Source organism: Onychostoma macrolepis, chromosome 07 (assembly GCF_012432095.1).
Source record: "Onychostoma macrolepis isolate SWU-2019 chromosome 07, ASM1243209v1, whole genome shotgun sequence".
Classification (NCBI taxonomy): domain Eukaryota; kingdom Metazoa; phylum Chordata; class Actinopteri; order Cypriniformes; family Cyprinidae; genus Onychostoma; species Onychostoma macrolepis.
The window spans coordinates 14,955,886-15,091,823 of record NC_081161.1 but is presented as its reverse complement, the minus strand read 5'-3'; the positions used below and the strand labels follow the sequence as shown (position 1 = coordinate 15,091,823).

The window sequence follows — 135,938 nt, the reverse complement described above, 5'->3', positions numbered from 1 at the left end:
GTGGCTCAGCATGAGGCAGGAGTCACTCATGGAGAAACACTCCCACCTACTTTCTGATCTCATGACCTCAATGCGCCACTTGTTTGAGAGACTGCCCCAAGCCCCAGACCCTGCTCCCGCTCCCACACCTGCCACCTCCTCTGCTGGTGCAGTTCCCCCACTAGTCGAACCGCGCCTACCCCCTGCTCAACGGTTCTCTGGAGATCCTGAAGCATGTGAGGGATTTTTGACTCAATGTTCCCTTACATTCCAGTTGCAGCCGTCCACCTTCCCCTCTGGGCCACGGCTGTCTGGAATGCCCAAGCTCCCTGTTGCACTAGTTACTCTTCTTTTGAGGAAGAGTTCAAGTGGATATTCCATCACCCTCTCTCCGGTCGACAGGCTTCTAAGCAGCTTCTAACTCTTCGCCAGAGAAACCACAGTGCAGCGGAATATGCCATCCAATTTCGTACGCTCGCCGCGGGTAGCGGGTGGAACAATGAGGCTCTCATCGTTTGCTTTAAGAACGGGCTCTCGGAGGAGCTCAAGGATGAATTGGCTACCCGAGATCCTGTGTACTCTCTGGAGAGGCTTATTGATCAGGTCATTCTGTTGGATAATTGCCTGAGACAAAGACGGCTACCTAGACCTAACCCTCCTTCTCCTCAGTCCTTCCCCAGCCCTTTACCTCGGTTTCTGTACCTCTTGAGTCTCCAGAGCCCATGCAACTAGGCAGATCCCGGTTGTCCGCCCAAGAACGAACCCGCCGGATGAATTCCCATCTTTGCCTTTACTGTGGACTTCAGGGCCATTATCGCTCACTGTGTCCTGAGTAAATGCCCAGTCCCGAGCAGGAGGGGGAAAGCTGTCTTGGGAGTAACCCAGTTAGCCTCTCCAAGGAACACTGGTTTGTTCCTGCTGTTCACTCTCGTGAGCAGGGGCAAGTCAAGTCAAGTCAAGTCAAAGTTTATTTCTATAGCACGTTTAAAAGCAACAGAGTTGCGCCAAAGTGCTGTACGACAGATACAAATACAATACAGCAAATACAGTATATATATACAGTGAGGAAAATAAGTATTTGAACACCCTGCTATTTTGCAAGTTCTCCCACTTAGAAATCATGGAGGGGTCTGAAATTGTCATCGAAGGTGCATGTCCACTGTGAGAGACATAATCTAAAAAAAAAATCCAGAAATCACAATGTATGATTTTTTAACTATTTATTTGTATGATACAGCTGCAAATAAGTATTTGAACACCTGAGAAAATCAATGTTAATATTTGGTACAGTAGCCTTTGTTTGCAATTACAGAGGTCAAACGTTTCCTGTAGTTTTTCACCAGGTTTGCACACACTGCAGGAGGGATTTTGGCCCACCTCCACACAGATCTTCTCTAGATCAGTCAGGTTTCTGGCCTGTCGCTGAGAAACACGGAGTTTGAGCTCCTCCAAAGATTCTCTATTGGGTTTAGGTCTGAGACTGGCTAGGCCACGCCAGAACCTTGATATGCTTCTTACAGAGCCACTCCTTGGTTATCCTGGCTGTGTGCTTCGGGTCATTGTCATGTTGGAAGACCCAGCCTCGACCCATCTTCAATGCTCTAACTGAGGGAAGGAGGTTGTTCCCCAAAATCTCGCAATACATGGCCCCGGTCATCCTCTCCTTAATACAGTGCAGTCGCCTGTCCCATGTGCAGAAAAACACCCCAAAGCATGATGCTACCACCCCATGCTTCACAGTAGGGATGGTGTTCTTGGGATGGTACTCATCATTCTTCTTCCTCCAAACACGTTTAGTGGAATTATGACCAAAAGTTCTATTTTGGTCTCATCTGACCACATGACTTTCTCCCATGACTCCTCTGGATCATCCAAATGGTCATTGGCAAACTTAAGTCGGGCCTGGACATGTGCTGGTTTAAGCAGGGGAACCTTCCGTGCCATGCATGATTTCAAACCATGACGCCTTAGTGTATTACCAACAGTAACCTTGGAAACGGTGGTCCCAGCTCTTTTCAGGTCATTGACTAGCTCCTCCCGTGTAGTTCTGGGCTGATTTCTCACCTTTCTTAGGATCATTGAGACCCCACGAGGTGAGATCTTGCATGGAGCCCCAGTCCGAGGGAGATTGACAGTCATGTTTAGCTTCTTCCATTTTCTAATGATTGCTCCAACAGTGAACTTTTTTTCACCAAGCTGCTTGGCAATTTCCCGTAGCCCTTTCCAGCCTTGTGGAGGTGTACAATTTTGTCTCTAGTGTCTTTGGACAGCTCTTTGGTCTTGGCCATGTTAGTAGTTGGATTCTTACTGATTGTATGGGGTGGACAGGTGTCTTTATGCAGCTAACGACCTCAAACAGGTGCATCTAATTTAGGATAATAAATGGAGTGGAGGTGGACATTTTAAAGGCAGACTAACAGGTCTTTGAGGGTCATAATTCTAGCTGATAGACAGGTGTTCAAATACTTATTTGCAGCTGTATCATACAAATAAATAGTTAAAAATCATACATTGTGATTTCTGTATTTTTTTTTAGATTATGTCTCTCACAGTGGACATGCACCTACGATGACAATTTCAGACCCTCCATGATTTCTAAGTGGGAGAACTTGCAAAATAGCAGGGTGTTCAAATACTTATTTTCCTCACTGTATATATATATATATATATATATATATATATATATATATATATATATATATATATTAAAAAAAAACATCATATGAAAATTAAAACATAAAACAGAATCTAAGCCAAATTGGCAACAGAGCCTTAAGCAGGCATTATTCAAAAGCCAGGGAGAACAAATAAGATTTGAGAGCAGACTTAAAACTAGCTAGTGAAGAAGCGAGTCTCACATTTACAGGCAGACTATTCCAAAGTTTCGGGGCAGTAGCTGAAAAAGCCCGGCCACCCTTGATTTTACAGCGACAACGAGGGACCGTTAAGAGAAACTGATTACTGGACCTAAGAGCTTTTTGAGGAGAGTAAGCAATCAGAAGGTCACTGATATATTTTGGTGCAAGGCCAGCTAATGGATCTAAGATTGAAAAAGCTGCCCTTTACCACTGTACTAATTTGTTTATCGAAGTTGAGAAACGAATCAAATGTAACCCCAAGATTTCTTACATAAGGTTGAACACTAGCGGAAAGGGACCCTAAATTAAAATCGGATGAAGTTCTAGAGTGACCTAAAATCAAAATTTCACTTTTGCTTTCGTTTAACTGTAGAAAATTATCAGCCATCCAACCTTTTATCTCCTCAAGACAATCGTACAGCACATCCAAAGAGCCACCGCCGTCAGTTTTTGCTGGAAGATAAAACTGTGTATCGTCAGCATAACAGTGGTAGGAGGTTTTATATTTCTTAAAAATGGCAGCCAAAGGAAGCATGTATAGTGAAAAAAGAAGAGGGCCTAAGAAGGAACCTTGGGGCACGCCACATGACAAAGGAGCCAATGAAGAAGAAAACTTCCCAATACTCACTGAGAATTCTATCTTTAAGATAAGAGGCCAACCACTGCAGAGCGACACCCTGAAAACCCACCAACTTTTCCAGCCGCTGTAACAGAATACTATGATCAATGTGTCGAATGCCGCGCTAAGATCCAACAAAACAACTACCGCATAAGAACCAGTGTCAAGAACTTGCAGAAGGTCATTGCTGACTTTCAGCAATGCAGTTTCAGTGCTGTGTAGTGATCTAAAACCCGACTGGAAAGTGTCTAGAACATTGGACATACTAATGTAGGAATCCAACTGACTGTAGACAACTCTCTAACAGTTTTGAGATAAAAGGTAATTTGGAAATAGGCCTGAAATTACTGAAAATAGAATGGTCAAGATGAGGTTTCTTTAGCAGAGGATGAACTATAGCATGTTTAAAACTAGCCGGTACAACTCCACTTTCAAAACAAAGAGTTATTAACGATAGCTGTTACAGCCAGACTCAAGGTTGCAAACACTTCCTTAAGTAGATGAGCTGGAATGACATCAGACTCACAGGTGGACAATTTAACCTTAGAAACAATACCAGCTAGCTGTACAGAGGAAATGGGGTGAAAACAGGTTAACAACTCTGTAGGTGAACAGCTCAATGGAGGATCAAATATTGATGGCTTAATAGAAGCTCTGATATCCTGTACTTTATTGTCAAAAATTAAGTTCTCACAGGTCTCCCAAGATGGATCAAGAGACGGGGCAGGTATAGGATTTAGTACCAAATCAAAAGTCTTAAACAACATCCTCGGCCGGTTCACATTTTCAGTAATAAGTTTAGAAAGGAATTCAGACTTAGCCTCTTTAACTGATTTTTGGTAACTGCTTAGACACTGATATGAGACTTGGAGTTTGTCCCTTTTCCATTTTCGCTCTACCTTACGACACTCCTGTCTGAGAGCACGGGTGTTAGCATTTAACCAAGGCTGAGTAATGTTGTTTCTCTTCACTTTCCTTGGATTAAGGGGAGCAACAGAGTCAATAGAAATGGAGCAGGAATTAGTAAAAACCTCCAACATCTCTTCTGTATTTAATTTGTCGAAAAAGGCGGCATCTGCAAAGTTTGCTAGATAGTGCTCTGAAAATAAACTGGCAGTGAATGGTTGAATAAAACAAGAGTAGCTTACAGACTGAGGGCAAGTAGGGGTGGTGGAAACACAGACAGATTCAAACACAATTGGCAAATGGTCTGAAAAGGCAGCATCAATTACTCTCAGATTTGTTATTGGGAAGCCATAAGACAACACCAGATCCAATGTGTGTCCCAAATTGTGAGTAGGGCTAGACACAAATTGTGACAGATTCAAGGAATCAATAAGGTGTAAAAACTCTTTCACCAGGGGTTTGGATGGACAGCAGAGGTGAATATTAAAATCTCCTAGAATCAACAGTCACAGCGAGACACGATATCAGCAAGAAACTCAGAGAATTGTTGAATAAAGTCTTTGTTGTATTTCGGAGGCCTGTAAACCAGTGCACATAACACAGGGCCCCCTATATCAATTCTCATTAACTGTACCTCAAAGCTGGAGTACACATCAGTATGCAATTTTTTGTTTTTAAAATTGCTTTTAAAAACAGTGGCAACACCACCACCATGACCAGTATGCCTTGGAGTGCTAAAAAATTCACAGTCCGGAGGAGCAAGTTCACCAAGAGATAAAAAATCGTTCTGTTGCAGCCATGTCTCAGTCACAAATAAAAAATCAAGCGACTTTGTGATGAAAAAGTCATTTAAAATAAATGATTTGTTTGATAAGGACCTCGCATTTAACAAGGCCATCTTCACCGTCTGTGGCACAGCATTTACAGCATTTACAGCATTTGACGATGATATCTTAATTGAACAGAAATTTAGTGGATTTACAGACCGGGATACCGCCTTTGATGATGAACAACGTGATGAAATTAGTACTGGGATATTGTTACTGGAGGTGATATGACACCTATGCAAATACTGCGACGAGATCCTCGGTGGACATATCGAGGACGGCGTAGAATTTCCAAGGAAGCACAAGATGTCTGCGGGAAGAGGATATGAACAATTCAAATTATGCAAATCCAAGGATGAATAGAAAAGAGTCATAACTACCCAAGTATAATAACCAAAATCCGAAGAAACAAGGTAGAGAGAACTGAAAGCAGTAGCACAGATGCACCATACCAGAGCAGTGAGTAAGAGAGACTTCATCCTTGTAATATTACCAGAGTCAGCACTGATTCAAGCCTCACCGCACCCAGCGGCACACCAACCAGCCGAGAGCAGTGTCCAGGACCGCCGCGAGTCGAACCTCACCGCAACCAGTGGCACAGCATCCAGCCAAGAGCAGTAGATCCCGAGCTGTCGTGCGTCGAGCCTCACGAACCCCATCGCGCATTGAACCCCACCGCAACCAGCTGCACACCAGCCAGACGAGAGCAGTATCCAGGGCCGTCGCAAGTCGAACTGTCAGCCAGCCGAGGGCAGTGTCCAGGGCCGTCGCAAGTCGAACCTCGCCGCAACCAGCCGAGAGCAGTAGATCCCGAGCCGTCGTGCGTCGAACCTCACGAACCCCGTCGCGAGTCCATCCATCGCAAACGCCAAAACTCACATAAAGTAGTTACATATGAGTATTTTGAGGGAAGGAAAAGCAGGCCAACACTTCGAACTTGTAGGTAAATCCAAATATATCGTTAAAATATTTAAAAGAATTAACCTGGGAGCAGTGGCAGTCAGACACGCCAGCGTTCACTCGAACCGAGTGAATGAATGAATGAATGAATGGATGAAACTCCATTCATTCAGCCCTCACTTATATACACTACTGACGCAAGATACACCAGTTGCAAGCCTTAGTGGATTCTGGGGCCACAGGAAATTTTATGGACATTATTTCATGGCTTCCTGTCTCCAAGTGCCTGTTAACCCTCTATCCTCCCCTCTGGAAATCATTGCTTTGGATAGCAGATCCATTGCCCCTGGGTCTGTTACAAAGATCACTGACCCTCTCACTGTCTCTTTATTTCATCATCTTGAGAGTATGGCTTTTCATTTAATCAGCTCCCCTGAATTACCCTTAATCCTAGGGCACCCCTGGCTCATGCGTCACAACCCCCACATCAACTGGTTGAGCGGGGATGTTTTGAGTTGGAGGTCACTGTGCCAAGACTCATGCCTTAAGAGTCCTAGGATTATTCCTGAGGACCTCAAGTCCATTGACTTCTCTAGAGTTCCCCCTGAGTATCATCACTTACAGCCTGTGTTCTGCAAGGAAAAAGCCACGGTCTTGCCCCCCTACATACCTTATTATTGTGCAATCGAGCTGCTCCTCGAGGACGCATCTTTTCCCTATCCTCGCCTCAGCAGAAAGCTATGGAAGCTTATATCAATGAGTCTCTTGCTGCTGGGATCATTAGACCATCCACATCTTCTCCAAGCTTGACTTGCGCAATGCATACCACCTTGTACGTATCAGGCCAGGGGATGAGTGGAAAATTGCTTTTAACACCCCTACAGGGAATTATGAATATCTTATTATGCCCTTTGGCCTCACTAACGCCCCTGCTTTTTTCCTTATTAATGATGTGCTCAACAAGTTTGTTTTTGTCTACCTTGATGACATTTTGATTTTTTCAAGATCCCTTCAAGAGCATGCAAGTCATTTCCGAAGGGTTTTAGGACGTCTTCTAGAGAACCACCTCTACGTCAAACCCGAGAAGTGTGAGTTCCACACAACAAACACACAGTTTCTGGAGTTTATCATCAGGCCAGGACAAGTTCGGATGGATCCCAAGAAGGTACAGGCTGTATTGGACTGGCCAGTCCCCTCCTCTGTTAAGGAGGTACAAAGGTTTATTGGGTTTGTCAATTTCTATAGAAAATTTGTGTGGAACTTTAGCTCAGTGGCGGCCCCTCTCACTGTTCTTACTAGAAGTAGCTCCACCAAGTTTGCTTGGAATTCTGAGGCCGAGACAGCCTTTCTAGAGCTCAAGCGCTGCTTCACGTCTGCTCCTGTCCTGTCCATCCCTGACCCTGAACTACCCTTTATTGTAGAGGTGGATGCTTCAGACTTTGGCATTGGAGCTGTTCTCTCCCAGAGAGGAAAGAATGACAGGCTGCACCCATGTGCATTTTTGTCCCATCGGCTCAGCCCTACTGAGAGTAATTACCACGTGGGGGACCGGGAATTGTTGGCTGTTAAGTTAGCCCTGGAGCACTGGCTTGAGGGGGCCAAACACCCATTCCAGGTGCTGACTGATCACAAGAACCTGGAGTACATCCAGCAGGCCAAGCGTCTAAACCCCCGCCAGGCTCAGTGGTCACTTTTTTTCAACCGGTTCGATTTTATCCTCTCTTTTTGACCGGGGTCTAAGAACCTTAAGCCCGATACACTATCTTGAGTCTACACCAATGTGTCCCGAGAAAATGCCCCATGCCCAATTATTCCCGCAGCCAGAATCGTTGCCCCAGTGCGTTGGGCTTTGGAGACCATGGTACGTCAAGCCCAAACACGAGAACCAGATCCTGGAGGAGGCCCAGAGAACCGTTTGTACGTCCCTAAGTCTGTTCGAGCTCAGGTTCTCCAGTGGGCTCACACGTCCTCGTTTTCCTGTCATCCTGGGATCTCACGCACACTTGAGTTTCTGCAAAGGCGCTTTTGGTAGCCTACAGTTAAAACTGACGTTGCAGCCTTTGTCAAAGCCTGCCCCATGTGCAATCAGAGCAAGACGTCACACCTTCCCCCTCAAGGTCTCCTATACCCCCTGCCTGTCCCTCATCGCCCTTGGTCACATCTCTCACTTGATTTTATAACTGGTCTTCCCCCGTCTCAAGGCAATACTACTATATTCGTAATTGTCAATCGCTTTTCCATGGCTGCCCGGTTCATTCCCCTACCTAAACTCCCCTCTGCCAAAGAGACTGCTGAGTTTGGCTATACCCCTACTCTCTTCCCTGAGCAAGAAACTGAAGTGGCGGTGCCCTCAGTCCAAACTCATATTATGTGCTGTAGACGGATCTGGAGAACTGTTAGTGCAAAACTTCTCCGGACCTCTGGTCAGCACCAGACCCAGGCCAACCGGAGACACAGACCAGCACCTTCTCTGCGTGTTGGTCAACAGGTCTGGCTTTCCACTAGGAACCTTCCACTCAGGGTGGAGTCCCGCAAGCTGAGTCAGAAGTTTGTTGGGCCCTTCAAGATAGCTAGGAGAGTAAACCCCGTCACTTATCGTTTAACTTTACCCTGTTCACTTAAGATTAATCCCACTTTTCATTTATCTCTACTAAAACCTGTTTTGTGTTCTCCCTTTGTTGCTTTAGGTAAAGCCCCTCCTCCTCCTCGGGTCATTGGGGGTCGGCCCGTGTTTATATTCCACAGGATACTGGACGTTCGTCAAGTTCGGGTTCCTGGCAGTATCTTGTGGACTGGGAGGGCTATGGTCCTGAGGACCGTTCCTGGGTTCCCGCCAGGGACATCCTGGATCCTGAGTTGATTTGAGAGTTTAGAGCACGTGAAGGGGCCCGAACTGGAGGGAACGCCAGGAGCCGTTCCTAGGAGGGGAGGTCCTGTCAGGTTCTGTGCTCTGTTTTGCTTTAGATTCGTCACTTGATGGCGCTATTTTCCCTAAGTTTCCTTGTCGCTGCTAATTAGGATTATTAGTTCCAGCCCTGACTAGTTTTGTTTCCCTATTTATGTTGACCTCTTTTTGTCACTCACTCTTGAGTCTTTTTGTTGCCTCGCATTTGGGTGCAACACCCCCCTGTGTAACAGTGGTAGAGCATCAGACTATGGCACTGGAGACCTGGGATTGAGTCCTGCTCCTGACAACATAACATACACTACCATAAATAAAAAGTTTTGCTTGGTGATTCATTGAATGTCTGTCATCCTCATATTGTGCATGTAAATGCCAATTATGTTTCAAAGAATTAACCCTATAACTTTTGATAATTTTACCTTAAATGTAATTTTTAATTGATAAAGTAAATATATGAAGAAAGAGATTCTAAACAATTTGATGGAAAGACTGACTTAAAGAGATGATTATATTTATATAGTTTATTTTTAGAATGCAAATATGGAAATAAATCAACAAGCCCATTACATCCGTCTTCTAACAAAACAAAATAATGCATCAATAATGCATAAAACAATATCATGTCTTTAAAATGAACCTCTAAAACAGGAAACACCTTTCCCTTGTCTATCAATATACTTCCTGCACTGACTCTCACTGTGTTGTTCATTTTAATGATTTATTGATTTATTTATTTCTGAGTTATGGATTAGGCCATGGTGCCACCATCACATCAACTGTCTGAATAGGTCACTCAATACTGTGTGAGTGTTGTTCTCCCTCCAGCAGTGAAGCCACTATGTCTAAAAATATTCAGAATGTCTGAAAGCAATAAATGCCAGCTGGATTTTTATCATGTGATTGTTCAAAACAGTCTGTAGTACTTTACAGGTTTCATTTATATTAAGGATTTTGTAGGTATTGTATATAAATGTAGTTTTTTTTTTTTTTCAGAAATGCAGCATAGGTTGTGTAGCGTTTTGGGGTTTGCTTTTTTAACAAAGTAAAAATGAATTAAACAGGCCCATTTTCTTTACACAAATGACCCATGTGTTTAACTTTTTAATCTTGCCTTGTTTAAATTATAATCCAGGATTTAGTAGTCTTAATTCGACATAGAAGTGATTACTCCTGTCTGGATAGCCTAGACATGGCCTAGACTGTTTTTGTGTCTTGTCTCGTCTCTCTAGGTTTTATTTCTGTCTCTGTTAAACAGCGAGACAGTGAGCATCTGCTTTACAACAGACTACTGAGAATACAACAAATCACATGCGCACCAATGATATGTCTGATGTCAACAACAGCTTCAACATTTCATCATTTTTGACTAAGGAAAACAAGAATGATTAATAAAAAAAATTTATAAACAGAAATCTTTTAAAATGTAATTTATTATGGTTATTGTCACCACTATTGTCCCATTTTCTTTGGCAATCATCCTGTGACATCTCTTAATTTTTCCAATGGGGATTAAGTGATCCCTGCTGAGAAAGATCTTACGTTTAAACTGCATGATCACCAGCAAGACACTTTTACTTGATTTAATGTGGACAATCTGTCTGTTATTGTAATCTATATAATAACAGCTTTACTAAATGTTATCTCTGATGTCCTTAATATCCTGTTAACATGCATAACATTTATTGTTTACATCTCATTTAACCCTCATGTTCTGTTTGGGGTCTGAGAGACAGAGTAATAACACAAACAACAGCCATAACAATGGAATATCCAGATGATTTGAAATGACTTGTCCTAATCCTATGACAAATGATTATTAATAATATTTCTACTTGATAATGCGCATCAAATGTCCACTATTTAAATTTCAGTAGAATAAAAGTCAGTTTTCATATGCGTGGGTGTCTAGTTTGTGCTACCAAAGATTAAAGTTTCAGTAATATGTGACCCTAGACCACAAAACCAGTCTTAAGTCGCACAGGTATATTTGATAACAATAGCCAACAATACATTGTATGTGTCAAAAATCTAAATTTTTCTTTTATTGCAAAAGTCATTAGATATTAAGTAAAGATCATGTTCCACAAAGATATTTTGTAAATTTCCTACCATAAATATATCAAAACTTAATTTTTGATTAGTAATATGCATTGTTAAGGACTTCATTTGGACAACTTTAAAGGCGATTTTCTCAATATTTAGATTTTTTTGCACCCACAGATTCCAGATTTTCAAATAGTTGTATCTCGACGAAATATTGTCCTATCCTAACCATACATCAATGGAAAGCTTATTTATTCAGCTTTCAGATGATGTAAATCTTCAAATGATTTTATTTATTTAAAAAAAAAATGCCCCTTTGACTGGCAAAATAAAAGTTAATCTCATAGTATGAGTTCTCAAACACAAATTACATAGTCAATCTAAAAAGAACACAAGAGTTAAAAAACAAAGACTTAAGTTCAATATTTCATAGAACAGAATGGCAGACCTGATTTTTTATTCACAATTAAAATTATTAAAATATTGAGAAAAGTTTAAGAAGTTGTTCAAATTGAATTATTAAACTCATGAGTACATATTAAACAACTAAAAGCGAGACAGGTTCTCACATATTCAGCCTTACTCTCACGGTGCTTTGCTTTGATCTGAAATAAGAACAAAGACGAAAATGGGGCCAAGTTGATGGGAAAAGAGGGTTGTTATCTTTGTTTGTATGTAAACATATAATGCGGGAAATGGTTTACAGTATATCCTGCACGACGCAGCAGTATAATTTGACCACACACATCTAGGCACGGTCACATTTATCATTTGCCTATTCATCTCTTTGTATGGCCAAACATTTTTCAGCCAGAATAGAGGTAATTGACATTAACATGGTAAATTTTATAACAAAGACAACTAGATGGTTGTTGTTATGTTCATGCAAATATATTTCCATTTCTAATGTAATTCCAAAGCATTAGTCCCTCAAAATGTCACTTCTTACTTCATAATTCCTTTGAATGTGATCTGTCATATCTTACAACATATGCCTTGACGTCAACATTACCAAAAATATTCCCCATAGAATCAAGAATCAGCAGCTACCACATGTGCTCGTAGCTAATGCAATCCTCCCGTCATACTGACTGGCAGCTTGCTCTCTCAGCCCTGCTCACAGCCAGACAGTCTCCATATGATGCCACATCTACGCAACACCTGATGCCCCCCACCTGTGTATTTGCTATGCCTTTTGTGCAATTCCGCCATCTTGGCTCTGCAGGGGGTGGCCTGCAGTATTGGCTTAGAGCCAACATGGTGGCAGATGGCTCGTGTGCTGCTGGCCTCAGGGTCCTAAACCCGCTTGTATTTGACACAGCCAAGGCCAAGCAGCCTCTGGTTAAATGTCTTCCAGTTTACAGAGTGTATATGCAGTTACCATGGCAACCGAGCGATTATCCACACTGAAGAAAAAGAAAATAGTTATCTACATTTATAAAAAGTGTTTTTACCAGCTGTTAGGATATTTTTTCTAAAGAAAGTGGCAAGGGTGATGGTTCTCAATTAAACCAGCAGCTTTAGTCATTATGATATTGAAGCAGCCACTACTGTACATCTGCTTCCCATTTCTACATGTTTAATTAGTGTATTTCTTTATGAATTTTTCTTTGTCATAGCTTGTCTGGCGTCTAGAAGTCTTATAAGATGTTTTTTGTTAAATGAACTCAGTCTTAGTTCTCTAAGCTAATAAAATTACTTTAGCTGAATTGTAGTATCATCAAGCAGAATTGAATTTGACACTCTCCCTATCTCTGTATTTTGTTGTCTTTATCCATCTTTCACACCGTCTACTCTTCCCAAAAGTGCATGGATGTTGCTCATGGCAGGAGAAGATGAGGCTGCGGGCCCAGTTGATGTCTTTGTGATTTCATTGGTTTCTGTGATCTGTATTTGGCAGAGTCCCTGTGCGTCATGCTGAATGCAGTATGTCATTTGGTGTTTCCTTGTACTTCATGATCTGAGGTTACAGTAAGGCAGTTACAATGGAAGTGAATTGGGGCGAATGTTGCAAAAATAAAATGTAACTTTACACATAAAAGGTTAGTAAGCAATTTTTAATACTAAAAATCATGTTAACATGAATGCATGGCTATATTGAAGTATTTTCAAATATACGAATTGACCCCAATTCACTTCAATTGTAACTTCATCTCTGTAACCCAGATTTGTGCCTTTTTTATTCCTTTAAGCGGTGATGCACCATAAATATGTGATAACCACAAGACTTTTTTGTGGCATATATATATATATATATATATATGGTCTAAGCCAGGGGGCTTATACACATACGTAGACATTTATATTCATTTCAGAATAATTCCTTACATGTTCCTTATTTTTGGAATGTAGTTCCCTCATGATCCCAGATGCATCATATTCTATAATTATCCATCATACAGAATTCATCATTAGCACAGGACCAGCATAACATCATGCATAAACCAGTAGTTTATTGGATAGGAATTGCAGAACTTTACTGAGTCCTAGTTTGGCTTCATTTGACCTGTAATCAGAGAGAAACATTCCCAAAGCCGCTTCAGGGAAGGACTATGTTTTTTTACGGAGCGTTCTGTCATCTTGTGTTTGCAGCATTGGGGAGTGTATTTGTGGAAACATGATCCCAAAAGCAGCCATCTGCCCAAATCCCTTCCTTATGTGAAAAACATTTTTTTGAAAGTTATTTATTTATTTTTTAAATGTGACGCATAATTATATATTTATAACCTCTATTTATTTCATGCTTGCGCTCTAGTTAACTAGCTCTCTCTTGCCACATATAAATTTAATCCAGGATACAAAATATATCATCCTTCCTTACTACTTATGACATTGATTCTCTCTATAGTGACTAAAAACTTAAACAACATTTCCCATAAACTTATCCACCCTCTTCCTTGGCATCGCTAGCTGTTCTACCTCATGCATATTCATTCTTTAATTAGTGGGGGCGTAAACTGAAAGCATGATATCTGCCCTTCATTGGATTTCTAGTTCAGGTCTTTCATGGTGGATTAGTACTAATGACTCATTGTAAAGAGTATGTATGGTGAAACCACTCACCGACATCTTGTCTTCTTTAAATGTGCTGCTTAATCTATGCATACCACCTGCTCGTACATATTCATCACCCCTTATAAGGAGACCTAAAAATATGCATATTAAATACTATAAGTTTCATGAACAATACAGAGATGACTACTAATAATATTTCTCTTATTCTCTTCAAAAGACATGTTTGTTAATATATATTCATAATTCCTTAGACATTTTATTCAAAGTTCATGGGCAGATCTTTGAGCCTCTTGCTTCCAGTACGACCACGACCTGACATAAACAGCTGTACACAAAATTCCCATCCCCCCATTAATTATTGTAGGTCACCCTTCATTCTTTTAGGGTATGCAGATTAGTCATGAATATTCCGCCTTGTTTTGTGAGGGCATGTTTATTAGTTCCTGAGAGACCTGTAAGACCCTGATGTTTGCTCAGTAATAATCACACAGTGATTTGTTGGTGGATGATTTGATATTTTGTGTGGCAGTCGAGGCGTGAGATTACCACAATCCCCTTATCACACCCCCTACTGTGGATTTCTGTATTGCAAATTGTGGTATAAAGAAATAAATGTCTTGTTTTTTTAGAAATTTAGGCAGTTTATGGACTTATTACATTGAGTCATGCTCTAATTATTAATGCTGTCACAATGGTTCTTGGATTTTAATTTCATTTAATCATCTAGCTTACACATTTGTATATTTCATAAACTCGATCAAGAAAAGTAGTAGAATCTAATTTTGCTACCCTCAGTTTTATCTGCCTTAAAATTTGCTCTTGCTCTCTCATCACTTTTCCTCTATTTCACTCCATTACCACATTACTTTCATTGTCTCAAATTTCTTATTCAGCCTTGTTTTTCCGCTCAAAGTGTAAATGGGGTTGAAATTCAGAAATGTGCGTGAGTGTGCAGCATGTTATGGGGAGACTGAAGAGAAGGAAAATGCATGTACATTATGTTTAATGGGTAAAAGCAAGGTTTTTATTCGAGAACACACAGTAGAAATGAGTGCATGTGTTCAAGTGTGTTTTATTTGGGTGTGAATGTGACTACCTGTCTGAATAATAGGCTAACTAGTTTTAATGGAAAGCTCATCTTCATAATTGAGCAAATGGCTCTTTCAGAAGGTGCTTATTAAATCAGAGTTACTTCAGTACAAGAACATACTGTAGTACATTAATTATATAAACCAACATAAGAGGTGAAGTTGTGTTGGCACAGATTGACTTGACATTTCTTTGTTTGTATGCGGGAGTAAATAGTCCAAGGTTGTCTTTTTTTTGTTATCAGCTTTTTATTAATTTCTACATCACAGCATCCATTCAAAACAAACAAAACAAAACAAAACAAAACAACAGACATACAATCAACACTTCAAAAGTCCAGTCAAAAAGGAGAGAGAGAGGGAGGGAAAAAACAAAACAAGTCATTCCTTCATACAGTTGAGTATGTTAAAGATAAAAACCCTGCCAAGCATCAATAGTAGAAAGCTTGGCCCCATTAATTTGCGCTTTTGTACATTCACAAGTCACTATTTTCAGGAGGCTATGGATCCAATATGTTTTTCCACACATGTGCGGTGTAAACCAGTTCTATATTATTGTCTTCTTCGCAGCTGTAAAACCAGCAAACAACATTCTCTTTTGTATTAAGCTTATACAGAGACCAGAATCATCATTAAGAAGACACAAACTTGGGTTAGCAAAGCAATCAATTTGTAGAAAGGAGGATAAAACCAGGTTTACATGTGTCCATAGATTAATGACGATAGGACACTCCCAAAATATATGAAGAAAATTACCTGATGATGCAGTATTACATATATGGCAGTTAAAATTTGGTTTTAGTTTCATTTTGAATCTTTTGTAAGAATCTTTTCGACAGATAAATTAAGGTCAGATAATTCCCTATTCCAAATAGATTTAATAGAAAGTGGTTTTGTAATGCAATCAATAATTTTATTATATATTAAGGAAACATGTATTCAGTGAGTGAATAAAAACAAAAGAACTCCCATTCTGTAAGTAACATGTAAACGGTGGTGTGCATTCTAAATACCAAACCACCTAGATGAAAAATCCTTTTAGAAATAAGGTCAAATAAATAAAAGTATGAATGTCTATTGTAAAAAATAAAAGCAACACAGAAACAGGAACAACAAACAACTATAAACAAGAAAAAACTCAGACCGCACATTACCGAGAACGTAGGTCTGATTGAGCAACAAAAAATGGCGATGATACATGACCGGTCCACTTCAACGCAAGACATGTCCCCAAAAGGCCCACATAGTCAAAAATTATTGTAATTAAACCTACTCTCCATTAGACCCCTCCAAAAAAAAAGGGTGTTAGTCTTACCAGTAAAGAGACAGGTGTGCCGGATACATAGAAACAATATCCCAGGAGAGAGAGAGAAAAAAAAAAAAGAGATTTAACAAGTGTCCACCTTGTTATTATCCTCTCCTGGGCAGCTGGAATCACCTCCATCCCGGTCATTAAGTTCTTCTTGCTGGGCCGAAGAGATGGAGATGGTGGCCGCTGTTTTCCCGTTGCTTTGTAGAGCTGCAGCATATGTCTTCTTCTGTGACAGTGAGCTGATAAAATCCTCTGCTTTCTGAGGAGAGTCGAACATCATCTGCTCCTTTGTGCCGTAGTTTAATTACCGCCGGATAGGTGAGAAAGGGCTGGAGGCCAAGTGCTGTCATCTTCTTCAAGACTGGATTAAACCTCTTTATCTTGGTAGTTGTGGCTGGACTAAAGTCAGGAGAAAATAGTAGCGTGACGACATTGTCCTGCGTATATTTCACCGGATATGCCTGCCGAGCACCATTCAGGATCGCTGATCTGTCATGCCGTCTTAGTACACGGAAGATGAGAGTACATGGCCTTTCACAGAGAGTTTTTCCTTCTGTCATACACACGGTCAATCTCGATGTCACGGCTTTTCAGTGAAGGGATCCACTTGGAAAGATTAGCTCTGAGGAAGCCAGCTGCATTGGAACCCTCCGCCCCCTCCGGCAACCCCACCAGTCGCACGTTATTTCTCCTGCTTCTATCTTCATTGTCCGTCATCTTCTCAGTGAGTTGCTCCAGCTGATTTCTTAAGTTTGTGACTGTCCTCCTATCCTCACGTGCAGCTGCTTGAATGGAATCAACCCGGTCACGTGTCTGCTTCGCCACGCTAGCTAGTCCCTCAAGCTCCGCTCTTAGCTCTTTAACAGAATTGTTGGTCGCTTGAATTTCCGCACGCAGTTCGCGCAATGCTGGGGTCAGTACAGAGTCTACCGCATCTCTTACTGTCGAGGCCACAACCGAATCCAAAGTACTTTGCTGCTCTTTAAGTGCTAGCTTGATACTGTTAGCAATAGCACCGTCGAGATCCTCTCTGGAGATGGTGGAATCTTTGATTTTTTTCTTTATTGGCAATTGCTCAATCTCTCTTTTCCGATTGTCTTTGACTGTTGAAGTATTCATTATGGGTTAAATATAGAGTGGTTCGAAATTTACTGCCAGTATTATGATAAGGTCACAGATATCAGTTCATGTCATAAAAAAATATGCAGTGAAGGGAATACTTATTGTATTCTCAATAATACAACTGTTCTCAGGTCTTCAAAACAATTAAAGGGCTGTGTTCAAAATCACATACTTTTTGATAGGTACTTCTTTTAAATAAGTAATTACTTTGCAACCTTTAAAAAGGTTTACATTCAAGGTCAATTCACGTTTGTTTATATAGCTTTTTATACAATGCAGTTTGTTTCAAAACAACTTTACATTAATAAACAGGAAAATAACAAAATCAGTGATTCTAACAAATATGAGACAAATTCTGCTGTAAAGCAGCTCTACAAAGAATATTCAGCCAGGTTACTGTCGATTCAGTTCTTTTCAGTAACTGTGTAAATATCTTTGATTATGAAACAGGTTAAGTTCAGCCATCAGCAGCTCTGACTGTGAATTTGAACATACTACTCCTTTCACATACTGTTTTTTGCCTACTATATAGGGAAATAGGCCTATGCATATTCAGATGCAGCCACTGTCTTTATGAATGATTCATTCAGCTGATTCCTTTAAAACACTGATTCATTCATAAATGAAATACTGCCATGTGCGTTGCTTGGAAACACATAACAGTTTGTTCTGCAGAGTTTTTTTTTTTTTTGTCTAAAATAGATCTAAGTGATTTATTAAAAAAAAAATTTATCGCAGTCTTTTTCACCAAATCAAGACTTCAACTTCTGCCATTTGCGGAAGCCAAGCCATTATGATGTAAACAGAGAACATTCCATGATGGTGTATTTTTTTTCATTTAGTTGCAAAGTTACAGTTATATCTTAAACAAATGTTTTAAAATAAAAATATTATTATCAAATTTTTACTCCCTTATTCTTTGTTTGCATGTAATAAGATGACATGGAATCTCCTCTTGACATTCTTAGAGATTCCTTTTCTTGTCAAAGATGGGGGATGGGAAACATACATGTAACACCCACACCATCCCCCTCACCAAGCACCAGCACAGAGCTAGAAGTCATCTGACATGTCTATCTACTCAGGGGCCGCAAACCAGATTGGCCATTTAGAGATGTGGACCAGAGATAGTGAAGAGATAACACTAGAGACGGTATCACATCACCTGTGTCCTGCTGGTCCAGTTGCCTGAGGTGAAGGACTGAGTAATACTGTTATTACACAGGTGGAGAAGACCAAGAGGTGAATGGCAGGACCGCTTAATGACCTGCAGTTCTGCTGCTGATGACTCAACATGCTTCCTCAGTCAGTCAATGAACAGTGCTGGAGTAATGAGGCAAAAGAAGGTGAGGAGTTATTGGAGGTGAGAGGTAAGGGCTGGGGGGAGGGGTAGAGGTGGCCAATGTACTGGAATACACACATACTGATGGAAATGGAAAAATATTCAGTTCTGAAAACGTGTGCCCATATCTGTGCATTAAAAAGTCTTGTATTGGGTGCATCTGGTTGTGGACACATTCATTTGTGTTTTGATGATTTCCTGTGTTGTGCTTTTCTTTCCACAGCTGCTGATATTCCGATATTATTATATGCAGTAGTTTTGCACATTTCTTTCCATGTTCATACAATAAGTCAGTTTGATTTGAACCTTGTGCCTGCCAAGGTCATCTTGTACAGCTTTTGGTCACAAAGCACTCTGCTTTATAGAATTAGAAAATGTTCAGGGTTCAATTGAAAGTTATACCTAATTACCAGCATTAATGGCATAATGTTTATTACAAAAAAAAAAAAAAAAAAAAGGATTTAAAAGAAGAAATGTTAAGCTTGAAATTTTGCGTAAAACTGGATATAACTTCACACAATAAAAAGCCAATAAGTCATTTTTTCACACTAAACCATAGTAGCATGCATATACAATAGTATACACCTTGTGTCTTCCATTGTAAGTGCATCACTGTGAGCAATTTTTCTTCTACTTCTTTCTTTAAAAAAAAAAAAAAAGAGGAAAAAGAGGAAAAAATTTAAATATTTGGTGTAAAAATTAATTGTTGTAGTCAGCATTATGCCACAAGTGCTGTCAACGGAGCTTAACTTGTATGGAACCCAAATTCTTGGAGCTCTATTTTGGAAGACCAATATGCACTCATTCCTATTTTTATTCTCATTTATATTTCTGAACTGTGAATTGGTATCCTCATTAACATTTGCTGCACTGTGTTGTCACTGACCTCAGTGCACTAATACATTATATGGTAGTCCAACATTTTTAACTCAGAGACACATGCACACATCTAATTAATGAGGGTTTGTATATGGCTGTGACTGTCCAGACAAAGATTTAATCCAATTGTAATAGTGTTTGTCCAGAGCTGTGTCTGTTTATGTTGTCCTGCAAGGTCATCTTTCAGCCTGGGACTGATGGGCACTAGCAGATACACACACATACACATAATTAAAGAGCTTGATAACCGATTTCCATTTAATTAATGACCAAGCAATTCATGCAGTCTGATTTTATGTAACAAACTCTAGTTTCAATCTCGCCTCTGCACACATGCATTGACAGTGATAGATATACTCCCATATGTTTTTAAATTTATCTCCTTTCACACACATAGAATTCTTCCACTTCACCCCATTAAGATATTACACTGTGGATGTGACCCTTTGGAAATATCCCAATCAGAGGTCTCTGTAGGGGTCTCTGTGTAAACCGCAATGCTTCTTTCTTTATGCTCAGGGGACAGCGAGACCTCACTTCAAGGGTTCAGGCCCCACACTGTGTGTTACTCGCTCAGCTCAGGGGAAGAATAATAATGTCCTCCACCAGATAAGTTCCATGACAATCCCTTTAAGGTCTTTTCAACATGCCATAGCTGATTGGTCTTTCTATAAATGACCTTTCTATAAAAGACTTTAGAATCTGATCAGAGATCAGTTGCTGCATGTTGTAGTCCGTGATAATAAAGGCATGGGAAGCTGATATGGGAACAGTTATTAAAAGCACACAGCACACTCGGGCCTCCAGGAATTCACCTATGCCTGCTTCTGTCCTTTTGTTTGGTCCATAAAAGAGTTTTCTGGAGTTCAGTAAGGTTGAGTAGAACTCGTGTCCAGCTAGTTGAGAGTTTAACAACATAATATAGGCAGAGTAATTCATTATAGCTTGGTTATTTACACTAGTGGCAATAAAATATACCCATTGTTTACTGAGGGAATGAAAGTTAGTTTACATGAGGGTGTCAAAAAGTTTTTTTAAAAATGTATCTTTTGAGCAGTTTTCAATATTTTTTTATTATTAAAATTATCACAATCCAAATTGCTAATATTTCCTTATATTTGTTGTACTGTTTTGCCACCAAAAAAAAAAAAAGTCACTACCTGGAAGACAGCACAACCCAGCTTTTTTCAGTTCAAAACATAAAAAAAGAAGAGAAACAGGATGGAAAGCAAACACATAAGACATTTTAAATGACTGACCAATTAAAGCAATATTCCCAAAACGTTCCCTTTAATTCTAGAAATAAAAAGATAAAAGTAGCCTACCCATCCTGTAAAACAGGATTCTCACCTGTCCAGAGGGGGGCGTCCGGAGGAGTGTCAATGATTAAACTGCAAACACTTGCACATAATAACCTAAATAATCGTTCAAACAGCAGTCAACGAGTCTGATTTGAGCAATCAAGAATTAGGTGAAGAACCTGGATGTTGCTCAACAAAACTTTATCTGTTTAGTCCGCAACTTGTTCCTCCGTCACCTTTGACCGCTCGCCGCCTCTCAGATTCGCTGGCTTTTGTCCTGCTGCCCCGTGAAATCCAGAGAGTGCTGAAGCCCTCAGATGTCGTTGTTCTTGCGCGGATTACAGGGAGGCAGATGGACAGCGGGTCGCGGCCTGCGCAAATCCGCCCTCCCCCGTGCTTTTGTCGGGAATAAGAGTGGATTTATCAAAGCACTCCCTCTATGCCCTTCTCATGCTTCAAACACGTTGCCGTCGCAACAACGACTTATTAATCATAAATAATAGAAATATAGCTATGACAGCTCCTCAGCCATATCACTAACTGGGACATATTTTATATTTTAATTTCCAAATATTTGAATAGCATAAAATCTGGAAAATTGATTTTACAATCATCATTAGCCTGTCATTAGCAGGCCTGCTGACTGAGTTTGGTAATATATGATATTGATCGGGTGGTTCTGTTTTAGCCGGCTAATCCGATTCCCAAACAAAATATTTTCTTTTCAGTGAATCAGTGGGCTAATAAAAAATAATGAATCACTTTTTGTTTATTTCACATTGCTATTAAGTATATAGTTAGTAACAATTGTTTAATTACATGCATGCATTAATTGCATGTAGCCTATTTCCGATTTGTTATAGTTGTTGAAATCTGAAATCATCATTTGACAACAGACTGCTGAGGGCAGTAGCCTACACATGCAATCTGTCTTTTCGGAGTATTTTTGCCTCAAAGTACTGAAATAATCATTACTGTAACTAGAATGGTTAAAAGGAATTCGAATCGGAACCAGAAACGAGAAATTCCTTCCGATTCCTTTGAACTCAACACGCTTTACCTGTTGTTGTGACGTAGGAAACGGGGCGGGGCACACTAGGACTTGACTGAAGCCTCTGTTGCCTATTAGAGATTATTCAGGCGGCTGGAAAGCGAATTCACGCTTTAGGTTTTCTTTCTTGGGCTTGTACATTTGGCTTTCTGTTGTGCATGTTTTTGAAATCTCACATTGGACATATTCAGATATCATTTACTCGGACAGGAATATCGGATGGTCAAACGGGACAATTGAATTTGTGTTCAGTTTGGGCTGAAGGATTTAAACGGCAGGCTGCAAGCGCGTCTTCTGCTTTAAGCTTCTGACAGCGAATGTATTACACATTGTATTCAACTTCGGGAAAGTTTAACATTTGCTCGGAAGCAAGCAGATTTGGTTTCTACCCATATTGTGGGATGCGCTGAATTGCGCTGGAGAATATTTCGAGACTCAAAGAGGACGTTCTGAATTTCTGTTCTATTGTCAAATACAAGAATATGCTGACTTTAAATTAATTTAGTATAAATAAGCATCGATATTTCATATCTTAACTATTTGATCCCCTTAAAATCTGCGTGGCCAAATCTACAACATTTTTGCTATAATGACCTGGAGCTGAGACTGGAAATAAAGGACTGTCTCCGAACTTGTAGAAGAGCGGTTGGGGTTGTCGGAACATGAAGTCAGTTACCGGTCTGTTTGTTGTAAGTGTGTTGCTGTGTTCAACGATCCCGTCCAGGAGCGCGACTGCCAACAGCTATGGAGGTGAGTCCGGCTCAAATGATAAATAAAAAATGATAGCTAGCCTATTAGAATGACATCTCTCACTGAAATGTTTGAAACACAGAGTAGCGTTACTCAAATAAAATCTGTTTTAAAACGTCAAATAAGTAATAAAGTGTTAATAAACTGACACTTTTGGTCTGTGAACTTTTGCATTTTTCGAAACAGCGAAAAGTCTATAGGCGGGAGGCAGGTGACAACCTGTGCGCGCACACTTTCTAATCGCCATAGGATTAAAACACGTGACAGGAATAGTTTGGTTCGTGGAAGTTGTCGATTCTGTATTTTTTTGTTTTGTTTGTTTGGTGTTTTGTGTAATCATAAACATTATCTTTAGTGTTTCTATGTACTTTTCCTTCGACGAGTCCTATAGGCTTTATGATTCACGTATGATAGATAGATAGATAGATAGATAGATACTTGCTACCGTGTGCAGCCAACCAGACAATAATAACACTATACAGTATGCTGAAGTAGCCTACCACACATGTATTGCAATAAATATAGCTATGACATTAGCAGGTGTACTGCCTACATACATTATATACGAGATATGCAGTTTACTCAGTGAATACATTATATATTACAGCAATTAGTATGTACCTATATTTGTCAAGAAAACATTTAATAAAATGTCATATATAGGAGAAATACATGTGTATATAGATTTGTGTGTGTGTGTGTGTGTGTGTGTGTGTCAACATTCCTGGGGGCAGTCATGTTTCCTTCCACTTTGTTTTTTCTGGATTTGTAAATGTGAATGATGTGTTTACACTCGTGTTCACCTTATTTAGCAGAGAATCTCTCGCTTTCTCAGCAGTATAGTTTGCTCCACGCGCAGGTAGTCAGAGTTGCACATTTATATGTAGACTACCGTGAAACAGCAGTTGACAGTTTGGGGCAAACTGCATAATGCATAGACAGTGATTTGTGCTTTCCATAGGCATGCTGGTGCTGAAATTATGTGAAATGCCACTCCGAAGGAAGGACAGAAGAAAATGTACTTAAAAACACTTCAGCACCTTGATCATCCCTCCTCACCTGTGCACTGTTTGGATACCGTTGTCCACTCACTGGCACATTTTAAACTCTCAGTACCGCTGTGGAAGTGCTTTTTTGCATTAAGCATATTCTGTCCAAAGTTATTTTTGCCAGATCAATGTCATTTAAGTGTTCTATGTACGAAGGGTTTCATACACTTACAGTTGTGCTGTTGTACTAAATATCCTCACATCACAACACTCTGGTAAGGAATGATGTGAAAACAGGAAAGCCAGGTGATGTTATACTAAATATCAGGAACGTCTTTTGACCAATGCAATAAAAGCACTGCTGTATGAAATGTATTATACTGTGTGACCAGCAATGAGAACATTTTTATGTTAGCAGACTGCAGTCTTTTATTTGTTTGGCTGCTGTAGAGAGGGTGATATGGAAGGCCATAATAATAATACTTTATTTCTGTGTTTTTCAAAATGTGTTATACTCCAGTGCAGTCCATGTGCGTCTGGCTTCACTGCCTGAGTGTTTGAAGAGAAGTTCTTGGCTCATATGGGTAGTCTCGAATAGTGTTGTTTCTAAGACTGCTCACATGAAAATGATTAGGAGCTGAAACACAATGGTCACCATTTCACACATTAATGTGGCATTGTGAAGCGTGACTGAATCAAAATCTGCTGTTTTGGAAACAAGCTTTAGACAATGACGGACAGTTTTGTAGAATTCAGGATTTCCATTTTAAAGTTCAGGGCTGGTTGTTTGGCGATGTGGAATGAGCATATGCATGTTGGCTACATGTCTCAAAGAGTCTCAAAACAAACATCAGAACAAAGTAGTTTGAAATATAAAATGGAATGCAGTAGGAAACGTGGAGAAACAGCAGTAATAAATAAAGGAATGCAAAAGTAGACAGGTTTAATAAGGTGAATCTTGTGCCTTGGTTTTGGATATTTCACTTCCACCTACACATGGTCATGACTTTTGCATTCTTCTCACAGCTCACTCCTACAGTGTTATATGGTCTCCTGTGCATCAGTAGAAAACCTCACAGACGTTTTGTGCTGCATTCCTAACAAAGAGGCAATGGGCTTTCTGTGTTAAATGTCATAGCTAACGTAAGCAGACTGATGAGAGCTGTATTAATTTGCATGGTATAACAATTTAACTTTGTGTTAAGAATTTGTAATGGGAGGATGTATAGTGCAGTTTTTGTGTCCAGCATTTTGCTAAATTCTTGACCTTTTGCTCAGTCCTGCATAGATAAACCAAATATTTTCTGTGACACAAGGTGCACAGTTGATATGATCCTGTTCATGATCTGTTTTGCCGATGTTAATGTTTTATAGTTGCCTGAGAAGGGGCTCTCTTGGGAATTCCTCTGATTTAATTTCATGTCTTTAGAAACACTTCAAAGTGCAGTGTTGATTAGATTATCTTTTTTCGAGGGGATATTCATGTAAATGTAATATAATAAAAACAGCAAAGCAGGCTAACAGTACCCAAGGTCTAATGAAGGTCCTTCCAGGCGTTTGAGGGTAAGACCAGCGTGGCAGACAGCTTGAGTCAAATGTCAGAGGTCACGCTGCTTTTGTGAATAGGTTGTCTAGTCTGTTTAGGAATATGACCTTTACTTAAGCTTTCTTGTCTTTTTCTTACACTTTTACTCCCAGTTTCTTCTCAGTTTATGAAATCCATGTTACAAAATGACTTTATGAAATGATTAATGGTCAGACAGATTACCAAACAACCCAGACTGACAATTTCAGCCAAGACAACACAAATCCACAACCTCGTCCCAACTGACTCTCAGACAGGGAGGATAAATCACTGAGAGAGCCAGTATGGCATGTCAGTCTATGTTCGCCATCTGTTTGTTTGACCTGGTGTAGTTTGTAATAATGGTAAAATGGTTTGAAGGCACATTTGATGCGTGCCTGTGTTTTGTGTTTTGCACATCTCTTCTTAGAAACTTATCCAGATTTTCCAGCTATAAATCATTCTAGTTTTTAGTGTTTCATTATATAAAAACATGACTTTATTCGGAATCTCACTGCTTGAAATTAGAATTTTCACATTTTTTAGATTTTGATCTTTTGCTTACTTTATATTCATGTTTAGTAGTGTTATAGCATTCATAGTCTGGCCTTTTCAGTTAAAGGTACATTCAGTAGTTTGTATAAAACTGTCATTTACAGACAAAGCATTATGAAGTTATTTGCTTCTGCTTTGCGATACAGCTGTTGTCAGTTGGCTGCTTCATCTTTCAACGGAAGTTTCTTTGCAAACTCTCCATTACACTGCCTTGCAAACTGCCAACGAGCAGGGCCTTTGGTGCGATGATGTGACGATGGCAGTCATATGCAAATGTATTTGCCCGTGTGATTTCACAAATCCCACAATATTCAAACAAGCTGTTTTTAGTGCTTAGTTAAATAAAGGATTTGTTTATAATGACGAGCATGTTTTAAGCTATGTGGCAAATTTGATTTCTCATGTCATGACCCCTTAAAGAAATATGTTTTAGACAGCGGAACACACTTACTATCATGCTTTACCAGTGGAGACAATGGGAGAATCTGTACCTGTAAGGCCAAAGAAGCAGAAAAGGTCTGAGGCCAGATGACAGAAAGACTGACAAAAACAGAATGAGCATAAATATACAAGCTTGAAAGATTTGAAAACATTCTGAGCAGTGATGCCAAAGTTGCTTCTTTTTTGTTGGACTGGTAAAGCAACTCATAAATCTAAATTAATATGTAATTTACATATAACTCTCAGAGATGACCATGCTGGTCTTCGTTAAATTAGCGCAGCATCTAATTCTGGTGTCGCTACTTAAAGTACACAAAGTACAGTAATGCTAATGCGAGCTAAATAACTTCTGAATGCATATTTAAACAAATATAATTATGACAGTGAAAGCTATTGAATGCTCATTTTTGCTTATAAATACACTGTTTGCTCATTATCGTCATAGCTCCAGCACCTTTTACTAAAATGTATGACACACACATCCTACACAAAGGCTCACACCCATAAGACTCACGCCATCATATAGTACTTCCAATCCATTAGTGCTCAAGCTTAACAATCAGATTAACTTTCTGGTACAAAAGTGTTTTGTGTTGCAAGAGGCTCAGAGTAGATCCTATGTCCTGATATATCAGAATTACAAAGACAGATGTTTCTGTCGCCCTCTGTTTTCTGGCACACACACCCAGACAACTGTCCCCAGTAGAACGAATGGACAGTAATGCAGTGTCCTGACTCATCGGTATGTGTTCAGTGCTCACAGACTCCTTCAAGCTTACCAGGATTTTGCCAAGTAGGACATGGTACTGAATATAAGTCCTTGTTGGTCCTTGTATCAATCAATTAGAAGAGCATGTCCTGCTTGGCAAAATCACAGTCACCATCTTTTGAGGTTATTTATCTGTTCTGTATTATGATGCAGCACAGGTGACATTATTACTTAATTCTTTATAGCTTATATTATAGTTGTTTAAACTGTTCCAGAGAAACTGATTTCAGCAGCCAAAGGCAATGCAATAATGCAGCTACTGGGTGTTTATATTAGCAGACCTTTGCGCTTCTGTGTGCCACACCTGGAGATGTAATGACCTGTTTCTTTGGTGAAGTGTGACATATACACACACTCTGTGTGTGCTCCCTCTGGGGGAGGTGTGACGGTCCCTACTGTGGCAACCCTTGCTAGAAGAGCTGAGTAAAGACTGCTGCACCCTCAATAAAACTCACACTGCAGGGTGGTAGGAAACAGCTCTCTGTGTCTCATTAAATGTTTCATGTGCTTATTTTAATGAGTGTCTATCTGTTTTCCTCAGCCTGGATCTGTCTGGTACAAAAGTGTAGTAAGTTTCTGTGTGTGGCGGTCTGCTGTTATAGTCTTTGCAGACAATAACTAGCACTTAAAACATGCCATTCAAAACTTAGGGATCTGTACTGTACTTTTTTTTTTAAAGCCTTTTATGCTCACCCAAGCTGAAAAATACAGCAAAAACAGAATATATAAAATATTGTGAAATGTTACAATTTAAAATAAGTTTTCTGTTTTAATGTTTTAAAATCAAATTGATTTGTGTGTGATTTTCAGCTATTATTCCAGTGTTCAGTGTCATTTGGTCCTTCAGAAATCATTCATATATAGTAATTCGGTGCTCAAGAACACTATCAATGTTGAAAACAGTTAGAAATCATTCTAAATGTCTATACTGACACATTTAATCAATTTAATGGATCCTTGCTTGATTAAATAAATAATAATAATAAAAAAACTCTTACTGACCCCTTACTGAACTTTTGAATAGTAGTGTATATCTCTCAGAGGAAACACATTTAATTACCTACTCTCATTGGCCAGTGACTGACTCAGCTCATGAATATGTGATAAGCCATCATGATTGATGGAGGTGCTGTGGGTCAGCGGCAGGGGACGGAGTCTAGAGCTGCTGAGCTCTGCACTGATTGGAAAGTATTGATCTGAAAGAAAGATGGGGCATGATGACACAGTTCAAGGAATATGTGTGCATTGATCTGTTCTTAGATATTATTGAGTTAGTTCTGAATGTTGGCCGTTGCTTTTAGTTTGTTTGATGCACTCTCTGGCATACCATTACTTTTTTACCACCATTCTTTCTTTAGTCATGCACTCACTATTCGAAGGGAAAGTGATTTTTAAAAACCCATTAGACTTCGCCGTCTTCGTTCCTACCATTTCTACTATAGACAGGAATCATACTTCAATTCATGCACTGTGTTGGAGAGAAGTGTGCTATCACTAGGGCAAGTAGGTAGAACTGCAGGTCCCACTTTATGTGTCCCTAATACCTGTGTACTTACATAGTAACTAGATGTGTACGTAGTATGTAATCACAGTGTAAGTTCACATTGGTACATTGTATCTACAGCTGTAATATTTCTGTAACTACACACAACAACCCTCAGAATGGTATGTGTAAGTACAAATGTGTAACAGGACATTAGTAACAACACTTTTTTCCACTTCACTAAGTATTCGTGTAACAGGAATTATATAACTACATTTTGTAACAACAGTATGTATAAAAGTAATTGGAACAATTTGATCCAAGGGGTGGAAACGGGTAGGTTTAGGGATATGTAAAGTGGGAGGAGTTGGATCTCGAGTTTGTGGAGTTGGTGCTCCACTGTAATTAAGTACTTAGTAGTAAGTACTTAGTAGTAGCCGTTGTACTAACATGAAACAAAATGTACTTACCATGTAACTAAGTTATGGAACAGCCTGTACTTACAGTTTGTAATTATGTAGATGTAATAGGCAGCTACTGTTACACATATGTAAAAGGCCGAGTCTGTTACACAGCTACTTGTACACTTAAGTACAATCTTGATACACTTTATTTTAAGTAGCTTATGCCTGTGTAATATTCTGTAACTTTAATGTAATTAGAAAGGTATTACATGTATTTAAGCTATGTACTGGTGGGTTAAATCAAACTACGGTGCAGCTGGATAAGGTGTACAGTATAGATACACATGAAGTACACTTAAGTATAATCTTGATACACTTTATTTTAAGTGGCTTATGTCTGTGTACTTACATTTATAATTACGTTGTATAAAGTCTGCAACACATATGTAACAATCTTTTGGTTACATAAGTAGCTGTGTAACAGACTCGGGTCTGTTACATATGTGTAACAGTATCTGCCTATTACATGTACATAATTACAAACTGTAAGTACAGGCTGTTCCGTAAATTACTTACATGGTAAGTACATTTTGTTTCATGTAAGTACAACGGCTACTACTAAGTACGTAACTAGGTAATTGCTCTGTATTATGGACACCTTAAAATAAAGTGTTACCCAAAAAAGTGCTGTTAGTCCTGTTACACATTTGTACTTACACACACCATTCAGAGCGTTGTTACATATATGTAGTTACACAAACTTTCGAGCTGTAGATACTATGTACCAATGTGTACTTACACTGTGGTTACATACTACGTACACATCTAGTTACTATGTAAGTACACAGGTATTATGGACACAATATAAAATGGGACCAGAGGTGGGTAGAGTACCCAAAAACTGTACTCAAGTAAAAGTAAAAGTACTTGAAGAAATATTTACTCAAGTAAAAGTAAAAGTAATAGTCTGAATAGTTACTTGAATAAGAGTAAAAAAGTGTCGGATAAAAAAGCTACTCAAGTAGTTAGTTACTAGTTACTTTGGATCATATACTGAATATAGTCTATTTTTATTTAGATATATAGATATTTAGATACATTTTTATATACATACATACATATACACACACACACACACATACAGTATATATATATACACACACACACACACACACACACACACTGCTGTTCAAAATACTTTTAATGTTTTTTTTTTTAATGCAATTTATTTCAGCCTGATTTATTATCAATGCTGTTCTTTTTTAGCTTTCTATTCATAAAAGAACCCTGGACAAAATGTCACAGGTTCCAAAAAATATTAAGCAGCAAAACTCTTCCCTGTTGAAAAAAACAGCATATGCTGGTATGGTATGTTTTGAAGCATGGGATGCTGGTTTGAGCTGATTTAAGCTGGTCATGTGCTGGTCCTAAGCTGGTCCAACCTGCTCAAGACCAGCACATGACCAGCATAAACTAGCATCCCAGCTTCAAAACATACCTAACCAGCATATGCTGTGTTTCTTGTTTTTGTTTTTTTCAACAACACTGGTAATAAATCAATATATTTGAATGATTTCTGAAGGATCATATGACTCTGAAAACTGGAGTAACAGCTGATACAAATTCTGATTTGCATCACTGAGTTAAATTAAATTATATTTTAAAGTTTAATTGTGTATTATAAATGTATATAACCTCTGACACGGAGAAGAGTGAAAACTCCTCACATGACCGCTACAGAACATCTGAACATAACGAAACAAATGCAATTCTTCCGTCTGTTCTGCAAAATGTAAACAAATGTAGCCTTTATTTCTGCAAGCATAACTATTGTGAAAATATCAATATTAATTGTGTCTAGGCAAGGCATTCCTCCTGTAACTAACATGGGTTTGGTGGGTGTTTTTCATACTCTGTGACAGCTTATTTAATGAATAAATTATACATTGTACTTAATGTGTAAGGTACATGTACAACAAACTGGTAATGTCATAGTGGTATTGTGTATTGTAATCGAATCTATACCTGTGGAACCATAGACAGCACACGCGGTGTTCATCTATTAAAGATCTTCATAGCTAGCAAATCATAGCCTTTGCAAATTTGCTTTCAACTGACTGTTGATCCAAAGCCACGTCTTCAGCGCTCCTGATGTTACAACTCTGAGTGAGAACCGTTTCAGACGACTCAGCGCGTGCGGCAGGGAACTGAACGAATCATTCAAACTGATTCACGAACCGATTCACTGGTCTGCCAACTGGTTTAATCAAGCCTTCGAACAGAACTGACTCAAAAGGATGAATCATTCGCGAACGGGCATCGCTCATTGCCCAGAAAAAGTAGACGGCGCGTTTGGAATAAATTGAAGGATTTTTAACTTGTATTGCATTAACAAAGTAACGAGAGGAGCGTCGCCAACAGTAACGAAGTAAAAGTACCGTTTTTTTCACTAAAAATGTACTTGAGTAAGAGTAAAAGTACCCATTTTAAAATATACTCTAAAAGTATTAGTTACCCCAAAAATTTACTCAAGTAAATGTAACGAAGTAAATGTAACTCGTTACTACCCACCTCTGAATGGGACCAAACTGCATATTATGCCAGTGCTTCCTGCACTGCTTTTTTTCAGTGGTGCCGCATGCTGCTGCTGAATCTACATTCTTACGGCAATTAATGTTTTACCCAGGTTTGCAGTCTGAATTGAATGTGGTAAGATAATTTTTTTTTCTGTTTTAAGATGTAAGGCCTTGCAGACTGCAATCAATTAAATACAATGTGACGGATTCATGAAGAAGTGATACCAGAATACATACATACATAATAGACAATTTATTTAATAAAACAGATAGTTTTGGTCCTTTTTTATGATTGGCTGAACCATGTTTGAAGCCATTGTAAAATGCTATAAATATACTTGTGACCTCATTACATTAGTGCTGATACATCAGAGTGGTGCAGGTATGACGTCAAAACCCATAAGACTAATTCACTGCTGGTTTCTTTCCTATGGGGTTTTATAATGTTTTTTTTTTTTTTTGATTTATGTAAAATAAAGTCAAAACAAAAAGTTTAAGGAAATGTATATTGATAATCAGTCGATCTGACTTTTTTGCCTGGTGGATTTTAAAAATACCATACTCTTAAGGCCTGTTCACACCAAGAATGATAACTATAAAGATAACTATATTAGCGTCTACACCAGTGGACGATATAATCTGCTTATTCTAAGCAGACGTGCGTGTGCCGCTTTAAATTCTCAAGCTCGTTATAGCAGGATCGATTCTGATTGGTTGTCAATGTTTTTATCGTTCATCAGCTGGAAAAAATCGCCCTGAAAGTGATTCCAATGATATTGTTTCTCTGTGCCTTTATCATTATAGCTGCGGTGTGGACTCTTCTATTCTTTAATAATGAGAACAATTTTTAGAACTATATCTTTATTGTTATTGTTTTTGGCCTTTATACTGAGGGATTGACATTTTATTTTGAAATTGTAAATTTCCAGGTAAATTTAATTGAACGTAACTTAATTTAAGTTTCAACTATCTCTCTCTCTTTCTCGCACTTGCTTTATCATTGGTTCTTTCTCTCGTTCTGCTTGTTTGTGGTTGGTTGGTTGTATTGTTTTCAGGGTCTGCTCCAAGCATGACTGTGCCAGCAAGGAAACCCATTCAAACCCTTAATGGCAGGATGCAGCCTTGAGAGAACAAAGGAAGACTGGAGTTCTCCCTACATGCATGCACACACACATACACACAAACACGACACCCTCCCCGTTTCAATCAGAAAAGGCCTGACTAATGGAAATCACTGATTGTTCTGTGGAGGTGAAGGTGGAGGATGTAAAACCTATGCCTTGTTAGGTCCCTTCTTGCTTTCATCCCTTTCTTTATTGCTGGCCTGTAATTGGCCACTGGAGGTGGTAATTAAAACAGGATGGCTTGTGAAATACTGAGGAAGGTTAAGTTGTCAAATGGAGGTTTTTCCTGACTGGTCTCATTGCAGGTTGCCTGTTTATGCTGATCTAGGATCAGCCCTTCCGACCCTGAGCCTGAGATCTGATCAGTGTGCAAAGAAAAGCACTAAAGTCTCCCTGTCATGGCCATATGGGGAGAAGTGGATGCTGGGAAGTCCAGACGCAGCATGAGCTTCTGTGCGGTGGCTGTAATATAAAAGGGAAATGGGAAAAAGATGCAAAATGATTTTTTGCATATGTTTCGGCTGGCTGTGCAACAGATGCCACCCCCTCCCCTCTCTCTTCACTCTCTCATCAAACTAAAAGGTTGAAGTATCTCTTTCAAGCGAGCACAAATATACCTCAGACAAAGAAATGATTTTGATGCATGTCTCTCTGGAGAGATTCTTTCACAAATTGAAATGATTTGGAATGAAGCCAAGCGGGGCAAGGAAAGAGTGTTGCAGGAAGCAGAGTGTGTGTGTTTCCTGCTTTCTCTGTTTATCTCTCCTCCCTCTGGTGCATGTGCGGCTGCTCCTCTGGTTTTGGTAAAAGCAGCATGGTAGAAAATCATTATTGCCTTGTTCCATTATGGTAATTCAAGTGTTGTGTTTTTGCAACGTAAAAGGGTTTCTGAGTCGGGCACGATCAAGAGAAGTATAGAAAGAGGATGGAACTCTAAAAGCGGACACAGCCTTTGATCTCATACTTTGACTTTACTGAGGGAAAATATTAACCAAGCTCAAAAAGCTTTGTGATATGATGAGAGTGACTGGAGTTAAAGAATAGAATGGAGGGATAAGGCAGAAAAGTGTAACGGAGAGGAAAGAGAGTGTCACCAGATAAGGCTTTTACGGTGTGAGGTTCGGTTTTGTGTATTAGCCACTAATAGGATTGCTTTAGAGAGGTCTGTCTCAGTGTGAAACACACAATCTTTGCCCAAAAAAATGATCATTTCTTTCATGTGAATACCACAAAACCTGTGAAAAACGTTTCACCCCAAATTCAAAATTTTGCTGAAAAAAAAGTATGCCAATTTATATGATCATTACGTATTTCTGCATTGTGACGCTGTTAAATAAAATAAAAATGATCTTTACTGTAATGCAAAACCATCTTATTCTCATTAATGTGAATTACTGTAAATGTGAAAAATATCAAAATACAATATTTAAGGTTGGTAGTATTTTTACTGCATTTAATTTATGAGAATTTGAGGAAAAATATTTATTTGTATATTTATTTTTCATCTACCTTAATTAATGTATTAATTTAGTTTTACTGTTTTTACTGAGTACTACACTACCATTCAAAAGTTTGGGGCCAGTAAAATTTTTTAACACTTTTATTTAGAAAATTGATCAAAAGTGACAGTTAATACTTTTACATTCTTTCGAAAGGTTGTGGGTGAGGGTAATTTTGATTTTAGTCACTCTATCAGTTTGGATGGGAGGGGAGAGGAAACGAATACACCACAGAACGTTGGTTTGTTTTTACAATAGCTTGTCTGTTATGTCACTGAACCTTGAATGACTCTCCATAAACCACGTGTTACACATTTCCTCCAGCCTGTGTTTGTCTCGTTGAGGTAAACTAGCATGGCGCTTCACTGGTTCAGTTTTTGGTCAGACGCTCTGTGCTCACTGGTTAGTCATTGAGCGAGCATTAAATTTGTGTAACAGCTTGGGGAGTCTGTAATTTATAGTTTGTAAATCCAGTAAAATCATCAATAAAGATATTTAAATGCATCAAGAATTTGAAAGCATTTATTCACAGGAGATAAGTTATATTCAACTCGCTCTTTCTCTCACAGTCAATCTCCTCCTGCCTTTTGATGACAGGAAATGCATTCAGCGTGTTCTTTTTACAACAGGAAGTTGCTTTAGATATCATTTTGGCGAATAATTGCATACTGAGTAGTTACTACATTTGAAGAGCATTTTGTGACCGTTAAATAAAGTTTGAATGACTATAGTACGAATAAAATCAGGATGTACTGTGTCAGCCATGCTGTCAATGAGATGAAGTGTCATCATCTCAGTACTTTTCATCAACAGTTTTATGAATTCTGTGAATTGGGGCATACAAGTATTTTCACATATTGTTTTTCACCTATTATATAGCATCAGAGCAAACAAACAAATTTACTGTATTCAAAATGTTGTCCTCTATCAATGCAGTACTCCTTGTAAAATATTTGAATATTTAGGAGTCTCTGAGTTGAACTGAAGTCTAAAATATTTGTATAATATTAATAAAGTAAGTGACTCTCCTCAATGACCTCTTCGCAATTCTAAGACATTAACTGACACAAAGTAACATTCGTTCAATAAATATTAAACCACATGCTAATGGAGTGTAACCAGAACACACCATATGCACACAAGAGACAGAGGTCGATCACATCAATTTATAAATATATAGGAGATCAGCTTACAGATATAACGTTAGTGTCTAGAAGCATGTGTAAAGCTCAGCGTTGCTCTATAAACAGTGAGTGATGATGGCACTCTGAAGATGTACAGCAAGGAAAGTCTGAAATAAACCAGGTAAAATTTGGACTGTATCTTCTGTTATGACATTTAGTCAAACATTTTAAATAGGGTCCTTTTATTTTAGTCACTAAAGCATGTTTTTTTCCTATAGAGTTTTGACCATATATAGTGTTTGGCCTTGAGCTGCTCCAAATGACTGAATGCAGACAATTGTGTTTGTTTTACATGTACAGTTTCAAAGGCTGTGATAGTGTACACAGGCGGCTGTGTTTTACATCATTCTCTCTCTCTCATTAGTCTTGAGGGCTCTCAGTATAAGACATAGGAGCTCATGTCCAGAGGTACCAGGCAACCATGCCTGACGACAGTCAGCTGAGATTTGTTTCTGTGCTTGTTTGTTTGTGTGTTATAAATAGGCTTTAGCCTCTAAAATATGGCACAGCTTGTTTGCTTGAAAAATTAATGTTTCGTTTGTTTACGTCTGACCCACATGTTTGAAAAGGAACAAACAAGTTTAAAAAGAATTGTTTCATTTGTAGAAGAATACTTAATGCCACACAACTTTCAAATAGGGGAGGATGTCGAATGAGACTGCTGCAATATATCTATATATCCGTAACTATAGTAACATTTTGAGTCATAAGTCTGCTTTTGGACACATATGTGCATTGAACAAAGGGGTGTGGCATTCCCTTTGACCAAAAAATTCAACACCCATAATTTCACAACCAAACTTGATTTTGTTGCCACCCCTGTGTCAATCTGACTGGGGATACAAAATAAAAAAAAAGAAAAGAAAAGAAAAGAAAAAACTGTTTTAACAAAATCCCTGAAAATGTCCAAAGTCATACCGGATGACACGAAATGATGCAGAACTTTTTTTGTGGCAAATGAACAGAAATATCTGGGTGCAGGAAACTCAGAGAAAGAGTATACATTGATACTTTTCATTTTCATATATATATTGATTTTGATTGCTTCTATTGTCCTCATTTGTAAGTCGCTTTGGATAAAAGCATCTGCTAAATGACTAAATGTAAATATACACAGTATACACACATATATTATGTAAACAAACTTTTATTTTGAATGCGATTAATTGCGATTAATCGTTTGACCGCACTATTTATAATATATAAATAATTATATTCTTTTAGTTGATAATATTTATGATAATATAATGATAATATAATGGTTTTATATCTTTGTATGATACTTTTAAAAATTTCTGTTCATTGTGCTTCATAATTGTTTTACTACTTAACTTTTCATTGACAATAGGCAATTTAATTGCAGGTTTTGTGACAATTGATGCCATATAGAGTGAGAAAAAAGGTTGACACTTGTTACACAATAAACTGCATCTTTTGTCTTGAATAAAAACAGAAATGTTTACTTTATTTTAAATAACTATTTGTACTTAAATGTCTGTGTCTATGCAGAAATTTACTGTCAAAAATAAACTTACACTAAGAAATATTTACTGGAGTGAAAAGTATGTCAACTATCCCCGGCCTCCCTACACAGGTTTTCCATGATGACGCATGAATGCGCATGAAAGTGTTTTCACTTTCAGTATTAATGTTGAAAGACCATATGAAAACCAGCTTTTTGATCATATGAAGCCTGTCTACCTGTATGTGTGATGTGCATAAATATTTCTTAGTGTTTAAAGGGTGTGTGTCCTACACTCTCAGAAATAAAGGTGCAAAAGCTGTCACTGGGGTGGTACCTTTTAAAAAGGTACACTTTTGTACCTATTAGGTTCAAATATGTACACTTTAAGTATTAATATGTACCTTTAAGGTACCAAAATGGACCCTTTAGGTACAAACATATACCTTTTGAAAAGGTACCGCCCCAATGACAGCTTTTGTACCTTTAGTTCTGAGAGTGTAGACAAAATAATATAATAGCCCTGAAGAGTTTATTCATCACATCCTGCCTTTATGACACACACACACACAAAGTACGGCAATGGCATTTGAAGGTGAAATTCAAGATATACTGAAAGAGGCCTGATAGAAGAAGAGAGAGAGACAGAAAAGGAGAGAGAGGTCAGATGTTGGTCCATGGTTAATGCGTTTATCTCAGCTATGTTTGTGCTGTTTCATGTGTGCTATTGTTTTGTCCAAGGACACTAACTGGGAAAGTCAGTGCACTGCTGATAAATTTATTCCCTGCTATTTTGCTGTTGAATGAGGTGTGTGTGTGTGTGTGTGTGTGTGTGGGTGGGTGGGGGGGGGGTTGCTACACTGAAAGAGCATCTATTCATTCTCCACAGTGACAGTGAGACACACACTGATGTGAAGTGATCTCCCCTCAAGGGGTCTTACAGAAAGAGAATAACAGCAAAAAGAAAGACATGCAGGAGGAAAGCAGGATCTAAACAGGATCGCAGACACTCCTTCATTTAGATAATCATTAATAATTAATGGATGAGTAGATGAATATTTTTGAACAGGTACTTTTAAATACGATTACTGCAGTACAACTGTAGGGGAAAAAAAGTATGTTCCTTGGATTAGAGTGTGTGATAGAGATTAATGCAACCTCCAAACAATGACACAGTGTGAGTGTGTTTGTGCACTATTGTTAGTAGTGGAAGTGAGCCTTTGGCTCGATATTATCAGTGTGTGATAAAGTGCAAACAAGGACACAGCTAAAGTGTAAAAATGACTGCTGTTGAGTACATAAACACACACACACGTAAAGTAGAGGCTACATTACAGCATTTCTAGGTCACTTTACAGTTTGCCCTTCATTCTTAAATGGGTCCATGTTGTTTTTGGTGTGTTGAGTTTTATAGTCCTTGCAAAATAATTAACTTGGCTGAAGTGTTAAAGGGATAGCAAAAATGAAAACGATGTCTTAATTTACTCACCTTTATGAGATTCCAAACCCATAAGACTTTTGTTTATCTTCAAATGAAGATAATTCATGAATTAATGAAACGTTGGAGATTTCTGTGCCTTCATTGAAACTACACTCAATCAAAACTTTGTTCAGTTCATAGAGACATTGTAAAAGTATTTGAGTGAAGAAACATGATTGCTTTATATGATGACCAGATTTAATTTATGATTTTATTCACATATAAAAAACACAAATACTTCGAGGACATCAAATATGGTAAACAGTAGCTCAGATGTGCTTGCTTGATGCCTGAGAAACCGTGAGGTTTGTTTTTGTGCTTCAAGAAAGTATGGTTAAGCTTGAGTTTACCATATTTGATGTGCTCTATACATTGATCTGTGTTTATAAATGAGTTACAATGTGTGTTATAATGCATTAAAAGTTTTGGTTGCATGGACTTTTAATGTATGGACAAAACGGACGAGAGAATTTAAAAAATATCTTCATTTGTATTTAGAAGATTAATGAAAGTCTTATGGGTTTGAAATGACTTGAGGTTAAGTAAATTATGACAGAATATCATTTTTTTTGGGTGATTTATTCCTTTGAGCTATGTACAAAATTGCATACTGAGTATGTAATGCATTTGATTTTGTTATATGTAGGCTAAAGTATTCAATGATGTATCTTCTATTAGTATGCATTTATGCAGTATGAATACAATCCATTGGAAGTAGGTTAGTTAGTTCCTCATATCAGTTATAATGTCTGCTTAAGTTGAGTCTTGCCAGAGGATAATTCAATGTGTTATAAAAATTGTGTAAAATTGTGTTAGTTTGTTTTTCAGCTAACAAATACATGAAGTCATCAGCTTATGTTACACAAAAAGTGAAACTTAATAAATGAGAAACTATAAACTTGAATCATGCCACCCTTCTACAAACAAAATAGCGATGACCTCACTGTCATTAATCTTGTCATAAAGAGACTCTGGGTGTAAACTGGTCTGTACACACACACACACACACACACAAACCATTTTTAAACCACAATGACTTTGCCACCTTCTATTTTTTCTTTTCTTTTATAGTTCTTTGCGTTTTTCCATCACAATGAAACCCAGACTCTAATGTTTGTGGATTCTTTTATTACTGAAATTTTTATGAAAGTTCTGTGTAAATAAACGTCCTTCACTGGTAAAAGTATAATATATCTTTGGCAAACACATCTATTGTGCATTATAATCTGCTCACCCTTCATTGGTTCTGTCAGAATCCTGGTTCGTGTCAGGTTCTGCAACACAAGTTTAATCCCTGTATCACCAGTTCACATGTTTTGTGTGTGTGTGTGTGTGTGTGTGTGTGTGTGTGAAGGGCAGACGGGCCGAGACCACCAACATCCCTCATCGTGTAATTACAGTATAGGGGTCAGGTGATTAATGTCTGGGGCATCATGGTTTTGAAGGGTAAAGAAGATTAGCAACCAGACTGCAAGGATTACGATTCATCTTAAAGAGAGCAGGCCAAAAATGAGGGAGGGAAATCTAATACGTCCATAGATGGAGTAAACAGAAGAGGCTGATGAGAGAGATTACTGTAAGTACACCAAAACTTATACAAATTGTTCAAAATAGTGTTGCAGTCAGTAATTGTTTCAAAAACAAGTTGTACACACAAAGAAATCATGAATGTTTAAAATGATATGCACAACATTTCAAAGTTTAGGTTTTAGGGTCAGTAAGATTTTGTTTAGGAAAGAAATTAATATATTTTTTCAGCAAGGATGCAATAATTTGATTAAATATGGCAGTAGATTCTTTTGCATTGTTTCAAATAAATGCTGTTCTTTTGAAGTGTCATCATTTATTGAAGAAATCCTGACAAAAAAGTATCACGATTTCAACAAAAATGTTAAGTAGCGAAACGGTTTAAACACTGATAATAAAAAGGTTTTTCTTGAGCCCCAATTCAGCATAGAAGGATTCCTGAAGGATCATGTGACACTTAAGACTGGAGTTAATGGCTGCTGCCATCTCAGAAATACATTTCATTTAAAAATATATTAACATAGGAAACGGTAATTTTAATAATATTCCATAATATTACTGTTTTTACTGTATCCCTGATCATAACAGCCTTCTTTCAAAAACATTAAAAAATCTTATCAACCCCAAACTTTTGAACCACAATAATAAAACAATCATATAAATCTAGAAAAAGCGATTTGACTCTTCATAGTGGCCAACATGCTAAACTTTATGTTTAACCCAACTTTCTGGGCAGTAACCCAACCGCTGGGTTCGTCTATATTTTACCCAGCGCTGGGTTGTATTTAACCCATATAGTGTATAGCAACCTATATATAGTTATAGATGAATGTCCAAGATGATGTTCATAAGCCAGTGAACCAAAACAAAAAATACCTTAAGGTGCAACATAGTTCCATTTAGAAAATAATGCTGACTGAAAACTGCTGAAGACTATGTCTTTGTGAGCTTAGCAGGTGCTCTGATCCGGAATTTCTAGGATTTTAATAGAAGAAAAAGACAAAGTGAAATGCTGAGAGAAAGCGTCTGGATGTGAATGATTATACTTTCTATTGGTACAAAAAAGCAAAGGGACATTAGCAGTGGGCTGGCAGTAATTCTGGCTGCCCTTGGGTATTAAGACCAGCCCAGTATGAATACAGAAAAAGGGTGAATTCATTCTCTGCCTGGCCTTTATGACTGAACCATATTAGGCATAAAGACCTGCGGACCCCTCGGTATTCAGTAGATGGACTGATCCGATCAGGCGGTGCTGTGGCCAAAGGGAAAGTCATTGTGAGGAGGGAGGAGGTGGGTTTCTGTCACGCTTTTCCGTCACTGTGCTGGTAAAGCACACATGACTCCACAGGTGTGTCTTGTCATGTAATCTGTCTTCTGATTGGCTCGTGTTAGCTGGGTGTGCTGGCAAAACATTGTTTATCTTAATCAGCAGGTGCCACAAAATTGATAAATTTCATGGGATTACTGATCAGTGATCCTGAATATACCCTTTATTCCCAACATTTACAGCATCTCTGTCTTGTGTCCTTTTTTTATTCTCAGTGCTCTTTAAACATCTTGTTTTGATCCCTTGTCCACATGGAAGGATGCTTATTCATGGTCCACCTGAAATGCTTTGTTATATAACACAAACACACACACACACACACACACACTCACTCATAGGCAGATGGTTTTATTTCTGCGTCTGCCTTTAGCACACAATGCCTTCATCATCATTCTGGCACAAAATGCAGGGACAGTATAGAACGTCCTTGCTGTATTCATCCACTCATTAAAACGTGTGTATAGTTGAATATTTAAAGAAAACAGGTCTGTCAGCTCTGATGTGTAAGGCTTAGGGAATGAAAGTCATCTGCTGCTCATGGGGGGTGTTTCTTGTTTTCATAATAAAGCATGAAAAGCTTGCAGCTGAGTAACTAAACCTGTTTGACTAGTTTTATTGTAAACATCACACCAGGAAAGAAGATCAGATGTATGTGCAAATGTGTTTGTTCATTTGTGTGCACCTGGGGCCGTATTCACAAAACACCTTAAGGCTAAAAGTAGCTCATAACATGCAGATTTAGGAGAAAATCTTAAAAATAATGGGCGTGTCAGTCCTAAATTTAGGACTCCTAAATTTTAGCTCTAAGAGTATTTCACAAAACCTTTTAACACTAAAACTAGCTCCTAAATCTGTGAAATGTTAGGAGTAGTGAAGAGGACTCCCAAGTCACTAAGACCAAGCCACAAACTATCCTGAAATGGCTGTAGCTGGCAATCTGCCTCAGAACATAGCATTTTGGAAATATTTGATGATAATGAGCTTTTAAAAGGTATCGCCTTTGGTTTTGGAGGTTACACCAACTCCAGATTTTCCTTTGATTATAATATCATTGTTTTCATTAACCAGTTGGGCAAGACGTAACAGCTGGTTTTGTGTCCAGGTTATTTTATTTTTTTTTATGTTTGCATGTATTACTATCAGCCATGATTATTCTAAAAGGCTGTTTAGATGCATATTCACTAATTATGAGAAGCATACATGTAAGAGGCTGACAATTAGCTGAACATATACAGTACTTGTTTAATTAGTGACTCTTATCCTGCATTTTAAAATCTTTATTTGAATGTGGCAACATGATTTTGCGCTCTACAATATTTCTATGAATAAATCTGTGCCAGAGACTATCAGCCAATCACTGTGTGCATAGTTACTAAGCAAGCTGACATCATCCATAGCAACGAGGTCAACCCCGCCCTTACTCTTAGCTTAAGACTTCTCACTATTCCTTAGTAAAAGTTTCTCTCAGCAGCTTTGTGAATAGGTTTTAGGGGAAAACTCTTAGCTAAACACTTTTACTGCTATTTAGGAGAACTCTTAGTGGTAAGATAAAATGTTTATACGGGCCCTGTGCATATAAAAATGTTTGATATATCAGTTAATACATGTCAAAAGTTATTTTTTCATGACATGAAATCATATTTTCTTGTGTTTTCTTGATGAACCAATGGGTTTTTTTCTCATTTGACACACAAGCACGTTTGAGTTTCCACAAGAACCAATAAGATTAGTTCCGATGACAGAATTTTCAGTTTTTGGTGAACTAACCCTTTACTAACCCTAAAAATCCATGAATTTCTTTACATTACATAACATTTTAAGGAAAAATAAAGAAAATTATTTTTTTAAAAGAAAAATATTACAAGCACACTATTAAAAAAGACATTTCACAAAAATAAGCGCATTAAGTTTTCAAGTATAAAACTGTAATATTGATATATTCCTCAAAATTAAAGGGATAGTTCACCCAAAAATGAAAATTCTGTCATTAATTACTCACCCTTCGATCATCTTCATCAAAAATATCTTAATTTGTGTTCTGAAGATGAACGAAGGTCTTACGGGTTTAGAACAACTTGAGGGTGAGTAATTAATGACAGAAATTTTCATTTTTGTGTCAACTATCCCTTTACGATAATAAGTATTTGGATATAGATAACATATAGTGGCCTAGTCAATCAGTCATTTAAAACAAATACAGAAAAAAATAGAGAAGTGACATTACTACTTGAATCAACATTTTGAATCAACATCCTACAAATGGGCAGTATTTGTGTTTCTGAAAGTGTTTCTGCATTTTTCTGCCGATGTAGTGTTGCTTATAGTCACACAGTCAGTCACACACATTGGCCACACAGGTCACTCCACATCTCACCCAAACCTTCCTGTTAGTCCTCAGTTCTCATTTGTGTGCGGCAGTTTCCCAGCAGTTCTCCAGCAGTGTTGTTGTATTTGGGAAACCCTGTTATTGTGCTGAGAGCACGGAAGGAAGAAGCCCCGCCCCCTGGCTTCCTAACCACCACCTATAGTATGCTGATGCCATTGAGGGAAATGCCTTCTAACCTTTTGCTCTGGTTTGCCACTGCACACTAGAACACAAGGATGTGAGAGAGGTTTTACATTTAGCCAAAGCCATTGATGCTAATATGGAGATATGTTGAAGAGAAGATCTTAAAGGGTTAGTTCACCCAAAAATGAAAATTTGATGTTTATCTGTTTACCCCCAGGGCATCCAAGATGTAGGTGACTTTGTTTCTTCAGTAGAACACAAACTAAGATTTTTAACTCAAACCGTTGCAGTCTGTCAATCATATAATGCCCGTCAATGGGCACACAATCTTTGGGAGAAAAAAAAACATGCACACACAAATCCAAATTAAACCTTGTGGCTCGTGACCATACATTGATGTCCTAAGACACGAAACGATTGGTTTGTGCGAGAAACTGAACAGTATTTATATAATTTTTTTCCTCTGATAAACCTCAATGTCCGACTGTCACAACATCGGTGCGTGACGCGTCAACCTGCTCTGGCACATAGATGCCTCATTAGCGACGGTTTCTATGGGCCGCGATACGTAAGGATCTACGTATATATCTATGTATATATATATATCTATGTTCCAGAGTCATTGACGCGTCACACGCCGGATGTTGTGAATGAGCTCAGGAGAGTTGGACATTGCCTGTATCAGGGTAAAACATTATATAAATACTGTTCAGTTTCTCGCACAAACCGATCGTTTCGTGTCTTAGGACATCAGTGTATCGTCACGAGCCGCAAGGTTTAATTTGGATTTGTGTGTGCATGTTTTTTTTTTTCTCTCAAAGATTGTGTGCCCATTGACTGCCATTATAGGACTAACAGACTGCAACTTCAAAATCTTTGTTTGTGTTCTACTGAAGAAACAAAGTCACCTACATCTTGGATGCCCTGGGGGTAAGCAGCTAAACATCAAATTTAAATTTTTGGGTGAACTATCCCTTTAAAGGAGTGTCACTAGAGTGTCACCAAGTGAAATGGAAAAGTAATTTAGCTTAGTAATTTATCAAACATTCTGTCCGTCTTCCACTGGTCGGTCAAACATCCCAAACTCACACTATTGATGAGCCAATGTAACCATGTCGGGCTTGGTGGTTAAACAAATAGACCTTTTTTTATTTGGCAATTTTTGATTGCCTCCGGGTCACGGTGTTTGCACTTTTCATGGAAGTTAACCTACGGATGGCTTGCTAATATGACATACTGTATTAATATACAATATTAAGCCTGAATAGAACAAAAAAGGATGTTTTCCCTTTAAGAAAAGTATTATTTCACAATTGCTGCAAAGCTGTTTGGCAAATTTTCATAGATTTCAAAAGAAATCTGCACAATTTGGAATTTTGTGTGAGGGCGAAAGTGGTTCCCTCACAGATTTTGCAACAGGTTCAAGTTGGTCACTTTACTGCTTTACTGTTTATTCTGTGTGAGCCGTGGTACAAACTGATGTTCTGTAGCTCATATGGGGATTGTGGATTGTTGTGTGTTTAAAGCTTTTAGCTGATGGAATATGAAGTGCTTTCATTGGTAAGTGTGGTTTACAGACGGGAAGTACTTTTTTTTTAGTTTTTGCATTTTGCTCTGAGCAAATGGAAGGTGTAATGACCAGACAAACATAGAAGCAGGGATGTAGTCAACCTAGCTGGCCATAGGGTGTGTGTGTGTGTGTGTGTGCTCTATCAGTGCCACACATCTGCTGAGAGTGGTTTGTGTTGAGCTTCGTCAGCATTTCTTGCTATATGTGTATCTCTATGAATTTAAGTGTGTGGTAAGATAGTGGCTTATGTCACATAACATTGACAACAGGATGGGCTGAAAAACATCACTGCATGCATGTATGAACGTGTGTTGGCTGTGTGTATTGTAGTGGATTGTAAGAGAAATGTCTTGTATTTGTGGGGGAGGGTGAGGGCCATTGAAGTCCATGCAGTCGTGTCATCTCCCGCAGGCCAGCTCACATCTCCTACTCTGTAAGTTTAGACCTACTGGCTTTATTGGCTCTTTGCCCACTGAGAATATCATAATGTTCACTGTTGGTTATGGCTACTGTAATTATATATCTCAAAAATATATATCCACCCCGCACTGCTGAGGAGCTCTGCAAAAAGAGTGACAGACACAAACTGTATGTACTGTACATGACCTTACAGATTTCTGGAATCATGCTGTTGCATTGCCTAAATATTGGAGATCATATTTGACCATGTTTGCATACAGTTTCAGATTCAGGTCTATATTCTGGTTAAGCCTTTTTTTGTGTGTGTGTGAAATGGCGCTTACGTGCTGTACAGCTATGAATATAGCTTTTTTGGAGCATTCCTAATACATGTAATCACGTTCTAAAAAATATAGATTAGATGTATTAGGAATGCTCCAAAAAAGCTATATTCATAGATAAAGATTTTAGTAATTCTGTTTAATTATTTAGAAATCTCACTGATTCTCATTCATGTCCTTGACATCAGCTGTTAAATGAAAAGTGTAGGTTTAATGATATGTTCATTGCATTTAAATGTTTGTAAAAAATAATTATTCTCTTTCTCAACCCGACCTTCATTGCCCCCAAAAAATAGAATTACTTTTGATTAGAAATGCAAATATTTAATACATCAATATTCTGAATAAGCTCTCTACACAGAATTAACACAGGCATATACTAGCTGTTTTATTCAAATTTTAAGAATCTATAAATTTCTGTTTAGGCAATGGCAATGGGGTCTTGTGTTTACATGACATAAATAACCAGAATATGATAATATTCTGATATTAATTTGAATTTATTTATTGTCTTTTATTCATTCTCCCATGTTTGCTTTCTCTCTCAGTTTGTCTATTTCTTCTGCAATTCCCTTGTCCTTTTAGATGGATGCTCTACTATAGTGAGTCATGTGAGCAAGGGTCTTAAGTGGAAGGAAAGCTTTATTGATCGGTGGGAAGGATTCCAGAAACACACACAGCTGTAAAGCCTCTAAAGTTTCTCTGTTTACAATGCATGTTTGAGTGAGACAAATTTAGGCTTGGTTCATCTCTCTATGTCTCATTGTTTAAGCCATCCATGAAAGCAAATGTATAGTGAAATTTTTAAATTTTAAATTTTAAATTTTTAAAATCTCATAATGATAAAAAAAAAAGTGCACATGCCATATTACAGGTGAATTTCCAGTGCAAACTCCAGTGTACATATTGAGTTTTTCCATTGCTGCTGTAATGTGGTTAATATATTTTATTATTGTTTACTAAATGTATTTTACGGTCTTGTTTGCTATCTCCAGCTTTGATGTTTTGGTCTGTGTCTTAATGGCTGCAGGCCAGGATGTTTTTTAAGCACTGCTCTTGTTCAAGTAGAGCATGATAATTTCACTAGCTGCTTAGGCAGTGTGATAAAGTTAAGCCTTTCCACTGGCCTGAAGTTCATGCCTAAAAACTCTTTGGCTGGATCTGCTTGTTTCCACAAGAAAATACTTTTTAAATCTGCTCCTCTTAACATTCACTGTGCCTTCATATCTCATATGTGGGCCATTATGTTAAATTTTTAAGTGTTCCCCACGTCCTCTCTGATCTCAGAATAACTCAAAAGCTCAGTCTGAATCATGAAGAGATTCATCTGTCCTTTTCATTTAAACCATCCTCATCACCTACATCCTCGACCTCCTGTGAACCTGAGAGTTCATCCATTTAGAAATAAACCATCTCTCTTTTTCAATTATTTATCTTTTCCTCTCTTCTACACTCTCTTCCCACTGCCTTTAAAAAGTGCAGACATCTCTCATTGCATAATTGCTGTAGCTTTGTGCTGGGGCTTTCTAGCTTTTATTATTTTATTTTAATGTTATTTTAATGTTAAATAGTCAGTAGTGATTGCAGATATAAATTGCAGATAACTAAAATATGTACAAAAAAAAATCAATTTAAAAGTGAATTTAGGTACTACAACATTATAATGTATAGTACAGTATGAAAAAATGCAATGTTTTCTAAAGAAAACTTTTAACGGTGTTATTAAATTATTAGTGTTTTTAAAGGCATAGTTCACCCAAAAATGAAAATTCTCTTAGGTTTACTTCCCCTCGTGTCATTCCAAACCTATATGACTTTATTTTGTCTGTGAAACAAACAAACAAAAAAAGTCTAAATATATTTTGAGGAATGTTGGTCACCAAACAGTTTTTGAACTCTTCCTCTGAAATTTAACTTTAAATCAGTATCAGACGACAGCAAAGGTAACTTAAATGTAAAAATATGGGAAAGGACCAGTGACAATTAAGTTTTATTCTATGATAAGTAACAAACTATGGCTGATATAACAAATCTCTCATTTATTGTGATTTCCAGCACCTCCTCAGCAAACACATAAACTCTATGCAGCTTCTGATACATTGTAAAATATCTGTTTCTCGCCTTCAAAGTTATTTTATGTAGTTCTTTTATCCCAAATTGAGAATTAGTTCATAAAAACTAGCATTAAAGACAGAAAACACTATAATCCCCTTCATCAAGTTTCCCCTTCATTTTAGAAATTGAACATGCACTCTCGTCTAGTCAGACTCTATAAAAACTGCGTTCTCTGTTGTTTTGACCAATGAAAGGCAAATGAATTAGAATCAAAGCAGCTCTTATTTCATTACGGCCATGCAGTAAAATCATCTTATAACGGCTCTGCATATTAAAGGCCATTAACAAGACGTGTGGAGTCTATTTATGCTGAATTACCCATTTCAAGAGCCTCATCAAAGGCTGGGATTAATGCTATTTTGAGCCTGAGCTGAATATTGTTTTTGAAGACTTTTAATAACCAGCTCTCTCCATCTCTTTCTCTTTAATAAGCATCTTTTCAATAGCCAATTCTTCTCTATTCTTCTCTTCTCCTCTCCACTCCTCTCCTCTCTTCTCTTCTCCTTTCTTCTCCTCTCCTCTCCTCTCTTGAGGTCTGTAGGTGTGTAAGGCTCTTTGAACTGAGACAGCGGTACCTTCGGTCAAATCTCTCTCTCATCTGGGGTAGGGGGCGGTGCGTGACAGGGCAGGTTTGCCCCAGCACACAGCGCCACGGCCCTGGATTTTCCCTCCCACAGCACGGCCTTAGATGCCTGCTGCTCTGAAGAACCAGATCTGACACATACGTTTCGTGCTTGTGAATGTGTTGATGAGAACAGAGGGAATGAATGAGCGGGACGGTTTGAAAGAGAAGAGCGAATGGCCTTTGAGTGTTTTTAATGAGAGTACTCTCAGACTAAACCCACAAGCTTTCACAGGTAAATCCTCTGAGTGTAATTAGCATGCATTTTGTTTGTGTGTGTGAACTGTCAGTGCCTGAGGTCTGGTATGTGTAAGGTGAGGTAATCTGCACAATAACAGGAAGGAGAAAAGCTTCCTATCAAACAGGCCTATGAGAAATGTATGATTAGACACACAGTTCAGTGCTGACATCTTTACCTTTGCGCTTCTCTCTACAAACCTCTTCATCTAATAATAGCTGACAAACACGAAAGAATGACAAATAATGTACCACAAAGTATTCAAACACACATTCACATATATAAAGAGTCTGCCCTAACTGTGAAGAACACGTCACGTCCCGGAAATGTTTATGGCTTCTTCGTTTTAAAATCCTCTATTATAGTTTCTCTTTCTGTCTTTCATTTGCATGAATTAGTCATTGTAAATGGAATTTTGCATATGGATTTTCATAACGTGTGTGTGTGTGTGTGTGTGCAAGGAGTTTTTTAGTCAGTGTGTGTTTTTGTGTATGTGATGTGGTTATTTAAATATGGGTCAAACGTCTAGGGAAAGTTTGTTCTCCCAGAGTTTAATTGTAATACAGTAACAATAATTAGGTCTATAAGGCAAACATCAATTTTTCTCATAGAGCTATAAAGTTTCAGCATGTAATTAATCTGCAGTGTTGGGCTAGTTACTCAAAGAATGTACTATATTACTCATTACTAGTTACTCCTTTCAAAAGTAATATTGTTACTTATTACTTTCTGGCAACAGTAATTAGTTACACTACTAGTTACATTACTTTTTCTTCACGCCCCACAGAAGTTGTAACTGTGTATCTTCCAGATAAAATCTTATAAAATCTTATTAGTAATTAGTTACACTACTAGTTACTGCAAAAAGTAATATTATTACAGTAACTAAATTACTAGTAACTAGTTACTGACTAGTTATTTGCTTCCACAAATCATGTTACACTACACTCTGTGATAGAGTATATGTTCAAATGGAACAACATTTTCATTAAGGTATGCAAAAGTGGGACACACCATTCATCTTGGGCTAACACAAAAGAAGTATACTTCCCTTGTCCATGTGACGTAATTTTCATCATTAGCACATTCTGCTAATGTCCATGCATACTGTCCATGTGCAGCTTGTTTTTATCGTTTTTGCTCAAAGCATCCATTCGAACTGTCTATTAATGTAGTGTACTTTAAATGGCTTGCAAGCTCAGTTGTGCACTAAACAGCGTGTGACGTGGAAAATATATATATCTCTTTATCCAAAAAGTATATCCAGGCTTAGAAATGCATAGCAACAACCTGGAAATTACTCATGCATTTTACATTATCGTTAGAAAATGTAACCAAACTGATCCAACGTTTTTCTTTGCAGAAACCTTTGTTACATTTGGGTTCAGATGCTTTAAAAATAATAAATAGGTTCAGTTACTGGATTTTCTGCATGGGTAAACACAAATGGAAATTTGCAGTGCCAAAGATCATGAAGTTGAAATAGGCATGGCTGTGATAGATGGTTGCAGTGTAAGAGAACCGCTGGGCAGGAGTCTGTGTTATACTTTGAAGGATTAGAAGGCCCTGTCACCGTAAAGATACCATTTCACACATTTTAACCGAGAGAATTAATCTGTTCAGAAAAACTGAGATGAGTCAGCTCTAGTCTATTTGACTGTTTTTGATGGAAGTTTTGTTAAATCTCAATTTCACCCACTCTCTTATCCTCCCCAACTGTGACCATTATCTTCCCTGCTCTAAATCTCTTCGATGAGACCGGAGAAGCAGGAATTATTCATTGAAGATGATTTTATGACATGTAGGCGTCTGACATATTCACAGCCTCAAAGTCTATGACTGAGTGTAATGGACAGGACACCGTGAAAGAGGGCTTTGTTGACTGTCAGTGAACATATCCAGGAGCTATTGATCTAAGAAGACAAACATGAATGTTGTGTGCTGCCTTTTAATGTTGGAGCATGCATTACTTGCGCTGCAAATGTATATGAATAATTAACCTTCAAAGGTTAGGCACATTTATGTGTTCTTAGCTTGGTCTATTTTGTGAGGAAGATGTAATCTTAAATTATCTGATTCATGACCATGTAACTCTCTAAACTCTAGCTCTGTTCTAAAACATACTGTGATGTATATTTAGACTACATTTTATGGCATAGGCTACTAGTCATGCTTCTGACCCAAAAGTGGTCTCCTGTGGTAAAGAACGGTTTAAGGTACCCCATTTTAGACTAAATTTAAGGCTGTGCTGAAATTTATAAATAAAAACAGACAACTTCACTCAATAATTGGATGCTCTTTGTTTTTTTTTCTGACTTTTATAGTATTGCGTTGTTAGCTTATCAGTATGGTAAAGTGAAAATTTGCTCAGTTCTTCTATCAAACTGTTTGTTTGACGTGTTAGAAACAGGCTTCCTATAAAGACAGATTCCATGATGATTAGGATGTTGCCTTAGAAGGAAACTATGTAGGCAGCAGACATCAAGATAGCTCACGTGGTTTTCAAATAAGACTTCTGTGTGTCATTATACAGTACTCAGGAAATATGCACTGTGCTAATATGCACTGTTCCAAAATGTTTGACATAAACATCTGCTTTTAACAAGTAAGGACACTGAGTAATAAGACTTTAGGCCAGTATCTGATGACAAGGTCGATCTTATGGTTTGTGTGTGCTCAGCACCTGTGTTCCCTCAAACAAAGACTTCTGTGTTTTAACCTCCTGGAGAAAAAAACAGCCCCTGCAATTTAACATCATATGATATGAATCCTCCTTTTCATGAAGCGGCTTATAAACTGCTCATGATGAACATTGAGCATCAGCTGATAAAACTAATGAAGGCTTCAAACAGTTCATAGTTTAGAGGCAAAGTGGCAGTGTTACTGTCTAAATAGCTTCTAGATGGAATGGTTCATCCTTTCTGTGATTATTTACTTACCCTCATGCTGTTCCAAACCTGTATGCTATTTTCTCCATGGAGCACAGAAATGGAGAAATTGTACTCTCTTCTATGTAAATTTTTTACCACTCTTTTTTGAGTTTATGAGTTTACAGTGACTTCAACTGTCAAGCTCCAGCTGGATAAAAATGTATATTAAGTGTGTATTAACTGTATAAAAGAAAAAATGTATTCCAGGAACTCTTGCTGATTTGGTGGAAGCAGATCTGAATATGAGCTTGGAGTCAATAGTAAGTGGTGCTTTAAATTTAAATGATGGAGTCAAATTATAATGTTTAAAAAAAAAAACTAAATCAGCATTCACAATCAAGAACATGCATTTAGAAATGCTGACTTCAACAGCTCACTGGAAATAAAGATTATCATTGAATAACAACTTACATTTTGGTCTATTCTTTACACAAAGCTACTTGAAACACAAGTTGCAAGTCATTTTTATTGACATTCCCTCTCACTGTGACCCAGGTCATGTTTTCAGTCTCCTGTTGACTGAATCTGCTCAAACGGAAAAAAGCTTGTTCTACACCTGCAAATGGCTTATTTTCATTTCATCATAAACCGTCTCATGCTGCGTTAAAGAATGACTCTCCATTGCGTTCATTTTTTTCCATGATCATTTTCATTTGTTTATTTAGTTTTTCCCTCTGTGGCAATTGCACCATCAGTAGAGATATGCAAAATATCGTCTGCCTTTCTCTGCTTTTTACTGAAAGCAGCCAATAAATAATATAGATAAACGGACTATTTCTGAGAACAGAGATAAAATACTGTTGTGTTTATGTTGCCTCTTCAAAATCTCCTTTTAAGGTCAAAAGCAGTTAGTCTAGCAGTAACTTACTTTATTCAAAGTTTGGGGATTTTAACATCCTCTGTGCTGGTGATTATTTAGAAGTCTAAAGCTAACGAATGATGATATGCATGTCGGGTCTTTTTCAGCTTATGATTAGTACTGGCAATAGAAAGTGAAGTTTGTGAAAACCTCACTGAAGAGAACTATATTAACACACACTGACCTATTTTCTATCAGTTAAACCTAAACTTTTTGCATGTTTACATTTTCAAATAAACATCTTTTAGTATCTTTAATATTTTCTCTCTCGTGTGGACCACAGTGTCAAAAATGACAGGTTTTACTATCCTTGTGTGGACATTTGGTTCCCACAATGGACGATAAAACTGTACATGTGTGTACACGCACACACGCACACATGCACACGGTTTCCACAAAAATATCAGCTGTTTTCATCATTACAACTTCATAACGAGAAATTCTTAAATTACTAAATAAATAGCTTTACTGAGTTTACTATCTATCCTTACAATGTCACCAAAGCAGCACTGTAGAATAATTTCTGAAGGATCATGAGACACTGAAGACTAATGGCTGCTGTGGAGAATTTTTATATTAATTATTATTATTATTATTATTAGCTTTATTTGCTTTACTCTACTAAAGAGTGTTCTTTGCCTCTCTAAATGCTTGATTAACATGCTTGAGTTTTCGATGAGCTGAGAGACAACAGGACATCTATTTTGTGTGTGCAAGACAAGTGTGAAATGTTATTTTAGACCTAGCTTCTTAGAGGATAATTTTCTTTAAATACTTAAGTATGCAGGGGACATACCTTAAATGGAAATTTGTTGTTTGTGTGTCTGTTACTGTGTTTTTGATCAAATAATAGCAGCCTTGGTGAGTTCTTCCAGAAACATAAAACTTATTTCAAACTTTTAAAAGATAGTGTATACATTTAAAAACAACTAGTTCACATGGACTCCCAGAAGTCTAGGGGTCATAGTCTGATTGGAGCTTGTGATTTTCACAAGTGCGGTCCAGTCCAGTTTTGTGTGCAGTATCCATCAAATGGTCAGTGAGCGGACTATAGGCAGTTTGTGGACATACAGGATCTGATGCTGAGACTAACTACGTTAATAATCGCTATTTTTCCCAGTTCAGTTTTTTTTTCTTCTAAAAGTCACTAGTTCAAGCTCTCTCCATTTCTCATCTACACTTGACTTCTCTCCACCAAGCTGTTCTCCTGCAGTACTGGCTTGATTTCGACCTCCTGTGGAGCTAGAAGACAAAAGTTTTTCCTCACAGTTTTTCCTCTTCATTTTGTTTGCAGCCCACAGCAAAGTCCTGCACAGCTTCACTAATGTCCCTGAGCTTTTTGTGTCTGAGTGTGAAACTCTAATGAGGGACAGGGATGCGATTCCCAGGAGAGGCTTCCCGCTGGCATGGGATAGGACAGGGATAATAGAGCCAGTCAGATTTGTGTGAACCCAGACGAGGGAGACGTGGCAGAAAAAGGGAATGAGGAGGTCAGGGGAAGCCAATGGTAAAAAGCACAGAATAGATGAGGTTGTGCGTTAGAGCAAGAGAAGAAAATAGATGATAGTCAAATAGCAAGCAGACCAGACACACAGAATGCGCCCAAAAAAAGTCAAAAAGGAACAGAAGAAGAAACACGAGAAGTGAACATTTAAATTTAGAGGTGAATAGTGAACACAGCAGTTTAGTTCCTTATACTGTGTTTGGTCATCTAAAAGGGGAGGTCTAATGCTATTTCATGCATTCTGACTTATTTACACTGTTAAAGAGTCAGATTCACTTGCTAAACATGGCCAGAGTATTCTGTGCCAAATACGCTCCTTCAGGGTTCGTATAAGTTTCATAAAGTTTTTTCGAGTTTGGCCAGAACAAGAGCAAGAACATGCTTCATTCGAGCTATGGACGTTCCTGGCATTTTGGTGACAAATGATTTATAAACAAATTAAGTAAAATTTAAGTCAATTAAGATTTTGTTCCTGATTTATTTATACACTACTCAAAAGCTGTGCATGCTTGTGACTCTTTAGCTCCGCCCACAACACGCCTCCAGGAGCTCGACTGTTTTTGGAGAGAAGTGGTACAGCTGTATTTATCTTTTATAAATCTGATCAAACTAAAGACTCTTATGTCCCCTTTAATATAAAGACAAAGTAATGTTAAAGCTGATGTGTATAACCTTTTCAACGTTAAAATGCTTTCTCAGTTCAGTGTGCCGAGATAAATGTAAGTAAACTATTCATTCTCTGACTTTTGAAGGTTGAAAATACTACAGCTCTGTGACACTTTGTGACACTCTGACATATCAGCTTCTGGTTTGACAAATTACCATGTCAAATGTCATTGAAATTTTTTTTCCGTTTGTGCTGCAGACATGCATGATACCTCAAATCATGATTTGCTGAGAGAAGTTGTACTATTACTACACTGTAAAAAGTGATAAGTTGACTTAAACCCGTTGCCTTAAAATTTTTAAGTAAATGATAATTAAAAAACTAAGTTAAGGGAATTTTTTAAATGATTATTTACTTAATTTTACTTAATTTTAAAAAGTGCTAAGTCAACTTAGCACTTTTTACAGTGTATAAGAGATTTAGGACTTTGAATGTCAGAAAAAAAGAAACATCCGATATAAGTACATATAAGATGAGCAGTTCGGAGAATTGTTTGTTTGTTTATGTTCGTTTTATATAAAATGGATGAAAAAAAAAATCCAAGAGACTTTTTGTAATGTATATTTTATCTATATATCTATATTTTAAAATATAGACTTAAGAGCAGGTACTTTTTTACACATTTTTACACTACCCAGAACATCCCAGAAATACGCTAGCAGCCATCCAGAACACCCTAGCAATGTGACAACTCATTTTACATGGGCAAGCACTACTTACTTTCAGAAAATCTGTTTGTGCAGTTCTATTTGTTGCCGCTAGCAGTACAAAAATTACATAGAGTAGCTTTAAAGAGGCACAGATACACAAACACAGTCTTAAACATAACCTTGACTAAGCTAGACTTCACCCCACATTTTTAAGCAAAGACAAATATAGCAGATGCAGTAGATTAAACCCTCCTTTGCCCGAGGCTTCAATGCTCAGCAGACGTGAAACAGGCTGCTGTTCTGGTCTGCGTTCAAATGAATGTGTGTGGATGTGGGGGTGAATGGGGACACAGCATCCCTTATATGAGGTTAGTATTGCTGGTTGGTGTTTAATGACGTGGGACAAATTAAAATGTGCTTTGTTGAACACACATGCACATATATGTCTATTAGTTTGCTCTGGTTGATATGTAGCTCCATACGATCTCATTGAACAGAAGATCCGTGAAATCCCTGGAAAATTGTACTTAATGGACAGGCTGTTTCTCTTCCCATGGTTCAAACACACACACACACACTCACTATAATGGACAGAGGGGCTCTGTTCCCCTCTGTCATTTTTTATGAAATGAAGAACAATGAGTAACTTTGCTAGCTTTTGGGAAGTGATGTGTGTGTGTGTAAGAGAGAGAACGAAAGGGAGTGTGTATTGATGAATCTGCATCCTATAGAAATGCATCTCTCATTGTGTCTCATGGCAAAATTGCATCTAAGTGCTCTTGAAGAGTCTTTCTCTTCCCGTCAAACACATCAACACTTGACTCTTGTTTGAAAATGGTTACTACAAATAGATTCAGACATGTGCAGTAGTTTTGTCCATCAGGCCTGTTGTTGTCTGTCTGAGTGACTCTGACTGGCTGCTTTGTGGCCATCCTGAACCCAGAATTTGTGGAGGACATGGCATGTGCTTTAAAGATGTTTTATACCACACACAAAGGTGCACCAGAATGAGTCACAGATGTGACTTAAAGATTTTATTTGAATCATAAGGCGTCTTGTGTCTGCCTGTGTGTGGGGAGTGTGTTTGGCAGTCTGAACAGTGGTTTATGTTAGAGGTTTATATATTTGCACGACTGTTCAGGGTGAGTTAGATCTTTTTTTTTTTTTTTTTTATTAAAACTTTTATTTTATTCATTAAATTGATCATAAGTAACTGCAAAACATGTCTGTTACAAAAGATTTCTATTTCAAATGAATACAGTTGTTCTTTCCTTTCATCAAAGAATACTGTAACAAAAAACAAAAAAATTTATATTTATATATATATATATATATATATACACAGTATATATAACAGAAACAACTGTTTTGAACATTGATAATAAGAAGAAATGTTTTCAGAGCACCAAATTAGCATGTTAGAATGATTTCTGAAGACTTATGCACACTAAAGTCTGCAGTAATGACTGCTGAAAGTTCAGCTTTGCCAACACAGGAATAAATTACATTTTAAAATCTATTAAAATAGAAATCAGTTATTTTAAATTGTAATAATATTTCACAATATTACTGCCTTTACTGTATTTTCTTACTGACACCAAACTTTTGAACAGTAGTGCATATGTGTAAGGCAGTTTTTTGTTCTTAATGTAGAAAAACAGAGATAGAGTAAGTTGATGTGTGTGTGTGTCTGTTATGTCTGACTGGCTCATTCTTCTGGGTTATCAGTGAAGCATGACATTGTTATGTCCCATTTCAAGGTCTCCAGACATCTGCCTGCTTATATTAACTTGCCACAGGTGGAAAATTTGTGGAAAAATTCTTTTTATAACAGCCTCATAAATCACTGTGATATTACTGAAAACCCAGTCATCCAAGAATTGCCTTTAGATACGCTAATGATCATCAGTAGCTCTCCTGTGTGTGTTGAGTCTCCGGTCTTCACCATATTAATGTTTGGAAGTTGATGTCATCTCCATTTGTACTCACGGCGTTTACAACAGACTTTCCAGAGCTGCTCACAATTTCAGGTCATAGTTCTTTGGATGTCAAACCAAAGTTACTCAGAGGTTGCTTTTTAAAAACTAACATAGATTTCGGTTGCTCCATTTATCAGCTTTTTCTTCAGTGTTTATTCCCATTCACACCTGGAACATAACTATAGCAATAACTATATTAGTACCCGTCTTCACCATCACTGTTATCACTATGCTTACATTCCACAGACGAATCAGCTGCATGTGTTCTCTATTATTGCACAATCATGGACTGCATACAGTTATTGTTAAAAGGTTTTAGTAGTTATCGTTAGATTTATCATCCTTGGTGTGAACAGTCCTAACATTTCTTATGAGAAATAAAAATAGACAAATGCTAAAATGTAGAGACTTAAAATTAATATGAAGAGTAACTCAGATATTTTGAGAGAATTTAATAAGAAATAGTCAATAGTGAGATCATATTAAAGTCACTTTTGATCACAGACTTTGATCTTGGCAAATCTGAGCACAGTTAAAGGCATTGTTGAGATCTCTTCTGAAAATCAAGAGTAATATGTGATATTTACTTTTTCTCAGTAGAAGCAGGAGACTGAAGTGAAGGTCTCTATTCGTTTGCCATTTAATCTTGATGCAGTAAAAGAAACAAATGAGATGTTGTACATTACAGTGAGTTGTTGGTATGAAATTTGTTGTGGTGAATGAAATTTGATGACAAGATAAAAGTGCATATTGAATAAATGAGCTAATGTCAATTTTCTCTTTCTCTCTGTGTCTCATTGTGTTTGTGTGTGTGTGAGAGAGAGAGAGAGAGAGAGAGAGAGAGAGACAAAAGACAAATGAGAATATAATAACTGGCATTCACTGGCTAAAAGCAATGCTCATTAATAATTGATAAATTATATATCAGAAAGAGCATGATAGGAAAGGAGAGATTAACAGGTAGAGCAAGATAGATTTGGAACCATTCTTGTTAACAGGCGCTGTGGGTTTATTCTGTAGTTTTTGGAGAGGTGATTTTCAAGAGTGTTTCATTAGTTTAATCCAGCGTTGCACTCTGGGGATGGATACGCCACAGCGATAATATCTTCTCTTTTCCTTTGAGTTCACTTGTCTCACATCGGTCTTACCATTTTACACTTCTCTCTTGCTCTATCCCTTTTTGCATTTTTGAGAATTTGGTATTTGTGGGCCATGGTCCCATGAGCCTAGATGTCAATTTAGTGAAGTTAGCAAACCTACACAACATCTGTCTAATTCAATAAAGAAACATCAGAGGTCATCTGATCATTGATTAATGGGTAAATGATTAGACAAGGATGGAGCAGGGAAGAGGAGGATGATGGAAGAGAGAAAGAGTTTTATATAATACCACTCTTGTGCCAAGTAGAGCACAAGTATCCGGAAATGAGAATTCAGTTTTAGCCAAGTGGCTTTCAGTATGTCGTCCAAAGAGTGAAAGCAGAGGGAGGCAGAGAGAGAGAGAGAGAGAGAGAGACACTCAGACAGAGCAGAGGATTTTGGGTAAGAGAGAAGAGAGTTTGGATTCCGATCTTAAGACTGAGTCATCACTAAACCATCTGCTATCTGTGTGCGTGCACATTTGTGAAATACTCTCACCATTGATTTCAAGATGGCGGGCAGAACACACGCAGGTTAATATTTAACACTAATGGAGGAAATGATTAGAAACCCAACAGGCGCTTTGTGTTTCCTGTGTTCAGTCCTTCAATGAAATTGATGAAACAAAATTGAGAGAAACATTTTGCATTACTGTTCACTTGATTACTCTTCACTCATCTAAGTGCACTGTGTCTGAAAATAAATGGAAAAACTGAATGTTTAGTAGTTTTTAGTACCCAAACTGTTTAGTTATTATTGGACCGTCTCAAATCATGTTAATCAGATTTGACACTGGTGGAGTTCATGGCATTTTCAAATTTTCACTCAAATTGTTTTGCTAATAATATTGCTAATATACATTATACAGATAACATATTTCTAGTTTAATAAATTATAAAAATGGATCATATCAAATGCATAATAGAAACATCTTCTATTTTCTGTTTGGACCTCACTGAATGTTTGCATTTGTTCGTGTGCCTTCTATCACCTTTGTCTTTTCATATACAGCTCTTATGTGGTAAATTGCACAGATAATCCTCAATCGAATATATCCAGTGCTCTGGGCACTGGGGGGAGAAGATGACTTATGAGAGCTGCAGGATGAAAGCTTGTCTTTTGAGACTTTCATGAGAGATTATGCACCACAAATGGCCCATAGTGATTTCAAACGATGAGGCTCAGAAACCAATTTTTAAAATGTTCACTGCTCTGTGGGTGAGATGCATGTGATATTATGACTGTCCCATGCAGCCTTGTGGCAGAAATTTGCAGAAAGGCTTTCTTTAGTGCATTTCAATTCACATACTATCCATACTACATAGTATGCCAGATGCAGTGCGGCTCAAATTATAATATCTTATACATCATAATATCTTACATAAGATGCAATTTATGATATTGTTGTATGTCTAGATACTGATGTATTGGTATTTTACACTTATTAGACATGTACACTACAGTTAAACATTTAAAATGATCATTGTTGTTCAAAGAAAAAGCAACCTGTCCAACATACAAATTGAAGTTATTTAATAACTGATGAATTTTGACACTGTTGTTTTCCTGTTTATTAATGCGAAGCTGCTTTGAAACAATCTGCATTGTATAAAGCACTATATAAATAAATGTGACTTGGCGTTTTACTTCAAGTCGAGTCAAGCTTTATTGCCATTCTGCTACATATGTGGACAAATAGTGGAACGAAATGTCGTGTCTCGCAGGACCACGGTGCTACATACTAATTAAACATAACTATAAACATAAAACAATAGAAGTATAAGAAAAATGATTATAAACCTATTCACAGTTAACCATCTGACTATATACTATAAATAGTTGACTATACATACACATAATCTGAGAGAGACTGTACAAGAACTTTACATAAATACGTGTGATTGTGCAAAAGATATATTTTAGGGGAAGCAGTGCAGAGTGCAAGATGATTTGTTGCGCAATGTACAAATAAACATATATTATCTTATTGAGTTTTTGTAGCAGTGAGTGTTTATAAGTGTCTAGTGCACATACAGAGAAAGGAGTGACTTGGTTTGATATGAGAACTCGTTCAAATCTGCTTAAAATGCATCCCAGTATGCACCTTATGACGCTGGTTTAGAGAAGGAACAGAGTGTGCAGATTTGTTATCTAGACAAAGGGTAAAATATAAGATAGTTCGATTGTTTCTGTCACTGACTACATAATTTATATACTTCCATTATTCCAATGTAATGAAGGAGTAATGGAAATATAGGAATTATGCATTTATGAACATTTGGAAATTAGTATCAATAAAGAATGAGTTGCCAAACTTTTGACTGATATTGAAAGGAAGAGTATGTATTTACCGTCATCAGTACAGTAAGTATGCACATGTGATTCTAAATGACATGCGCATGACGCTAAACATTTAGTGACTGCTGCAGTAGCTGTTTACATTGATCATTGGAGAAACATTAGAACTTTGGAAAACTGAATCCATGGCAACAGCTGTTTGAACTCTGAACTCAACCCTTTGAGGAAGCTGTGTAGATTGACATGCATGGATCACTCCATCTGCTGTGTGATCATATCACGTTTTTCTCTTTGAAAATCATCTGTCGTTTCACTCTACCATCTGTATTTAACAGATAAATGGAAACAGATTGGCAGGTAAATAGATACACAGACAGACGGGCAGACACATGTGTTCAAGGCTGACTGAAGATTGTGTTTGTTGCTCCCAGCATTTAGTGGGATTAAAAGCCTATGGCAGAGTCTTAAGTACTAAGACCCACTTTAAAAATGACCCATTGACCTAATGACACACTGTCTTATGGATACAGCTTTAATACCAATGTCATAATCAGGTCACAGAGGAGCACAGCACTTGCCCTGTATGTGTTGAATATGTGTCCAGAATTGCATAGTGGTGAGGAGATTATGAAAACGTTGATGAGGATTCATGCATCACAAATTCTTGAAATTTCCATTAGATTAATAACGTGATAGTACCACAAGTCCATTAGTCATATCACAGTCTAAAAGCTTAAGCATAAGCTTAGCTGCTTTAAATAACATATTTTTAATTCATTTTTTAATTTGCTCACTGACCCAGAGCTGAATGGACGTAGGTCATATTTGAATTTTGATTAATATTTTTTGAGATGACACCTATTCTTTGAACTACCTTGAAGTACCTTGTAAATAAATACCGTGGTATATGGTATATGTCAGTCATATTCAATTATGTTAGCATCTAGTACCATCACTACCCTTGTTTTCCCATAGTACTTTTTTTGTAAGGGTTTACTGGTTCTCATTAATACACCATCTGAGTTCTGAGTGAGTACAACCAAGAGGATGGTAGTTTATATACTTGCACTCGTAATAAAAATATGAATAGTTAATGAACAAGGTGCAGGTGCACAAGATGCACAAATGTTTGGTTAATTCAGTCCAGATGCTTCTAATCTCTGATAATCTGAAAAGATAACTCGATACTTAAAGAAATATCAAGAATGTGCTAGTTTTTGGTGTTCAAGTGCTTTAAGTTGAGCTTTGGTCCCACTCTTCTCTGTAATCCTCTTGAGCAGGAATGAATTTAGGGCAAGTGCGATTAGTGACGGCCCCACGCTCTTATCATATTCTCTAAACAGACCAGTTTAAAGGAAAAAAGACAACAGAAACATAATGCAATGATTATCAACCAGGGACGTGCACTGCACAAGGTGCTAAAACAGGTTTCGTGGGTATTTGGAGAGATTTCAAGTTTGCAATTGATAAATGTATAAATAGCAACTTTAAAATAAAGATATTAGGACAAACATTAGTCAAAAGATTAGATAAATAAAGACTCTATAATTTTTCAACTTTTTTCTGTTTCCGAGGAAAGTGACTTATCAAGGCTGTTTTTCACCAGGACTGAACTGATTCAGTGAAAATGTGAATTATTGTTATTATGGCCATTTTAAGAAAATGTTAATGGTAATCTAAATAGTACGTACTATAATATGAGTTCAGAGGAACATGTTTCTGGTTTGGTCTTGATAAAGGGTTCCTAACATATTGGATTTGAGGAAGGAGTGCCCACTCGTCCACTTATCAAAATACTGTGTATGTCTTGTTGTCTGTCTGTCTGTTGACTGCTATACTCAGTCCTGCTCTAGTCTCGCTTCTGTCTGAAGTCTTGTAATCCCAGCTCTCTGGAGGAGCTGCTAACTGCCTCTGTTGAAGACACTTTCAAAGAGCTTCACTGAAAGCCAAAGCACTGAGCTTTTGTAGACTTCAGCACTAAGCCAAAGAAACCACAGTCGATTTTAGCTTTAGCATAGATTAGCGTAGGTTTAGTGGCTACTGTATGTGTGGAAATACTTGCATTGAATTTTTGAAACGTTCATTTAATAACCAATAACAGTTATTACATTAATAGCCACTGTGTTTCATACCAAATACAGTACATATACAAATGTCCATTTCTGATCTATTGATTTTCCTTGGTTTCATTGGTCTATGGCACATCTTTAAAATGAATCTACTGTGAATGCAAAACCTCATGTATTTTTGTCAATATGGACAAAAATACTTTTAAACAATTGTCCCATTGTCACATTTGGGATCTGTTTTATTTATGATTGATAAATTTCGAAGCATAACAAAATCACAGATTCAAACCAAATTATAAACATATTTCAAATTTCAGAATATATTGCATAATTTGGGAACAAATCATAATCAAATCAATTTTTTAGAGCAAATGGTCATGCAATATTTAGCAGTAGTCCTTAGGCTATGGACAGTGAACAAGCAAGTTCTTTGTGTGTGCATTTGTTAATTGTTTGTGCGTGTAAGTGTAATGTTCACATCACTTGCAAATGAAGGATTCTGGTAAACTGGAACAGTAGTGTGACGTTTCTGTGTGCATGCATTATAAAACCAGAGACATGTTGAGAACATCTCTTTGAAAATGTATCAGAACGTGCCAATTTACAATGAACAATACCCAGCATTGCAAACAGTGCTTGTGAGACAGCAATATTAATGTAGGCAAAACTTGCATACTTGTAGAATGTGCTAAATGACAAGAAGTCAGAGGTTTTAACAGTGAAATAGTTCATTTCTCTGGCACTAGTGGCACCAAATGCTATTGCAAAAATAATGATCCCAAACAGTCCATTTCCCTTTGGTTGGACAAACAGGTTGGACACAATTATAGTTATTTATAGTTTATGCACATTAAACAGGGATTAATAATGTAAATAAAATAGAAGGATATTATGGTAAGTAATAATTACTTGATCTTCCTGTTCTATCACTGTTGTGCTTTTGAAATATATCTCCTCAGTTTATTCCCTTGTCTTTGCAATAATCTGCATGCTAACTGACAACAAGCTACATAAAAATACAGCGATGAATGAAATGTTACAAATAACTAGTCCAACGGAAGTATTTAAAGAATGGAAGGATCACTAGAAGACAATGCAACCTTTTTAAGCCCAGCGTGACATGCACGCATGGGTCGTGCCTCCTTTTCTTTGCTGCGGTCACACACACACACACACACACACACACGCTCTGTTGTGAACAGGATGTTGATCAGTGACTGACCTCTGCCATCAATCACCACACACACAATGCACTTCGGTGTAACAATACAAGTAGTTAGCTAATGTCAAACACACACACACACACACACACACACACACATGCAGAGCAAAGGACAATAGTCTCTCTTAAGTCAATGTATCTTAAGTCGATGTGTCATGCGTCTGTCCGGTACATGAATCTGTGAGTGTGCATATAATCTGTGTAACTGATATGAGCCAGGTTATCTGTGTGCACATGTATGTCTGTGTGGTCGGATAGGCATGCAGACAGTGGACAGTGGAAATAGTTTGCGGTATGTTATCTGTGTGTGCATGTGTCTGTTTTTGAGCTAGTTGTTTTTATTTTTTTTGTGGGGAAAAAAAGTTCCCCTTGATGAAATACAGCTATTAGAGTTAGTCTACATGCTAATTATAATTAACATAACAAAAGAATACAATACAATGTGACCTACTATTGTTAAACTTTGCTGTGTTCCGTTGTACTGAGTGTGTATGGGGGTGAGTTAAAAGAACAGGTTTGTCAGAGACATGAACCACTCTGTATAGAGTGACTGATGGGAACTAGAGAAAGGAAGGGTGAAAGATGATAAGATAATCACTGTACGAACAGCACACACTGTGACGCTATGGCCTCCATTGATAACAGATCTGCTGAATGTTCAAAATATGAAATTTAAGTTTCCAAAATAGTTTTTAAACAATGGAACTAGGGCTTGGAGATACTGCATATCAGATATTCACAACATCCAGTGATTTCCTTGGTGATATAAAATTCTCACTATTAACTAGTTGCTTATTAGCATGCTATTATTAAGATATTGGCTGTTTATTAGTACTTATAAAGCAGATATTAATTATGGCAAGACCATATTCTACATCCCTAATCCTACCCAATATCTAAACTTAACAACTACCTTAATAAACAACAACAATTTAGGAGTTTATTGAGGCAAAAGTCATAGTTAATGGTTTGTTAATAATGAGAAATGTGACCTAAAATTGCACAACATTGCTATTATTTTTAATGCACTTTTTATTTGGCCATTAACATTAAATGACATTAAATTAGTTTTGTGATCCATACTTTCATAAGTAAGATCTGTACTTAACACTACACATCTCTGAACACTTACATTTGTATACCCAGATATATTTTTGACTGTATTGTCTAGCCCTCGATGGAACTACAGAATGCTCAAGGTTGGTGTTCTTCTTGATGCAGCTGCTAAAGGTTTTTATCTGTACAGCTGTTGAGTTCATCTATTAATCAAGACTCTCAGGAGTGAGGAGAGTGTTTGGAGTTTACTTCCTCTATTTGTTTAATGTGTAGCCTGAGAAATTCACTCAGTGGAGCTGCTATATTTTATTGTTACTCACAGACTCTCACCACACTCCAAACCCTTAGCCTGTCTGCAGTCGAGTCAAGTTAACCCTGATGTTTTTACACTCTCCCCTCCAGGCCACCTGTCATTACAGATTATGTCAAACAGACCCTTGTGTGTGGTCAAGTCAGACCTCATTTGGAAATCTTTCTCTAGAGTATTTTGTCTAGCTCAATTAGCATAGCATATCATTAGAAATACCCGTGTCTTAGAGTTAAATAGACTGATCAAATCTATCTTGAATACACATTAATTAGAGAGGGAGAATCCAATTTTGTGAAGAGGATGTAGAGTTACATTACTGTTCAAAAGTGTTTGCTTGTTGAGAACCAAATCAATATATTAAAATGATGTATGCAGGATCATGTGACTGAACACTGGAGACTACTGAAAATTAAGCTTTGCCGTGGCAATATTTCACAATATTACTGTATTTACTGTATTTCTAAACAAAATGCAGCCTTACTTCAAAAAGAAGCTTACTTCAAAAACATGAAAAGAAATTACCAATCCCAAACTTTTGAACTAAACAGTATATCAAAAAAACAAAAACAAATATATATAATAAAAACTATATGAAATGCTACTGAATTAGTCACAATTCAGCGTGTCTCTGCTGTAACAGCATTAGAGCGATGGTTACAGCGAACTACACAATTGATTTACATTCTGTAGTTGCTGACAGGTGGAAAATAACTGCAATGTGATCTGACATGAAGTGATAGACACTGATAGTGAGCTAAATTAGCAAACATATATTCACAGCCCACTACCTGACTGTTGTCATATAACCTGTCCACAACAATCAGACTCAAAGTCCTATAAGTAGAGAAGCAAGAAGCACACAGACTCACATAAACCCGGTGCCCTGCAAAGGAATAAAACTCTAGAATTACTTTTAAACATGAGCTGCAGGAATTCATCTCCCTTTTAACCTCTGGAAAATAATGATATGTGTTTGTCAGTTACTTGGGTGAATTATTACAATGTATTTCCTGTGACTCATAGGTATCAGTTGCATCATTGTTGTCTAGAGAAGTGTAAGATGTTTTTCTTGATGATTATCAATGATGTAACTAAATACAAGGTCTTTTGTAATGAGACTTGTGAGATGATACTAATCTTATAGCTCATATGCAAAGCAAAACTGTTTTTATATGCTCCATTACCTGGGATAACTTGACACGTTTGCTTTTTTCCATGAAGAGAGAGAGGAGTGTGCTTGATTGATGTGCATCTGTTCTATTTCAAAGCCATGTGTTAAATATCTATTTCAGTTTTAAATGCACACTGTAACTGTGATTTTAGATTAATGTGTATTAGTGCACTATACTTTCTTCACCATCTCAGTGTTTTAAAGGATAATCAAACAATGTCATTCATGAATCATAATTATATAGCAAGCCATAACCCACAATGACATCATTTACAGCCACGTCTGGTGTGCTGTCGCTACCTTTATAGTAAGACACACCAGAGTTTTTATGGTGTTTGAAATGCATGAGGTGACATTGATTACATTCGTCTTGCAAGAAGTCTTGCTTTTCTTTGCTATCCATCTTTTTTCTTCTCCCTGACTCTCTGAATTTGCTTTATCAATTCAGCCACTCAGCTGCATCTGCAGTCTCCACAGTAACCATGAAGCGATCATGAGGAATAAATCATAAATCATGGCTTCAGCGTTTTATTCTCTCTGTTACTCCTGACACAGCAGATAAGCCTCAGAAAATCCCCAGTGGGGAAACCACAGTAGGAATGGCCATTTTGGATGAGTCAAGGTTGAAGGGCTACTGGAAAATTAAACCAGGTGAATAATTAAAGTCTGTGTATGAGCAATGCAGGGGTTTTCCTTGTTGACACATAGAGAAACATTCATTAACAGACAGTGTAAAGCTGCCTTCTAAAGTTCTTATCATGTATTTATATGTGCAAATTTCAGGTTCAGATTTGAGTATTGGGTGCTTTGAAATATTTGAACTTATGAGGTTAGACCTTGTGTGACCACCAAACTAGATGTAATGTATTTTTAGTTAAAACTATGAGATTTGAGAAGAACAAAGTGAGAATTGCAATTTTTTTTATGTTTTGAAATGTCATGCTTTAAACACTATTTTTGTAAAATGATTCAAATAAATTATGTCTGAAATAATAATTTTAGAATTGTTAATTAATTATGTACATAGATTAGCACTAGAAAACTTTTTTTTTTTTTAAAGACATATTGGAGCTAATTTTCACAAAATAAACCCTGCCAGAACCCTGATGCAAATGCATGCAAAGAAATTGCAAAAACCTCAATCAAGATCAAGTATTCCATTATAGTCTTATTTCTGTCAGTAGCTAATTCTATTTACATTAACACTGTAAGCTGCTTTTTGTAATATTATTGTAGTCTTTCTCTCTGTGATTGACAGATTCAGTTTTAGTGTACATTATTCAGCAGTAGTGAACCCCTCTCCTTCTAAAACGGCAATTCCCAAAATCCCTCAGCAGCCAGAGCCAATCAGAGAGCATTTATGCTGCCCACTCAACACACTGTTGTGGCCATACAACACGGCAGAGAAAGAGAACGATGGAAATCAATACGATTTTTTGGAGTTTGGGCATGAGAAGGAAGTAGGCCTAAAGGAGAAAGAAAATATTTGACAGTGTGGTAAGAGGAGAGACCAGCACACCGAATTCACTCCTGCCCTCATCTCCCCCCTTTTACCCCCTCTCTCTCGTTCGTCATTCATGATTAATGTGCTGAGACTGAATGAATGATTAATGACGGGAGGTTGGCTTTGGCTGCTGTATCAGCCTATGACAGTGTGGCGCTGGAGCCTTAGTGACAAGATCCATTGCTCTGTATTTTACCATTTCAACTTGCCTGGGTGTGTGTGTAAGACTGAAAGAGAATTTTGAACATTTGTTCTTGCATCAATTCCTGCTGAGCATCTCTAAATGTGTCTTCGTTGTCTGTCTCAGTCACACTCAGTCTCTCTCTCACTCACACACACACACACACACACACACACACACACTCCCTCACAGATGAGTGGTCAGACACACAGTTGTAAGGGATTGGTGCTTGGTTTGGGGGATCGGGGCAGATGGTCTAGCTCTAGGAACCAACACCACATCGGTATGCACAGCAGAGTAGGGGGAAACATTTCTGGAAGGTCCTGGAGGAAAAAGGAATTGGAGAGTGACATGAGGACATTTAGCAGGACCTTGCCTAAAGCAAGTGTCTTTGTCTCTTTCCATCATTCACTTTTTACTTATCTGTGTCACTCGTTGGGAATGACAGCTAGAAATGATGGAAGAGGGTGGGGTTTGTTGTTGGCAGATAGTGATGCACAGATTGAGAGAGAGTTGGATGCAGAAGGAGTGTAAACTGCTTGTATGTTAGCTTGAGCTCTAAACCTGATTTTGATGTTGAAAAGCAGGTTTGTGACTGCAAAGAAAATTGCTGAGGCATTCTTTTGACTTCATTGGATAACACGGGAGCTTTGCATTTTGTGTCTGCAGAGGGCCTTACTCTTATCTTTTGCTGTCCAAAGGGTTTTACAGTTGCATTTCATATAAAAATGGCTACTTGTGCTGCATGTGTTTGTTAGGTGTTGTTTGTTGAAGATAAAGTATGCAGTGTATCTTAGGTCCGGTCTGTGTGTCCATGCACTATCACACATCCTTGTGTGTTACAGAATATTAGTGAGTTATTATAACGTGACACATTTGGCTTGGCAGCTGTCAGATATTAGCTTTAGAAGGAGGTGATTATCTTGCTGTATTAAAGGATGTTCATCCACGCTTAGCAAGCTCATTGTAAATATGTGTGTGTGTGTGTGTGTGTGTGTGTGTGTGTGTGTGTACCTGGTATTCCTTGCATTATGGGGACCAAATGTCCCCACAAGTATAGGAATCTCAGTAATTGTTGACCTTGTGGGAACATTTTTGGTCTCCATGAGGAAAACAACTTATAAACCACACAGAATTAAGTTTTAAAAATATAAAATAGCAGAAAGTTTTGTGTGAGGAGTAGGTTTAAGGGTAGGGATAGAGTAAGGGGATACAGTTTTACAGTTTGTAAAGTAAAAAAAAAAAACATTACATCTATGGAATGTCCCCATAAACATGGAAACCTGTGTGTGTGTGTGTGTGTGTGTGTGTGTGTGTGTTTGTACAGGTTTATTTGCTTTATGAGGACACAAATGTGTATAATGACATAGGTATTACAACGTGAACATGGTTTTTGAGGACACAGTACATACTAAATTGTGTTGTTGTTTCTTTTCTATTTTTTGAAAATCTAAATAATGCAGTTTTCTGTGATGGGTAGGTTTAGGGTAAGTGGATCGAAAATACATCTTTTACAGTATAAAAGCATCTTATAAAAGCATTCTGCTGGTATAAGGAAACAGTTGAAGTGATCGCGCACACACACACACACACACACACACACACACACACACACACACACACATCAGTTCCAGCATTGCTAACTTGACAGCGCAGTTGGTACTTTATCAAAATAAAATACAGTGAGCCAAACATCAGCGGCATCTCTGTGCCACCGTTGGAGCCGACTGAAGTACAAAGCCTATCATTTACATAATAAATAATAGTTTAGCATTCAGATCGTTACATTGCAAATATGGAAATATTATGGAATATTTGGTTGTGCGAATGAGAGAGGTAGGATACACGAGCACAAAGCTCCATTTCGCAAACAGTTGAGTCATGAAGCCTTTAAGGTAATCGCCCGCGTTGAATCAGCACATGGTCACTGTCTGGTGGGCTTTGTTTTCAAGTGCGCAACTCATGGCATTCGCTGTTCTTCTGCTGGCGGTTATCAAGCAGCGTTGCATTACTGCGGGCGCCCCCTTCTGGATTGGGGTGAATTGCCTGTATTCGTCGTAAGGCCTCATGCACCGAACCGAGATGCCCGTACCGTGACGGTTCGGGACGAATACTGTACATGTACCGTGCCAACCCTAGAACACACCTAAATGTTTTTCAAAGTACACTTCATTTGATAACCTACATGAACACAGGTGGACAACACATGCATACTAGAACTTTCATTCTTGTCCAGTCTGTGCCATTTCTTTTCAGAAGTTATGACAGATAGGTTGTGGCCATCTCCAGTAGTTTGTTGTTGTTCTGTCTCATCCATTTCATTCTCTCTTATTTATTTATTTTATTTTATTTTGGATCACGAAACATCGGGTCAGGGTAGAGTTGCCATATTGTGAAAAAAACTAATTAGCCCAAAAATATTCAAAGCCCATGTGTGAGCTAAGCATACAAAGAATACATGGTTAGATAAATTTTTCTATGAGTGTACAATATGATTACTTTTATGTAACATGCACTGTACTTAAAAGCTAAAGAGTACTGTGGTTTTAACAACTACATAAAATAGAAATATGCTAAAACCACTCAGAACACCTTAGCAATGCCCTAGCAACCACCTACAACATCTGAGCATTGTGAACATTGTCACTATGCATGGGAAATCACTGCTCACATTTTCTTCAGACGCATATATATGCTGCATTCATTCCATGTTGTAATTACTGTAATTTCGAAATGACAACACGTGGAGCTGTTTACACCCCTGGACTCAGACTTGGAGCTATCGCATTATCAATGCCTAAACATAGCACGTAATGAATCTGAGGTGGTCAGGTAGTACTAGTCGTAGCTCTCAGAAAAGTCCCAGTTCACAAGTTGTAATTCAGTCATTCTTGAGAAGTAGGACAAAACAGGGTGCAAAATTGAAAAAATTAAACCTTGTGCTCCTTGACAAATGAAACTACATTTATGTATCTTATATGTACCAAGCTACTGAGCTACGCTTTGATACAACCTCTCAACTTTTCTCTTTTTTTAACAAAATGTGCTTTTTACCTTGGACTGTGTAATATAATTTCAACTTTATCTTTAACAGCATTCAAGATGTTTTTAACATTTCGAAACACATTCTCGTGTTAGCAGACAGATTACACTTTCACTTGTGACCAACAATTCCACAACAAATATAAAACATCATAATGAAATATTATCAAAATATTAATCTGACGGAGGTGACAGATCTGACGGAGTTGACACATCTGACGGTGGTGACGAAAACCTGAATTTGTAGTCATTTTTAACTATCAAATATATTGAATCAATCAATTACTGTATTAAAACAAACACAGCAAACATTGAGTGTGTTATTGTTTATAAACTTTTATTCAAGTCACATTTAAGTATTTTTGGAACACAAAATCTTACGGTCGTGACATCTGACGGTGTTGACAAATTTGGCATTTCTTTCACAAAACAAATGGAGTTCATGTACTGTAGTAGCCATTTTGTTTTTTTCTGTTGATGCTAGATGCTGAATAAAATTATCTAAGTATTTCAAATAATTTCCTCAGAAATTGAAAGATGGTTGTGACACAGGAAATATTAACATTAGGATTTAAAATATTCTAAAACTATAAAACTGACCAGAGCCTGTCTGACACTGATGTACTCTGCAGAGGAGGAATGTGGCAAGGGGGTCCTTTAGAGCGACAGCTGCCCCTGATATTCCCTGCTTTTATTATATTTTAATGAATGTCTGACGGTGTTGACAAAAAGTGGGGACACAACTTTGAAACCTTATGAAACATGCATGTGTCACTGAAAAACAACCTTGCTTTGATATGAGATATTATTAAGTGTTGCTTTTCATAAAACAAGGTATTTTTGGATGAGATCATTAAAAAAACATTTTTATCCATTTTATAGCATATGAATGATTGAACCCTTCTCTGTGGACACACTGTTTTAGATGTAGTCAGAAGACAATAAGTGTCATAGATTTGGTATAATAATGAGAAAATTAAATTGAAGGTGATAATTGTGTTAAATACATTCTATTATTAATCCCTCATAACATTTAAAACTGAAAATATTTGCATTTGTACCTAATAGCAGTTACACTTGCTGGACCTGTTTTGTCCCATGTCTCAAGAATGACTGAATTACGAGTTCTATGAGGATGTGAATGCTTTTTTCAAGTTCGTATTTCGTAATTACGGTACTTACAATATGGTGTGCCGCATGAATGCACCTTTAGACATGGCATAGCCTACCCCCTAAAGGCCTGTTTACATCAAAATAAATGTTCGGCACAAAAATCCAGTATGGCTATAATCATCCGCTGTGATATGTGTCTTTTCAGACCAATGTAAATGAAATGGCAGATGGCTGGAAGAAAATGCAGTTTCACTCTTTTGCAGTAGGTGGCAATTATGGAAAAGCAGAAATCAGGGCTGGGACAATAAATCGTTGCAAAATCAATTCATGGATCGATTCTGATATTTTCCGAATGCAGCGTGATTCCTCTGGAATCGATTCTGAGCTTAGATTTTAACAGCAGATTGCGCTCTACTCTAGTTTTTATCCGCACACTCAAATGCTCATGAAGAAGAGTGCTGAAGAGCACTTGTGCGTTCGGCAGAGTCTGTAATTTCACCTCGGCTCAGAATGCTTTTATGACACGAGATTAATGTAAACACAGCCCACTGTGAACACCCTTGTAAATTGCTTTGACCTTTTCAAATTATTTTAGGTTCAAGTATGTGTAAGGATTTAGAAACAAGCAGAGTACAGCTGTTTCTAAGGCTTGCAGTGCCATCTGCTGTGAAAATCTAAGTTCAGATTCGCGATGCATTCTGTAAATATCAGAATCGATCCAGGAATCGATTCTGCAACGATTTATCGTCCCAGCCCTAGCAGAAATACAGCAGTACACAATTACAACACTGTAATGATATTTGCATATAGAGATATTGCTATGATATTGCTATGACTGATATTTCCTTTGTGTGTTTTTTTCCCATCTGCTTGTCACAGCAAAGTCTAACAACTGTTTTCAAACAGCCGTTCAGATTTATTTTCACCTATCTAGACGGCATTCGAAAGTTCTTGTCGGTGTGAACAGATGCGTTAACTGCCATCATTCAAATAAAATGTTTATCACCAATTTTTTACACCAAAAAGCCATCTTGGTTTGAATATGCCTTAATAAATAGGGATTGTTTTTTGTGTGGTAGCCTATATCATTTTGTCCAAACATTTCTATGCAGGCCTGAACTTAAAAGAGTATGTGTGCAAATAAAAGAAGAGGGAATTTTGCATGATTGAAAGATTGAGAGTATGAGAATCTCTGTTTAATGTCGTCCCTTGAGTTCAGACACTGAACAGACGAGACACAGGATATTATCAGTCTGATCTGCTCTAGAAATGAGCATTTATTTACTACATAACATTTCTGTTGGGTTCGTGGCGAACAGCTCATACAGACCAGACTTTTATGTTTCTTTGTGTCACTTACTGATACTCTGACACTCATACCATACTACACTACCCTCTTCTCAAATCTGCTGTCCTCCTTCTCTCGCTGTTTCTATATATATTTCTCTAATCTCTTAAATACACAGACATGGTTGTGATTGCAGTAATGGAGCAAATGAGTGTTTCACATTTAAAATAAAAAGGAACAGATTAAACGCAGTGTAGTGCAGATGCTGTATTAAATTCGCCATGGGCATCAGATATAGCACATCTTAAACAGCATTAAAATTTCAGAGCCTCAACCCACATGCTAATATACATATCTGAACAGAATTACTAATCCTCACCAATGCTAAACAGACATTCAGCTTGTGTGTATAAATGTTTGGCTATTCTTGTAGGAAATATCCTCACAAATATAGTAAAACCAACTTGTAACAACATTTGAAGTGGTCTTCACTACTTGAAAGGTTCATGAATCATATTTTGCTGTAGTTTGATGAGTCAGTTTGATGTCAGGCTTGTGTGAGGGTAAGGATACAGGGCAGGGGTTCTCAACTCTGGCCCTCGAGGTCCGCTTTCCTCCAACCCTAATCAAACACACCTGAACAAGCTAATCAAGGTCTTCAGGATTATGAGAAAGTTACTGGTAGGTGAGTTTGACCAAGGCTGGAGGTGAATTCTGGAGGAAAGTAGACCTCGAGGACCAGAGTTGAGAATCCCTGGTATTGAGTGTAGTAAATATCATTATTTAGAATAGCTTCAAAGGTCTGTGTGAGCATGAATGCAACGAAGAATGTTGTCTGTTTTTATTTTTAATATATATGACTAATTGAAAATTGCTAGGATTTATCTTTCGATATATGGGATTGAATCCATGTTTCTTTTTATTTCTCAGCAGACATTTCTAGGCTTGGTTCCGCTGATTTTAGTGGCGTAAATAACTTCAGCACCTTCCTATTGGACCGTGTGTCTGGGATGCTCTACCTCGGTGCACGGGATGCAGTCATCGCTGTGGATACTGCTAATCTATCGAAGAGGAAGATGGTGAGCTCTCTTTTTTTCTTGCAGTGAATGTTACAAATTTTCCTAAAGGTCTGTCTTTATTATTTATGTAGTAACACTTGATGGTTACATAACATAGTTAATGCTTTAATGGAAAAATGAACTAACAATTAACTAGTAATGAATTATAGCATTTATTAATCTAGAGAATGATTCCTAAAACCGGAAATGTCTTTGCATTTTTGCATTTCTGGTTTCACTGTCCCGATGTCAATGATTCTTCAATTCTTTTTTTTTTTTTTGTTAAATCACTGAAATAAGGTCTGTGGTTAACACAAAGCTCAAGATGTTTTCACATTTTATTCTATATGACATAAAACGCAAAGAGGAAAACACATCTACTTACTAGTTTGCTTTTTTACTCAAGCTGTATTTTTAATGGGTTTACGCCCTCGCTCTTGCTAACTTGCCAATCTGTTGATTGTAAATAAAGACCGAAAGAGTTATCAGAAGCTTAGTGGTGGTGATATCGAAGTCAACTGTTGTGTGGTTTGTTTTATAGCTTCTTTATAGCTTGTTTTTTTTTTACTTCTGTTGATTGTATTTATAGGCTTCAAAATTCATAGAAGTTGGGTTCAAGCTTGAGTTTTATGCTAATTGAGGAAACTGATACTTTGCAAAGACCCTTAGTTGCTGTTACTACTTTCTTCAAGCCACTGCACTTTCATGCCACACATTATGTTCTCACGCTGTGAAAAATACATTGCAGAGCAAAGAGGACACTAAAAACATGCTGACAGACAAGACAGCTTTCAAAATTCGTAATTTTTTTTTTTTTTAAGAAAACAAACAATAAATGTAATTTTGTGGCTCTTTAATGTGTCGTGACAGATCGCTGTAGCACCTCAGTTCAAGCGGCATGTGAACCGGTCATTTCTTACTCTATACTAGTACTATAGCACAAAATAAACATGAATGAACATCAGAAGGTGCCTTGTTTCAAATGCGAAAAGACGTCAGTACACACCATTTTTGAAGTTCAAGTCCACCAAAGTTAATCTACTCTCCGGTCTGGTTTGTTTGTCAGACAAAATGGCAGATTATGATTCGTCAGGTCGCCTGTCAATCAAGCCCGCAGGCGAAGGGTCAGTTGTGTTTGTTTAACTGTCTTAATGAAAAAGATTTACTTAAAGTGGAAAGATTAAATCAGGTAAATCATTACATAAAATGCTTTGTGCCAAATATCAACATCCAAACTGAACATCAACACACTCACACACAGTCATAATAACAGACAGCCCAACAGGAATCAATATACTGCTTTTCATCAAGCTAAACTAGATGATCTCATCCCTGGTTGCTAGTGCAGCTCTCTCACCAAATTAACCCTCCCCAACGTCCCTCCCCTTTCCCCCAGCAGCCACATCTCACTGTCTCCTATCATCACACTCAAAATGCATCACACACTGTAATGTGGCTTCACGTCCATTTACCCTCAAGCACACACAGAGCCCAGGACATGCTTGAAAAGTACCTCCATCTGCACTGTTCATTGTCTGGAAGCAAAATTACTCCGTGAAGTGCCATGTAATATTAGATATTAAGATTAAGGAGAGCTACTGTGGTGAGATCATAGCACTGATATCATGATAACTCATTTCCTGTGCTTATGTGTACAGTTTTGTCCCAAGGCAAAGTGTTTTAGATTTTTGGGGTTAGAATTTCTATTTTTAGCTCATTTCAATGTAGAATAATGTTCAGACAACCAGTCAGTAAAGTAAAAACTGAATAATTCACTAAAGAAGATGATCAGGTATTGTATCATCCTAAAGGATTTGCCAAACAAATAATTAATGGACATGAAATATTGGTTTGGTTTGAAATGATTTGATTATGTGAATAGAAAGACCACAGGGTGCTATGACAGACATGGAAATATCAAAGTGTAGAATCTCAGTATACACGTTTTTTTTTTGCACAGCTTTCTGGAATACTTGATTCTGATTGATCAGTCACGGCATTCTACGATCAAATATTTTTGTATAATGATTCTATTCGTCTTTATAATTTGTATATTTGGCTGTTTTCTCTGACAACCAGTCTCTGCACTGTGCTAAGTATCTCATATCACTCTATTATCTCTTAAATCGTACATCAATATTTTAATGTCTGTTTATTTATTTTGTCAGTTATGTAATATTTGGTTTGTGCAAAGAGCAGGAAAACACAGACAAGACAGTATCTTGTTTGGCAGAGCACTGATGGCCACACAGTGACCAGGATCTGTCAAACTCCAAAAATGACAATAGGTATAGGTGCTGTCACATTTACCATTGTCCAGACATCCAGACATTAGAAATCCATGTAATCTGGAATTTTTTTGAGAGTGTGAAAGATTTCTGCACAAACACAAATGTGCCGTGTTGACCAATAAAAAGCTGTTTTATTTGAAAGTAACTTCTTTGTGAGACATGTATTGTACACTTGAACAATGTACCTTTTTAACTGCAAAAGTTTACCCACATTTCACTAATGTGACTGCACCTTATAACAGTGGTTCTAAAACTGTTTGAAAACCATATTTTCCAAACATAATATTTGAAAAAAAAGAGAAGAAATGTGTTGGTTTACATTTTCATGTATTAGCATTTTAATTCAAATAAGAGTTATATTATTTTATTTTATTTATAATTTAATTTAATTTATACTCACTTGAAGCCATGTTATAGCTTTGTTTGAGGAACAGGCTGAAATTTGAGTCATCATTTACTGAGTATTCAAACTTGGAAGATATGTCACAACAGGTTTACTCAAATTATCTTTTTTTTTTTGTGTGTGTATGTGAGAAATTATAATTTTTTGTGAGAACTATTTCTTAAAATTTGTTGTTTAATGTTGTGTAAATGACCACAAATGCTATTTTTTGATTTTGGCTGAATATATTAATATATTTGATAACTAAATAAGTAAATAACATTTACAGGCACTGAATATACTTTTTAATGTGTTATGTTGTGCGTATTCATGGCTAACATGGTTTCTTTTTAACCAGCAAGCAATCCGAAGTACTGATCTCTCTCTCTCTCTCTCTCTCTCTCTCTCTCTCTCTCTCAATATTTATGTAGATTGAGTGGAGTGTTCCAGAAGAAAAGAGGAAATCTTGTGTTGCTAAGGGAAAAACAGAGGTAAACTCGTAGTGTATGGTGTATGTGTTTGACGTGGGGGGATGTAAAGAGCTTAATAGCAAGCAAACAAATGATATGAACATTGTGAAAGGGTTGGAAAAGATCCTAAAAATCCACCATTTTCCTGCTTTGTTTATTTATTAGGAATGTTTTTAAGGGTGCCATTAACACTGGACCAATATGACAGTAGTCCCACTTTCACTGACACCCAGCAGCATGGATGCAGCATCATTGCAAAGTTAAATATTCACAGAAAGCAATGATTAATTTATTCTGCGAGTAAAAGTGTCCAATAACAGGGGGGTTACCAAGATAAGTAATGCTGTTTTTCTAAATTAAAATGTATTTCTTAATGTTTAAACCTTTTTAATAATAAAAAATATATACTGAGTGCATATTTACTCTTTAGTATCGTTCCCTGTGTGCGTGTCATTCTCTCTATCCTTCTCTCGCTTGAGGGTGGCACATGCGGCGAGTGTGTGTGTGAGAGATAATGAGCTCACTTATTTGTGGTTAGCATTCATTGCTACATTGATGGGGGGTGGGGCCTGTGGGTGATTGACAAGTGGGCTGAGGCCCCAATGGGGGAGGGTCAGAAAGGGTGTGATTAGGCAAACAAAAGGTATGTCGTGATAGAATGGAGGAGAGGAAACAAAAAAAAAGAAAGATCTGAAGGAGTAAGCTAATTGACCCTGGAGACTTGTGACTGGTCATTTGAATGAACACTTTTCCCCTCTAACACATTCACATTCGATTAAAACACATGGAAAACTCTGAATCGATACGGGCTGGGCTCTCATTAATCTTTATTGACGTACTTAATGGTCTGTCTAGTCCTGAAATTGAAACTTTTCAAGTAACGCCAGCTGGTTTTAATCAAAATTACAGCCTGACATATGTGATAGGATGCATTTGTGGATGAAAACCTCTTGTTTGCCTTATACTGTGAAATGTATGCCCTTTGAAGGATAAAAAGGGGAGGTCTCACTGTAGAAAATGCTCTGGGGTCTCAGATACAGCCCATTGGGGTTCAGGTTACCAATCACAGTTATTGATACAGAAACTCTCTTGTTCTTCTCAGCAATGGTTTCAAAGTGACACATTCTCATAAGTCAGGGGTGTCCAGTCCTAGTTCTGGAGGGCCAACGTCCTGCAGAGTTTATCTCCAACATGTCCCATCATACCTACCTGGTAGATTCTAGTAATCCTGAAGACCTTGATTACTTCCAAGTGTGTTTAATTGGACATTGGCCATACAGGATCAGGATTTGGACACCACACCCCTGACATAAGTTGTGAAAAGCATCAGTGCTCTTAAGATATGTGACAAGATCATGAAAAGGCCTAGAATGTTATTTTTAATTGTTGAAGAAGACTCTTATACACTATTAATTTTACACTACTTATCAAATTATTAAAAAGTGAGATGCAAGTGACCTTGATTGTAATTGCTAGTTAAATCTCAATTAATTTGCTTTTAAATTTGAAATGTATCTTTGTCTGTAATATTGTAACATATAACACAAAAGCTTTGATAGTTTATATATCTGTAAGATTTTTTTTTTGTTTGTTTTTGAAAGAAGTCTCTATCACCAAGGCTACAATTATTTGATGTACAATACAGTAATACTGTGAAATATTATTACAATTTAAAATAACTGCTGTGTATTTTAATACATTTTAAATGTAAATTTTTCCTGTAATAGCAAATATTATTTGTCTTACAATATGTCTTGCTTTACTCTGCTGCCCCTCACAGGACGATTGCAAGAACTACGTTCGTCTGCTGGAGTTTTTGGGTGATGGACGCATATATGCCTGTGGGACCTTTGCCTTTGACCCCCAGTGTGCATTTATTGTAAGTCTGCGTGTTTCCACAACTACACCAACTCAAGTCTTGTCATACTATTAAGTAGGACAATTAAAAAGAAATGCAGAAAATAAGACAGCTATAGCCTACATATGCGTGGTATTTCACTAAACCTGTTAGTTTTAGACTGATTGACTGTTTTCCTCCTGTGGTATATGACTATAAGTGTGTACTCCTCTTTCTCTATTATATTTTCTTCTTCGTCTAATTTTTGCTCATTTCTTTATATTTACGGACAGACAGAAATTACATTTATCTGCCTTCTCTGCCCCATTTAGAACATCTCTTCATTCTCTCTGGAGAAACATGAAGATGGTAGCATGAAGATGGAGACCGGGAAAGGGAAATGCCCCTTTGAGCCCAGCCAGCATTACACAGCGGTCATGGCAGGTATGAAACACATGCTTACTTAGCTATCTAAATAAGGCCATACGGTAGATATATATATTGCTTTTTCACATGGTAAAAGCTAATTATAAATGATAAGGTATGTACCAGGTACGTATTGAAGGGCATTTAGCTGCAGAATGTTTTTGTGCCTCTTAGCACTAGAGCTCTTGGTTACTTGGTATGCATCTGTACCATAAACATGGCTATAGCCTGATTCACTACAGTCTTCCTTCAGTGGAGTTAATACTGATTTCCAGTGACATAATTCGATTGCTGTAGCCAATTAAGATTGGCAAAGGCTTTCCCATAGCATCACCACCTTAATGCAGCATCTCATCAGGGATCCAGGATATATACATAACCCTAAGATGGTTTTTCCTTAGGGGCCATTGGCTGGCCTCCACAGTGTAGGTGATTTCAGGGTGCCATTCTCGTGGGGACATTTTGTTCTTGAAATGTTTTAACACAAAACACATTGAAAACAAAGAAATGACTTAAAAGTTTAAAAAAAAGTTTAAAAATAAAAATGTCTTTTTTATTTCTCTCTCTTTCAGGAGGGACCCTTTACACCGCTGCCACAAGTAACTTTCTAGGCACAATGTATGACATTTCCAGGGCAACGGGCATCGAGCAGGAACGCATCCGCACTGAACAATCAATCAATTGGCTTAGTGGTAAGACACTCATTCATCCATCCATTCATCCAGATACAGACATTTACACATTAAAGCCATCATTTAATGTGAATTTACTCCCAGATTGTTTATAACCACACTCTTTGTGACTCTTCTCTGTTTCTGAACTCAGATCCAGAGTTTGTCAGTTCTGCCTTCATCCTAGAGGATGAGAAGAACAATCCTACTGGTGAAGATGACAAAATTTACTTTTTCTTCACTGAAGTAGCTAAAGAATATGACCTTTACACCAAGGTCAAAGTGCCCCGAGTGGCCAGAGTCTGCAAGGTAGGAACTAGAACTGGTCTGTTTTCTTGTCTAGTCTCTCTAGTTTATTTTTTTTTAATGGTTTGGCTTAGTTGAAGTCTCAGAGGGATGTTGTACAGTAGTTCTGCTGTCAGCTGATATGTTATGTAATTTTACTGTTCCAGTTGAGTTCAGATTTCTTCAGTCATAAAGTTCTTCTATTCTTTGCTATCTGTCTGTTTTTCATCATTCATTTTCTATCATATCTGATCTATTTTGGTCTCTCCCTCTGTTTTCTAGTCTGATGTAGGTGGTATGAAGACTCTGCAGAGGCGGTGGACGACATTTCTGAAGGCCCAGCTGGTGTGTGAAGATCGAGCAAGTGGACAGCGATTTAACGTTCTGACTGATGTGTTCACTGTACAGCACCAGCCTGGAGACCCCAGCAGCACACACTTCTATGGCATATTCACCTCACAGTGGTACTTTGTTCTGTTTCATCTCTGACCTGATTTGACCTTCTTTGCTGGATTCATCTCTTTTGAATTTTATTTGTTCTTCTGATTTTAGTTTCACCGTGATTATTGTTTTGTGTGTTTGTCCTGTTGTGTTGATATGTAATGTGTAGGGAAAGAGGGGAGCTGTCAGCCGTGTGTGTGTACAGTCTGGAGGAGATCACTAAGGTGATGAATGGACCCTTTAAAGAGCTGAAAAAGACCTGTGAGAACTGGATTAACCCAGAGCCCATACCAACACCCCGACCAGGACAGGTATACAACTGCACACTCAAAACCATACTGTATAGATGTAGTTCATGTGTTATTTTATTCACAGTACATACAGACACTAACATGTCACTTAAGGTACATGAGTACATCAGATGACCACTTCCCCCTCACTTAATTTGGGGCACTAGTCAAAATCTACCCAACACTGAAAAATAACCCACAAAATGACCCAACAGGTTCAACCAAGTGTTTGGGTTGGAAAAAAAAACATTTACTCAATCAAAATATGTGTTTGCTGGGAAACCAACCCATGAACTTAGAGTTCTTAGCATCATGCTTCACTAATTATCTGTAATGATCTATTTCCTTTCTTCTTTTATAACTCTCAGTGTTTGAATAGTGCTCTGATTGAGCAGGGCTTTGAGTCCTCTCTGAAGCTGCCAGATAAAGTGCTGACATTCGTGCGTGATCACCCGCTTATGGAGAACAGTGTGGTGGCAGCACCCCTGATGATCAGAAATGGCATCACATACACTAAACTTGCCGTTACCTTAACAATGGCCTCCAGTGGCCTGAAACAACACATGACCACTGTTTTGCACCTTGGAACAGGTAAGAGATATTAAACAGAAAATTAAAAATAATTATTTAATAATCATCAATAGTCAATTAATCATCATGTGTGTTTTATATACATGTGCATCTGTTGATAGATCATGGAGAGCTGCACAAAGTCGCTGTAGTTGGTCCGAATGCAACACTTATTGAAGAAGTCCCTCTGTTTTCTGCACAGGAGCCAGTGAATAACATATTGCTATACAAAGTAATGACATAAGTTTTTATGTTGTTTAATGTGGTCTGTTTTATTATTATTATTATTAGTGATACTGTATAAAACAATACTGTATGTTCAATCTGAATTGATAAATTTTTCCTCCCTCCTAAATCATGTTACTAATATTTAGGGACCAGTGAATGGATTAACTGATCCTCTCTGTCTCTCTGCTGTTTAGGATGAGGCTCTGGTGGGCACTCCTCTCTCTCTGGTGAAGTTACCCATAGTGGATTGTTCTCTGTACTCTACCTGTGAGGTGTGTGCACGTGCCCGAAGTCTTGGCTGCGTATGGAGGCACAATGAGAGAGATTGTGTTTTGAAGTATGTCACACACAAACACTCATTCACACAAAAGCATATCAGAACACACAGACTGAATCTTCCTTTGTTCATTGTCGTCACACTGTTACATTTCTGTTTCAGGCCTGGTGAAGTGGTAGAAGCAGATGATTTGGTCAGGCAATGCAACAAAGGTGAAGGTAAGTCTGACAGTGGTACCTAATATCTATATTCCATACCTGTGGCATGCTGTCGATCACCACAGTCACTTGTTTCATCTCTGTGTTTATAAATGAACTAGAAATAATTTGATAGTTAATACACTTTCAATTGAATTAGGTGAGCAGACTGAAAGTTTTAAATACAGAAAATTTACAAAGTATATTTTGAGAGATGCAAAACCAAAAAAACATTAGAGTTTATGTTTATGTGTATTTATGTTTATCTTTTTATTTGTAAGAATAGTTTGTGTTGTATCTTTATGTGGATGTTCTTTGTAAAAAGATATTCTTTGTAAAATGTACACATCAATTTTTAATTGAATTGAAAATGTTTTTATAATTAAATAAATCTAATATTGGATAGACAATGATTTGCTATTAAATGAATACAAAGTAGATATTTTCCAGTTAATACTTTTAGGGCTATGAATACAAGCAAAGATGTACATACATATAAAGCTAAACATTCAGCTTTGCCATAATTTTAAAATATATTAAAATAGAAAACATATATTTTAAATTGTAATAAAATTTCACAATTTTAATGTTTCATTGCATTTTTAATTCAATAAATGCAGCCTTGGCGACCACATAGTGTAGAGAGAGAGAGAAACAGGAAAATGAATTGTGACCTATGAATTTTAATCTACTGCTTCTCTGTAACTGTAGGTCTTTGCTCCCCACCTGTAATTGAAATACGTGTTGTAAAGGGTCTGCGTGTCCTGCTTTCTTGTGTGCAACTGTCTCCTCGTCCCTGCCACTGGGACCAACCTCCATATAGTCACACCCGCCGCCACAACAATGACCTGGAGGTGCAGGTCACAGAGAAGAGCCTAGGCACCTACGTGTGTCTATGTGATGAAATAGGCAGAGATCAGCCACCCTGCCGCAGAGCCGAGTACCAGCTGACCCTTGACAACCCCAGCATGGAGGGGAACGTGGCCACTGCAGGTGGCCGACACTTCCTGGCTTCGCACATCATTTTTTTCGTTGGAGGTTTTGTATTGGGTGGCATCCTGTTGTTTCTAATTTACAAACGGCAAGGTGGCATGAGAGGGGGCGGGCACTCATCATCAACGTTGGAAAAGGGGCAGGACTTGCTTCCCTCTACAGACACACCACAGTCTCCAAGCAGCGCCAGTCTGTTGTCAGAGGCGGTTCCATTAACCGAGAAAAGGAACGGGACACTGAATGGTCACGGACACAATATGCTCCCAGCTGGACACAACAGCAGGCATATTTATTCTAACTCAAGCGGACTGAAACTGCAGGAATCAGCTGTGAACCTAGCAGAGGAGCTGGATGGCAGAGAAAGGGCGGGACCAGATGGGGAGGAAGAGGGGTTGGGGGAGGGGCTACGTGAGATGGAGGAGGAGTTTTCTAAATTGCCTTGTCTAAGAGGAGCACCTCTGGCACAGTGTGAAGAAAGCTCTATCTAAAGACCAGAACACACGTGATTTTTGAGACTAAACTCTGTGAAAGGCTCGCAAACACAGATGGAGGACTGGAAGAGAAGAGGAAAGCAGACAATCAAAGAAACTGATACACATTCCAAATAAACGATTAACATACGCAGTCGCACAAAGAAACACACAAACAAATAAACTGCATTTGTTGGAGGCTCCTCTACTACTCCTGTACATCACTGTCCAGTCCATGCATTCCTGTGTACATAACATGCTGTGTAGATCTGTGTCTATACTGTTTCTGCATGTATTTGTTTAGACGAATGGGCACTTTTGTGTACCATCCTCAAAGCCATGTGCACCCACATGGAAATACACAGTCTGTGCATCTGTGTGTGTGTGTAGATCTTCGTTGCTCGATTTGTTTCCTCTTTGAGGATTCAAAGTCCAAAAGGACTTTCAGAGAAAAATGACCCCTCTATAGCCCAGAGCAGCATAAAGCCAGGAAGAATCTGCTAATTCTGGGCTGATCACTGAAATAAACTAATTTGATTTGTCACCAAAAAGGGCTTTCAAGCATGAAACCCCTCTGTGATTGATGCTTCACAGCAGCAAATAATGAATGAATGATAGAGAGACTGGAAATGTGATTTTTGCCTTACAGATAAAGCGCTTTGAGTACTGCTAATGAAGCTACTGTGGCCTATGGCAGGGCTGGATTGTGGGGTCCCTGCCAGAGAAAGGGACATGAAGGGGCCCTCAGATCATACAGTATGAGCTGACTCCCTGGGCCCCTTGATGTAGGAGAATGATTGACATGGACCACCAAAGAGTGTGCCAAGGGGTCCAGAACTATAGTGCCCCATTTTAAGTGAAGAGAGAAAATGAGTAACACAGCTATTTAGCAGTCTTCTCCTGTATGTCAGACCTGTGAACTGATAGTAGATAGTGAAAATGGGACTTTACTTGACCACTGCAAAGTCAATCAGTCACATTCAGAGCAAGGAAGTTGTTCTTCTCTGGAACGGGCTGGCAGTGTTTTGTGGTGTCACGAGAAGAAGTCAAACCACTGCCATCCATATAGGGACCAGATGTAGCATGTTTTGTTTCTAATAATCTGCACAAAGGACCCCAAGATGATGGATGTCACTTTATAAGTTTAGCATGAATGCCTATTGAAACTACAAGGAAATCTTCGAAATGGAAATGAAGAGTGAATGATTGATACATACATAATTATTGATTGTTTTGAGTTTCCCTTTAAGGACAGAGAATGTGCCTCATTTGAAGGTATATTTATCCCCAGTAAAGTGCATGATACAAAGTAGCCATGACTACAGAGCTACAGAATTGTAATACAATGATCAGGGGCTACAGGTAACCTAAAGCACTCCCAGTAAAAAAAGTGTGTTCTATTTATGTAGCCACAATGATGTCTGTTTCAGGAGTATGTAAATATCTGTGAATATAAAAGAAAATGAGAGTAAGATCTTTAAAAACTTTTTTTTTTTTTTTAATTCTCTCTTTTCACCACTTGTTGGGTGGGGTCTGGGTGGGAGAAGAGTTGGGTTCTCTCTGCCAGCCTAAATGTTGGACCATATTCAAATGCCATTTCCTGCCATATTCCATTAGAATAACTTGGATCTACTCACATTCTCCATTTATTTATTTTGTATTTTTAAAAAAATATTTGTAACATTGTCAAAGTGACGGTAACACTCTGGATTATGTACAATATATCTTGTCTTCTAAATCTTTGTCAGCACTCAGTAAAATAATGACAACAGGTACATTCAACCCCATAAAGTCCTCATTTAAAAATCCTGATCTTCTTTTGAGGTGATAGTGATAGTTTAAAATAAACCTTCAACCCTCTCAATGTACCATAGTAAATCTGCTGTAGTAAAACTTTGTTTTATGTTAATATTATTGAAAATAACAGATCATTTAGTGTTACATGCTCTTTGTCGTTTATTCTGAATAAAGAAGTATGTTAATTAATGTACAGATATGTTGTATTCTAAGTTTCTATTTTTATAATTTATATATGATGAAATGGACATTTGTGTTTCAAACATTTAATGAAGGTGTTTGTGTGAATGGCTGTATGTGTGAATGCATTGTGTTGCTCTTTGGAATAAAATAAAAACTACCTCTCAAAACAGTGTTTTTTGATCATTTTTAAACAGTTAAAAACTATTGTGGATGTTAACACACACACACGTTTGTTTCTGTGAATTGTGGGGACTTTCCATAGACTTCTATAACTTTTATACTGACCAAACAATATTTTCTATCCCCTAACCCAACCATAACCCTAAACCTACCCCTTACAGAAAACCTGTTTACACTGTTACACTTTCAGAGAAACATCATTTACTATATGTGACCCTGGACCACAAAACCAATCATAAGGGTTGAGAACAAATCAGCTTTCCATTGATGTATGGTTTGTTAGGATATGGCAATATTCGGCCGAGATACAACTATTTGAAAATCTGGAATCTGAGGGTGCAAAAAAAAATAAAAATGAAAAAAAATCGCCTTTAAAGTTGTGCAAATAAAGTTCTTAGCAATGCATATTACTAATCAAAAATTAAGTTTTAATATATTCACGGTAGGACATTTACAAAATATCTTAATGGAACACACTGTAAAAAAAAAAAAGTTGAGCCAACTTAAAATTTCACTTATTTTTGTGGGAGATTCTCACATTCTCACAAAACGACAAGTTAAGCAAACTCAAAAATCTGCTGAAGCTGGTTGCCTTAAAAATTTAAGTCGGCTCAACTTTTTTTTTTTTTTTTTTTACAGTGCATGATCTTTACTTAATGTGCTAATGATTTTTTGCATAAAAGAAAAATCAATAATTTTGACCCATACAATGTATTGTTGGCTATTGCTACAAATATACCCCAGCGACTGGTTTTGTGGTCCAGGGTCACATATTTAATATTTTTTTCCCCTCGTGGGGACCGCAGACCGCAGTCCGGTCCCCACAATGTCAAAAATGTCAGGTTTTACTATCGTGGAGACATTTGGTCCCCACAATGTAGCATAAACAAGTATACACAAACACACACACACACACACACACACACACACAAGTAAGCTATTGTTTGTAGAAGCTTTGTATCGTTTTTCATTTTAAATATCCCAAAATATTTCAAGTTAAAAATATAGATTATTTGCTATCTTATTTCTGTAAAAACAACTTTATAAGTGACAGTGTTCAAGTCATTTGTCTCTGAGATTTCAGTGGTGTACAGTCATAATCTTCTTGGATATTTATAATTAATTATAATATGTTTGCCAAAGATAATGAGATGATGAATATGGGCAAAATGAAAAGCCAGTTGAAGTACTGTTGTTTTTCTTGATGTAACTCATTGGATTGAGGACAAAGTAGCCAATGTTAAATGACATCAGACTGCACACCAGTGTTGTCTCTACGTAAGAGAAGATAAGACAGACGAAAGGAGTCTGTGGATATTATTTTTATTTAATGCTGAATTTTCAAATATGCCTTATGACATCAAAAGGGCCGAGATATATCGATACCATTGAAAGGGCCAGCAGTGCTGCTCTATTAATGTTTTTCGGTATTTTCCTCAGTATCAGGGTTGCTGTCAGCTGACTAACTCTTTTCAGATGTTGAACTGGATTTCATAACGGGGCGGGACCAAATCACTCCGAAACAGAAGAGTGGAGAAAACAAGCCTAAAAGGATTGTTAAACGTTCAAAGTATTTCGTAACAATTGACCTTATTAGGGGATCAGAAAAATGGAAGGTGGGTTTATTTTTTATAATCCTTCGGGTTATTTTCCCGCTTCATTTTGTTAGGAATGTATTGGATACATTTATTTATAGCTACTGCGCAGCTGGATCGAACTGTATATGTCAACTTTATTTTACGATGTTTTTTCTTTTTCTTAAATGTAAGTGTTATAATCGCTTTATAGTCATGAAACTGTCTTCGACAGACGAACCGCAGATCGAATCTGGAGAAGATCGACATCCCGGAGAGGTTCTGCACATTCGCTTTCAGAAAACCCCCAATCAAAAACTCAAATACCTGGAGGCTGAACCCAAAATACTAGGGGTGCGTGAACCTATATCACTTTACACCTGAACTACTGACAGATTTTTGTTTGTTTTGCTTACAACCTGGATGTGAAAATGGCCATTATTCACTACAGAATAACTAATCTTTTTTTTCTTTTTTTTTGGACAAGTAAGGTTTTTAATATTTTTAAAGAGGTTTCTTATGCTAATCAATGCTGCATTTATTTGATCAAAAATACAGAAAAAATGTGGTATTGTGAAATATTACAATTTAAAATAGTTATTTTGTATCTGAATATATTTTAAAATGTATTTTATTCCTGATGCAAAGCTGAATTTTCAGCATCATTACTCCAGTATTCAGTGTATATACAGTATATTTTCATTTACCAAGGATGTGTTAAATTGAAAAAAAAGAAAAAAAAGCAAGTATAGAATCTTATATTGTTAGATATGATTTGTAGGCTATTTTGAATAAATTATTTTCTTTTTAACCTTTTATTCATCAAAGAATCCTGAAAAAGGTATCACAGGTTCCAAAAAAATATTAAGCTGCAGAAATGTTTCCAACATTGATAATAAATCAGCATATTAGAATGATTTCTGAATGATCATGTGACACTGAAGAGTATATTAATATAGAAAATAGTTATTTTAAATTGTAATGATATTTTACAGTATTACTGTTTTTTTCCCCCTTTATTTTTTGATCAGATAAATGCTGCCTAAGTGAGCATAAAAAACATTAAAAAAACCTTACTGATCTAACGAACTTTTGAACGGCAGTGTATATATTTTTTCTAACAATGGTTTAATTACAAATATCATGGTTTAGTAAAAACAACTGTACATTTGTGGTTACAAATGCCATAGGCTAAGATAACTGTCCCTTCTGAAAAAAAATAAATAAAATAAAATAAATAAATAAATAGAAACCATCACAGAAATTCTAATGGTTTCCACTACAAATACCATTGCAAACATTACAAACCATCAACCATTAAAACAGTTTAAAAAACAGTTCCATTAGGATTTAGTGGTTTTAACAAGCTACAAATAGAAGGCAACAAATTACCAGTGCAGACCCACAGGGACCATTACAGTTTCCATTAAAACCAATACTATTCCCGTTATAACCAGTAAAACCATTGCAAATTCTGTGATGGTTTCATTTTTTCTTCTTCCTTTTTTTTTTTGTCTTTTCCCAACAGGGGTGGTTAATGCAGTAAAAGCATGGTTAATTATTGTAAGGGTTTTGTGGTTTATTACAGGTAACGCAAATTGCGTTCGCTGTCTTTTTCACATTTATGGTTGTGGTGTTCTATGTGAATGGCATGGTCATGTATACAGATGCAGCCATGGTCACAGGTGGCACCGCCTCGATGATCGTAAGTAGGCCTACACTTCACATTTAACAATAAGATTTTGTTTATTTTTTTAGTTTGTTTTGTTTATTAGCTGTGTTTCCATCCACCTATTATTATGCAAATTTTGGAATATCATATAAAAACACAAGATGGAAACTCCAAGATGAGCATACATTTTAAAAATTCACATAAAAATGTGCTCAATTGAGTCAGATAATCCAACTAGAAAACATGCACATAAACTATGATTGGAACACTTTTACTAAATAAACTCTTTGATGTGCATCAAAAAAGTCATGTGACTTTGCGTCAACAGATCATGTAATTGATTAACTAAATTAATAGCGCACCACAGTCCCAAGGCAAGTCACTTCACTTGGCAGCCATCTTTGAAACACCTGTTGGTCAGCTATAGACCTTATGTAGCTCCGCCCCTTTTCAGCACTGCACTTCTTGTCTTCTGTGTTCCGTTTGTATTTCCACAGTGCGAACATAAAATCGTACAAATCCGTGAATGAACCGTTCGTTTCAAAAACTTACATTTGTTATGACATTTGCCTCGAACATTGATAACTTTCATTAACTCTACAATAAGATTAATCCACTTCTCCAGCAAATTACTCTTCGACAGTTACGCTACAGAGCTACTGCAAAAACAGAGTGGTTCACATTTTTACTTGCCTGCCAAATTTTTCACTGCATGGCCCCCCACAAACAAACAAATCAATTCTTTTTTTTCATTGTATTTGACCCCTTTAATCTTGCATTCTAATGGATAGGTTTTTGACAGCAAAATTTTAGATTCCAGTGAAATTACACAATTCTCAATTCCAATTGCAATACTGCAGCAAAAACTATTAGCCTAACTAATATAAAGGTATAATATAATATATTAAAACTCTCTATTCTATTTCTTTTCTATACTTGTTTTCTTTTTTTATTTATTATAAAAAACTTGACCCTCTAACACTCTCTATATTTTATCTTCTTGTTTTTCTTTTATTTATTATATAAATAAAAACTTGACTCTCTAACATTAGCACTCTCTATTCTATTCTATATACTTTTCATTTTATTTATTAAAAAAAAAACACTCTCTATTCTATTTCTGTGCATAAAACCTACCGGCATAGTCACAGAAATTGATTGCTTCTATTGCCCTCATTTGTAAGTCACTTTGGATAAAAGTGTCTGCTAAAGCATTAAATATAAATGTACATACGTAATTGTCTTTATTATATATTGTGTTTTTGCTGTTTTGTATATTTGTATATTATTCTTTTTATTAGCTGTGTTTCCATCCACCTATTATTATGCAAATTTTGGAATATCATATAAAACACAAGATGGAAACTCCAAGATGAGCATACATTTTAAAAATTCACATAAAATGTGCTCAATTGAGTCAGATAATCCAACTAGAAAACATGCACATAAACTATGATTGGAACACTTTTACTAAATAAACTCTTTGATGTGCATCAAAAAGTCATGTGACTTTGCGTCAACAGATCATGTAATTGATTAACTAAATTAATAGCGCACCACAGTCCCAAGGCAAGTCACTTCACTTGGCAGCCATCTTTGAAACACCTGTTGGTCAGCTATAGACCTTATGTAGCTCCGCCTTTTCAGCACTGCACTTCTTGTCTTCTGTGTTCCGTTTGTATTTCCACAGTGCGAACATAAAATCGCATAAACCGTGAATGAACCGCTCGTTTCAAAACTTACATTTGTTATGACATTTGCCTCGAACATTGATAACTTTCATTAACTCTACAATAAGATTAATCCACTTCTCCAGCAAATTACTCTTCGACAGTTACGCCACAGAGCTACTGCAAAACAGAGTGGTTCACATTTTTACTTGCCTGCCAAATTTTTCACTGCATGGCCCCCACAAACAAACAAATCAATTCTTTTTTTTCATTGTATTTGACCCTTTAATCTTGCATTCTAATGGATAGGTTTTTGACAGCAAAATTTTAGATTCCAGTGAAATTACACAATTCTCAATTCCAATTGCAATACTGCAGCAAAAACTATTAGCCTAACTAATATAAAGGTATAATATAATATATTAAAACTCTCTATTCTATTTCTTTTCTATACTTGTTTTCTTTTTTTATTTATTATAAAAAACTTGACCCTCTAACACTCTCTATATTTTATCTTCTTGTTTTTCTTTTATTTATTATATAAATAAAAACTTGACTCTCTAACATTAGCACTCTCTATTCTATTCTATATACTTTTCATTTTATTTATTAAAAAAAAAACACTCTCTATTCTATTTCTGTGCATAAAACCTACCGGCATAGTCACAGAAATTGATTGCTTCTATTGCCCTCATTTGTAAGTCACTTTGGATAAAAGTGTCTGCTAAAGCATTAAATATAAATGTACATACGTAATTGTCTTTATTATATATTGTGTTTTTGCTGTTTTGTATATTTGTATATTATTCTTTTTATTATCTGTGTCCTGTCCTGTCGCTGTCATTCTGTTGCACTGTGGAGCTTCTGTCACTATAACAAATTCCTCGTATGTGTAAACATACCTGGCAATAAAGCTCATTCTCATTCTCATAAAGCTCAAACATTACCAAAGACAAGTAAGCACAAAACCAGCACAAATATATGCTACAAAGAGATGAACAGTGCCTGTCTAACAGTAGTAATAAGCTACAGAAATTAAATGATAAAATGTTAAATAACAATGCATAGCCTTCAATGTATAAATGAAATATAGGTTAATCCTTATTAAAGTTACAAAAGTTGTTTTGTTGTTTGAGTAACATTAAGGTGCTGTATGTAATTTTTTGACCATGCTAAATCATAAAAATACCATAATACACAATAACACATGTAAGTTCACAAACTTGTTTCTCTGAAAAACAGTGCTACATCCAGTGTTTTGCACTGTGTCATTCTGCTAACTTACCCAGTAGTATTTCTACACCCCGGGTTGCCAGATGGCAGAAAATGCATAGTACTGCAGCCAAGGAAGCGAGCAAATGAACTGGGTCAGAGATCGCAGATTGTACCCGACCTAAAATATCTCTCTCCCACTTCCTGTCAGTTCTGAACTGTCCTATCGTAATAAAGGCAAAAAATGCAAAAATAAATATTTTTTTAAGATGGCGTTGGCCACCCCACTCAAAACTGCTGCTTCAGTCTCTTTTCTTGACAAGAATTGTCAGAACAGGCGCTAGCCAAACAAGTGCGGAAATGGTACAGGTGACGAGGAGCTTCAGTAGAACAAAAATGAACTGCGGTCATGTTGCTGAAGGGCACATGTAAATATGACATTTATTATAATGGGATTATGTGAAGATTGTTTTAAGTTCACTGGAAATAGAAGTTGTTATTTTTTAAGACTAATAAATGTTAAAATTGATAGCTCTCAATTAGACTGTAATGCTTAATGGCTATATAATAAAATATTTCCTAGAGACATCAGTAGCATTTGTATCAGTGATATTGTCCTTCAGTAATAAAAAAAAGATGCCATTAAACAAATATTAAAATATACTATCTTTATGTTTTTTCTACATTCATTTGAAGAATGAAAAGTACATTTAAAAACTTGGGATTAATTGGCTCAATGTAAGGCACTTCACATTTCATTGTCAATTGCACTCATTCCTGAATTTTGTTTGTATTTGTTTCTGTTCTGTATCTGTAGACATCAGCTGTCTTTCACAAGGCCCCCTGGCCATTGATCAATCCTGATTGTCAAGCCCTGTAGATAGAGTGCTGCAGTGCTGATGTATTACTGTAGGATAACCCAGAAGTTAGCATCATCCTATCGCCCTCATAAAACCCATTAGAATTGTTCCATTGTCTTTTGGATGCATGCAGAAAATAAGCTCTGTGACCAACAAAGTTTATGATTCTTATACGTTTTCTTCTTCAAGATAATCTTCGAAAATAAACACAGATTTTATACATTTTGAAGGCTACATAGAATCGCCACAAGCAAAAAACTAAACATAGTCTAAAAAATACAACACAATCACATATTATAGAGATGTGCTTTTCTAAATCACGTCAAATACAGCAGATCAGTCAGTCAGTAGATCCATTCTGAAATCTTAATATGTTCAATAAGTGAGAACCGTAGAGGGCTGAAATCTAAATTATTTCTGAAGGTACTGCGTATTATATGTCTTGATCTTCCCCTTTTATAGATCATTATTGCAGGAAGTCTGGCAATAGCTGCACAGAACCTTCACCTCCCAACTGTAAGTTTTCAAGACACATGTATTAGTCATAAGGCATTTATTGCATATTTGTGCATTTAAAACTACTATAATTTAATAAGGAGAAATTACCTTTCGGTCACCATACATAACCTGTAACTTTGTGTGTTTTTGTTTCAGCTAAAGGCTTGTTTAGGAATGCAAGTGGTGGCCTGTATAGCCTCTGTGATCTCCATATTCATGCACTTAAGTATTTTCCCTGCCATATATCACTGTTGGGTGCATGAAATAGAGTCCTCCCAAAAGACAACATGCAAAAATTTAAGCGTGAGTCAGAAACACGTTTACCGTAACAATTCTGATATGCCAATATAACAATGAACCGATTTCAACTGAATAATGACTGTTTACTATTGTTGTTTTTGGGGGAGAATTGAGTTCTGTTTGCAACAATTAATCATTATTTTCCTGTTTATCGCTGTCAAGTTGTATTGTATAAAGTACAATGCTGTATAAATAAAGGCTATTTGACTTGAAGTAAATAATGTGACAAAATTGTAAGATCTGAACAGTGTTTCTCTTAATCCACACTTCATGATTCAATCAAGATATTAAAGGATTAAAAACATGTCAAAATGAGAACTGACACGTCAAATATTGCTGTCTTTTTGATGTTTTACCCACAGACTGGCTTTGGAAATTACCTGGGATTACAAAAGCTTGTGATAGCAGTCCAGATTGCCCTTTCTGCCACTTTAGCTGCATACTGCTGCAAGGTCATTCAGTGCTGCTCTCCAGTGTCTAGTGTGGTAAGAACCCATGTAAACTGTTATGCTATAAAATGCTGTTTTGGAGGATGTGGCAACAACTCAGTCTGTTTGTACTCTCTTTCAGCCAGTAATCACGGTTAATGGACCTCCAGATCCTCAGTGAGGACAATTTTAGTGATGAGCTGTTCAGAGCCAGGAGCAATATATATAGACATCTATATAACAACAGCTGTTCGTTCAACATGTGTATCAAAATTGAATGATCAGTTTTATACATTTTTAGGTATATCTATGAATTATTGTGAATTTAAACTCAATATTTTATATTACACATTTAGTTTAACAACATGTTTCTAATATTCCATCACATTTAATCATGTGATTTGTATTAAATTTCTTTTACATAATCTAAATAGTGGGCACAACCAGTGTAGTCTCTGTGCTGCAGTGTATCATTTCTGTCCAACCCGTGGCACTGAACAGTTTTGCAAATATGACAATGACTGAGAACTGCTATAATGACTGTTCTCAAACATCCCACATTGTTTGCACATAAAGTCCCACCTCAAACTCACTCTATTGACTGGTGAAGCACTCAATTAAATAGAGCAATGTTGAAAATGCTACTGAGCTGCAATGTTTACATTTTTCAAGGAATTCAGCCAGTATTCATTGCAGCAACAGTCATCCTCACTGTTTCTAGATTCTTTCTAATGGCCATCTGTTTCCATCCTGTTTAAACGTGCAAACAGAAAATTTGTTAGTAAGTCAACATTACAACCAAATTGCACCAACAAGGAATAGGACAACAATAATGCTTCACAAAAAAACACTAAAACAAAGAACACTGATTTATTGTTCAATAAATATCCACACATAATTTCAGATACAAAATCATCACATTTATTTAAAACCACAGTTGTTTTAAAAACACACTATCCAGTCATTATTCTTGTCTTAACTGAACTTACTTGATGTTCAAACATGTATTACTGTGGAATTAAAATATTTTTGATCTTATTTTAAAATATGTCTGAAGACTCATCTTATTCTGTATATCCTCTTAGGCCTTGGTCTTAATGAGCGGTCAGTCTGTCAGGTCAGACACTGCAATCCAATGAATACTTCTTAAAACAGAAACAGCATGACACGGCCTTCACAACTGTAGTTCATCTGTCCAATGACTCTGTTTAAATGAATAAAAACAGTTATTTTATGTCATAACATAACTGAGACATCAGTTCTTAAACTCGTCTTGCTAAAAGCTGCACCTTTCTCTGACTCTGACTTTTTTTTTTTAACTTTAGCTGCACCACTATCTACATGCATCTTTGTGAAATACAAAAATCCTCTAATAACTATCTGGTGTAAATAGATGTTAAGATTTAAATGAATGAATCATATCAAAGCCAACCTGAGATGAGGATGAGGAAATTTCTTCCAAATCTCCATAACAGCCATTTTTATGGCGTATCAAACTCCCCCACAGCACCGAGTGATGACAGCCAGGACACTTTCCCTCCACAGGAAGTAGGTGGGAAGGGTCTGCTTTCAGAAAGTGTTTAGCCAAGCAAATCAGATGACTAACCATTTGACAGGAAGGGTGGAAACAAGATAGTCTATCCATAGCCTAAAATCGCAAAAAAGAAAAAAGAAAAAGCAAAACCCAAAACAATTGAGGCTCAGTTACTGCAATGTCTTGAGCTGGTTTTGCGAAACTACTTTGAAAGCAGAGTGGAACTAACCTTAACAAACACCCCACAGAACACACACCGCTCCACCTGTCTCTCATCTTGTTGAAACTCCTGCTGGGGTTTCGTCTTAGCGCGAACACAGCCAAATGTTAGAGGAATGTGTAGAGGAGGCTGCAGTTCCGGAGAAAAGTCCATTCGGTACTCCTGCTTTAACCAGCGCACAGTGAGGGGAAGTCGACTCCACGGGGCCACTCGCAGCATGTTTGACACTACACGCCAATGGAATTGCAAACTGGACTCTTTACGGCTGCGCCGGGCAACATGGGACAGTCGGCGAGAAATGTGTGGATGTTGCCAAGCCCACTCAAACTAACGGATGAAAGACAAACAGAACACAAGTAAAACAAAGACCAAATGAATATTTCCACCTCACAATTTTAATTATTGTAATAAGTCTGGATGTTTTACTGTTGAATTTATCATTTTCATTATCTTTTTATCATTCTTATGTGACCCTGGACCACATAACCAGCCACAAGTGGCATGGTTATATTTGTAGCAATAGCCAAAAATACATTGTATGGGTCAAAATTATCGATTTTCATTAGGATATTAAGTAAAGATCCATAATGTTCCATGAAGATATTTGTAAATTTCCTACAGTAAATATATTAAAACTTAATTTCTGATTAGTAATATGCATTGCTAAGAACTTCATTTGGACAGGTTTAAAGGCAATTTTCTCAATATTTTTTTTTTCCCTTACCTTATCAGAGCAGGGATGGATAAATATAGAACTTTTTAAGCATCAGTGCAGAGGCTATTTTTCTTTCTTTCTGTGTTTGAATATGAGTGACATGCATGGGCAAGTTTACATATGAACACAATTTCCCGCGAAATCCGATCCGACAGAAATATCATTATTATACTTTTTTAAAGTGTATTTGGGTAAAGATTTTTTCTGCACTCTCGCTAATTAATTAATTTCCCCGTACAAAGGGGAAATGAAAGACAAGATATAACACAAACAGAAACGTGTATTTACCCGAAGAGCTGCAATATCAGATGGAAAGCCATGAATGATAAGAACCATCTCCCTTAAAATGAAAAAAGGAACATTTACCACAAAAGGCCATCAGAGTTTCTGTTTAGAGATCTGATCGTAATATGTCCACCATATGAAATGTTCAGCTGATATCTCACCATGGTCCTCTGCCACTTGTTCTCTTGGCTCCTCCTCGGTGCCGTCCAGCATTGTGTTGACCTATACGGCGCTCTGGGTTCACAGTGAAGCCAATATATATTCGACCCTTAAATTTCGGGTTAGTACAGTACAGCATATACACGCCATAGAAACTCTCCACCTCTACCACCATCCTATTTGCTGCAGTCGCTCAAACACCTTTGCAGAGGGAGGGCTAGTAAGATGTGAAGACTTTCCTGTCTTTCTCATAAATGTCATATCACAAATGTCTGTTCATATCACTGCAGTCTTTGGCAATATTCAACAACATCAAGACCTTCATCTCAAGCGATATTGCTATATCCTATAATATAACTCTGTATTTTAAAATCAATAAATATGATATCCTATTAAAGACTAAAATGAATAGCATCTGTCCTGTATCTTCTAAGTTCTACTGAACTGAATCAAAACATTTGCCTTATTCGTTTCAAACTAGCCCGTTAAGTATGGCCGGGTATGGCCTGAGCAAATACACGATACAGGAGTCACTTAGTAAGCGTATAAAAATAATGAGTTAAAATAGTTTGCCATAATCCCCGTTATTAAGAAATACGATTTTGACCATCTATATTGATTTAACTTGATCTGATCATCTGCAATTAGATAATGTGGCTTTTTCGATCGAGCAAATAAAGAGAACACCGATAACATCAAGGACCCCAAATTCTTTGATTTTATTGGTCAGTTTTCATGCGTTTGGTAAAGGGATTGGCCATTACTGTCTTCTAGAGGCGTGGCCTCTGTAATATTCCAAATCCAATTGGATGTTTTTAGTACTTTCCTCCTCCTTTCTAAGGCATACCGGTAGTTCCTAGATAATTAGAAGACAACAACAACGCTGTCTACTGTATGTTAAAATCACTAATCTAAGCGTTTATATAACCGTCATCGTCACCAAAGCTTATACTATATTTTGGGAAATATGTCAGTCAACCCAGATTTGCTTCGTGAAAAACTGACTGCGGAGATTGGTGCGATACACGTGGTATGTAACATGCACAGCCAGATGGTTAGAAATAATACATTAGAAATAATACATTTTACGTGTGTGTGAATGAAACAGACAGCAGTTGCTCTTCCTATTTCAGCCGTTAACTCACGAAAATACATACACTTGGTTCCTTGTTTTTCTTTCAGGATGTAGAAGACACGTCTCCAAATAGATGTGCGGCCAGTTTTAAAGTTCTTGTAGTATCTCCTCAGTTTGAAGGGAAACCATTGTTGCAGAGACACAGGCGAGTTGCTTCTTTTTCACAAGATTCCTTTTATGTTCTGTAATGGGATACAAAAGTTTAAGCCACTTCTGTTTTGCACCCCCTTTCTTATTACTATTATTTATTTTAAATTTGAAGTTATAAGAATGACAATTTCAGTTTGAACATCAAGCGCTTTAATGACAGCAGCAGTCAAGGTGCATCAACTCCACAAGTTAAAATCTGATGATCATAATTTAAGAATAATCCAGTCTTGTGTTTCCATGGAAGGGCATCTGATTTCTTGTAAAAAGGTCGCAAATGATACACAAGATACTGATATTAGTGAACCAGAGATGGCACAGAATCTTATTTCTTATTCATTTATGCTGCACTCTTACTTTTGTATGAAAAAAAAAATTATTGATATTCAAGTTTTGTTTTAATCCAATTTCCAGTGTGCTTTTTGGACCTCACTTTATCAAGGTTAACATTAATGAAAACAGAAAATTAATGAAGATGTTTTCTTTGACTGAAACTCTGCAATAAGAAAACTAGCTAAAAAAAACTATAACTATAAAAATAATAATTCCAAACTATAATTGCACTGCTCTGTTTTATACTCTTAGAAAAAATGACATGTTTCATGTGTGCACAATTAATGCCTGCCTTTTAATTTATTAATGAACAAATGTCTAAATCACTGACTTTTATCTTTCAAGTTGACAGACAGAATTGTGATCTGTTAAACTCCATATAACAACATATATACTGGTAGTTGTATATGTAAGAACAGTTTGTTTATATTGACATTTGTTGATATTTACATAAATAAATGTTGCCCTTGTTACGTTAATCGCTCAGTGCTTTTACTGTCATGTGATAAGCAGGTAGCTTTTCATATCAGTATTGGATATTGCCATTTAAGAGAAAATTGTGATGCTGTCTCATCTCAGTCAAATATGAAACACCTGAAGATGGTAGGAAAAAATGTTGTTTGATGGAATCGATGATGCAGTGTAGAGTGCCGTGAAAAAGGTAATCTGCAGCTGAGAGAGTCCCAGCTGGCTCAGAGTGTTTCAGACACAGACGCAGATGTGCGGACTTAGCAGAGCCTTTTTATAGGGCCAAGTCATGTGGAAGTGTATTGTCTTTAGAGAGGATAGAGCTGTGGAGGCAAGCTGTGAGGAGCAGGCATGCTGGGAACAATAGACTTACTGACCTCATGTAATGTTTTTATAAATATCTGTGTTTATGTTTATTTAGGATGGTGAATAATTGCCTTGCCGAGGAACTGAAAGAGATCCATGCATTTGAGCAGAAAACATTGACACCAGAACAGTGGGAGAAGCAGAAAGCACAGTGACACACACACACACACACACACACACACACACACACACACACACACACACACACAAAACTCATTAATGCAGCCATCAAATAAAACAGCAGTAACTTTTTTTTTTTTTTGATATTTCCATCTTTCCTTCCAAAGTATAATAATACCAATGTAATAAAAACCAGTTGACTTGATTTTATGAAGTAATTATGCTTCAGATTTAACTGTCACTAATGCATAACATCTTGTGCAAATAATTGAAATATGTTATGAGCTATATAAGGGATCTTTGAAATTGTAGTATGCTGACAATAAAGAATATTTCTGGATGGAACTTTTAGTTTGTAGCCAGTTTGTTATTGTGGGACTTATTTAATTTATGTATTTTTGGAGTGAGAGCTGCCAAAAAGTTTGAAAGATGGGTCAGCCAAAATGTTTTAATAAAAATATGGCAACTAATAAAACATTCAGTACTGTAACTTTTTTTTTTTTTTCAAAAACCCATGCAAATTTTAAATTTATTTTATTTAATTTTATTTATTTTAATCTCAGTTTAGTTGGAATTACCCACAAAACAGATAAATATATAAATACATTATACTTTGGTGATGTCATTGTTGGTGAATGTTAGTATTCAATCCCAGAATCTGTTATAGTGATGTTCTCAAATAATACTCCCACAGTGAACCAATGACACAATGAGCATGATATTCAACTTACAACTGACATTTCAGTATGCTCTTCCCACAAAGAAAAACTGTTAGTCCCCATCCAACTTTTACATTATCAAAAAGTACAGAATGAATATTTTTCAAAACATGCTCTTTTTGTTCCACAGCAAAGAAAGTCATTTGGAGTTCATAAAAATAACATTAGGATGACAGGTTTTTCTATTCAGGTGCATTATCCTGAGGCTTCTTGTGTTGCTGTTTCATTCATTCCAGATTTCCAGATTGTCAGACAAATTCCTCACTGGCACCTTTGAGAACCAATGACAAAGGGTGATTATTGCAACGATTAACCTTTGAAGTTCATGATATCAAAGTCTTAGAATATCCAGCCAATTGCTGCAGAATACAAATGCTTTCCAAACAGAAATAATATGCTTCAGTTAAGATGCCAACCTGTCATTGATTCAGGAATAGACATAACATCATATGTTCAGACAGACATAAAGTGATTAATAACAGCATTGTGAAAGCAAATGTTTTATTCATGAAGCTAAAAGCATGCAAGATGTATGCGGAAGCTGAGAGTGCAGACGTCTAGGGCTGGGCGGTATATCGAGCAATACCGTTAATATCGATATACAGTACACTCTTAAAAATAAAGGTGCTTCACGATGTCATAGAACAGTGTTTCTCAACCCTGGTCCTGGGCGCCCCCCAACACTGCACATTTTGTATGTCTCCTTTATCTGACACACCCATTTCAGGTCCTGGAGTTTCTTCTAATGAGCTCATGAGTTAAATCAGGTGTGTTTGATTAGGGAGACACACAAAATGTGCAGTGTTGGGGGGCGCCCAGGACCAGGGTTGAAAAACACTGCCTTAGAAGAACCTTTTTGTCTAAATGGTTCCATAAAGAACCTTTAACATCCGAAGACACTTTCTGTTTCACAAAAGGTTCTTTGTGGCGAATAAGGTTCTTCAGATTATAAAAACGTAAACAAGAGATGATTCTTCAAAGAACCTTCCCTTGCTAGCTTGTACTTATTTGAACAATGCCTGAGACTTGGTGTTGTGAGCACTTCCTGTCTGATTGCCTCTTCAAGATGAATCGCTTTATGTATTCCCCAATTGTAAGTCACTTTGGATAAAAGCGTCTGCAAAATGACTAAATGTACATGCTTACATTCGCTATTTGTTTAAGTCAAATACAAAATACCGAGATATATACCGTAATCAGGCAAAAAAAGCTATGAATTTTTGCTCATATCGCCCAGCCCTGCAGACGGCCCTCCTGCTGTTTGACATAAAGACACCAAGCTCCAGCAGGCATTCAGTGCTGTCTCACACAAACACTTAGGCTACATGTGTGTGACAGTAGTATTATAGTGAAATCACTATTTATTTTAAGGCTAAATTAATTAACATGCTGTTCTGTCACTAAGTGCAGAGAAAAGCGATTTGAGTGCATGACAATAAATGTAAATCAAATGTGTCTGCAGTGTAAATCAGCATGTGCAGGTTTGTCCTTAACACAATATATTTTATACACAAGCAGATAATGGATGTGGAATCACAAATCTCTCTCAAAACCTCACAAAATGTAATTATATCAGCACTTAACACCAACAAAATGGTACAAAGACTGCCACTGTGGTGGGACCCTTTCAAAATCTTCTAATCTATGTACATTTTAGGTATTAATATGTATCTTTAAGATACTAGTATGCACCCTTTAGTCCAGGGTACATAAGGAACAAAAGTAAAGGGCAGGGGAGGCCAGCATATGTCCTGGAGAGCCACAATCCAAACTTGATAAAAGCTCACCTGCCTGTAGCTTTCTAGTAACCCTTAGACCATCCCTGCGTCCCAATGTGCATATATCCACCCTATCTGCCCTAAATAGTATTGAAAATGACTAATATCGCATATATATTAATATCTATTTAGAGTTTGGAGTGAAACTCTGCCAGACTGTGGCATTCCAGGGCCAAAGTTTGCCACCCCTGGTGTAGGATATGGTCTTAATGACAGCTTCTTTGCCCTGAGAATATGAATACATTACAGTGTTACATTACTCCCTACATTTGAATGGGGTACAAAGATACATACTGTAAGACACTGGAAATGTATTTTTGTAAGGTGCATGCTATTGAATGGTATACAATTGGTTATGAAGACAAACATTCTAGCCCTAGCAGGTAGGGCCACATGTATCCTCCAGAGTTTATATGCGTTTATTGCATTAATGTCTAAAACATGATATAAACTGTTTGACTCTTGTTTTCTTCAGTTGCTGTCTGTAGCGTCTGATGTCTTCACGCACCATGAATTATGTTGAGACAGCTATTCTCTAGGTAATGTCTTATTATCATAAGGGTATCAAGGGCACCATCGCTGTTACACTCTGCAGCAGATACACAATACATTTAAATTAGTGCTGTCAAACATCCAAAATAAAAGTTTTCGTTTGCATAATGTATGTGTGTGTTCTGTGTATATTTATTATGCATATATAAATACACACACATACAGCATAAATTTAGAAAATATTTACATGTATTTACTGTCTATATTTATATTCATATAATTTATATTATAAATAAATATATTTAATATATATATTTTTTCTGAAATATACACATGCATGTGTGTGTATTTATTTATATGCACATAATAAATACGAGTTGGTTCTTTTCCTGAATGAAGGCATGCAAAAGTGTCATGAACAGCCAGATCCAGCAGCTTTTTACTGGTGGGTGTGAGGGATGGTATCCTATATATATAAAGACACATTTATAAAATAAATAAATTACAGCATGAGCTAACTAAAAAGCAAAACTATATCTGAGCACTTTTTTATTTATTTATTTATTTTTTGCTATAAATTGTATTTAAAAGGTCTTAATATTTAGTATTTAAAATAGAAAGCAATTGCTCCTGTCTTCAGTGTCACATGATCCTTCATATGCTGACTTGGTGTGCAAGAAACATTTATTCTTATTATCAGTGTTAAAAAAAGTTGTGCTGCTTATTATTGTTGTGGAAACCATAATGTATATATATTTTTGTTCTTTTTGATTCTTTGATTAATAGAAAAAAACTGCATTTATTTGAAATAGAAATCTTATGTAACATTATAAATGTCTATACTGTAACTTTTGATCGATAGGCTACAAAAAAAAAAAAAAAAATCATATCCCAAACTTTTGAACAGAACTGCATGTTCAGTATTTATTAATGCATGTTATCGTATAAAATATATTTCTTTATAGTAATATAGATAAACAAAACAATTTAGAATAATGATAATTATTTTGCATTCAAATTTAGCTTTGACTAAAACACCAACACACAAACACACCACTTTATTAGCCTATAGATGCTGATGTTTCAAAGTCTATAATCATATCAAATGTACAGCAAGGTTAAACAGAAGGTTTGTGTTGTTGAGCACCTCAAACTGATATGCCAACAAGCTGGGTGCATTTCATCAGAACTGACTGAATGGATAAAAAAAGATGTTTAGACCACTTTGAGAGGGCTTTTTTAAAACCTAAAAGACAAAATAATACATCCTGCTGTTTGATTTTCTTAAGGCATGCACTTCAGGATGGTGTGATTTCTGGTGGTAGCGCAGACGTCCACATTTCTGCACATACATACATTTTATGAATTGTAACCTTAACAGCCCAGCTGTTTGGTGTTTTAAGAACAACAGTCTTAGCGTTTACGTGTGCGTTTATGGGTACATACAAAAAGCATGGCAAGACTTCATCAGTAAAGTGTGAGAAATATAAACGTGAATGATCATCAAACACTAAAAAGGATTGTATCCAAACAACACAGATCTACTGCAGCAAAGTGACACACAACATCAATATTCAACTTGAAGACCCTGTTTCCACAAAAACCATCCAAAGAGAACTTTACAAAGCCAACATTCAAGAATGAGCCGTAATTGCTAAAACTTTAATCACAGACACCATTGTATATATATATATATATATATATACACACACACACACACACACTGCCGCTCAAAAGTCACTAAGATTTTTAATGTTTTTTAAGGGAGTCTCTTCTGCTCATCAAGGCTGTATTTATTCGACCAAAAATACAGAAAAAACAGTAATATTGTGAAATTTTATTGCAATTTCTAATATTGGTTACTTATTTTAATATACTTTAAAATATAATTTATTTCTGTGATGCAGCGCTTAATTTTCAGCATCATTACTCCAGTCTTCAGTGTCACATGATCCTTCAGAAATCATTCTAATATGCTGATTTATTATGAATGTTGAAACTGTTGTGCTGCTTAATATTGTTTTTTTGGAATCTGTGATACTTTTTTCTTTGATTCTTTGATGAAGGAAGAGTGAGAAGCATATATTTCCTTCTTCAACATCTCTGAAGCAACAGGCAACATTTAACTGGGGACTGTTCCAAAGTGAGTCTATTCTAAGAAGGTTGGAAGTTGTATTGAAGACAAATGGTGATTGAAAAAATGCTTTAGTCATTTTATTATGAATTTAGCAAAATTGTTAATAATTACAAAAGATTGGGTGACAGGGTTGCATATTTAGTCAAATATTTTCTATCATTTAGAAAATCAACAGGTTTGAGGTATAAATAAAATAATAAAATGTATTCTTATCAGTTTAACATCATTAAATACAATTTAGTGTATAATGTGACTTAATTCACTAATAGGCTATTTACCTTTAGCCTATGCTCCAAATATAAAAACTCTCGAACCTGTTTTATTTTCAACGAATGGGCTACATTATTTAAATAAACGTATCGAATAAGCTTCTTAAAACAATCATGACAGCAGTAGTAGCTATCAGTATACCAAATTCTTTTGCAGTTACTACTGTTTTATAAGGGCTTTTATAGTTGTAAATAAGGTGTTTTCTTCCATGGACCGCACTCCTGAGCCATTTTGACAGTCCAGTGGCGCTGTTCACAAAACGCGTTCCGCTCTTGCGGCTTCCGTACAATCACAGTCCAGGAAGAGCTGATATCTTTCAATCTTAGACTCCAACGCTAAACCCTCGACACCCAACTGAGACACCACCGTGTGAGAAAATCAGTGAGTGTTATTATGCTTCGCTAATCTGATGCCATATTGCTTTTCGCAGGTTTTGGGTTTTGTTTTCCATGTCTTTTTTCGGCTGTGTATCATCCTCGTGGGCTTCACTCATAATGAGCCACTGCCAGGACATGTTTACTAGTTAACTTACATTAAATATGAGAACAGAAATGCCCTAAAATTAGAACATGTTTGCATGAGTTATTTGATTAGATGTGACTGTTTATGAATTGAACTGATTTGATCTAAACTGTGTCTGTTGTCACAACATAAGGAGAACTGTCAGTCCATCTCTGTTGCAGAGAAGTGCCGTTTTAGATGAGAAATCACAACAGTGTAATCCTTTATTTTTATTTATTCATTTACTGTTTCTGTGCCTTTTAGCATTGCTCAAATATTTCGCGAAATCAGTTTAATTACATGGGCGTGTGCATGAACAAAGCCAGTGTATCCAGTAGGTGTCTCTCATGTGACCTCATTCATCACTTATACTGAAAAATCTATTTACAGACTGAACAAATATGACACACAGTCCTACTGATAAAAAATGTTGTTTTGTTTTGTTTTGTGTGTTTTAGGTTGTCATGGCTAGGGCCACTGTGATGCTGCTGCTTTCTGTGGACTGACACCATTAAAAAGGTACTGATTCATGTAAAGCTTCATCCATATACTTCCTTCATATGCAAGATTTTATAATACTGAGACACTTAAGCATCATCTAACATTATGCAGCATGTATCTATCCATTTCTAAAAATCAGCAGTAAGTTCATTCAACATTGATGTAAACATTTGGACTGTATTTTAAAACTATACCCCTGACAAATGTGACCCTGGACCACAAAACCAGTTTTAAGTCGCTGGGGTATATTTGTAGCAATAGCCAAAAATACATTGTATTGATTTTTTCTTTTATGCCAAAAATCATTAGGATATTAAGTAAAGAACATGTTCCATGAAGATATTTTGTAAATTTCTTACCGTAAATATATCAAAACTTAATTTTTGATTAGTAATATGCATAGCTAAGAACTTCATTTGGACAACTTTAAAGGCGTTTTTCTCAATATTTAGATTTTTTTGCAGATTTTCAAATAGTTGTATCTCGGCCAAATATTGTCAGATCCTAACAAACCATACATCAAGACTGGTTTTGTGGTCCAGGGTCAAAAAATTATCAAAAGTGTCCCACTTTATAATTTTAAGTATTTTTTTAATATTATCAATATTTTTTTAATCCCCCAATCTCTGTTGCAATGAGCATATTGATTGGATTTTTTTTGACATGATATTTATATACAATGAGATCCAAATGTCTAAGACCATTTGTGTACGTGCTTTCGTTTTTTATTTTAAAATGTATTATTAGGATAAAAATGTGATTTTTCAGAATGTCTTCTTATTTGATATCTCTTGAACTGCATGAACTCAGTGTAGTCTTCTGAAACACACTGTTCACTTGCTTCATTTAATTGATGTACTTGTGAAGACATTATTTTATACGCTGGTTAATTTTTCATACCCTTTTTTGGCCTTGAGCAAATCAATATGTTCCATATTAAATAGTGCTTTTGGCTTCCATTGATCCAAACTCTGCATTCTGTCTGTTATCAGGAGCTGCTTCGGTTATCCTGGCACATACACCATCTGAAAGGATGAAGCTACGACTGCATTTTGTGGTGGACCCCATGGGCTGGTTCTGCATAAGCATGGTGCTGTTTGTCTGGCTTTATAACAGCTTCCTGATTCCCAAACTGGTGCTGTTGCCACATTATGCAGAGGGACACATACATGCTGCACTTGTGGTCTGTAAGTTCTATACCAGCCTCTATTATGTGTTGCAATCAGTTTTTTTTTTTCAGGTTCAAGAGAGAAAGGTTTTACTGATATCTAATTGCTTTACAAACAGGTTTGTGCAGATCATGGAGGAGATGCTTCAAATGAGTTGGTTAAAAGTTGAATTCTTCTTAGATTAGAGCAGAGCAGTGACATAATGAGGTTTTGTTCACCGTGAGAGTAATTAGAGTAGCAGGACAGTTTACGTTTACGTACCACAGGTTTTTTTTTTACCACACCACATCAACAGTTCAGAACTAATTACAAACCTGATGCACTGTGAGCATAACAGTAACTAATTTGCATTTTTGAAGGAAGTATTACAACAAGAGAATGGTGTTAAACGTTTAGGCTGCGGTCACGCTAGACTTTGAGCATGCTAAATTCTTATGGACACTGCAACGGTTGTATGCAGTCTTTTTAAAAAACATAATTTAACTTAAAATCCATCTGAAATGTAAAAATTAACAACCTATTCCACTTTACCGCAATTCTGCTGATTTAAAGTTTGCATTGTTTTAATTCAGTTAAGAGGCCACGCTGTGACACACCAATCTTCTATTGGTCACATATCTTCACGTGAATTGAATTTGCAGGTCAAAGTTTGCCAAACTTGTACTTTGGAATGCAGAAAAATTTGCATGAGCTTGCGTTTCCTGTTTTCCACATTCAAGGGAAATCAGTGGTATGAAAAACGTAGTATGTCTACTCCTTTAGGCTTTGGTTCTGTGTAAATGGCAAAGTTTACAAAGTTAGTAAATAAATGCTAAATAGACAAGAATAAGCACAATTTAATATGCAGATAGATTTAAGAAAAAAGACAAGTGCAATTCATATATAAAGTTTTATTATTATATATACACAATATCCCGAAATGAGTGAATGTGTGAGAGAAGCCCAGTTTCCAAGGTGATTATTGGTGATTCAACCAAGAGTTGTCAGAGCCGAGATGCCTTTACTGTTTCCACTTGGTATTTATGAAGAGTTCAGATGCAAAAGCCTCTAAGTGCCGTTTGAAATTTTCTTCTAAAATGACCATTTTTTATCAGGCTCCTATATTTATGTTCAGTTATTTCACTTTAATTGCATAGAAAAGGACCTATACATTGCTATTAGAGAAAAATGACTAAACCTAAACATAAAAATTCTCATTTTAGAAGAAAATTTCAGATGGCATTTAGAGGCTTTTGCATCTGAACTCTTCATATGCATTTGTTTTTATTTTTATTGCATCTCCTTAGTTTACTTTACTTTGTTACTTTGTTTGTATTACCTCACACTCTACATAACTTCGCTATTAATACTTTGCTATAAATACTATTAAATGAGCCACCCCAGGTAGTGATTTATGAGTGAGCAAGAGTTGTTTTTTTGTTTTTTTGGGGAAAACGGTTGTTCTGCTTAATTTTAGTGGAAACATGATGCATTTTTAAGGATTCTTTGAATAGAAAGCACTTATTTGAAATAAATCATTTGTAACAATGTACATGTACATTAAGGGTCTATGTGTGAATTAATTGGACAAGCTTTAAATTGAATTTTCAGGAACTTGAATAGCAATGTAATTGTTCTCCTCATGTCTGTTTGACATCATTTCATTTCTAGGTATAGTGACTTTGTGATAAATGTGAAATTTCTCTCCTTCTCTTTCTCAAGTTTACTATCTAGCATCACTTCTGTGCGTCTCAGCATTATTCAGGGCTTCCACCGCCGACCCTGGAAAACTTGCTCAGGACCCCAAAATTCCACTCGCAGGTATGAAACCTAACGCTCACCTATATGTTCTGTTTTTTTTTTTTCTAGCGCAGTGTAACAATTCTTGTGTGTTATTAATCCACAGTCTGTGTCTAAACTATTCTCATCCGCCTTATTTAATGTAGTAAATAATTTTGTTCGCACTTGTTAAAGGATTTATTATTATGTGGCCTTGCTAAAACTGTGTGCTTTGAAATTTAATCTGGATGCAATAATCTAATAATTATAACAAATAAAATATTGATTTGCCTTCATCATCTGGCTAAATTGCTAAACACCAAGTGCCCCACAGACACAAAAATAAAACAATGTGCCGTTATTATCATAAAAGTGATTACATATATTCTTGACCTTTTCCACTGCGAATATATCTGTGAAATGTTTATATATACAGGTAGATTCTAAGGATGAGTTAAGTTTGCGTAAATGTTTTTGCTTGTGTGTTTTTAATGTGTGATTAAACTTAAAGTTCCACTATCTAACCAGATGAGGGCAGTATACCTCAGGGTTCAGTGACTTAAAGGGATAGTTCACCCTAAAATGAAAATTTGATGTTTATCTGTTTACCCCCAGGGCATCCAATATGTAGGTGACTTTGTTTCTTCAGTAGAACACAAACAAAGGTTTTTAACTCAAACCATTGCAGTCTGTCAGAACTATAATGCCAGTCAATGGGCAAACAATCTTTGGTAGAAAAAAAAACATGCACACACAAATCCAAATTAAACCTTTACGATACATTGATGTCCTAAGACACGAAACGATCGGTTTGTGCGAGAAACTGAACCGTATTTATATCATTTTTTACCTCTGATACACCGCAATGTCCAACCCTCCTGAGCTCATCCACAACATCCGGCGCGTGACGCGTCAACGGCTCTGGAACATAGATGTGTATATATACATGGATATATACGTAAATCCTTGCGTATCGCAGCTCATAGAAACAGTCACTAATGAGGCATCTATGTATGTATATATATATATATCTATGTGCCAAAGCGGATGTTGTGACAGTCGGACATTGCGGTGTATCAGAGGTAAACAAAATGATATGAATACTGTTCGGTTTCTCGCACAAACGAGCCGCAAGGTTTAATTTGGGTTTGTGTGTACGTGTTTTTTTTCTCTCTCAAAGATTGTGTGCCCATTGACTGGCATTATAGGACTAACAGACTGCAACGGTTTGAGTTAAAAATCTTTGTTTGTGTTCTACTGAAGAAACAAAGTCACCTACATCTTGGATGTCCTGGGGGTAAGCAGATAAACATCAAATTTTCATTTTTGGGTGAACTATCCCTTTAAGTCTTAAAGGGTTACTCCACCCAAAAATGAAAATTTTGTCATTAATCACTTACTTCCATGTCATTCCAAACCCATAAAATCTTTGTACGTCTTCGGAACACAATTTAAGATATGTTGGATGAAAACCCGGGAGGCTTGTGGCTGTCCCATTGACTGCCAAGTAAATACCACTGTCAAGGCCCAGAAAAGTATGAAAGACGTCGTCAGAATACTCCATCTGCCATCAGTGGTTCAATCTGAATTTTATGAAGAGACGAGAATACTTTTTGCACGCAAAGAAAACAAAAATAACGACTTTATTCAACAATTCGTCTCCTCCGCGTTACCGTAACGCCATTTTGGAGAGTATCTCATTAATTCAGACTGAACCACTGATGGCAGATGGACTATTCTGACGATGTCTTTCATACTTGATGTAGTTTCATAGTGTTATTTACTTTGCAGTCAATAGGACAGTCACAAGCCTTCATCCAAAATATCTTAAATTGTGTTCCGAAGACGAACGAAGCTTTTAAGGGTTTAGAACGACATGGGGGTAAGTGATTAATGACACAATTTTCATTTTGGGGTGGAGTAACCCTTTAATACCTTCGCTTAGTATGTTAGACAATTTTTAGAATTTTATAGTAATGTACAAATGATCCAATGGACAGTGTAGTTTGGTACACTTGTGAATTTAACAGACTTAAATTCCTATCAAAACAGATTTAATATCCCTTTCTAAATAACTTTCATCTGTCAAAATGAGAGATTGAAAATGAGAAAATGAAAAATGTTACATTGTCTGTTGATGGTAATTTGTGAACACTATGCAGCACACATTGGCACAAGTTGATTGTAGAGACAGCTGTAAGTAACCTTTTCATAGGCTGGTTTCCTGAAAAGTGCAAATACTTTGTATAATGGAGCATCCCATCAGCCCAGGACTCGCTACTTAATCAACCAATAGTAGAAAAACAATGTTTAGGAAACCTGCTTAAAACTAGTAATATTGCTGTCATTGTTCACATGGATAATCAATTTTATACAGTCATTTGTCCTGAATTTATATGAGACTAGAATAGTTTTTCTCTGAATACCACTAGATGGCAGCAAAGACCTTTTTTTGTTACAGTTACAGTTTTTGTAGCATTTTTGTAGCAGCGCTGAAAATGATTTTTGTTTTGTTTTTTTGTCATTTCAGAGAGAGACGACTGGGAACTGTGCAATAAATGCAACATGATGAGGCCAAAGAGGTCACACCACTGCAGCCGCTGTGGCCACTGTGTCCGTCGCATGGACCACCACTGTCCCTGGTAAAACTTTAACAAGAAAATAATGAAGTCAATACACTACTACAAGCTTTTGTTTGAGCACAGCAGTCTTTAAAAAACGTTCTGTATCTATATATTATTAGTGTATTTTGTGCATGTGAAAACACTAATAACTTATTTATTAACAGTGACCAAAAAAAAAGAGTTAATTTTATTTCTGGTGCTCAGATGCTTGTTATCTCTGTGTGAGACATGTTGAGATTTTTACAGTGGTTTAGGATCCAAACTGAATTCTGGCTGGTTGACCCAAGTTCACAGTATAACCTTAAAAGACCCTGTACCCCAGACAGCTTTACATTCCTGATGGGTTTTGTATAGAGGAAGTTTAATGAAGTCTCTGTAGAGAGGTAAAACAGAGGGAGAGGCGATATCAAGTGACCAGAGAAGCCTGTGTTAAGTCCAGCACTACAGTACAGCTGAAGAAGGCTGCTGTCTGTCTGGACTCAGCAAATCGTGACTCCCTGTCATCGCCTGTAATGGCAGAGGGAAGAGGAGGAAAAAAACGTGGCCGTATCATTTTCTGTATTCGTTTTACTAACAGTTCGTCCTGCTCTCTCTTTTGGCCCTCTCTGCCCTTTTTCTCTTCGCTCATGTTCTTTATTCTTGTGCTTCTTCCTGTGGCGTGATCTGTCTTAAAGGGATAGTTCACCCAAAAATGGCAATTTTGTCTTTTACTTGCCCTCAAGTTGTTTTAAACGTATATGAATTCCTGCTGAATACAAAAGAAGATGTTTTGAAGATTATGGGTAACCAAACAGTTGCTGGTCCCCGTTGACTTCCGTAGTATGGAAAAAATACTGTGGAATTTTTTTGGGTGAGCTATACTTTAAAGTGCAAAAGAATAGCATGAATATCATACAGAGACAAAAATACAATTAATAGCTGTATGATTGCTTTTGTAAAGATAATTAAATCAAACATTTTTAATAAATGAATAATATGTAAAAGTATTATATTCCTAAAGGGACAGTAATTAATGTGATAATCGAGGTAAAAGGTTCAACAGCATGGGGCAAATGCCCTATTTAGAAAATACAACCCCCACTACTCATTTATATGATTAAAAAAAGTTTTAAGATTTATTTTCCAACAAAATGTGTTGCTCCATCAATTTTCTATATATATATATATATATATATATAGTGTGAGTGTATATGTGCCTTTAGCATCAACAGTAGGGGTTCATTTCACCCAGAATACCATACTTTTACAAATTTTTATTGTTAAAAAAACTTTTGATTTAAAAACCTTGAACAAAACAGAAAATCATTAAAAAGCGCTACCCTTTGTCGCTAAATTATTTTTGGTAATTTGAACAATTTTCATTTGCTACAAAAATCTATAACATTTAAAAAAACAAATAAATGTTGGATTGACTTTGCATTGATGCTTGCAGTCATCTCAAGAATCACCCAAATTTCCATGTACATAGTGAAACATGGATGTTTAGAAAAATGATGTAGTTGTATATTAGTTTTGTTTCCAACATGTTAATATCAAACTTGTTAGTAAAATCAGTTGTCAAATCAAGTCAAATTTCCTGTGCGGAGCACTACTTGTGTGCCTTGTAGAGTTCCTACCGATTTAAAGTGATTCAAAATAGTCATTTGAGTTTTTTTGTTATTTAGGATGCTGCTTTATAGCAGGATTGTAGAAAGGTGTTCACTAGGTTTTGTAATATGTCTTGTTCACATTCATGTTAGTTTAAGTATTAATGTTTTTCATTTGCAAATTCTTCTTATACTTTTAAAATACCTGAGAAATGTCTGTCTCTGTTTCTTTCCTCTCTGTCTATGCAGGATTAATAACTGTGTTGGGGAGGATAACCACTGGCTCTTTTTGCAGCTGTGTTTTTACACTCAGGTTCTGAGTCTCTGCACTCTGGTGTTGGACTTCTGCCAGTACTACTACTTCCAGCCCCTGTCCTTGGTGGACCGGGTAAGACGGTCTTTCATTTACACACCTCCATTTATACTGCCCAAGTGCTTAAAGTCACTGTAACATTTATAGTTTTAAATCACAGTTTAGTTAATTTTTTTATATAGTTTTAAACACTGATCTCTCTCTCTATATGACTATTATAGATCAGTGGTTTTAAAGTACACTTGTGCCATTAGAGTCATGTGGGTGGACCTCAACTTCAGTGCACACATTGTTTTAGGCAAACACAGTACATATGGGCCATGATGTGGTAAAAAAGCTTTTAAAAAAATGTTTTATTATGGCATAGTGATAGTAATAGCATGGTACTTTTCAGTTACATTTTACATATTTACTTATTATTTGAATGGTTATTAATACAATTAAAAGACATTCAAAATTGATATGATTTCAAGTTCATTCATCACATTTGATATGGATAGTCAAGTCAGGTGCATTGCATTGTGGGATGCAGTACAATACGCATAACATTTGGTTAGATGTATATTGTTATGCAGACATTATGTGTTAGTATGCTTTTTTTTTTTTTTTTTTTTCATTTAGCCAATTTTATTATTCTGTGGTTTAGTAGAATCTTCTCAATGGAAGCAGATGATTAACATTGGATTTGCACCACTTAACTGAGATTAGGGACCTGCAGGTGGCATCAGAATTACTGTTAAGTACTGAATAAGCTGTTACTTTGAATGAGCGAAACTTAATACAAGTTGTATTTGCATGCATTGATCAGTTATACTGGTCTGATGCCATATCAGTTCATCCAAAACACAGCTGCAAACAGAAAATTCCCAAGTTTGGCCCTTTTCTGTTTTATAGTTGTAATTTGCTATGTAATATTGATATGTAATAGACTGATAAAAAATTGATTGGAAATGCTTGGAATGTACATAGTTGTTACACAAGACAGAGAAATATAAATATAACAGGAACCAGTGTGACCTTTATGTACTAAAAGCAGATGAAATATGGAAATAAGACCTTCAGTGTAAAGTCAGGATTCACTAAAAGTAGAGACAGCTGCCAAACTGTCTTCTTGCTGTCAAAACATGGTAGTGCATTTTTTTTATGTTAGTGTTTAAGGATGCATATTTATATTTCTGTTTTTCCTAAGTTAAAGTTTTTAATCTTTAATCTTATATTTTAAAGTTGTAGGCTGAGGACTAGTGGCATTGGGGTAGTGAGTGATAATGCGATTTAACAAGATCAAATGAAATTATACATTTTTATTAAGAACAAGTGATCATCCCTGATACATTTCAGAGTGAAAATCTTAGAGTGGCTGTTTTAAAAACTAATGGCAGGTGAAGTTGTGGTACTTGTTTTGTTGCATGTCTTGAATCAGGAATAAAGTGGTGTATTTTCTGTCAGAGCATTTAAATTCAAAGGAGCATCATTCCAACTTGAATGCAGCTGAACAGCTGAGCCATCATGGCAACAGCAGACCGCCTGCAAATAAAAGCCCATAACGCTCAATTTCCTGTTTTTGTTTATTCTGTGGAGCATTGTGTGTGAGTAAACAGACGCAGCTGAGAAGCGAGAGATGCAGTATGGGCACAGAAACGGCTGTATGGGAGAGATAGTGACGTTATCTCCTGGAAAAGCTTTCCCACAAGAAGCTAAATATTGTGGATTTTGTGTATGTGTGTGTGTGTGTTCCTATGTGTTTAGTGTAATAGACACAGAAAAGCCTTCAGCAGGAAAGGAAACAAGCAAAATATGTCACATTGCTTCCCATAACTGCCTGCAGTGCAAAAATCCTCTTTGTGCATGCATAGCATAACGATTTGTCTTGGAAATAGTCTAATTTGTCCATGAGCATTTATAGCACATGTCTTTTTAGGCGGACTTTGCGGTACGTCATGAGTTGGCTCTTCTACGTGGGTCCTGTTTCATGGGGCTGATCATGTTTGGTGGAATGAGCAGCCTTTTCTACACACAAGTCAAAGGAATTATTGCAGTAAGTTTAGCTTTTTTCTTCAATTGAGTAAATAAATGAGTTTGTTATCTTAGCAGGTTTAACTTAAACTCTACTCAGACTCCTTTAATGCTTTTTGTAGATAATTACAGTCTTAAGTGTGTGTGTGTGTGTGTGTTTTTGTAAAACCAGTTTAAGAAAATTATGGTTTGGTGCATTGAAAAAATGTTCGCTATTCAAAATCTCACAAGCAAAGATTGCATAATTTTTGTAATTACTCACATACTGAATTGCAATGGGCTTTCTTTCTTACACCTCTTTAACCGTTTCTAACACTGCTGTCCAGTTCTGCTCTTGGAGACCTACTTTCCTGCAGAGTATATCTCCAATCCTTATTAAACACATCTTATACCAGGTAATCAAGGTCTTAAGAATTACTAAGAGGTTGGTTTTTGCAGCAGGTTGGAGTGAACCTTTGCAGGAATGTGGCCCTCTGGGATATATAGCCATTTACACTGCAGTGCAGAGGTGTTCCATGCACAGGGGACAGGAAACAAGATGCATGTTGTGGGTCATGACAACAGTATATGATACAGCTCTGATGCTACATTTTATTTACACAGAATCAGTCTAAAACCTAAACCTACATAAAAGCTTTCTGGTAGCCATGCGGATATAGTTATGATGTTCCTCTGAAAAATGTTTGTAAATATGTTACACTCAAAATTGCATAAAATTGAACATCGTTGCTGCTGTCATGACTTTGTCCACCATTTTTAAGGGAGGTGGTTGTTCTGTACACACATAATGCGACATTCAGAGAATAATCTATCTATTGTACACTTTATTTAGGTTGCTAAGTAATTAGTAAATTGGCCTTTTTGTGGAACTGTATGCATGCAATGCCTTTGAAGGGTTAGTTCACCCCAAAATGAAAACCTACAGTATAAGATTTTTATTCATCTTCGAAATATGATGTGAAGATATTTTAATGAAACCTGAGAGATTTCTGTCCCTCCGTTAAAGGTTTCAATAACCAAAGCTTGACACTTCAAAAAGTTCATGAAAACATAGTAAACATAATCCATATGAATATGGCAGTTTTAAATCCAGGTGTTCTGAAAATACATGATTGCTTTATATTTATTTATTTTACAGTTTTAATTGAATTTTAAATTGAATTGTAAATGAAAGTTCAAACATGATTCCTTGACACGCAAGAACCAATGTGGTTTGCTCTGACCTGTCAAGCAAGTATATGGTTGTGTTTCACAGTTTTGATGGGTTTTATGTGTGTGCTTTGATCAATGGTGTTTTAGGGTAACCGACTTGGTAACACTCCATAAGTGTGCAGTAATAAAACACAATCATTTGCAAACTATTAGTTTATAGTTAATTCACAGTTTATAAACTGTTGTCTATACATTAATACATTAATGTTATGAACAAAAAGTGAGTTCTTCATTCATTGTCAAAATAGTTAACAAATTATTATTATTATTATTATTATTGCTTAAATCGCTCATATGTAGAGATTTAAATGTTTTATTATCAAGTGTTAACAGTGTTAATGACTGAAGGTGAGCTATGGTTACCAGGAGCAAATTGTTCTCACTTTAAATTAGGTCACAGAAAATAGTAAATGAAAGGCAATAACCTACCTTTATTAGACATTAATTGCATTCCTAAAATGTTAGAAATACATGAATTTAGCATATGTGTTTATCAAGTCACTTTACACATAAACATTACATTAAGTTTCTTTACAAGTAACGACTTTTTATGAACCACCCTATCCCTTAAACATAACCACTTTTTAATAAATGAAAAATGAAAATGTCCAGTGACAGTTACGTCAATATGTAAATATTGTATTTTGTGTCTCTGCAAAATAAATACATACAAATGCTCATGAGATCACATTTAAATGCATCAGTAAATCATTAGTAAAACTAATTTGTAAATTAAAGTGACGATGAATTAGGAACTATCCTGTTTTATTTGAACTAGACTATTAATGTATTAACGATGTAAAGACTAAAATTTTTAGAATATGAATTAACTGCAAATGACTCTTAAGTGCTTTAACTACTCACCATAAAGTGTTACTAAGAATTCTTAAGGGAACGGAGCAATGTTAGGGTGAATAATTGATTACAGCATTTTGGGTGAACTATTCCTCTAATGTTTAGGTCAAAGCAATGGAAAAACCAAACTGGTGGCTAAAGTAACAAAAACAGTCCTTCTACTTCTGTTACGTCCTCCATCCTTCCTCTGTTGATTAGGCCTGAAACATGGCTATGATTGGGGGGGCGGGATAATCATGTTTAACTCTGATCCTTTAACTGATGACTTCATGTGATAGCCAGGGCAAAGAGGATTAGTAGTGACCTAGTTAAATTGGGTAAAAAGTGCAGCCCTTTAAAAAGAATACACCTCCCCTTAATCTTACTCTCTGGTTCCCAGTCATGTTCACTTGACCCCCATGCGTCCACCATATGCTGTGGAAGTGTGTCAAAGAACACGTCTCACTTCACATCCTATCCTCTGTCATTTGAATATGAGGGTCTTCCATCTTCTCAGTACAAATGTTCAACCGTTAAATGAAATACAACTTGCTTTGGTTCACTTTACCCGATACTAATCTCATTCCAAACCCTCTGGACAACTGGGTCTTCCTACAGAGGCTCATTTGTATAATTCCACCAACTGAAAACAAACTGAAGTTTTCTCATTGAATATTACACAAGCTGTGTCCAGCCATTCTTTTAGATGACCTTTGACGCTAACCCATTCCCGCAGGAGACTTCCTTTGACCACGCTAATCTTGTGTTGCTAAAAGTCCATGTTAATCTGTCTTATCTTGTGTCCTGTCCTGCCTTTAAGCCACCTCCTTATCCAAAGGCCAGAAAAGTCCCAGTGCTTTAACACACAAGCTACACCTTCACCCTGCTATCCCGTGTTGTGATGTCTTAGAAGACTTAGCGTCTGACAGGGTGGTTAGCGAGTAGCCTTGTGCCAGTCATAGCAAGTGAGGAAGCAGACTTAACCATTGATCCCTGCAAAGATCTTTTCCTCACGCATGCTCTCTGAGCCCAGATCAGTTCAGCCTGAACTGCAGCCAGGTTGAATTGGCATGACACTGGCTGCTCCAGGCCAAGAGTGTGTCCTCTAGCGGTTCACAATGTGAATCTGACTTTGACTTCAACTGTTCAAGTCAGACTTCTTACATAATGTCTTATGGCTAAGGGAATAGAGTCTTTTTTTATGTATTTGTCTTGTGTATCACACACAAAGCACATATTGTTCTAGAAAGCCACTGTCAGTCACGCGTCCACCATTTTTCACACAAACAGGCCCTTCAGTCTCGCCTCTGTTAATCCTACCTTATTTACATATTCATTTTTTTTTGCCGCGTCTCTTCACCTGGCAAGCAGGGGGGATTTTAGCATCCCTATGCACGCGGTCCCATTGTCCGCAGGCAGATGCCCTTTTGCCCCTGTGCCAACTTGGCAAGGTGAGGAGGGCACCAAGGGAGTGTTGCTGCTGTCGGCTTCACTGTCTCTCTTTTGTCTCAGTGTATGCTGTTGCAGTTTTCACTCCCAGCGTGGGAAAGATCAAAAACTGATCCAATTCACCCCCTTGAATCCACTGGCTTGCTGTCATAAATCATTTCATGAGTTGTCACTGTATTGTCTCTTAAATTTATAAGAAATGACATGTTCATAGTTCAGTGATGATACAAAGCAATATCTTTCATTGTTTTCAACAACAGGACACAACTACTATAGAGAAGATGTCACACTTACTGGAAGACATGTAAGTATCGAAACTTACAGCATCATATCAGCCATTTAATAATAATGTAATGTCCTCTACCTAATCATTACACGTAGACCTGGAGAACTGGGACTAGTTGTCACAGCTTGAATATGAGCTTTTGAGAAAAAGTCCAATCACACAAATGTGTGTTTATCCATCTAGCCTATCTATCACTGGTTTGGTGTCTGTAAGATGCTACTAGTTTTATTATTATTTATTTATTTGTTTTAATATATTATTTTTATTTAATTTCATTTAATTATTTCAAACATTAAAGACATTTCAAATAAATGCTGTTCTTTTGAACTTTGTTCATCAAAGAATAAATAAAAAATGTTGCAGTTTCCACAAAAGTTGTCCTTTTAAAGTTGATCAATGTTTCTTGACATTTCATCAAAATTTAGCTTTGCCATCACAGGAATGTATTACATTTTAACATATATTAAAATGTAACATGAACGAAAACTGTCATTTTAAATTGTAATAATATTTCACAATATTACTACTTTTAGTTAATTTTTGATCAAATAAATGCCACCTTGGTGAGACTTCTTTCAAAAACTTTTGCCAACTCCAGACTTTTGAATGGTAGTACAGATGTCAAACACCGGGTTCAAAACTTTTGAAATGAACATTTATGGCAAAAAAAAAAAAAATGTGGTTTGATATTTGTACTTTGTTTTTATTTTCTCAATTGTTTTGTATTTAAAAATTGTTGAAAATTTAACTGGAAAATCTCTATTAGGCTGTGTAATAGCAGGATTCGTAATAAACATGCCCCGCTATTGAATACAATAGGTCAACTTTTGTTCAATAAAGTGAACCTTTTTTAATTTATTTTGAAACATGTTCATTGAAGTAAAATTTGTGACAACTAGACTCGGTCTCTCCTAAAGATCTTAGGTTCTCTGCATAGTTCATGTTTCAAATGTGATATTATTTTGCATCAGTTTAAGATTTGTACTTTAATTTATTCTATGCCCCCAGTGGACCGCGCCGGTCGTGGCAGCAAGCGATGGCTGAGGTGTTTGGCACTCGCTGGAAGATCCTGTGGTTCCTGCCGTTCAGGAGCAGACAGCCTCTAAGGCTCAACTTGACCTCCCGCTCTCATGTGTAGACAGACAGACAGAGACGCACACATCACTCCAGTGGGGAAGGTCACCCTCCGACAACACCCCTCCCTACCCCTTGTCTTCAGCAAAATCCCCTCCAAAATAGCTTGGTATCTCTACAGGATCAAACTTTTTCAGGTTCTTCATAACAACTGAGAATAATCTGACGCATATCTATTCATATAGAATGAATACAGTTGTATTTGAACATATCAGTGTCAAAAACATAGTCTTTTTTCTGTTTTGACTGCACATGCAGGGGCAGGTTGGTATTTACTACTGAAATAGGATTACAGGGAATAGTTTATTGTGTGGCTTGGTTGTCTCCAGGGGAACCCTTATTTGTTGAGACCTCTGCCCAGTCCACTCCCCTAGGTCTGGATCACGTGAGCGGTTTTCATGCGAGTAGGGACGCAAGTGGGCGGAGATTGTCTGTCTGGTTTTATGGCACTGAGGGTTGATGGCTCTCGAGGTGAGTCATGACCTCTGGCATGGGTAAAAGACACTGCTGAAGTACACACACACACACACACACACACACACACACACACACAAACACAAACAGTTTACAATAACTTTCGCTATCATGCACATAATTACGCATACCTCACCAAGCACTGCTAATGCCTCTGCTGAGCGTTTGACTACTATTACTGCGATTGATCACATTTTTAATTATTTTTTTTCATTATTAATGTTTGTGTGCCTTTTACAATCCACAAGTTTTGAACTTTTGTGTCTTTTTATTACGAATTTAATTTTAAATCATAACCAAGTCGCACGTTTTTTGAGGAGCTATTAAATCAATGTTAATAATAATACTTAGTTTCATTTTTGAAAATGGTATTGCAATAATATTACCTTAAAAGATGCTTGCAGAAAAAAAGATAAAATGTTATAAATTAAGTTCACTGATGTAAAGACGTAATTCACTAAAAAGGGATGGATGAAATTATTTTTGCCCAGATTTTAATGAAGGTTGCACAACACTAGGACACATAAGCGCTTGGTTTGTCATTAAATTATCTTTTTAACTTTTTTTATGCGATTCAGACCCAACCTCAAAATCTAGTAGCAAATCACTAATTTTTTGAAGTGCCTCTAAACATGCAGTTCTAATAAAATAACTTAATATCTTTTAGGTGCGCAAATACACCACTGTGACTTTTTGGTTTTAGATCAGATTTCCTTTACTGTGTTTTCAGGTAACTGTAATGATCCACAAGAACAGTTGGGTTCATATTACACATTTATCTTCACAAGCCATTATAGATGAAACAATTATTACACAATAATTTGCACGAATAGTTAATTGTGCAATTGTGGTTTTTGTCTACTAGGCCTGAGTGAATGTAATCGAGTAAAGCTTGGTAATTATGGTCTATATGATTTTGACGCATGAATAGGCACATGTTTCTTCTTCCATTCAAAATGTCAGAGGTACAAAAAATGAAAAACAAATTTTCTGCTTTCATTTTGTCTTGCGTTACACTCCACCTGAATAATGTTTATAAAATGGTTGCTTGTTTTTTGTTACAGCACTTACAAGCTGACAACATTCACTACATACGAGATACATATACTTGAATATTTATTGTGAATGTCATGGATTTAACTTTTGTGTCTTTTTCTGGATGTTATACTTTTCATTTTAAAATGTCTCATTCTTTGTGATTTTTATGGTAGAGGGTCTAATAATTGGTTATTAAAAAGTACTATTTTCTGTGGTTATTTTTAATTTCTGGGTGTTGTAGCAACTTTGCTCTTTTGCTTATTTTGAATGCAAGACATTTTAATATTTTTGTTAGTTTTTTTTGCAAAACCAATGATGTGTAGTATGTAACACTGGGGGAAGATGCAGTGCAGGGGCTATTGGATTGATTCCATTACTCGTATTTATTACTCGTTCATTACTCATATTTATTTAATATTTTTAACATTACAGAACAATTTCCATATCCTCATATTAACATGATATCAATTATTAAGAGAGCTTATAAAAGAGCAGTATACTCACTGTAGCTGTTGATATAGGCCATGTTCACGTGTGTGTGTGTGTGTGTGTGTGTGTGTGTCCATTGTAAAGCAATAAAACCTGCTAGAAATTATTCACTATTATAGCAAATATGACAATTGTATGTGCAGGTAGTTTACTGAACATTATTTTATTTGAATCTACTCCTCATGAATATGATAATATAGGAAACTACTAATTGCTGTCCTGTTGAGGATGACGACCCTATTCAGGTTTATGATTGAAATATACTGTATCAGTTATGGTGTTTCTGTCTATTTCCTTCATTTGTGGTTTCAGTCACAAAGTTTATTTTGTAATCATGGGAGTTTTAAGTATATCAGATATAAATTATTTATGAAGGCATTTTTAAAAAAAATAAATGGTGTTCTGCTGGATATGCAGTTATTTATGTTTGTGCTTTTTTCATATAAACATGTTAGATTCTAGATTGTTGGTTGTTTCTTCAACTTTGGGCATTTTTGTCTTTGTGGACATTTAGAAAGTCTCTTAAAGTTCTTTTCACGTTCTTACAAGTTCATTTAATTCGTAACTAACAATGTCCAAATTGTGAAAATACATAAAGCTCAAAATTTATTTAAAATATCATGAGCAACTGTCATTTCCATTTTTGTTTTATAGCCTTTGAGTTTTTATTATAAAATTGCACATTGCTTTATCATAATAGTTAGCATTATTTATAATGGATAAATACGTAATATTTTTATTTCTGCATATTTTTTGAGAAGTTTTTAGAATTAATTTTCACACAATAGCTATTGAAATGGTTAATGTTTATATGATATTCTCAGTTTGCAGTAGTATTCATACAGTTAGCTCCGTATATATTTGGACACTAACACAATTTTCATAATTTTGACTCTATGCCACCAGAATAGAATTGTCTTCAGCAAGTGAAATGCATGCTCAATCGGGTTGAGATCAGGTTATTGACTTAGCCATTGCAGAATATTCCACATTTTACCTTCAAAAACTCCTGGATTGATTTTGCTGTATGTTTTGGGTCATTGTCCATTTGTACTAAGAAGCGCCGTCCAATCAACTTTGCTGCATTTGGCTGGATCCGGGCAGACAGTATATCCCTATACGACTGCTTCTGTCTTAATCATCAAGAAACACCAGGAACCCAGTGCCACTGGAAGCCATGCATGCTCATGCCATCACGCTGCTCCACCATGTTTCACAGATGATGTTGGACCATGAGCTGTTCCAAGCCTTCTCTGTAGTTTGGAGTGGTCTTCTCAATACTTACAGTTGTGCTCAAAATTATTCATACCCTTGGTAAATATGATCAAAGAAGGCTGTGAAAATAAATCTGTACCATTCATCCTTTTGATCTTTTATTTAAAAATTTACAGAAATGTAGCCTTTCATTGGAGAATGAGAATTTAAAATGGGAGAAAAATCTCATTATGAAATAAATGTTTTTCACTTATACACATTGGCCACAATTAATCATACCCTTTTATTCAATACTTTTTGCAACCTCCTTTTTCCAAGATATCAGCTGTCTTCACCTATAATTCTTGATAAGTTTGGAGAACATCTGACGAGATCAGAGACCATTCCTTCATACAGAATCACTCCAGATCCTTCAGATTCACAGCTCCATGTTGGTGCTTCTTCTCTTCAGTTCACCCCACTCATTTTCTGTAGTGTTCAGGTCAGGGAACTGGGACGGCCATGGCAGAAGCTTGGTTTTGTTCTCAGTGGCCCATTTTTGTTTTGATGTTTGTTTGTGGATCATTGTCTTGTTGGAGGATCCAACCACAGCCCATTGTAAGATTTCTAGCATGGACAGTCAGTTTTTTATTTTTTATCTGTTGGTAGTTGATAAAATCCTTGATGCCATGATGCCAACAAGATATCCAGGATCTCTGGCAGAAAAATAGGCCCACAACATTAAAGATACAGTAGTATATTTCATTGTACGCATGGGATACTTTTTTATTCCCGCGTGCACCAAACCCATCTTGAGTGTTTGCTGTTAAAAAGCTAATTTTTTAGTTTAATCTGACCATAGAAGCCAGTCCCGTTTGAAGTTCCAGTCGTGTCTAGCAAATTAATATGCTGGAGTTCGTTTTTGGATGAAAGTGTTTTCTTTTCTAGAATTTTCTTGAAACCCTCCCAAACAACATGTGGTGATGTAGGTGCTGTTTGATCAAATTTGTTTTTTGAGGCTTTCTGACCCCAAGACTCAACTGTTTTCTGCAATTCTTCAGCTGTGATCACTGGAGCGTCTTTGGCCACTCGAGCTATCCTCCTCACCTTGCTTTAAGACAAAGTAGACTCGCGTCCTCTTCCAGGCAGTTTTGTAACATTTTCTGTTGATTGGAAATTTTTAATTATTGCCCTGATGGTGGAAATGGGAATTTTTAATGCTTTAGCTCTTTTCTTACAGCCACTTTCTAATTTGTGAAACTTCACAATCTTTTGCTGCACAACGGAAATACATTCTTTGATTTTACTCATTGTGATCAATGATTAAGGGAATTTTTGTTTCCCCTCATATTTATATTCCTGTGAAACAGGAAGCCATGGCTGAATAATTTCATGTTCCTAGTCACCCTGGTATGATAAAAAATGCAAATATGAATGGGAATATACTTCAGAGATATTTCAATCATAAGAATTTTTAGGGTACCAATAATTGTGGCCATTGTGTACTAGAGAAAAATATTTATTTCATAATGTGATTTTCCCCCCACTTTTACTATTTTCACAGCCTTCTTTGATCATATTTACCAAGGGTATGAATAATTTTGAGCACAACTGTACAAGTGGTCTGGCTTTTTTTTAGATGTTTTTTGGCAAAGTCTAAACTGGCCTTGTTTGCACCTTGTGGTGAACCCTCTGTATTTGCTCTCGTGAAGTCTCTTGATTGTAGACTTTAACAGTGACACGCATACCTCCTGGAGAGTGCTCTTCTCTTGGCTGGATTTTGTGGAAGGATTTTTATTTATTTTTTTTCCATGGAGGGGATCCTCCAATCATCCACCACTGTTGTCTTGCATGAGGCCTTTTTATGTTGCTGAGCTCACCAGAGCTTTCTTTTTTTTTTTTCTTTCTCAGATAGAACCAAACTGTTGATTTGGCCACTCCTAATGTTCCTGCTATCTCTTTGATGGATTTGTTTTGTTTATGAAGCCTAACAATTGTCTGTTTCACCTGCATGGAGAGCTCCTTTGACCGCATGATGTGGGTTCACATCGACATCTTCCAAGTGCAAATGGCACACTTAGAATCAACTCCAGACTTTTACCTGCTCAATTGATGTAGAAATAACAAAGGAATATCCCACACCTGTCCATAAAAAACCATTTGAGTTAATTACTTTTGGTGCCTTGAAAAAGGGGGAGGGTACATATTAAAAGGCTGCAATTCCTTAACCTTTCCTCCAATTTTGATGTGAAATGAATACTCGAATTAAACTCAGTGTGCACTTTAAAGCTCTTATATAACCATTATATAACTGTAACTTGAATATGTTTTGGCCAGCAGCTAAAATAACAAAAATTGTGCAAACATATAACAAACAAATAACAAAGTTTGTTTCCTTTAAATAAAGACTTTCTCCTCAATGTGAAATCCTCCCATTTGATTAGGAATTTTGGCTATCAATCTGCTGTATGAATTATTTGCATACACTTACACAAATAAAGCTTGTCTCATTCTTCCCCGCACAACCTCTCTTCAATTATAAGAGTCAATTCAACGCTTTTCCATATCTCCTTTGTAGTGAACCACTGACCTTTCATTAAACAATTAATGTGCATGTACGCTTGAGCGTTTCCGCTCACCAGATCCACACCCATGCTGGCAGTCTGGACAGAAGCTTTGTAACGCCGGATTTATTCTGTTGAAACACCACAGTTTCTTGTTTGGCCTTTGCGTCAAAAGCTTTTCTTGTTAAACCATTAGCTCTTTGAATTAGGCCTGCGAATGCGATTAGAGCAACTGCCATTTGAACACCTTGGTCTACTTTATCTAATGATTGACATGATTTGAGTTGTCACCTAGTTCCCCACTTGGTCCAAATCTGTTTATAGCAAAGACAAACCTTAAACCTCCAAGAAAACAATGAGCACTCTCTGTAGTTTCTTTGAATTGTCCTCAACAAAGGAAAAATGTTAAACAATAAATTGTCCCTTGTTAACAAGAAGCACCTGTTTATTCTCTTTGCTTTGAAGATGCTTGAAGTAGTTTGAGGTGCTGTAATATATCTGCAAAATAACCTTTATTTGGGCATTTGAAGGTTTCCTTAGGGCAAGATTGTTTGTTTTGGCAAGATTGTGTTGGCGGTGGCAGTGGTGCTTTGCCTCTCAGCAGCCCTCTATGTGCCTGGCCAGATGCCCAATGCCCTCTCTGCCTGCCTCTGTGTCTCATGCCCTGGTGTGTGCCAGGGTCTCTCTGGTGATAGGCACTGTTCCACACACGGTCACAGTGACAGTTAAGTGCCAGTTTGGGGTTCCATTTGGAGGCCCTGGCAACACAGATGTACTGATGGCCAATATCTCTCTAACCAGTGGTGCACAAGGTTTGTTGGATTAGACCTGTGTTCTTAAGAGCTTTGACATCACACCCTTACCATAACGTTTGCTTTTGACTCCACTGAACATTTATTGTGATGTTTCGTTGTGTTAGCGATACTAACTTTTTTTTTTTGTGATTTATAAGCTAGTATATGATGCTTGATAGGTTAGTAGTAAATGTACTTTTAAATATGGAGGTATGGAAATATGAATAAAACCTTTTAAATGTACGTTAACTAATGATTTTGAAGTCTGTATAATTTCAGTGTTATTAATTAAAGTTATTAGTGTTAAAAATATTGACTAGTTATTAGCTGAGACAGACTACACAGTAAAAAAAAAAAAAAAAAAGTTGAGCCAACTTAAAATTTTAAGGCAACCAGCTTCAGCAGATTTTTGAGTTTTCTCAACTTGTCGTTTTAAGTTTATATAACAAAAATTTGAGAATCTCCCACAAAAATAAGTTGAGCAAACTCAAAAATCTGCTGGTTGCCTTAAAATTTTAACTTAAAATTTTAAGTTGGCTCAACTTTTTTTTATTTTATTATTATTTTTTTTTATACAGTGTACTGGTACTACAAAGAATGGGATTAATGGGAACCTACCTTTCAAATAAAATAGTCACAGCTTTTACATAATACTTGTTCTACGCTGCACATGCTCATCGGAATATACAGTATTTCAGCATTGTCTGAGGGATCATTTCAGCTATATTTGCATTATGGTTTTAGTTGTAATGGCTTTCACATCTCAGCTTGCTGTCACAGAGAAACATGCTTCCTTTTTCGCTTGTAATCAAAAGAAAAATGTTTCAAGTTTTAAGTTCAAGTTATTAGTTTTGGTCAAGAGTTTTTGTCAAGTGTTGTCAGCTCTTATTAATCTACCAACTTTTATATTTCCAAATGAAGTAGAACATAGTAACAGTGTTTTGTGCCTGAAAGAATCAAACGATGTGTCTGATTGCCTACTTTCTATATAGTACAGTAGTATGTCCAAATAGTATTTTACAAAAACAGTAAGTGAAAAAGTACTTGGATGACCTACTAGTTTTGCAGACAGTCTGGAGGAACCATTTTGATGGACACTTTATTGTCCCATGAACCTATGGGAGATGAGTTATGAATGGCAGTGAAGCAATGCAATTGCTGGTCATGTGACAAAGCCAACATGAGCGATTTAGTATGTCTGGATTGCATTCATACTTCACACATTTGTATTTTGGATTATTACCCAGTAGGGGATATACAATGGTTATTGATTGAATTTGATATGATATGTGGACATGGTCACACTTTATTTTAAGGTCCAATTCTTGCTGTTAACGAACCATTAACTACTGCTTTTCCCTCAATAAACTCCTAATTTGCTGCTTAATAATAGTTAGTATGGTAGTTGTTAGGTTTAGGTGTTAGGGATGTAGAATATGGTCATGCAGAAAATGTGAGCTTGCAGGGGCGGAGTTTAACTGAACAACATGATGGGAAATGTCCTGCACACATTACCAGCGAGAAGTCTGTCATTTTCACCGGATCACAAACTTGGCAGGATGGTCCGAAACATGTGCATATACTCAGGCACACAAACACACATCTGTCTGACACTAGGTCGTGAATTCTTTCAGATTTTCAGTATTCTGAAAAAAAAAATATGCCTTTTTTAAATGCTGTTTATACGTTGGTCCAATCTTGACCAAATTTTGCACATAGAAGCTAGGAACTTATTAACACCCATGGCTATCCGCTATCCTATTCCTAACCCTAACTAATTTACCTATACGTCTGTGAGTCCAACCATAACAAAACTTGATATGCATAGACAACAAACAATTCTAATAATGCATGAGTCATGTCAAATTTGCATATATTGGGGCACTATCACAGAAAATCCATAATAACGCTGTAACTGATCAGTGAATCTGGAAACTGGTATGCATCTTCTTTGGAGATTGATCTGCACCAGACTTTGCATGTCAGCTCTAGGCCAAAACTTTTAAAAATATTTTTGATCCATTAAGTCAGTTTATGTTTGTGGCCCATTATCACAGATATCTTGTGTGCACCAAACTTCTTAAAACGGTACACAGGGAAAACAAGTAATTCATGCTTTGTTTCATAAATTTTTTAGCAAATTCTAAACTATCAGCCATTTTAACTAAGACATGGAGGCTGTAATGCAACTTTTTTCCATTAGCCACAGAATAAGTCTTGTAAGTATAATCTTTTTCTGTCAGTTTCATAGAACCAGTTCATTTAGAACTATGTGCACTGAAACAGTTTTCAATAATTAGTTTACCAAGAAATATTTCAAAGTGCCAGCTATGAATAAATATATTTCTGTCCATTTAAAATGAAGAGAATATATATTTATTTAAAGAATCGTTGGGCTATAATGGACCTTTCCAATGGTTGTTTTCAACATGAACCATTGTTGCATTGACCGTGATGATTGCCACTTATATTGCATCCTTATTTTCGTAATATTGTCAAATATTTTTATTTTGTAATATTGCAAGTGCAAATAGCAAGTTTGATTTACTTTTTCTGAAGATGAAGAAACTCAAACTGTATTTTGCATAAGTTGGAAATAGGCAGAATAGTTTCTTCTAGTTTTTGTGAGATCCCAGTGTTGTGGACTAAATATCAACACATCTGGAACACCACTCGGCCAAACAGATTGGAGGACTAAAACTAATTGTTGCATAATACAAATGTATATTTCTCTCATTTAAATTCTCAAATTCTAAATTCAAACATATTGTCATTATTGATTACAAAATAAGCTTTAACGAAGCAGCCTTGTGATTTTATAAACATGACCAACTGTTGTAGGGATCTTCAGCATTGCAGGATTTCTGTCTGCCATGGAAACGCACAGTGAGTTTCCTGTTTGCCATTGTCCTTACCATTCAAGGCTCAGTGTTATACCAAAACCTCTGTTACCTGAGTCATTAACGGGCTGACTTCTGCTTCCAACTGCTCTACACCTGATAGCCCAGACTCAATTTGCAGAGTCTAATCCTGTAAAGAATTTACCTGTAACGTCTAATGGGACAGTTTGAAAAGGGTTGTGTGCCCTAAACAAAGAGCAAAACAATTTTCCGTTAGATAAGTTTGGTCTTAGGTATTTTGTTTAGCTCAGTATATATGCTTACGATACTCCCCTGTTCAGCAATTACTGGCAAATTCCCAATGATTTCCCTCTCCTAGAATGATGAATGTATTGATAGGTAGCTGGTCCTAAAACTAAAGTCATCCCTTTGTCTGCTGGGCAGAAAGGAGAGACTTCAGGGAGGATAAACTTAGCTCAGATGAGAGGAAAGGCAAGCCTTTTATCTTGGGCAGGCACTGTATTTTACACAATGTCCCTCCAGTGTAACCTAACAAAGAGGTCCTTATGTACTTCCTCTAGGCTGGCAAGCCTAATACTGCGGCACAGGGGACGGTTGCGAGGAGACGTCTTTTAGAGAGAGTGCTTTGGATGGTGTGTCGGATAAAGAACAATTCAATGAATCGGTACAGTGTGTGTGTGTGTGTGTTGTGCCCTGCTGAAAGGTGGCGTCTGGGCCAGTAAGAACCAGCTCTACCCCCTTCCTCTGCCCACCTTGTCTGAACTTCTGCCTCGGGTGGATTTTTTTCATTTTCTGTGCAATTTGATCAGTTTCTGGTTTATTCAGATACATAATTAGCTGAATGCCACCATTTGTTTTATATTTAGTAAGAATTGGATGATTTTTTCCAGGGCTCTTCATTAAATGGGAGAATCATTTTGCTCCATGATTCAACGTCAAGGCCTTTAACTAATCCATATCTTAACCTCTAATCCTAGTGCTTGTTTAGTGGCTTCCATTAACTCTTGTCGAACTTTGGCATTGCCCCAGAAGGTCCCACGCCCACTCGCTCCCACCCTCTCTCTCTCCCTGCCACGGTTGGATGCCTCCCGCCCTGATGCTGTCCATTCCCAGTAGGGGCCTCTGTTGATTGGCCCGGCGTGTGTCCTGCACTGTGTGGTGGTGTGAATGACGGCCCCTGTCAGCACTGACTGGCTCCCTGGCGTTCAGCATTCTTCACTTGAGTGACAGCAGATAGTACCTCCCTTGAATTACCCTAAAAGATTGCCTGTGTGATGGCAGGACCACCTCATCCCAGAGGGAAAAAAAGTCTTGGCTGGGACTCTTTAATGTCGCTCTCTCACTGAGAAACTGAGTCATGACCTCTGAGCAAGTGTTCGCCTGCGTCGCTCTTCTCAGCCAAAATTAATCTAGAACATATCACGTTTATGGCCATCTTCACTGAAACTAAATAGCTTTCTGTTATGGTTCATTTAGTAGGAATCTGTTTGCTTTCTCCGTTTATTACGTTTATGCATTTGATAGACAATTTCATAAGATGAAGACAAACCCTTCTTCTTGCTGCTGTTGCTAAATGCCATGCTCAACTGTTAAAGCTTATCTTATTCTCTTTTTCTTGGTCTCCTTTTGTTTTAGTATAATTATTATTTTATTTCTTCTTTATTGCTACTTTACATTGAAATCTGTTGTTAACAACTTTTTTTGTTGTTGATTCTTTCTAATGGCTGTTCTTTTTCTTTTTTTTTTTTGGATGATCAAAACATAAAGAAAATAGTAAAATTTATTCGAATGCTTCACACAATTCACCAGAAATAATATTTCATGTAGTTTTTTTTTTTACATTTTATCTCAGGGAAATATTTTAATAAATCAAACTAAAACTCTGCATAAATGGGTGACAATAGAATTTAAATGTATATATTATTTCAGAAATGACACTTAATTTGGTTTTATGTGTTATAACAACAGTAAATTAACTGTGATTTCTTTCTATTGTCCTGAAGCAGGCATCATTTCTTCTGTGGAGCAACAGGTGGTCATTTGTGAACAAATTAGACTCTCCAATAGATCATGGTAATAGGTTTTGTAATTAATTTTTTTTTTTAGATTTCTCCATTACTGGCAATAATTGTCTCTTCTTGCATTAATTACTGTTTATTAAAGTCCTGTTTCATCCTGAAAAATCATTTTACACCCTCACCAATTACAATCACTGTTCATTGCTTTAAAATATATATATCTCGATTATTGTAATTGAATGCTTATTGTATATATATTGAAGTAAAATTTGACGCTTGTCCATGTGTCTGGCCTGCTAAGTAAACTGGCCTAATTAAACAAATGGCCACCTGTTATTGTTCTAGGAGTGGACATCTGGTTAAACAAAAGAGAGAATTATGGGAATAGAACCTAATAAAGGGTAGTGATATTTGGGATGATATCCCTTTTACACATATATTATTGAAGATATTATAATCCTAATGTTTCTTGGACAGTGCTAGACTGGGATTATAGAGCATCTCTGGACACTGGCTATCATTAATTAGTAACAGACAATGGCTCAGCCTTAACTATGACCCTTAGCCATGACTGCTGTATTTGCTCTATTTGAAATGTGAATACTGTTAGCATTATGAAGTATTCGGCATATCTTTTTCATCCTGAATTGATTACAATAATGATATAAATAATATACATTAGTATAATTAGATTTAAAAAGCACTTAACTGTATATGTCACAGTTGTGATTTGTACTAAGTAGATAGTATAAACAGATCTATGTTCACAGTAAGTCAGTAGCAGCTGTTCACATTACTTGGATCAATTCAACAATTTTCACTTCCCATCCTTTCAAATTATTGATTTGCCTATTGATTTTTCATATAAATCTTACAAATACTAGACTGAAAGAAAGTAGAAATCCAATTAAAACTAAAAATGTAATCCTAATCCAATCAAGGCTAGAAAATGTATCGAGCAGCAGAGTCAAAATCAATATGGCACAGGTGAACAAATTCAAGTGAAATGTTAAACGAATGTCTTTTAAGTTTTAAAAGAATGCATTTTAAGAAGACAGTGAAAAAAAAAAAAAAAGATTTGATATAGCAGTGAAGTTTTCTCTGCTTTCTTCAGTCTGTTTGCTTTCAGTTAGCATCCTTTTTATGGATCTGTCACTTTGTTCTTTGGTTTATTATTATTCTGCTAATTATTTGAATTATTCGTCTAATGCTTCCATTAATTGAGCTAGAACAGAATTTCTTTTTAGGATTTTTGATGCAAAAAGTTATGACCCTGAAGAGTAAGAACAAAGAATAATCTCTTTGGGACCCTGTGTGGAAATGTGGGAAAGGTTTCGGAAATGAATGGAAAGACACAACACAAAATGCGAGGAGGATAAACAACACTCTAGGTATTCTTCTGACCGTAGTGCTTCTGAAATGCCACCTCGGCCCCTGAATGCCAGACGCGCTGTGCCCTGACTCGCGGGATGTTCTCACACAATCCCACAATTCACGTGGAGGGAAGCAGCTGCAGGCGGGAACATTCTGTGAGGAGGTGGAGGTTGGGAATGCGCTGCCGAGGGAAAAAGGTCTGGATAGGTTACAAAGAGAGTTCCAAACATGGAACAAAGCTGGCATTCAGTGTTAAACCCCACTACTCACAGCAAAGAGTCAGGTTGATGCGTAAATCTGCAAATGTCAAAAGCATGACTAGAGCTTCATTTGTTTGTGTGTGTGCGTATTAAATGTAATTCTGAAGGAGTGGGATGTGAGTATGCTTTACAGTGCTCAAACATAAGATTGTTGTGCGACTTGAATAAGAACTGTAAATCAGTCGCTCCAGAGCATCCATTGGATGACGCTTACATCTCTCAGCCTTCCGATGCAAGAGATTCCTTATAATTGGTTAATGTCATCAAAGCTTGCTTTGCATTGCTTTAAACAGCCAAAGCTGTGCTAATGCTATTAATGCAAGCCAGTTATTACGTGCTAGCTGATGCCTTTGCACTCCACAAAGACACTTGCTTCTAGAATACTCTGATTACTTAAATATTTGAAACCTTCTAGAGGCTCATCAGCTTTCACAGCTGTGTGTATCTTCAGCTGTCCAGAGATTGCTGTGGGTTTTACATAGAATCTAGATCCAAGATGAGCAGCATAGTCTGCCGCTATCATTATCAATGTTAACACAGTTTGAAAGCATCTGTAAATGAATTAAGTCACTTTGGTTTACACAATCAGGTTTAAAAATGTGATTCACTTAAAAAAAAAGTTCATTTGAACATTTTACATTTCATTTATAAGCTGAAAAGTTTATTAGCCGTCCAGATTGAACTAAACATAACTAAATAATTGTGATATTTACTAATAAATTTGTTAGCAAAAAAAAAAAAAAGTTTTAGGACATGAATATAAATGATAAATATGTACGATAAATATAAAATAAATATAGAAATATTATAATTTTTCCCCAAACCCCTCAGTTGGTTTAACAGCACTAACTTTAGCTTAACAAACTCAACAGAAAACCGTTCACTATTCCACTGTTCTTTCAATCCTTTTACATCTATATGGATGTCCCAACAGTACACCCATTGTCTTCTCCATCTCAAGATTCACCCCTCCATGTTGTATCAGACTACTCATTCTTAAAACTCTTGACTACTGTCAAATGTCAAACTAATAATGTAAAGATTATTTTAGAGCTTGCTTCATTGTTTATTTTATCTACACTCAATTTTATTTAAAATAAAAATTACAACAAGAACTCTAGTTCTCTTTTTTAAGGATGAATTCAGTTGACTGACTTTGAGCGCTAACTATTTTTCTGACAAACTATCTTTCTTTACATTAGCAATTTTGCTAATGCTTCAGTAGTAGCCTACTTGAGAACAATGATTAACACTTCTAATGCGCTTTATACGGTCATTCATAAAGAATCATCACAT

The 135,938-nt window shown here is 36.7% G+C and overlaps 5 protein-coding genes across 9 annotated transcripts; 4 read left to right on the top strand and 1 right to left on the bottom strand.

The window, feature by feature from the left end:
- Positions 1–22,211: 22,211 nt before the first annotated feature.
- On the top strand, positions 22,212–87,085 carry sema4f (sema domain, immunoglobulin domain (Ig), transmembrane domain (TM) and short cytoplasmic domain, (semaphorin) 4F). Of its 3 annotated transcripts, XM_058783566.1 has the most exons (15): positions 22,212–22,897; positions 39,787–40,003; positions 74,992–75,137; positions 78,221–78,280; positions 80,040–80,138; positions 80,429–80,540; positions 81,095–81,214; positions 81,348–81,502; positions 81,761–81,942; positions 82,089–82,230; positions 82,578–82,800; positions 82,902–83,011; positions 83,202–83,344; positions 83,447–83,502; positions 84,193–87,085. In XM_058783566.1, the coding sequence occupies exons 3-15, from the start codon at positions 75,069–75,071 to the stop codon at positions 84,960–84,962; spliced, it is 2,241 nt and encodes a 746-aa protein (XP_058639549.1). In that variant the 5' UTR covers positions 22,212–22,897; positions 39,787–40,003; positions 74,992–75,068; the 3' UTR covers positions 84,963–87,085. The 3 variants fall into 3 exon arrangements, with proteins under 3 accessions (XP_058639549.1, XP_058639548.1, XP_058639547.1); XM_058783565.1 differs by lacking the exon at positions 39,787–40,003; XM_058783564.1 differs by lacking the exon at positions 39,787–40,003 and having other exon boundaries at positions 74,989–75,137.
- A 1,485-nt stretch (positions 87,086–88,570) lies between these two features.
- On the top strand, positions 88,571–95,600 carry LOC131545012 (uncharacterized). Of its 2 annotated transcripts, none has more exons than XM_058783608.1 (7): positions 88,571–88,720; positions 88,914–89,032; positions 90,267–90,383; positions 94,555–94,608; positions 94,747–94,893; positions 95,253–95,375; positions 95,461–95,600. In XM_058783608.1, exons 1-7 carry the CDS (start codon positions 88,714–88,716, stop codon positions 95,497–95,499), a joined length of 606 nt encoding a protein of 201 aa, XP_058639591.1. In that variant the 5' UTR covers positions 88,571–88,713; the 3' UTR covers positions 95,500–95,600. The 2 variants fall into 2 exon arrangements, with proteins under 2 accessions (XP_058639591.1, XP_058639590.1); XM_058783607.1 differs by having other exon boundaries at positions 88,577–88,720; positions 88,893–89,032.
- A 785-nt stretch (positions 95,601–96,385) lies between these two features.
- On the bottom strand, positions 96,386–98,877 carry slx1b (SLX1 homolog B, structure-specific endonuclease subunit). Its single transcript, XM_058783606.1, has 5 exons — positions 98,234–98,877; positions 98,076–98,127; positions 97,082–97,399; positions 96,751–96,966; positions 96,386–96,522 (listed from the first exon to the last, which is right to left on the bottom strand). The coding sequence occupies exons 1-5, from the start codon at positions 98,404–98,406 to the stop codon at positions 96,493–96,495; spliced, it is 789 nt and encodes a 262-aa protein (XP_058639589.1). The 5' UTR covers positions 98,407–98,877; the 3' UTR covers positions 96,386–96,492.
- A 178-nt stretch (positions 98,878–99,055) lies between these two features.
- On the top strand, positions 99,056–101,198 carry zgc:112271 (uncharacterized protein LOC553698 homolog). The gene is made up of 3 exons (XM_058782601.1): positions 99,056–99,261; positions 99,414–99,511; positions 100,736–101,198. Exons 1-3 carry the CDS (start codon positions 99,199–99,201, stop codon positions 100,833–100,835), a joined length of 261 nt encoding a protein of 86 aa, XP_058638584.1. The 5' UTR covers positions 99,056–99,198; the 3' UTR covers positions 100,836–101,198.
- Positions 101,199–106,418: 5,220 nt separating this feature from the next.
- On the top strand, positions 106,419–122,127 carry zdhhc21 (zinc finger DHHC-type palmitoyltransferase 21). 2 transcript variants are annotated; one of them, XM_058783385.1, is made up of 10 exons: positions 106,419–106,577; positions 106,962–107,031; positions 107,156–107,216; positions 108,191–108,385; positions 110,069–110,167; positions 112,656–112,767; positions 114,585–114,723; positions 116,567–116,683; positions 120,417–120,460; positions 121,451–122,127. In XM_058783385.1, the coding sequence occupies exons 4-10, from the start codon at positions 108,232–108,234 to the stop codon at positions 121,578–121,580; spliced, it is 795 nt and encodes a 264-aa protein (XP_058639368.1). In that variant the 5' UTR covers positions 106,419–106,577; positions 106,962–107,031; positions 107,156–107,216; positions 108,191–108,231; the 3' UTR covers positions 121,581–122,127. The 2 variants fall into 2 exon arrangements, with proteins under 2 accessions (XP_058639368.1, XP_058639366.1); XM_058783383.1 differs by lacking the exon at positions 106,962–107,031.
- Positions 122,128–135,938: the final 13,811 nt, after the last annotated feature.

Coding starts and splice junctions, on each gene's coding strand:
- sema4f (XM_058783564.1), top strand. CDS start 22,810: ATGAAGTCAGTTACCGGTCTGTTTGTTGTAAGTGTGTTGCTGTGTTCA. Junction 80,541..81,094: donor TTACACAGCGGTCATGGCAG/GTATGAAACACA, acceptor TCTCTCTTTCAG/GAGGGACCCTTTACACCGCT. Junction 82,801..82,901: donor TGTTTTGCACCTTGGAACAG/GTAAGAGATATT, acceptor ATCTGTTGATAG/ATCATGGAGAGCTGCACAAA.
- LOC131545012 (XM_058783607.1), top strand. Junction 94,609..94,746: donor AGAACCTTCACCTCCCAACT/GTAAGTTTTCAA, acceptor TTTTTGTTTCAG/CTAAAGGCTTGTTTAGGAAT. Junction 94,894..95,252: donor CAACATGCAAAAATTTAAGC/GTGAGTCAGAAA, acceptor TTTTACCCACAG/ACTGGCTTTGGAAATTACCT.
- slx1b (XM_058783606.1), bottom strand. CDS start 98,406: ATGGTGGTAGAGGTGGAGAGTTTCTATGGCGTGTATATGCTGTACTGT. Junction 97,400..98,075: donor CTGATATTGCAGCTCTTCGG/GTAAATACACGT, acceptor TTCATCCGTTAG/TTTGAGTGGGCTTGGCAACA. Junction 96,967..97,081: donor TCTGTGGGGTGTTTGTTAAG/GTTAGTTCCACT, acceptor TTGCGATTTTAG/GCTATGGATAGACTATCTTG.
- zgc:112271 (XM_058782601.1), top strand. CDS start 99,199: ATGTCAGTCAACCCAGATTTGCTTCGTGAAAAACTGACTGCGGAGATT. Junction 99,262..99,413: donor AGATTGGTGCGATACACGTG/GTATGTAACATG, acceptor TTTTTCTTTCAG/GATGTAGAAGACACGTCTCC. Junction 99,512..100,735: donor CCATTGTTGCAGAGACACAG/GCGAGTTGCTTC, acceptor ATGTTTATTTAG/GATGGTGAATAATTGCCTTG.
- zdhhc21 (XM_058783383.1), top strand. CDS start 108,232: ATGAAGCTACGACTGCATTTTGTGGTGGACCCCATGGGCTGGTTCTGC. Junction 112,768..114,584: donor ATGGACCACCACTGTCCCTG/GTAAAACTTTAA, acceptor CTGTCTATGCAG/GATTAATAACTGTGTTGGGG. Junction 120,461..121,450: donor TCACACTTACTGGAAGACAT/GTAAGTATCGAA, acceptor CTATGCCCCCAG/TGGACCGCGCCGGTCGTGGC.